This window comes from Rattus rattus, chromosome 5, assembly GCF_011064425.1.
Source record: "Rattus rattus isolate New Zealand chromosome 5, Rrattus_CSIRO_v1, whole genome shotgun sequence".
Taxonomy (NCBI): Eukaryota; Metazoa; Chordata; class Mammalia; order Rodentia; family Muridae; genus Rattus; species Rattus rattus.
The window spans coordinates 153906547-154035261 of record NC_046158.1 but is presented as its reverse complement, the minus strand read 5'-3'; the positions used below and the strand labels follow the sequence as shown (position 1 = coordinate 154035261).

Genomic DNA, 128715 nt, shown 5'->3' with positions numbered 1-128715 from the left:
GTTTGTCTATCTATCTATCTGTGTGTGTGTGTGTGTATATATATATATATATGTATGTATGTATGTATGTATCCATCTATATGTCTATGTATCTACCTAAATGTCTACTATGTATCTACCTATGTTTCTGTGTGTGGATGGATGTATCTATCTTTTAATGTGTATGGGTATTTTAGTTACAAAATTTTATGTCTGCCTGGTGTCCATGGAAGCCAGAAAAGGATACCAAATCTCCTGGAAAGAGAGTTATAGGTGTTTGTGAGCTGCTGGGTGGTTGCTGGGAATCAAACCCAGGTCCTTTGGAAGAGCAGCCTGTGCTCTTAACTGCAGGGCCATCTCTCCAGCTAGACATCGGGCTTCTTGACCTGGGTGCTGGGATCCAACAGGTCCTCACGCTTGCGTGTTAAGCCCTCCCCATCTTCCCAGGGTCAGCCTCTTTGTTCAGTCAGTATTGCTTCTAAACTCTAAAGTTTTGGATAAATGTGATATACAGAAAAGTTCCCCCTGGCCCTTTATTCCACTTTCTCTGACGTTAACGGCTTACATAAGCATGGTGCATTTGTAATACTTAAAAGACGGACTTCATGATTGCAAGTCTATTATTAACCGCTCTACATATTTAATTCAGATCTTCTAATTTTTTCCCGATGATATATTTTTCTCGTCTATGTCCGTAATTAGAACATCACCCTATGTGTAGGTGTCCTATCTCCTTGGTCTCCTTTGGCCTATGAGCGTCTCAATTTCCTTGGCTTCTGGGCCTTGACACTTTTGAAGAGTAGCAGTCAGATCCTCTCTAGAGTATCTCTAAGTTTGGTGTGTCAGGCATTTGGACTGAGTCTACACAGGAGTCACCAGTTGCCCTCATCCCATGACATGGAACGATGCACGGTGCCCACCAAGCTCTTCGCTCGCCACATTTTGGTTCTCTAATCTTTCTCCTTTTCAGTGTTGCTTACCATGAATCTATGAAAAGAGTGAGTCTGGAAATTCCACCAAGGAGGAGGTTCTTTTCTTTTCTTTTTTCTTTTCTTTTCTGAGAGGGGGGGAAATTGGTGCTTAGGGCTTGGCTGGAGGAGGGAAGGGAAGATAAGTAAAGCTGTGACATCAATGTTTAATCGGTCTAGAAACTGGCCGGGCTGAAGTGGCAAGGGCTTCGAGAACTGCGTGACTGCTGGCAGAATGGAGACTTAGGGCCTTCTGGAGATGTTTTTAATACCATGTTATTTTCTTCTTAGCGTATCTCTCTGGGTGAGGGTGGGGGCTACCTGCTACTTTTTAGCTTATAGCTGATTCCACTGCCAGAGTGAGTCAGGTGAGTCAGAGATGGAAAACCACAATCTCTGTTGTCTCTATTCCAGGGACCTCTCCTTATTTGCTGTGTCTACACAGTTCTGCTAGATAATAATAGCGACCCGCACTTTCTCACAGGGAAACAGACTCAGAAAAGTCAATGATTTGCCCCAAATCAGACATAGTTTAGCAATTGGAGATCCATTAGGCCATGAGCTGGGAAGCTCAGCAAAGTCAGTTTGGATTCAGATGTCTATGACATCAAACCCGTGCTATTGTTCTCACGCACCACACCGCACCACATGTTCCCTAGGAAAGGCCATGAGGGATGTGGGAATCCAGCCATGAGCCTGTTCTGAACCATTCTCCAACCGGAAGAGTCTTTGGCTTCTTTATAATCTCTTGGCCTCTTCACAACCAATCGTCTGGTATGAATCCCTGGATTAGCATGGCCCACCCACAGAAAATTCTTAGAAGCTACAATCTTCTACAGCTTCCCCTGCTCTTCTTGACAGGACCCCACTATGCAGGGAGAAACAGAGAAGGAGGGATGGACCAGTGAGTTGGCCCAGTATGTCAAAGTACTTGCTTTGCAAGCCTGGTGACCCGATCCCTGAGCTCATTGTGGAAGGAGAGAAGCGACTTGTAAAAGTTACCCTCTGGAGCTGAAGAGTGGCTCAGTGATTAACAGCACTGGCTGTTCTTCGGGAGAACCTAGGTTCAATCCTCAGCAACCACATGGTGGCTCACAACCACCTGTAATGGGATCTGGTGCCCTCTTCTGGTGTGTCTGAAAACAGTGACAGTGATCTCAAATACATAAAATAAACAAATCTTTTTTTTTTTTTAAGAAAAAGAAAGAAGTAGCCTTACTTATTGAAGCTACTTGTTTGGTTTCTAATCCAGGGATTCATAACAGGTGATGGGTCTATGGAGAGGCTAATCTATCTGATGGATACTTTCTGCTCACTCCAGATTCTCCCCTCTCAGAGTGTCACCAGTGGTTATTCCTGTGGTCTTCTCCTCTCTGGGCCTCCAGAGCCGTCTCATGAATACAGCCTTGGGAGTAAGAACACCAGGGACTGGAGCTCAGTCCACCTAGACGGCCTTGGACAAAGACTTCAGCTCTATCTGTTAAATGAGGGTGATACGATTACTGCAGAAACGATGTACCTATGAGGCAAGATAACTGCAACCTCATAGACTGATATTAGCTGAGCATTCATTACATGGTGGCCATGGCTAATGTTCAACTCTCTTTGCCAAGTGCCTACAATTTATTTGTTTCTCAATTCCATGAGCCCTCTGTGGCTTAGGCCATTTTCACCCCACATGATCCATATACCACTGGAAGCTTCTAGAGAAGTCTCGGCAGGGCTGGGCTCCATCTCAGCCTCTTCTGTGCAGTCAAGGTCTAGAACTGTAGAGTCTATGCCCAGTTGTATGCTGGTAAATATTTATCAGAGGTGGCATTCTCGTACAATGATTTCTTGAGTGATTTCTCAACAGGATAGAGCACTCCTTCACTCATTGTTGTGACAGAATACACAGAAGCACTTGAGGGAGGTAGGGGTTGTTTTACTTGGGCCCTGAGGGTTCAGCCCATCATGGCAGAGAAGGCACAGCAGCAGGAACATGAAGCGACTGCTGGTCATGTTGAGTCCTCAGCCGGGAGAGGAATATCAGCAGACAGGATTCTGGCACTCAGCTCACTTTCCCTTTTTGTATTCAGTCCAGGTCCCCAGTGCAAAGGTTGATGCCATGCACATTTAGGAGAGGTCTTCCCACCTAGGTTAACCTAATCTAGAAATCCCCCCATGGACATGAGCAAAGGTTTGTCTCCTGGACGAATGTAGACCCTGTCGAGTTGGGCATAGATGTTAACCAGCACAGGGAGGGAAAAAGCAGCAAAGGACCAAAGAGAAAACACGATTTAAAGAAAGAAATCCTGGTCCAGCTGAGTCCCAGTCCCACAGAGGGTACTACTGCGTGTCCACTAACCTTCGTGGGCTTGTGCAGGCACAATACAAGAGAGAGGTACAGATGGGGCTTGGAGGAGGGACCTCTCAGTCCTACTTAGGGCACTGGAGGCCTTTTGGGAGGCCTGTATTGGTCAGGGTTCTCTAGAGTCACAGAACAGGTGGAATGTCTCTCTATATTGAGGAACTTTATCATGATGACTTTCAGTCTGCAGTCCACCTAAGCCAACAATGGGCAGCTGTGGATGGGAAGTCCAAGAATTTAGTAGTTGCTCAGTCCCACGAGGCTGGTTGTTCCAACTGGTCTTCTGTAGATGTAGGTTCCAACAGATGGGCTGGCAAGTAAATGCAAGCAGGTGAAGAAGAGTGAGTCTTCTTCTGATGTCCCTATGTAAGCCTCCAGCAGAAGGTGTGGCCCAGATTAAAAGTGTGTACCACCACGGCTAGATCTGGGACTTGTTTTGTCCCAGACTGGCCTTGAACTCAGAGATCTTGCCTCAGTCTCCTGAGATTAAAGGTGTGTACCACCTTGCCTGGGCCTAAGCTTTTCATGGTCACTATGCCTCAAGATCTCCAGGCCAAGATCCAGGTCAGAAACTTATGTCTCCCAGCCTCAAGATCTGGATCACAAGTGAGCCCTCCAATTCTGGATTGTAGTTCATTGCAGACGTAAAGTTGACAGCCAGGAATAGCCATTACGGAGTCACAAGAACGTTCCATTGGCTGAAGGGAATCCTGAAGAGAAAGTGGGGACCTCTGAGTTTCCAAGTGTGACAGAAGCTGGGAGGGAGCCTATGTGGGGAAGGCCATATGGCCAAGGTCTTAGTATGAATCATCCACTGGTGGCCACCACTCTGACGATCATTTTCATGGAAAAAGTGACAAGACAGAGATGTGCTGCTGTTGGTGCTGGCGTGGTGAAGGAAGTGTGTGGCACTGTGGGGGTGGTGGCGATGACAGTGACGATGACTGAGGCCGCGTGCTGGTTACTGGTGGGAGTAAAGGTCACAAGTGCCCACGCCCCTGTTTCTTCAAGGTTTCTCTCTTTCTCTCGAGCTCCGTGTTTCTTCAGAGGCCCCGGGGAATCAGAACAACAACATTTCGTCTTGTCAAGCCACGCAGGTAAAAACACAATGGAAAGACTGGAAACACAGTCTTTCTGCCTGTGCAGATCTGCTGTGTATATTTCAAAAAAAAGAAAAAAGAAAAACAATGCACCCGTTCCTGGGGCTGTCATTTATTCCGTTTGCTACCGTGTGTCATTGTTTACTGTGAGCTATAGGGGCGTGGTGACTTCCGGCTCCTTGACATGTCAAACCCAGGAGTGGAGTTTAACATGCCAACATTGTACAGGAAGCCCTGTAGTTGCTGGCATGGATCCCCCCACCCTTTTTCCCTCCCCCCTACAGGACACCAAATTATGGGTCTAGCTTGGGAATATGAGAGCTGTGGACTATTCCTGTGGTCTGTGGGTCAGCTGGCAGGCTGTGTTTACAGTGTAAGCCGCTGTGTCTCTCTTGGTGTGTGACAGGGTCTCTGAGCCCTTCCCTCCTCCTTTTAAAAGGTGAGGCAGCAAGGCAGGGGGTCATGCTCACTGCCCCTCCAAGAACCTGCCACTTACAGATGGTGATAAAACAGCTCTCCACCCAGGAGCTATCCCGAGGCACTTGTCAAGTTTATTTGTGCATTGAGCATCAGTGGATCAGTGGGGATTACAGATGGGGGAGGCACACAAAAATCCCTGCCCTCCCAACGACCGTTACACACTAGTAGGCGTTAGATAGGACGCATTCTGATTATAGGTGGGGAAACTGAGGCTTGATGAACCTGATCAAAGACAGAGAGCAAAGGTCAAGGCAAAGAGTGTAACCGGGCTCGGCCTGGTTCCGAAAGCCCCACACGACAACAGTTTCATACCGGGCGTGTTTGTCTGCCTGTCTGCCTGTCCGTCTGTCTGTTTGCTTGTTTCGTCACCCCACTGCCTCCCTCCATTGTTCTGGTACCAGAATAATTAGCTGCTTTCAGAAAAGCACCCTCCACAACGCCATCTCGAAATCGCCAGCTGGGTGTGCCGCCTTCCTTCCTTGAGCCTGCGCTGTGTGACCCTGTTTCTCTTTCCGTCTCGGAGCTAGGGCTCCCGGTATGCCCAGCTCTCCCCCCTCAACACACACACACAGTTTTGCTTATGTTTCTGTACACTAGCCTATGACTCTTCCATAAGGCGAAACTTTCCTTCAGTTAGGCAGACTCTGCTTCCTCTGCACATAATCTGGTACCTGGGCTGTCCGAGTCACGCCCCCTCTAAGCTTCCATGTGGATCCGCACTGGCTTTCCACCTCCTCACTCCCAGCACCCGTCTTATGAAAACACAGAGGAAGGAGACCCCATTTATCTAACCGAGCCCGGCTTTGCCAACACCCCTGCTCTCTAGCTCCTTCTTCAGACTGGGACTTTCTGTGAAATGCTTTCCGGCTCTCCTCAGACACCCAGTGCTGCCCTCTAAGCAGAAGGGGTGCGAGTCCGCCCTGCCGTTGAGCTTCCCTACAAACACGCGTGTGCAGCCTCCTGCGCTCTGCTTGGCGGGAAGGGTGCTAATTACTGCACTCTTGCACGAAGCCCAGCCACGACAGGTGATAGCTCAGCAAGTTCAGGATCAGACAACCCCTCCTCCCTCGTGTCTATTTTTGGGTCACCACAGGTACTTATTAATACCACATGCCAGGACTATAGGTCAGAAAAGAGACATTTCTTGGATCATGTATCTATTCAGGACTGCAGTGAGGAGCATAGAAATTCCAAGGAAGGAATTTTCCTCTTCTTACCTGACAAAGCAGTCTGAGCTAGCTCAGGGACTGAAAAAAAAAAAAATCCCGTGGGACAAAAGTTTCTTCCTCTTCTGCTAGCTATCCTGCGCCCTTAGGAGCCGCCTCTCAGCCTCCCAGTCCCAAGATGGCTGCCTCACTTCCAGAAATCTCACCTACACTCCAGGCCGAAATAAGAGCAAGCAACAGGGGAAGGGAAATGGCCTGTGCCGGCTGAGCGTGTGTGTGTGTGTGTGTGTGTGTGTGTGTGTGTGTGTGTGTGTGTGTGTCTGTCTGTCTGTCTGTCTGTCTGTCTGTCTGTCTGTCTGTCTGTCTGTCTGTCTCTCCATCTGTGTAGGGAAGACTGGAGATTCCCAGAGAGCCCTATCAAAGTCCCACCCACAACTTGTTATGCTATGAGGTCTCTCAGCTCTTGCCTCCTTGTAGGAAAGAATTCAGTCAAGACAGGTCGTTTGAGCAGCCGTTTAGCAAACCAAACATCCAAAGAGAGACTGGAGTGGGCTGCCCCAGGTAGTGACTGGCTGGGGGTGGGTGTGTGTGTGTGTGTGTGTGTGTGTGTGTGTGTGTGTGTGTGTGTGTGTGTGTGTGCAGTGTGCATCATAAGGAAGTATCTATGAATATTTATGAGGTGGATGGTAGGCTTACAGGACAAAGCAAACATTCTGCTGTCCCAATTCGTGGTGCATTAACTCAGGATCAACAGCCCCACAGATGAACGGATGAAATTTTTATTAACCTACACTGTGGGTATGGAGCCTCCATATTTCTTTAAAAAAAAAAAAAAAAAACCAGGGTTGGGGATTTAGCTCAGTGGTAGAGCACTTGCCTAGGAAGTGCAAAGCCCTGGGTTCGGTCCCCAGCTCCGAAAAAAAGAACAAAATAAATAAATAAATAAATAAATAAATAAATAAATAAATAAAAAATAAAAAAAAAACCTTTCATAAAGTTTGAACAGCATGGGATTGTCTGTGGCTTCTAGATTTGTCTGGTCATCAGAACTGAAAAGGAAGTTTGCTCAAAATGCTGCTACCCACGTCCAAGGCCTGTCCTTGAACGTTCTGGTTCCTGTGGCCTGGAGCACAGACCTTAATGCTTTCCAAGTTTCCAGTGTTCTGTCCACCAGATTCACAGCTCCCTGTCTCCTAAGCCAGAGCTGTGACACATGGTCTCCCAGTACGCACAGAAATGGGAAAGCCAATGCGAGGGCCGGGAACAATGGTAGGCAGAGGCAAGCAGAGCTCCACAAATTCAAGGCCAGCCTGGTCTACATAGTGAGCCCCAGGTCAGCTACAGCTACACAGTGAGACTTCGTCTAAGAGAAAAAGGAGGGGAAGGAGGAGGAGAAAAAAGGAAGAGAAAGAAGGCCAGTGATAGAATTTGTTTACCAGAGATTTTGATGAAATCAGATCATGCTTAGATGTTATATTTTTTATTTTTATTATACTTTTCAACTCCATTTTTTTTTTTTTCTTTTTTTTTTTTTTCGGACCTGGGACTGAACCCAGGGTCTTGCGCTTGCTAGGCAAGCGCTCTACCACTGAGCTAAATCCCCAACCCCTCAACTCCATTTTTTAAAGCAAAGAGTCACAATTTTTAAATTGTGTGTGTGTCTGTCTGTCTGTCTGTCTGTCTGTGACCACCACAGACAGTAGAGCAGTGACCCCAGGGAGGCAAGAAGGTATTTTGGTTCAAGCTGACTCAGTAGCTGCTGTTGGTTCAACTTCAAGAGTCTGACCCCAAGGAGTTTATTTTAGGCATATTTAAGCCCGGCCCGGTTTGGCGAGAATTATCCTGGTGATAATTAACTCAATCCCATGTGCACAACGAAGCTTACGCCATGACTGCATCAAAAGTCTTTCCTAAGTTCATGTGACACCTTTTATACAGATAGGTTCTATACATTCTCTGAGAAAGACAAGCTCATGGTAAGCATCTGGGGAAGGATGTGGTGTGGTCTCTGCTACACGGGTAGCACACAGTTCACACAGCTATCAGCCATGTCTTCTGGGTGGAAAACAGGCTATGCATCTCTCCTTTAAGGAGACAACCCTGTGTATTTAATGTTCCTGGCTCCCCTGGTGCTCATATGTGAGCACAAGAACCTCCATGCCTTCTATATATGGATGGATGCATGTGTAAGTGTGCCAGGCCACACATGTGGAGGTCAGAACTAACTTGGAGAAGTTAGTTCTCTCCTGCCACTTTGTAGGCTCCCAACTGCCAAATTCAGGTTGTCGTTCTTGGTAGCAAGCGGTCTTACCCACTAAGCCCTGGCTGCCCCCTCAGCTCCAGGCTTTCTGTGTAATTCTATACACTGTTTTATTTCCTCTATCCCTTTGAGTACATTTAAGATAGTTCACTTTTTTTCCCTCTCGTCTTTTCAAGACAGGATTTCTCTGTGTAGCCTTGGATGCTCTGTAACACTCTCTGAAGAGCAGGCTGGCCTCGAACTCAGAAATCTTCCTACTTCTGCTTCCCAGGTGCTGGGGTTAAAGGAGTGTGCCACCATGCCTGGCTTAGGGTTGGCTTGAAGTCTTTGGTGACTAGCGTCTGTCACTTTATTTAGTTCTGTGGAGGCTTTTGTTCCATTTCCTTGTATGTCTGGTGATCTTAAAGATGTGTGTGTGCACATGCATGTGTGTGCATATGTGTGTGCACGTGCACACGCACACGTGCATATCCTTCTGTTAAATACTGGACAATTGGGGCTGGCAAGATTTCTCAGTGGTTAAAGGCTCCTGCCTTAGTGACCTGATTTGAATCCAGGACCCGCACGGCGGAAGGAGAGAATCTGACCCTGAAAGTTGTCCTCTGACTTCCACACGCGTGTGGTGATGTGTGCACATGCATCAGCCTGCAAACACACGCTTGAAATGAGTTAATAACTAGGAAAAATTTGAAATGGGACAATTGACTGTTACAGTGTGGTGACTCGGGACATCAGGTCCTGTCCCTTCATCAGTTTGTTGTTTGATTAGGGAAGCTGCATCATGTGGCGATTCCTGTAACTGTTTAACTTTTCAAAAAGGACTGTATTCCTAGGGCCAGGCATGATGGCGAATGCTAGCAATCTCAGTCCTAGGGAGGTTGGGGCAAGAGGATTTGGAGTTAGAGGCCATTGAGAGCTAGGCAGTGAGTTCTAGGAATGAGAGAGAGAGAGAGAGAGAGAGAGAGAGAGAGAGAGAGAGAGAGAGAGAGAGAGAGAGAGACTGTCTTATTCAGTTCCCTTTAGCTTTAGTTCAACCAGAGTTTTTACAGAGGCATACAAGAAATCCAAGATGACAAAACACACCTCCCTCCCTCCTTGGTCTTTGCAAACAGGCCTACGTGGATACTCTCCTTCAGAACCCTGTCTCTGTCTTCAGTTCCATGGTGGCTGAGGACTGCTTTTAAGTTGTGTCTTCTTGATTCGTCATCCTCTTGAATCCCGTGACTGTGGGAACCTTCAGCAGTTTTCTTCAGGTCTGACAAAACTGGTTCGGATGTTTCTGTGGGGGAGTGTGAGAGCCGCTTGGTCCTACAAGACATGGGCCTGCCTGTGTGAAGCGTCCTCGTCCCTGTCCTGGGTAGCGAGATTGGCACCTGCTGCCGTGGGAACATAATTCTATGATGGTCAGTATGACTCTCGGGTCTCGGAGATGATTAAGTACTGGATCTGACCCCATGGAGTCCCTTTTTGGCCCTCCGTTAGAATCTTCTCACTTTCCTCCAGTTCCTGTAAGATGGGCGGAGTGTTGGCCACCCTTAGTGTGAATAGCTCTCCTTCCTCCTGACGGCTGTACACATGGGCACCATGGGGACACCTAGTGGTGAGTGGAAAGATCAGTCAATGACTCCCATAAAACACAAAAACCGGCAAGAATGCAGAAGGCACTGGATTGCTGCCTGTGACAGGGACAGTTCAGCTGAAGCTGGACCTTAGCATATGGGCTGGATGCACCCACGCTACAAAGTCTCTAAGAGTTACTGCTGGCTCACAGGTAAATACAACAAAGAAGAGAAGGCTGCTCCTCCTGGCTGTGTGGCAGGGTTTGCCACTCCCAGAGATGACATCCTTCTGGGAGACGAAGTTCATGTACACAGGCTTAGGTTATCTGCAGCTTAGCTCTCTTTCCTGTGCCATGATGATGATGATGATGATGATGATGATGATGATGATGATGATGATGGTGATGTTGGTGATGATGGTGATGGTGATGATGATGGTGGTGGTGGTGGTGGTGATGGTGACGGTGGTGATGATGGTGGTGGTGGTGGTGGTGGTGATGGTGGTGGTGGTGATGGTGGTGATGATGATGGTGGTGGTGGTGGTGATGGTGGTGATGATGATGATAATGGTGGTAGTGGTGATGATGATGATGGTGGTGGTGGTGATAATGATGACGATGATGATGATAACTTGCTTGGGTTCCTAGTATTCATCTGAAAGGTCAACACAATATGTTGATTAATTACAAAATTAAAAAATAATTCCAACAAATGTAGAGTCTGGGAGCTGAAAGGATGACTCATAGGAATGCTTGTCGAGCAAGTGTGAGGACCTAGTATTCATCCCAGCACCCAGGTAGGATGGTCACATATACCTGCAGCTCTCATGCCGTGGTGGAGTCGGGTAGAGGCTGGAGGATTGCTGGGAGCTTGCTGACTCCCAGCCTAGCTGCATACCTCAGGAGAGACTCCGTCTCAAGAGAATAACCCACTTGATGGACACTCAATGTCCTCTGGCCTATATGTGTGTGCACAGGCACAAACATATCTTCACCACTTGTAGCTACAACACACATGCACACACAAACCATCATAAAGAAGTCCACATGCTGTCTGACCCCATTTGTTTAAGGCTATGCATGCACACATCCTTATCCGTGTATTTGCCTGTGTAAAGGCTTATATGTACATGTGGGTGTGTATTTAAGCTCAGGGGGCTTCCTGGAATGGAGCTCACCGCATTAGCAATGGACTGTGGTGACTGCTGCCCCCTTTGCATTTCCCTAAGTGGCCCGTGACACATATGTATTATGCGCATAAGTATTTGATGAAAGAAAGTTGAGTGTGGGGACTATTGGGGCTTATTGAGTAAATCTGCTCATCTTTCCTCTCTCCAAATATCCTATGGAAACCAAGAAAAGTGTTTCAATGTCTTAATGAAGGCCTTTAAAATAATGGTAGCTGCATGTTGGAATTATGAAGTTTATAATCTGGGGCTGGAGAGATGGCTCAGTGGTTAAGAGCACTGACTGCTCTTCCAGAGGTCCTGAGTTCAATTCCCAGCAACCACATGGTGGCTCACAACCATCTGTAATGGGATCCGATGCCCTCTTCTGGTGCATCTGAAGACAGCTACAGTGTACTCATATAAATAAAAAAAAATAAAACTTTTTTAAAAGAAGTTTATAATCTGCCATGTTGTCGTCGTGTGTGTGTGTGTGTGTGTGTGTGTGTGTGTGTGTGTGTTGGTCATTCTTTGTGCTCCCCAACCATGAGTAGCTCTAAAGAGAACGGTGATTTTTGACCCTTTAAAAAATACATTATTGCTGGTTGGTGGTGATACAAACCTTATCCCAGCACTCGGGAGGTGGAGGTCGAGGCAAGCAGATCTCTGAGTTTAAGGCCAACCTGGTCTACAGAGTGAGTTCCAGCCTTCCTTGGGAAGCCTCCACTAAGTACCTTCTTGCACTGTGAAGCCTGGGTCTTCACTGTCTTCCCCTAAGCTTGGTACATGGCAACCCAGCCTTCTTACCACAGCCGTGGTATGCAACATGGCATGCACAGGCCACGTGCAGATGTTTAAACTTAAAATAAATGTTCACCTCACTCTGTACCAGTCGTATTTTAAAGTGTCTGATGGCCACACGTAGCAGTGGCCAACTGCTCCACGGGGCAGTGTATAATGCGGGTTTCATTAAGGTCTCTGGAGCAGGGATGCTCTTGAGCAGGGGTTGGCAAACCCTGCCCACCGCCAGGTCTCTGTCACTGTGGCACAAGGGCAGCCACAATCAGTGCGTGGCCCACCTGCTGGGACGTCGCGTGGCTGTAATCCAAAAAGACTTGATTTAGGAGCCTTGAGTCCAAACTTTACATCGCTTTTACATGCCATAAAATATTACTGCCCCTTTGATTGCTTCTCTACAGTCATCTGAGGATGGAAAATGAGCCTCACCCTACGGACTGCAAATGAGTTAGCAGCGAGTAGATTTAAGCCACGGGTCACCATTTGTTGACCCCCTGTCTTAGTGAACTGCAGTTTACAAGATCTATGGCTATTATTTTAGCGAGGTCAGAGAGAAAGGAGGGGCTAACATATTCAAGGCCTTTCTCTTTGAACCCAGAAGCATGGTCATCATCTCTTCGTGGCCTGCTGTCTCCTGCACTCCGGGATCTGTGGGTGAGGACCCGCTCTTCTTATGGATTCTCCTCCCAGTGTTCGGAAGATTATTTGACGCCTGACAGCTCTCCGTGGATCCTGTGGAGCAGACATAGGCTCGCCAGCTACCTCCCGAGTGTCATTTGGCTTTTCCCTTGGTTCTGCCATCAAGCTGAGGGGATGATTCCTGTCTGCTCGACAATTTTATTTCTTGTTATCAACAAACACATTGACATTCCAATTTTTCACCAGCGTCCCAGGAGCTCAGCGTATGTATTTTCACCTCTGAGCGAAGACAGCAGCCCTCCTGCTAAGCACAAAAGTGGGAGCTGCAAGCGGATTTGATAAGGAGACGAAAGGGACAGGAAGCGGCCTGAAGAAGGCCCATACGTGGAGGATTTTCAACGACGAAATCGCCCTCTCCAAGATAAAGATGAGAAGGCTACACAGAGTGTCAGCACTGCTGCATATCTAAGAGGACACTGCACTAGGTTGCAACACAGTTGAATGGGGCAAAAGCCACAGAATACATTAAAAAAAATACACACGCCTGTGAAGAGCAGTTACCTGTGAGGGATACAGACTAGGAGGGAGCGTGAGAGAGACCTCTGGGGTCCTGGAACGTTCCAGATCTTCATTGTAAATGCTTACATAGTGTTTCATCTGTACTTATAAGTTACAGCACTGACCTGTATATGAGTTATTTCTTCAGTTTAGGAAATGAAGCTGAGCATTATGTAAATAAAATCCAAACCGCAGTGAGATGCCGTCACCTCAGATGGATAAGGATGGTGACTTCGAAGACAAAAGGTGGGTAGGAAGATAGCGGCAAAGAGCTTGCTGGGTAAGCATGATGACCTGAGTTCAGATTCCCGGCTCCTACATACAATCCTGGCATGACAGCACACGTGTAACCCCAGCTCCGGAGTAGGATAAACAGAGCTAAATCCTTCAAGTTTCCAGCCAGATGATCCAGCTGAGACAGTGAGCTCCAGGCTCAGTGAGAGACCCTGTCTCAAAAAATAAGCTGGAGAGCCATCAAGGAAGACTCCTAATGTCAACCTCTGCCCTCTACACCCGAACACATACATTTGTGCATGTGTGCACATGCACTGCTACACACAACACACACACACACACACACTTACATACCACTCACAAACACATACACCTACATACAACACACTCATGCACCAAAGAATAAAATGAAATAATAAACATATTAGGAAATGTCGATAAAATTGAGCCTCTGGGCACTGGTGGTGCAAATGAAAACAACCATTAAAGAAAAGAGAATGGTGGGGGCTGGAGAGGTGGCTCAGTGGTTAAGAGCACTGACCAGTCCTCCACAGGTCTTGAGTTCAATTCCTAGCAACCACATGGTGGCATAAAACCAACTGTCATGGAGTCTGCTGCACCCTCTTCTGGTGTGTCCAAAGACAGCTACAGTGTACTCATATATGTTAAATAAATAAATCGAGAGAGAGAGAGAGAGAGAGAGAGAGAGAGAGAGAGAAAGAATGGTAATTACACACCCCCCCAAAAAAAGTAAAAATAGAAGAAATAGGAGAGATGGCTCAGCAGTTAAGAGCTCTTGCCACTCTTACAAAGGAGTCAAATTCAGTTCCCACCTACATAGGGTGGCTCACAATTGACTGTAAATCCAGCTCCACTAGCATCAACACACACACACACAACACACACACACACACACACACACACACATATACACACACATACACACACATACACACACACACATACACACACACACATACACACACACATACACACACATACACACACACACATACACACATACATACACACATACACACACACATACACACACATACATACACACACATACACACATACACACACATACACACATACACACACATACACACATACACACACACACACACACACACATACACACACACACACACAAACACATAAAAACATACATACACACACACATACATACACACACACACACACACACACACATACACACACACACACACACACACACACACACACACACACACACACACACACACACACACACACAGAGACACACACACACATACAGAGAGAGAGAGAGAGAGAGAGAGAGAGAGAGAGATTAAAGATAGAATTACCCTTCCAGTTTCCATCTGCGCCCAGAGCGTAGGCTGTCCCACAGCCCTCTAGACCCAAAACCTGCCAGATGTAGCTTGTCTCACAGGAGCACTCTCACTCATAAGCCCACAGGTGAAACCCCACTTGCACTTCACTAACTGTTCAAAGAGGCCAGGAGAGCACAGGGCACAGGAACCGCAGAGCAGCCTGGGACAGGATTCTTCCAGTCTCCATCTGTACCCAGAGCTAAGGTTGTCCACAGCCCTCTGGACCCAAAGCCTGCTCAGAGAGAGCTGGTCTCCCAGGAGTGCTCTCACTCCTAAGATCGAAAGCTCACAGGCTCACAGGAGGGACAAGCTCCAGTCAGAGACAGCAAGAACAACTAACATCAGAGATAACCAGATGGTGAGAGGCAAGCACAAGAACCTAAGCAACAGAAATGAAGACTACTTGGCATTATCAGAACCCAGTTCTCTCACTACAGCAAGTTCTGGATGTCCCAACACACCGGAAAAGCAAGATTGGGATTTAAAATCACATCTCATGATGATGATACTTGACTTTAAGAAGGACATAAATAACTCCATTAAAGAAATACAGGACAGGGGTTGGGGATTTAGCTCAGTGGTAGGGCGCTTGCCTAGCAAGCGCAAGGCCCTGGGTTCGGACCCCAGCTCCGAAAAAAAGAAAAGGAAAAAAAAAAGAAAGAAATACAGGACAACACAGGTAAACAAGTAGAAGACTTAAAAGATGAAACACAAAAATCCCTTAAAGAGTTACAGGAAAACACAACCAAACAGGTGAAGGAATTGAACAAAACCATCCAGGATCTAAAAATGGAAGTAGAAACAATATTGAAATCACAGAGAGAGACAACCCTGGAGATAGAAAACCTAGGGAAAAGATCAGGAATCATAGATGTAAGCATCACCAACAGACTACAAGAGGCTGAAGAGAGAATCTTAGGGGCAGAAGATACCATAGAAAACATTGACACAATAATCAAAAGAAATGCAAAATGCAAAACGTTCCTAACCCAAAACATCCAGGAAATCCAGGACACAATGAGAAGACCAAACCTAAGAAAAATAAGTATAGAAGAGAGGGAAGATTCCCAAATTAAAGAACCAGTAAATATCTTCAACAAAATTATAGAAGAAAACTTCCCTAACCTAAAGAAAGATGCCCATGAACATACAAGAAGCCTGCAGAACTCGAAATACATTGGACCAGAAAAGAAACACCTCCCATCACATAATAGTCAAAACACTAAATGCACAAAATAAAGGAAAGAATATTAAAAGCAGTAGGGGGGAAAATGTCAAGTAACATAAAAAGGCAGACCTACCAGAATTACACCAGACTTCTCGACAGAGACTATGAAAGCTAGAAGACCAGCAGATGTCATACATACCCTAAGATAACACAAATGCCAGCCCAGGTTACTGTATCCAGCAAAACTCTCAATTGCCATAGATGGAGAAACCAAGATATTCCATTATAAAACCAATTTACACAATGTCTTTCCACAAATCCAGCCTTATAAAAGATAATAGATAGAAAACTCCAACACAAGGAGTGAAACTACACCCTAGAAAAAGTAAGAAAGTGATCTTCTTTCAACAAACCCAAAAGAAGAGAGCCACACAAACATAATTCCACCTCTAACAACAAAAATAACAGGAAACAACAATCACTATTCCTTAAGACCTCTTAACATCAATGGACTCAATTCCCCAATAAAAAGACATAGACTAACCCAGCATTTTGCTGCATACAGGAAACGCACCTCACTGTAAACACTACCTCAGAGTAAAAGGCTGGGGAAAAAATTTCCAAGAAAATGGTCCCAGAAACAAGCTGGAGTAGCCATTCTAATATCGAATAAAATCGACTTTCAACCAAAAATTATCAAAAAAAGATAAGGAAGGAAATTTCATAATCATCAAAGGAAAAATCTACCAAAATGAACTCTCAATTTTGAACATCTATGCTCCAAATGCAAGGACACTCAGATTCATAAAAGAAACCTTACTAAAGCTCAAAGCACACATTGCACCTCACACAATAATAGTGGGAGACTTCAAAACCTCACTCTTATCAATAGACAGATCATGGAAAAAACTAAACAGAGACACAAAGAAACTAACAGAAGTTATGAACCAAATGTATTTAACAGATATCTATAGAACATTTCATCCTAAAACAAAAGAATATACCTTCTTCTCAGCACCTCATGGTACCAAAATTGATCATATAATTGGTCACAAAACAGACCTCAACAGATACAAGAAGATTGAAATAATCCCATGCATCCTATCAAATCACTATGGACTAAGGCTGGGCTTCAATACCAATAAAAACAACAGAAAGCCCACATACACATGGAACCTGAACAATGCTCTACTCACTGATAACTTGGTCAAGGAAGAAATAAAGAAAGAAATTAAAGATGTTTTAGAATTTAATAAAAATGAAGGCACAACATACCCAAACCTATGGGACACAATGAAAACTGTGCTAAGAAGAAAACTCATAGCTCTGAGTGCATCCAAAAAGAAATTGGAGAGAGCATACACTAGCAGCTTGACAGCGCACCTGAAAGCTCTAGAACAAAAAAGAAGGAAATACACCCAGGAGGAGTAGAAGGCAGGAAATAATCAAACTCAGGGCTTAAATCAACCAAGTCAAAACAAAAAGAACTAAACAAAGAATCAACAAAACCAAGAGCTGGTTCTTTGAGAAAATCAACAAGATAGATAAACCCTTAGCCAGACTAACCAGAAGGCACAGAGACAGTATCCAAATTAACAAAATCAAAAATGAAAAGAGAGACATAATAACAAAAACTGAGGAAATCCAAAAAATCATCAGATCCTACTACAAAAGCCTATACTCAACAAAACTAGAAAATCTGGATGAAATGCACAATTTTCTAGACAGATATCAGGCACCAAAGTTAAGTCAGGATCAGATAAACCATTTAAACAGTTCCTTAAAGAAATAGAAGCAGGCATTAAAAGTCTCCCAACTAAAAAAAGCCAAGGACCAGATGGGTTTAATGTTGAAATCTATCAGACCTTCATAGAAGACCTCATATCAATACTGTCCAAACTATTCCACAAAACAGAGATAGAAGGAACATTACCCAATTCATTCTATGAAGCCACAATTACACTTATACATAAACCACACAAAGACCCATCAAAGAATTAGAACCTCAGACCAATTTCCCTTATGAATATCGATGTCAAAATACTCAATAAGATTCTCACAAACCAAATCCGAGAACACATCAAAACGGTCATTCATCATGATCAAGAAGACTTTATCCCAGGGATGCCAGGATGGTTCAATATACCGAAATCCATCAACATAATCCACTATATAAACAAATTCAAAGAAAAAAAACACATGATCATCTCATTAGGTGCTGAGAAAGCATTTGACAAAATTCAACACCCCTTCATGTTAGAAGTCTTAGGATGAGAATGGGCTTGAATTTCTATAAAATGCATTAGTCTATTTTCATTTACCTCTCTCCTTCTATAAGAGTTCCTTGCTTACTCCATATGCATGCTGCTAAAGCAGCATGGATATAGACAAGACCACCATCTGATTCACAACAAGGGACTCCACCCAAGAGGCAGTGTGTGGGTAAGGATCTACTCAATGAGGTGCTTGGTCCATTGATCTGTGTGGATAAGAAATGAACCTTGACCTTCATGTCATACATAGAAGTCATTATAGTGAGACCAGAGGTTGAGTGTGAAAAGCACAATGTAAGTATTGGATACTTACATACCCAAGAACATAAAAACAGTATACAAGCAGAAATCTTAAAAGATTGATAGCCAATTCTCTTAAAAAATAAGAGCACTGTGCAAACATGACCACCTGAGTCTGAATCCCCAGCCCCCATCCAAAATCCAGACATGGTGTGGCACTTGTCTGTAACCTCAGCACTGGGGATGGTGTTGAAGACAGATCCCAGGGCCTTGACCAGCCAGTCTCACTAAAATAGCTAGTTCTGGGTCCATTAAGAGACTCTGTCTCAGCAAACCAGTAGCTAACATCAAACTAAGTGGAGAGAAACTTGAAGCATTCCCACTAAAATCAGGGACTAGACAAGGCTACCCACTCTCTCCCTACTTATTCAATATAGGACTCGAAGTCCTAGGCAGAGCAATCAGACAACAAAAGGAGGTCAAAGGGATACAAATTGGAAAGGAAGAAGTCAAAATATCACTATTTGCAGATGATATGATAGTATATTTAAGTGACCCCAAAAATTCCACCAGAGAACTCCTAAATCTGATAACTTCAGCAAAATGGTTGGATATAAAATTAACTCAAACAAATCAGTAGCCTTCCTCTACTCAAAGGATAAACAGACTGAGAAAAAAATTAGAGAAACAACACCCTTCACAACAGTCACAAATAATATAAAATACCTTGGTGTGCCTCTAACCAGGCAAGTGAAAGATCTGTATGACAAGAACTTCAAGTCTCTGAAGAAAGAAATTGAAGAAGATCTCAGAAGATGGAAAAACCTCCCACGCTCATGGATTGGCAGGATTAATATAGTAAAAATGGCCATCTTGCCGGAAAGCAATCTACATATTCAAAGAAATTCCCATCAAAATTCCAACTCAGTTCTTCATAGAATTAGAAAGAGCAATTTACAAATTCATTTGAAATAACAAAAAACCCAGGGTAGTGAAAACTATTCTCAACAATAAAAGAACTTCTGGGGGAGTCACCATCCCTGACTTCAAGCAGTATTACAGAGTAATCATGATTAAAAACTGCATGTTATTGGTACAGAGACAGGCAGGTAGATCAATGGAATAGAACTGAAGACCCAGAAATGAACTCACACACCTATGGTCATTTGATCTTTGACAAAAGAGTTAAAACCGTCCAGTGGGAAAAAGCATTTTCAACAAATGATGCTGGTTCAACTGGCGGTCAGCAATTAGAAGAATGCAAATTGACCCATTCTTATCTCCTTGTACAAAGCTCAAGTCCAAGTGGATCAAAGACTTCCACATAAAACAAGGTACACTCAAACTAACAGAAAAGAAAGTGGGGAAAAGCCTCAAAGACATAGGAACAGGGGAAATTTTCTTGAACAGAGCACTATTAGCTTATGCTCTAAGATCAAGATCGACAAATGGGACTTCATAAAATTGTTAAGTTTCTGTAAGGCAAAGGACACTGTCAATAGGACAAAACAGCAACCAACAGATTGGGAAAAGATCTTTACCAATCCTACATCCAACAGAGGGCTAATATCTACTATATACAAAGAACCCAAGAAGTTAGACCAGAGAACCAAATAACCCTACTAAAAAATGGGGTACCTAGATAAGCAAAGAATTCTCAACTGAGGAATATCAAATAGCCAAGAAGCACCAAAAGAAATGTTCACCATCCTTAGTCATCAGGAAATGCAAGTCAAAACAGCCCTGAAATTCCACCTCACACTACTCAGAATGGCTAAGATCAAAAACTCAAGTGACAACAGATTCTGGTGAGGTTGTGGAGAAAGAGGAACACTCCTCCATTGTCAGTGGGATTGCAAGCTGGTACAACCACTCTGGAAATCAGTCTGGTGGTTCCTCAGAAAATTGGACCTCATTGCTATTTGAGGACTTAGCTATACCATTCCTGGGCATATACCCAAATGATTCTCCAACATACAACAAAGACACATGTTCCACTATGTTCATAGCAACTTTATTTATAATAACCAGAACCTGGAAAGAACCCAGATGTCCTTCAACAGAGGAATGAATACAGAAAATGTGGTACATCTACACAATGGAGTATTTCTCAGCTATTAAAAACAATGTCTTCATGGAATTCTTAGGCAAATGGATGGACCTAGAAAATATCATCTTGAATGTGGTAACCTAGTCACAAAAGAACACACATGGTATGTACTGACTGATAAGTGAATATTAGCCCAAAAGCTTGTAATACCCAAGATACAATTCACAAACTATATGAAGCTCAAAAAGAAGGAAGACCAAAGTGCAGATGCTTCATTTCCTTCTTGGAAGAGAGAACAAAATATCCATGGGAGGAAATATAGGGACAATGAGTGGAGCAGAAACTGAAGCAAAGGCCACCCAGAGACTGCTTCACCTGGGGATCCATCCCATAGGCAGTCACCAGGTCCAGTCACTATTGCTAATGCCAAGAAGTGCTTGCTGACAGGAGCCTGATATGGATGTCTCCTGAGAGGATGAGATGAGGACTGATACAGATGAGGATGCTTGCAGCTAACCATTGGACTGAGCATGGAGACCCCAATGGAGGAGTTAGAGAAAGGACTGAAGGAGCTGAAGGGGTTTGCAACCCCATGGGAAGAACAACAATATCAACCAACCAGACCTCCCAGAGCTTACACGAACTAAACCACCAACCAAAGAGTACACATGGAGGGACCCATGGCTCCACCCACATATATAACAGAGGATGGCATTATCTGGCAGCAATAGGAGGAGAAGCCCTGGATCGTGTGTAGGCTCTTTTCCCAGTGCAAGGGAATGCCAAGGTGTTGAGGCAAGAGTGGGAGAGGAAGCATCCTCATAGAGGGAGAGGGAGGGGGAATGAGAGAGGGGGGAACTGGGAAAGGGGGATAACATTTGAAATGTAAATACATAAACTATCCAATAAAAATTTTTTTAAAAGATAGAATTACCATATAATTTATCAATTCTAATTCTGAAATTGACAAAACTGAGTTCAGTGGTTAGGGAATCAGCTCACTGGTAGAGCGAGCGTTTCCCTGGCGTTTGGTCCCTAGTAATGAAAGATAACTTCACAAGGAAACAAAAACAGAGGTTTTTGAAGAGGGATTTACCTCCATATCCTAGCAGCGTTGCACACAATGACCAAGCATAGAAAACTGCCCAAGTGTTCATCAGAAGAAAGAAGAAAAACGAGAAACCACAGCTTGCATTTACCAAAGTTCTGAAAAGAAATAGAGCCACAAGTAAGTACACGGACATCAAGTGATGAGGGACAAGAAGCTGAGAGGGTAAATGGAGTGAGGGTACAGAACTCTCATAAACTGTGTGGCTTATGAACAACAGGCTTTTATTTTCATAGAAGTATAGACCAGGGAATTCAAAATGAAGCGGAAGACCCAGTGTCTTTGGCTTACCTTAGGGGCACACAGAATGTGCCACGTGGTAGGATGATAATTTCTAATGATCTTCTTCCACAAGAGACCAATTCCAGGGTTCCCTACCTTCAGGATTTCATCGTCACCCAAAGCTCCCCACCCTCAATACTGTGACTTGGCCCTAAGGATTTCAGCAGAGAAACTGGGGATCAGGCAAGGCCCACAAGACTCAGACCACAATGCTGTGGTTTGTAGAGGAGGAGAAAATCAAAATGATTACCAAGGTGTCTGTGAGGATTGGGGGAAAACTGCTACGTGCTTTGCACTTGAAACTCTCCTGTGTGTTTACTGTGTTACTGTGGATGCTTAGGGGCCAGGAATGAACTGAGCCTTGTGCATGGCAAGCAGGTCTCTTCCACTGTTCTGTATCTTCGGCCTCCTTTTTTACTTCATTTTTTAAAAATCTTGAGACAGGTTTTCATTAAGTTGTTCAACTGACCTCCAACTCTGAGTTCTTTGTCTCAGCCTCCCCAGTAACTGTGACTGCAGGCTACATCTTCTGGTGATATTTGTATCCATTTGTTTCACCTAATAACATAGTAGGCAAGTGTTACTATTTTACTTCCCTGTAAAGGCTTCACCTTCTTTGTGTACACAGCTGAGCAACTTCCTTTACCTCATAGACCCCTGGTTAACTTTAATGGCTGCCTTGACAGTATTTAGAATCACTTAGGAGACAATCCTCTGGGCATGCCTGCATGGACATAACACCATTCTACAGGCTTCCAACTTCAGCTAATTACATAGGAAGACGCAGGGGAGCTTCAGCCTTTATCTCTGCTTTCTGATTATGGATGAAATGTGACCAGCCACCTCACATGTTCACAGCCACACCTTTCCTGCCATAACTGCCAAAATGTTCAAGCTTTGAGAAACAAACAAACACCCACATGCATTGAGTTTTCAGGCAATTATCACATCAATAACAAAAGTAGCTTATACAGAACAGTGGTACCAGGAGTGGGGTTGTTGCTGATAAACGTGGCCAGGTCTGTAGGCATAACTAGTTTGTAGAGCATTGTATGACTTTGAACATGCAAGCTAGGGAAACACCTAAATGCCCTAAGCAGAGTTAAGACATCATTCTGATGGGAGTTTAGGAGATCAGGGTACTGAAAGAAATGTGGACCACTGAAGCCCTACTCAGAGATGGACAAGGACCTTACTCAAAACCAAACTAGAGGTCATTCGTGTTATCTTCTGGTAAAGAATTTGGCTGCGGGCTGGGGATTTAGCCCAGGGGTAGAGCGCTTACCTAGGAAGGGCAAGGCCCGGGGTTCGGTCCCCAGCTCCGAAAAAAAAAACCAAAAAAAAAAAAAAAAAAAAAAGAATTTGGCTGCATTGTGCCTCTGTTCTGAAAATATGAGAGAAAATGGATTTTAAAGTGATTTACAAGTTTATTTGGCAAAGGAAATTCCAAGCGAGAGTAACATCCAGTCTGTGGTCTGTGGAACGGTTACTGCTTATTACTCTTAGCCAGACTTACAGTGAGAGTGGAAATATTTAAAAAGGTATAATTTTCCCAAGAAAGGAACATAAGCAAATTTAAAGTTGCTGGCAAGGTAGACATGCAGAAACCAACGATGATTGTTAAAGAAGATCGTTCACATCATTAAAGAGAAAGCTCGAGCTTAGTTCTTGTTTGCTATATCATATTAAAGCTTGCAGGTTGCTTTCAGTCCCAGGAGAGACTTTGGACATCTGAACAGTATTGGCACTGCTTAAGGTTGTGGACACTCACTTTTAGAGATGTCCTAAATGCATTTCACATCATGAGATGAACAGGCAATTGTGGAGCCACTATGATTAAGTGATATGTTTATTTCTCAAACCAACAAGGAGCCGTGGTGTTTAACCTTCATTGTCGATTTGATGGGATTTAAATCACTTAGGAGACGAACAGCCCAGCTTGCCTGTGTTGACATTGATAGGCTTAACTGATGTGAGATGACCCATCCTGACTGTGGCTAGGGGGGTCGGGATGGTGAGGGGTTGGGTCTGACAGGGGATGGGGGGTAGGACACAGTTACATCCCATGTCCTGACTAAAGAGAAGTTGAGGAAGTGAGCAGAAGCCAGGCATTTGTCTCTGCTTCCTGAGTGGATGTGGTGAGACTCTACTCCTTTCCCATCATGACTGACTGTACCTTGAACTGTGAAACAAAGTAAGCCTGCCCTTCCTTGACCACTTCTTGCCAGGCATTTTTGTCACAGAAGCAAGAAAAATAACCTATACTCCAGCATCAGCTAGGATTGCATGTGACAAGAGTCCGGCACATGACTAGACCACAGCGAGTGCTGACAGGAGGGGGCTGGCCTGAGTCATGATGTACAGCAGTGACCTTAAGTACTTGGAGCCCATCCGACCTTCTGCCTATGTGACAGCTGAGCCTGTGAGGTCTGGCTGCAGGGGGGCTCGGGCTGCTGGGCTAGGCTTGGACTGGACTCCTGACTTCTAATCCAGGCCCTGCTGGCTGCTCCTGCCATTTCTGAGTCATCCCGTGTATTTGGCTCAGGGCACAGGGAAAAGAAAACTGTTAGGGGTTTGAGGGGGGGACGTTCCCTCCTGTGCAAATTGCTTCTCTTTGTTCAGATAAAGGTCAAGAGTATGTTTTCTTTAGTGTTCCTGGCAATGAAATGGGAGAAGTACAGGGTAGGTAGGAAGAAGGAGTAAGAACTGAGGAGGAGAAAGACATGGAGTGTTGCCAAGGTCCATGACTGAAAGGCCTCTGACTATAGGAAACGGCCTTTTGCCGGGGGGGGGGGGCGGGGGCGGAAATACAGCCTCTGCTTTTGTATCCAAACCAGCAAAGTTGTAATCGGGAAGATTGAGAGAAGGTTGAGCAGGCGGGCCAGGCAGTCAAGGCCACACTCTGTAGGTCCTGGCCCTTGCAGCCCTGTCTCCTCTCCTTATCTGAGCCTTGCAAGCTTTGGACTGTCCCCACTGCCTGGCCTCTCTGAAGCCTCCTCTAGGATGCCTCTAGTTCTCTGGCACATCGTATCATGTCTTCCTGAATTGCATTTAATGAACTGTGTCAGGATTGCTCTTTAGAACCATCTGTTGGTCCCAGTAAGACTGAAGGTCATATCCTGGGCTTCTGGCTCAGGTCAAGAATTCGTAAAAAATAATTATGCTTTTTTTTTCTTTGCCTATGTGATTTTTTTTTTAATGTCTTATACTCACTGCCCAGAAGTAAGAACAGGAACGTTCGCATTAAAAAAAAAAGTTTTTCTGGCTTTTCTGGACAAATTGAAAACCAAGAATCATGGGTTCTTTTATTTTTGCCCTCAGAGAAGTGCCCCCCATTGAAAAGCATGTGCTTGGACTGGAGAGATGGCTCAGTGGTTAAGAGCACCCGACTGTTCTTCCAGAGGTCCTGAGTTCAATTCCCAGCAACCACATGGTGGCTCACAACCATCTGTAAAGAGATCTGATGCCCTCTTCTGGTGTATCTGAAGACAGCTACAGTGTACTTACATAGAATAAATGAATAAATAAAAAAAGAAAAGAAAAGCATGTGCTTCTTCCACTTGTTCACAGACCCCACCACACCCTACAGTCTCCCTGGCAAGAGAGCCTCGTGTCAAAGGCTGTGTGTCACGTCAGCATTAGTGGTTTCTCTTACACTGGTCCCTTTACCCATTTTTCTCTCTCACTATCTCACTTCTTAGATTTCACATCACCAGACTAAATCCTGCTGCCTGGGCCCCACCCCCACTGCCCTGTCCTGGAAGACAGAGTTTGGGCTTCATTCACATCTGGAGCTTCAACAGCCTGCCGTGGGCTGCTGGGAGCATGAAGGCCACTTGCTACTGTCCCGTGAGCTCTTTCTGGATGCTCTCCTCCCCTTTCAACACACTTATTCACTCAACAGATAGTTACAAGAGTGTGCGGTACCTCAGTGGTAAGGAGCCTACCCAGCTTGCTGAGGCCCTGGGTTCCATCCCTAAACTCAAGGCGATGGGAGAGGAGTCACTGGACTGTGGCCCTACTTCCAATCCATGGTGCTCTGTTACCTTTGGTGTCCCAGACCCTCTGATGGCCCCCAAATAATGAAACCCTATCCCCAGAAGCCATTCCAGGCACTTCTTACAAACCTGCCTCTTAGCAGTTCTGTCAGAAAGCATGGAAAGAATCATTGAAGAATCACTCGAGGTGTTAACACTAGCAACACGTGGTTCCTGAGAACTGGGGTCTTATGGGTCGCTACATCTCATTTCCTAGTCATGAGGCACCACCCACCCTGGCTGTGGTCATGGCTGTCAGTTCCAAGTAGGAAAACCGACAGGAAAATGGGGCTTCCGGATGACTGAAGGGTATGGGCTTATGGAACTAAAAGCTCCAGGGGCCAACACAGCCCTAAGAGTTGCGCAGGTGTTCTTTTCCTTAGTCATCCAGGCTGGGTTTTAGGGGAGGAAGTAATGCTAATTGCATCTTTGCAGAGGGGAAAACTTGAGTGCCAGGATTGCAACAATGTTACCGAGAGGATCCAGCTAAATTCATTCTCTTCGCTATGCTCTGGCTGTATTGAAGAGAATTATCAACGTCACTGGATTCCTCAGGGCCTAAAGTCCAGTGACCACCAAGCATGACAGAAAATACTATATGCCCAGTGGCCAAGTATCCCTGGATGCCAGAGTGTGCACATGCAACAGGTTCCGCCAACCTGCGGCATCCTCCTTAGATTCGGGTTTGAACACTGACGAGGAGGGGGTGATCTGGCAGTTCTGGTGAAGGCAGAAAGATCTGGTTCTTGTGATTTAATGGCAGTCCAGTTTGAGGTAATGTGGTATCTGCAGCTGAGGGACACCTGTGTGCCAGGGCCAGTGTAAATATGGGTGCCATGCTTGTATGCTCAACCTAATTTAGCGTAGTTTAGAAACATTTGTATAGCTGTTTTGTTTGTACACCTTCTGTGCACTGCATATATCTGTGCATGCCTGGTCCCCATGGGGGCCAGAAAAGGGCACTGGATCCTCTGGATCTGGAGTTACCAATGGTTGTAAGGCATCATGCGGTTGCTGAGAATTGAATCTAGGGCCTCTGGAAGAGCAGCAAGCGCTCTTAACTGCTGAGCGATCAATGCAGCCACATCTCTCAACTTACTCCACATCTGTGGCTCAAGATGACCCACGTTGGCAACTGATGTGTATATGATGTGTGTGTGAAGGTTTGTTTCCACAGACATCTATCTATAAATTCTCTTAATTCCTTCACTATTCATCTTATCTTCATTTATTTATTTAATTTATGTGTGAGCATGCATGTATGCGTGTGTGTGTGTGTGTGTGTGTGTGTGTGTGTGTGTGTACACATGAGTCATAGCATGCTTATGAAAAATCGGAGAACAACCTTCAGGAATTGATTCTCTCCTTCTGCCACATAAAGGTTGGGGAGAAAGAAACTCAGGTTATCAGGCTTAGTGGCAAGTGCCATTACCCACTGAGCCACCTAACCAGCCATATTTATTTAATTATATTATTTTTGAGGCAGGATTTTGCTATGTAACCCAGGCTGGACGTGAACTCATGATCTTCCTAGTTCAGCCTCCCTAGTACTGGGATTAGAGGTGCGTGCAACCATGCCCGACTTATTGTGTTAGTCACTTTAAAGGATGTTAACAGTGGGAGGCAGGGTGAGTGCATCCTTTGGACATTGTTAATCTCTCTCTCTCTCTCTCTCTCTCTCTTTCTTCTTCTTCCTCTTCTTCCTCTTCTTCCTCTTCTTCCTCTTCTTCCTCTTCTTCCTCTTCCTCTTCTTCCTCCTCCTCCTCCTCCTCCTCCTCCTCCTCCTCCTCTTCTTCTTCTTCTTCTTCTTCTTCTTCTTCTTCTTCTTCTTCCCTCCACCCCCCACCCAATAGAATTTCATGTGACCCAGAATACCTTCCAATTCACTGTGTAGAAAGCAAATCCTTAGACTTCTAATCCTCCTGCCTCTACCTCCTCCTCAGTGCTGGGTCTGCGGGCACGCAAGAGCACACCTGGTTTATATGGGGGTGGGGATTAAACCTGGGCCCCATGCATGCTAAACAAGAACCCCAGCAAACCAGCTTCAACCCCATCCCCGGTGCCCTCCATGATGGTCCTTAACTGCTCTTCTTAGGTGACCTTCAGGCAAGCTCATCCCACAGAGTTTTGGGGTCAGGTGAGGGTAGGTACTTCCTGTCCCTACCCAGGCCCTCCTGGCATCCAGGTGGGCTCGTTGGCCTGTCTGCACAGGTCAAGGACCTACGAAGTCACTTCTTTCTGGAGCTCCAGAGCTCAGGTCCCTTTAGCTCCCCTCCCACTTAGCCCTCCGGCTCCTCCTCCCTTCCCTTTATAGATTTTCTTCTTCTTTCTCTTAGTTGGCAATTTTAGTAAGTTTCAGATCAGTGGCCCTAGGAGCAGCTGCAGATAGTCGCTGGGGTGCCCCTCCGTGATTCCTGCAAAGGAATCGTTTGCTCTTTGACTCAGTTTCACCCAAATAGACTTCAGTTTCCTTAAAGCGACCTGGAGCATGAGTTGGCATCACCCCGGGGCTGAAATAATCCCATAACTAGAATTTTCCATATCTCTTTCAACAGCCCAACTGGCTGTCAGGAGCTTTTTAATTTATTTTTTTTTCCCTTTTGTTTTCTAGTCACCATGATACTTTAGACGGGATTTAAAGCTGCACTTTGGCTGCAGTCTACACTAGGTAAGCATTTGTTGGGGGAAAGGATGAAAGAATGAATGATGGGATAATCTGCATTTGATGGGCGGTTGCCAGAGGAGAATGGGATGCGGTAAGGCTCGCCAAGAGCAAGGACTGTGGCATTATGTGCAGGCGCCACCTGCTGGACAGAAGTTGGTATAACAGGTCGATTTCTGCTGTAGGGATGGAAAAGGCAGGCCAATGAGTGAAAAGAGAAAGAACAAAATTCAACAAAATCGCCCGTGTCTCGGCTGCTCTAGACCTCTTGATTACACTGCCAATTTTATCAGTTATATCGAGCATGTCTTTTTTATCAAAATGGGCATGTTATTTATTGCTCGTTCATGGTATCTGACACATCCAAGATACTGAGTTAAACGCATGTGTCACTGTTCATCCTCAAAGTAACTGCAAAAGGCAGATACTATAATGAGTGTGGCTTCAGATCAAAGCCTCAAGGTTCACAGAGGCCTATGGTGCCTTATAATATTGAATGTCACACAGATGGTCTGTTTGGGAAAGGAATGAAAGCCAGTTCCACCTCTCTTCAGAGTATGAGGTCGATGGGATTCTAAGAAGTCAGGCTCCAAGACAGGGTTCTCCAAGCAGGAAGCCTACAGCCTCAGCAGGTGCCAGGCGATACCAGGTGTCCTTGTTAGGGTTTTACTGCTGTGAACAGACACCGTGACCAAGGCAACTCTCATAAGAACAACATTTCATTGGGGCTGGCTTACAGGTTCAGAGGTTCAGTCCATTATCATTAAGGAGGGAGCATGGCAGCATCCAGGCAGGTATGGTGCAGGAGGAGCTGAGAGTTCTACATCTTCATCTGAAGGCTGCTAGGAGAAGACTGGCTTCTAGGCAGCTAGGATGAGGGTCTTAAGCCCAGACCCACAGTGACACACCTACTCCAACAAGGCCATGCTCACTCCAATGAGGCCACACCCACTCCAACAAGGCCACACCTCCTAATAGTGCCACTCCTTGGGCCAAGCATATACAAACCATTGCACCGGGTGTGGGCCGAACTGGGATGGCAAGGAGGCAGGACCTTGACTCACACAATATTAACTGCCTCAGGGGAGGGGTGTGAATTTGGACCAGGTTGCTCTCCTCGTCTGTGAAGACAGTTCCAAAGACGGACTCAGCTAAGAGCTGCCATCAGCCAAAGCCCCTGAGCCCTGAAGTGGGAGGCCAGGTCAGTGTGCCCCCCATGCACCCATCCTACCTCCGTTGCATGGCTCAGGGTGACTTGGGTGGCCTGAGGGTAGCAGTGAAGACCACAGAGGCAGCTGTTGACTGTGGTTTTAAGGAATGAAAGTGGAGCTAGTAAGACGGCTCGATGGGTGATGGCACCTGCCAGGCAAGTGTGAGGATCTGAGTTCGGTCCCCAGAATCCACTATGGAGGAAGAGAACCAACTCCTGCAAGTTGTCCTCGACCGCCACGGAAGTATGATGTGCACATGTGTGCACCACAAATAAAATAATTTTAACAAGCAATGATAATGGTCTGCCCATATCCACCCAATGAACTCAGGACCCGGACCCAGTCTGCCACCATAGCTAGTGAATTTGGGCCAATTTGTAGTGAAGCAATATATGAATGGAGAAGGGGAAAGTGACGTGGCCCAGCATGTGACTCGTGAGTTGTTCAACATTTGCAAAATCCTAAAAGGGAATCCTGAACCCCATAAATAAATTAGTACAACAGAGTAAGTTGTTAAAACAGCCATGTTGTGGTAGTTTTTTTTTCTTTTTTTCTTTTCTTGAGACAGGGTTTCATGTAATCCAGAATGGCCTTGGACTCCTAGCCCTCCTGGATACACGTGCCAACTGCTGGGATTACAGGCACGTGTCACCTGCTAAACTGTGAAAACATTTCGCTCCACCCCGTCTTCTCCTTGCCAGGGCCAAGCCCTGCCAAGCCTGCTGAGCCCGTGAGGATCAGTCAGGTGTCTGAAGCATAAGGGAGAATCCAGGGTTGTTAGGGTATGGGCCACTTGATATGGAGGTGACTCGTTCCACAGCAGTGGCTGACAGGTGTGAATTTATAAGATTTTAGAGGGCCACATGAGGATCTGTCAAAATACAACTGTGTTTGACTAGTTGTGTGTAAAGGTTAATGTTAGAATTTCGTCTTCTGCTGGGCATGGTGGCCCACACCTTTACTCCCAGCACTTGGGAGGCAGAAGCAGGCAGATCTCTGTGAGTTCAAGGCCAGCCTGGTCTACAGTGCAAGTTCCAGGACAACCAGCGCAACACGGAGAAGTCCTGTCTATAAATAAATAAATAAATAAATAAATAACTTCTTCTGGGCTGGTGAGATGGCTCAGTGGTTGAAAATACTGGCTGCTCTTCCAGAGGTTCTGAGTTCAAATCCCAGCAACCACATGATGGCTCACAATCATCTATAAAGAGATCTGATGCTCTTTTCTGGCATGCAGACAGAGCACTCCTATGTTCTATATTTATACATACATACATATATATGCATATATATACATACATATATGTTACAAGTTACATAAAATATGTACTATAATATATAATATACATATGTATATATGTAAATTTTAAAAAAGAACTACTACATGTGATTTTTATGCTTTTAGGTAGCAAAACCTGAGTCAGGCGCCTTCCTTTCCTTCTGTAAAATTAAGAATCTTTTTATTTGTTATAAATAATCTTTGAGGAGTTGGGGATTTAACTCAGTGGTAGAGCGCTTGCCTAGCAAGCACAAGGCCCTGGGTTCGGTCCCCAGCTCCGAAAAAAAAAAAAAGAAAGAAAAAAAACTCACAATAAATAATCTTTGATCATTTCATACATGTATATAATATATCTTAATCATAGTCACCTCCGACATTCCTCTCCCACTCCCTCCAGACCCCTCACCCCCTCCTCCTCAACCTCCACGCCCTCTGCTTCTGTGTTTGATAATCACTGAGTCTAGTGCCACCCGACGAATGTGCATATATGCTGCACCAGCCACCGGAGCGTGGGAGCCTATCGGCAGTCACACTCCTAAACAAAAAAACGACTCCTTCACATCGGTTCCCATAGCCTCCTCGGCTGTGGATGGGGCCTTATGCACCCCTTCCCCACTCACGCCACAATATTGACTGACCCTGTCTTCTGCGGGTCTTGTGCAGGTAAGCACGGGTGCATGAACGCACGAGTCCTGTCGTGGCCAGAAGGCAACAGCTCAGGGCGCTCGCGTGACCCTCCCACTCTCACACTCTTTCTAGCCCCTCTTACAGCATGTCCCTGGAGCCTTGGGACACGGATGTCCTATTGAAGGCTGAGCACTCAGCCGGGTACTTTTCTTACATCTGCGGCAGATACTACACGTGTCCCCTAAGGAAGTTCCCCTCTCTCTCTCTCACAGGATAATGAGACATCCAGTCCCCAAATCATCAAGTAATGGCACTTGGGGGGGGGGCGGCAGGAGAGTTGACTCGGCCACTTAGAGTACTTGTTGCTCTTCCAGAGGACCCAGGGTTGATTCCCAGCACCCACACAATGGCTCACACCACCCATAACTCTAGTTCCAGGGGATCTGGTACCCCCTTTCCTCTATGGGCACTGCACACGCATGTAGTGGATATATTCATGTAGGTAAAACATTCATATGGATAAAAAAAAGTTTAAAATGTAAAAAGAAAGAAAGAAAAGGAAAAGGGAGGCTATAAAACCTGTGGAACTTTATTACAGATGGCCCTGAGGATGCTGGGTAAAGAAGAGCCTCCCAGAGGGTAGAGTCTGCCATCGTGAAGAACAGAGGGCAAGGCTTCCTCCCGGAGAGCCAGACTATCTGCCAGAGAAGTATGTCTGTACAACCCTGAGCTTTGACAGCTACTGACAAGTCATTGCTCTTGGATCTAGGAACGTGGTCCACCCCTAAGAATACATGGTAGATCTCCAAATTCCTTTACAGGCCGCCCCTGAGGTGTGAAGCTGAGTCTTGTCCGACACGGTGTAAATCAGATGACCACATAGCAAGTTCTAGAACCTTCCTAAAGAAACCTCAGGACACCACGTGGTACTTCCACCTTGGTCCTCCTTTACATCCGGGGTACAGAGACAGCGGCAGAAGCTGAGGGAACCGTCTCAGCCATGGGGTGAGCAAAGAAGGGGCGGCTTAGACAGAACGAAGCAGCTGGGTTAAAGGGGAGTTCATGAACTAAGCCACCAAATCCACTCCGAGCTTCCTGCCTCCAGCTTCAAACTCGGGATTGACACTGAGTACTATCCCTTCCTTACTCACAGACAACCTGACTCCAACATGGCGCCCAAGTGGTGACAAGTCACAGTTACCACTTAGACTACGTGGGAGGGAAGAGGGCTCTTTTCTGCTGCGTTGCTGTAGATAATTAATGGTGCTCAAGATCGCTCTGGCGGCACTGGGGCAGCAGTGCAAATTCCTTGCAACCCACGCCAATGTTTTGGATTCTCAAATGAAACACACGCACGCACGCACGCACGCACGCACGCACGCACATGCACGGACACACACTTAAACTTCCATTTAATATGTCGTAATCAGTTCTATGGCTGGGCCACTCCTAAACCTCCACATGGCTGACGCCTCCCCTCCGATACTCCTGAGTCATTCCTTACTAAAATCTATATTCCATCTTTGTTGCCCTAGACATGGGGGTGGAGGGCGCTGAGGCCGCTCTTCCCCGGGTCTTTCATGTTGGCTGTCTCTCTATCCTGCACTTCACCCAGCATGGCGGTTCTGTCCTTCTCTCGGTCCCCTTGTCCTCGAAACCTAAAGTCCCACTTCTGTCTCATTACCCAGCCTTTGGCTGCTGGCAACTTTATTTACCAATTGAAACCAACTGGGGGCAGGGACCTCAGCATCTTACGTGCATAATTCTCATACAATTTAGGGAATCCAAATGGCATAATGCAAGCTTTAGGCCAAATCCACAATGCTGTTGCTGTTGCTGTGAGTAGAGAAAGCACACGCTGGTCAGCACAAGCTCCAAAACACAGTCCTTAGGAAAACATCACTTTGACCACCTGCTCCTGGATGGGAGAATGTTAGGAGTGAACGGTGGAACATCTGCGCTCTCCAGGCCCCACGTGTGCCAGAAAAATGTTACTCTCCACAAACTGCGGCTTCTTGCTATGTCTTGAGTGGGGGTGGGGGTGTTAAAAAAACAGATGAGTGGTAGATCGCATACCTTAGCTGCAAGGGAGTCGGGAAAAATCATTTTTTTTAATTCTAACAAAAAGCAAAAATCTACAAAGTAAAAGTTAAACTATCACTAAAAGATTTTAAACTATATGAGAGCTAACACGTGAGAACTTTGTTTTCCTCACAGTTCTAGAGGCTGGATGCCGGAGGTCAAAGGTCAGGGAGCTGGTAAGGCCAGGGTCTAGTGAGGGCTCTCCTCCTCGCTTCCCGATAGTCACATTCTCACATGGGACTGCATCCTCGAATGACAGGAAGAGAGAGAGTGAGGCACCCACAGCAATCAACTAATCACCATGACCTGAGAGATTTTAGCAGTTGAACAAACATACTATATTAGTTATACATTGCAGCAGGGACACAATGACTGACAAAACCTACTTAGGAAAGGACAAGTTTACTCGGGCTCAAGTTCTAGGGTAGGGTCATCGCGGCAGGGAAGTTCTAGCCACAAAGTCTTGTAGCAGCTGTCTGCTTGCATCCTGCATCCTGCCAGGGAGCAGAAAGCTAATGCATGGAATGAGGTCACCCACATTTAGGGTCAATCTTCCTGCCCCAATGAACCCCAGACACCCCAGAGATCTGTGTTCAAGATGACTCTGGATGCTGCTGTCAACAATCCATATGAACTATCTCTCCTGTGACAACCAAGATTCAGGATGGGTTTGTGGTACACACCCGAAACCTTATCACAAAAGGCTAAGCAGGAGGGTCGTCACAAGGTTGGGGCCAGCCTGGGCTCTATAACTAATGCCAGTGCAGCCAGGGATACACAGCAAGGCCATCTCAAGACAAACAAATGAGCATTTTTAAATCGTGGGACAGAATGTCCCTCCATTTTAAATGCCAACAAAATGGTGCAATGCCTAGGACTTTAAAACATGCCAGATCTTTTAAGAACAAAACACTGGCTGGAGAGATGGCTCAGTGGTTAAGACCACTGACTGCTCTTCCAGAGGTCCTGAGTTCAATTCCCAGCAACCACATGGTGGCTCACAACCATCTGTAATGGGATCTGATGACCTCTTCTGGTGTCTGAAGACAGCTACAGTGTACTCATATATTACAAATAAATCTTTAAAAAAAAAAACCTACACGTCTTTACTTTTTTTAAGTCTTTACGTCACCAGATGGTCTATATACATTATTACCTTTCTGGGTGCAAAAGGCTTAGTACCAAAAGGACGTTGATTCCCTGGAAGTGAATCTATACATACAAGGCAATTCCAAGAAAATCCTCTGGTATCTTTCAGACTACCTGGAGATCTGATTCAAAACCTGTGAAACAATAAATGTTCAGGCTGAGCAAAAGGAACTTTGAAAATAAAGAGACAGCAAGACCTTGCGAGATATTATAGCTCACAAAGTACTTTCAGGAACTGAATCAGTACCCAGATTTACAAATGCTTCCAGGAAACCAGAACCCAGAATGCACATGTGGGTTTTAGTTTATGTCTCCTGTCACTTCTGTAAGAGGAAACAATGGACTGCTCAACAAAAGCTGCTGGGACGACTGGAGAGCTATTTGAAGGAAGAAAATTAGTTCGATTGTATCTCGTACCATTTCCAAATATAAATCCAAAATATTTGGTCAAAGCCCTAACCGTGTGAGAAGAAATAAGGGAATGTATTGATCCTTGTGAGCAGGAAGGACACGATGCAAGACGACAGCTACAGAGGCAAGTATTGATTAAGGTATCTCATGGGAGCTGTGGTTGTCTGCATAAGATCTGTACAAGAACAAGCCAGTCACTAGCCTTCATGCGTGGAAGAAGCACTTGTGCGGCTCCCACCCCTACCACTTGATGGCAGGTGGAGGAGGGAGGAGTAGGGAGAGCGGGTTTTCTCCAGGGTATGGACTCTGGCAAGTTGACCATACCTCAAGAGTGCTTGGGTACAAGCCCTAGTGCCAATGGGCAACACTGACTAGATTCAGTGGGTTACTTTAAAAAATTAACAAACAGAGCCGGAGAGATGGCTCAGTGGTTAAGAGCACTGACTGCTCTTCCAGAGGCCCCGAGTTCAATTCCTAGCAACCACATAGTGGTTCACAACCATCTATACAATGGGATCTGACGCCCTCTTCTGGCCTGCAGGTGTACGTGCAGATAGAGCGCTCATACATAAAATAAATACATTTAAAAAACATACAGTCGGGGAGGAGAGCCTGGAGGAAATAAATAGATTTCTATTTAAATGTTTTAAGTGCTTCTATGCCAGAGCAAAAGTAAAACACACCTCACAAGATGCTGTGAGACGTCAGGTCCGTAAATGGTTTCCATTCCTCTCTGGTCGTCAGAAAACAGAGTGTGTGCCCGGAAATCAGAGTGAGGTACAGGCTGCCGACAAGATAGGAACTTGTTAATAAATGTGAGAGGGCGACAATTGCATAAGAACAAGAAACTGCAACATGATAACAGACAGGACAACACAGGCTGGATGTTCAAGCAACTCCCATTTTTCGCCTATGATATTGGTAGTTGAACCCTTCCTCTGGAGGGTGGGTGAGGGCGCGGGGTGCGTAGCTCCTAGCTGCCTCTCTGTACTTACTCTATGTCTTCCACATGCTCCTCTGTGTCCCATGAGACAGGCTCGCGTGGACTACATCAACACATTCTACTGCCATCTGGTTGAGGTCAGCCCAGTAGGAGACAGAGGGACAAGAGCGACCCAAGACATGTATTCCCATGGCTTCTTCCCTGTGGGACCACACTGGGACTAGTTTCCTTGCCCTCTCCTCTCCCTCTCCCTCTCCCTCCCCCTCTCCCTGTCCTTCTTCCTCTCCCTCTTTATCTCCTTCCCCCCCTTCCTCCCCCTCTTTCTCTCCCCCCCCCCCCTCCTCCCCCTCCTTCTCTCCCTCTCCCTCCTCCTCCCCCTTTCTCTCCCCTTCCCCCTCTCCCTCCCCCTCTCTCTTTCTCTCTCGCTCATCTATTGGATTCCACTGTCTCCTCGCTCACAAAGTTTCGGAGATGTAATAATGGAGCCACTCTTACTAGCCCCCTCTCACGCTACCTTCAACATTCTCCCAGTGAGAGTGTTACATTTGGTATGGAGATAAGTGGGCCCAGAGCCAATGGGTACCTATCCATCAGCTATTCCACATCTCCTTACCCACATCAGACATACACACTGACATGTATCTGCACAAAGGGCGAGTGCAACACCCTCATTCACAAGAGTCAGAAACTAGGAATTGCTAAAACGTCTTCGAATAGAAAAACAGGTAAGCAAGTTTTATATTTATGAAGTCACCTACATTCCTACAGCGTGCCATATGGATAAGGCATGTTGATTTAAGACGGGGCAGGATCTAGTTGTATGGACTCGAAACATGTTATTGTATGAAGACCAGAACCATAATAAATTACATGAGTGCTACAGTCTCCATAGTTTCATGTGTTCCACAAAAATTATGGGAAACTTTCCCCCACTTCTCCACAAGGAAGGATTACACACCCCCACCTCACCAAAGGCCGGCTGGCGTGGATATAGGATTTGCTTTGGCCTAGGGATTGAGCAATGTGATGGCATGGATGACTCCCAAGCAGAAGCTTTAAGAGACCACAGAATTCTTCCTTTGCCCTCTGCCATGAAACCAGCAGGTACCAGCTGCTTCCTCACCTTGTGTCCAGAAATACAGCGGAAGCAAACTCATACAAATATTCGAAGAGTGCAATGCAAAAGGGCTGGATGGCTCAGTGGATAAAGCATTCCATACACAAATATGATGGCTGGAGTCCTGATCTCCAGCATCCACATAAATGCTGGGTTAGTGTGGCAGCTGCCTGTCACCCTGCCCTCTGGGGGAAGTGTCAGCGGAACCCTGGGGATGGTTAGCCAGCCACAGTAGCCAAATCAACTAGCTTTAGCTTTAAGTGAGAGGCCCCGCCTTAGTCAATAGAATGGAAATCAATGAAGGGAGGCATTACACCAGCCTCTGGCTTCCACGTGCACGTGTGCCCCGTATGCACGCACACCCTCCTCCAACACGGCAAGGTATAAGTCTGTATCGTTAGGAAGCACTAAGGTCTTGGAGATGTTTACTTCCCGTACACTCTCGCCTACTGTGGTTAATAGGTCGGCTATGCAAGGGATATGCAGTTACTTCTGGAGGGGAGAAAGAACCTAGGAGGGGAGATCCCATGGGGGGGGTGATGATCGCAGGTGACTTTTATGTTTAATTTTCATTTTCTTACACTGAAAATATATCCGTGCGTCACCGTATAATAAAAATACGTCACTTACAAAGGCTATAGCAGGTGTTTTCTTACTTAAAATGAAATGCTAAAAAAAATCAGTCTTAAAATACACACACAAACACCCTATAAACGAATGGTTCTTCCTGCCCAGCTGCTGCTCCGCAGGTGGAGACGAGAGGCGGAGAGTGCCATGGAGCTTCTAGAGCAGGAAGAAGTCCCAGGGCATGACAGTGTCTTGTCAGTCTCTCTGCAGGTAGAAATCTACAGAGCCTACACTGGGAAACTTATTCCGGGTTTAGCTATCACGAAATGGAAACATGGATTGAAGTGCAATTTTGTAAAAATGCATTTGTAATTATGTATATGTGGGTGCGTGTGAGTGTAGGTGCACATGGAGACCAGCAGAGGGCGCGAGATCCTCTAGAGCTAGAGTTACAGGCATTTGTGAGCCACCCAACGTGGATGCTGGGAACCAAACTTGGGTCCTCCGGAAGAACAGCAGGTGCTCTCAAGTACTGAGCCATCTCCTCAACAGAATGTTTGTTTGTCTGTTTGTTTGTTTTTACATCCGTATTTTTCCGGGGACCTCATTTTTTTATGACCAATTCTCTACAGGCAATCTCGGAGAATGCTGGTCTCTTCGGCACGGCCCGCATCCTCTTGCAATGCCAGTAAGAACAACAAAGCTTTGTCTCTGATTCCTCTTGTAGACGTCTCTGAACTGGAGAGGATAGATTAAAAGATGACATGTAAACTGCTGTGATGACATAGGATTGAAATTTTGGCTTTCTGCCCAAGTGAACTCAAACCTCAAAGAGATCCTTGATCCGTTGCTCATCTCCGTCCTCACGTGTCAGGCGGTTACGGTGACAGCCTCAGAAGAAGCAGAAGCAGCCCCGACCTCTCAGTCACGGCTATGGTGACTCGGAAACAAGAGTCTTCTTAGCCTATAACTCCTGTCCTCAGTTCACAAGACCTGATTCCTTGTACTCGAGCCTTTTCCGCTTCTAATTCTGAGGGTGGTTTCCATTTCCGTGCCTTGAACAGAATATGACTGAGTAAAGGTTGGAAAAGAACGTCCAGAAGGTAGACCCTAAGATGAAAAGATAAAATAGTAGGGGGTGGGGCTGGAGAGATGGCTCAGAGGTTAAGAGCACTGTCTGCTCTTCCAGAGGTTATGAGTTCAATTCCCAGCAACCACATGGTGGCTCACAACCATCTATAGTGAAATCTGGTGCCCTCTTCTGGCCTGCACATGTACATGCAGGTGGAACGCTGTATACATAATAAATAAATCTTGAAAAAAAAATAGTAAGAGGGAAAGAAAATTAGAGATTAGAAAACTGCCCCATGGGGCCAGATACCGGAACAGTTTAAGCCCTGGAAAGGGAAAACCACTAGAGAGAAAAGAACGGGGGTGGACAAAGTATAATTTCACACATGAACAGCAATCCCAGAAGATGGATTTTTCTCACCGGGCAAGTTCACTGAGAACCAATAGACAAACGCAATAGACGATGGCGCAGCAAGAAGTCCGCAGTCCCACCCGCGGTCCCACCCGCGAGAGTCTCTCAAACAGGACTGGACTCTAACTGGGTCTACAGTGGACTTACCCATTTATAACACGGTCAACGGGTGCTGCCTCATTTCCCAACATGGTCGTTGAGGATCTGAGGACTCAGCCGTCAGATCCAGATTCTACAGCAGTGAGCACACGGGAAAGGAGGCAAAACACCTTCTTAAGTAAACAGCGTGAGAAGCCATTTTTGAGATAAGCAGAGAGACTCAGCCTAGCTTGTGTGAAAAACCATTGCCAGCTCCTTATGTGTCACAGTGGGATAAATGGTTGCCTGTTTCTTTAAGTTCTTACCTGTCAGGACTGCACAGTGTACGAAAATTGCTGTAAATACTGCTTACTCACCGGAAAAATAAAGCTAAGCCACAGAAATACGTGGGTTTATTGTATTATTCTCTAATGGTTTGGTGTTTACTTAGAATTACCATAATTTTTAAATGAAACCCAATGAGCGATGAAGCATGTAGGCCAAAAGGAGGCAGATTGGGCCCTTGGCCCAGTGGTATAATGTTTATAATGTTCAGGTTGAGGGGATGACTGAGGACCTGAGGTCAAATCCCCGGAATGCACATAAAGTCAATTGTGGTAGCACATATCCGTTATTCCAATAATCCCACAGCAAGATAGGAAGCAGAGAAAGAACCTTCTGGACATTCACAGATCCTATAGCCTGGTTTAAGTGATGTGGGACAAGAGACACTTCACTGACTTACTCAGGCAAGGGGAAAGTTGAGGAAAAACACCCAAGGCTGTCCTCTACCCCCAAGGCTCCTACACATACAAATATGCACGCACAAACTGGGGCGCATGTGGGCACATACAGACTTTTGGTTCTAAACACACACACACACACACACACACACACACACACACACACAAATGTGAAAGCATCTTTAAAAGAATCGTTAAGGCATCAGATTTTGCCACAGTATGCAGATTTAGAAAAGAAGGAGCAATGTCATCACTGCTGGGTGTGGCGGCCCACCCTTGCAATCCCAGCATTTGAGAAGCAGAGAACTGCAAGACGAAGGCCAGTCTTGTCTACACAGTGAGTTCCAGGGCGGCCTGAGCTACGTAGCAAGACCTTGACTCAACCAAAAACCAAATGAGCAAAAACCCAAAAACAAGTGTGACAGCATCCCCCTGTCATTCCAGCAAGGAGCTGGGTGGGAGAGCAGGAGGAGCCACCTTTACAGGTCATTAGTTGCGTATCAGGCAGGCCTAAGGGATCTAGTGAGACCTCGTCTCAAAATAAAAAGTAAAAGTGGGCTGAGGATAGGATGGAGTTCAACTGCGGAGTTGTTGTTCCAGGCTCTCATTGTCAATTTTCTGTACTTAAGAAAGGAAGGGGAAAGGAAGAGGGAGTTTAGTAAATATTTGTTGAATGAATTGATGTGGCAGAGAGAAAGCATGCGGTATGCCGAACAGGCCCTCGAAGATGCTCAGGCCCCACACTGCAGTCTGAGTGTATCGTGCCTTAGGGCAAAGGGTCTTTGCAGAGCCTGTTGAGATACAGGCCTTAAAGCAGGGAAGACCAGCCTAGATTAACCGAGTGAGAGAAGTGTGATGAGAAGAGCAGTCTCCTGCCGGGAGCCTGAAAGCTGGAAGGAGAGAGATTGCAGAAGAGGAAGGCAGAGAGATGATGTGTAAAGTCAAGAGTGCAGATTCCTGACCACCATTGTTGGCGTGGAGTGAACAGTGGGGAGAAGCGGATACAAAAAGGAATGCAGATACCCCCAGGAGCAGAGAGCTAGAAGGAAGTGGCTACTAGAATCATAATTAGAATCCCAGCCGCAATCTCCTGAACCTAGAAATGGGTTCAAACCCAAGATCTAAATCAGCAAGGACTGTCCCTCGGCTGATACCCTTTTACCAGATGAGCCTCCAAGCAGGGAAGGGGATCCGACACACACTGGACTCGTTCTTACCTACTGAGCCGTGAGAGAAGAATCAAATGTGTTTTGGGGCTAAAGATGTCAGTCACTGGTCTGGAGAGATGGCTCAGTGGTTAAGAGCACTGACTGCTCTTCTAAAGGTCCCGAGTTCAAATTCTGGCAACCACATGATGGCTACAACCATCTGTAATGGGATCTGATGCCCTCTTCTGGTGTGTTAGACTGATACAGTGTACTTATATATAATAAATAAATAAATCTTAAAAAAAAATAGAAAGATGTCAGTCAGTGATAAAGCACTTGTCTAGAATGCACAAGACCAATCCTTTCAAAATGGGGTTGGGGGGAGATAGGAAATTGTTTCACAATAGGAACAAAAGTTGTAACTGTTGAAGCACTGATAAGAAACGTCCTAGTTTCCTTTCCTGTGTCTGTGATAAAATATTCTGACAAAAGCAACTTAAGAAAGGGTTTGTTCTGACTCGAAATTAAGGTGCATTGAGTGTCTGAGGGTAGGGAAGTGAGCAGCTGACATCCACAGTTGGGAAGCAGAGAGCACACTGCTGCTCAGTTCTCTCTGTGTGTACAGCCTAGGACCACAGCAAGGGAATGGTGCCACCCACAGTGGGCAGGTCTCCACACCTTGCTATGGCCCCCCAGAGACTTGTGTGTTTAAATGCTTGGCCCACGGGGAATGGTGTTATTAGGAGGTGTGGCTTTGTTGGAGTAGGGAGTGGCAGTGTTAGAGGAAGTGCATCAGTGTAGGGCTGGGCACTGAGGTCTCAGAGTTCTGCCCAGTGTAGAACACTGTCCCTCTCTGAAGATCAAAATGCTCCTTCTACAGCACCATGTCTGCCTGATGTTGCCATGCTTCCAATCTGATGTTAATGGGCTAAGCCTCTGAAAACTGTAAGCTGGCCCCAAATAAAATGTTTTCCTTTACAAGAGTTGCCTTGCTCATGGTGTCTCTTCACAGCAATGAAGCCCTAACTAAGACACACCTCAACTGAATTAACGGAGTTAACCCCATAAACGTGCCCCGAGGCTCATCTCCCAGGCCAATCTGGAGTCTGTCAAGTTGAAAATTGACAGTAACCATCACAGGTCAGTAATACAGGAGGGAGGGACTAGTGAACAGATGGAAAATTGAGGGAGGAAATAAAGACTTGTTTTTCTCTAGGACAAAGGGAATTTGTACAACAAGGAGAAGGCTACCAAGGAAACGCTGTTGGCTTGTTTCTCAGTTAAAAAGAAAAACGTGTAAACACTGAACGTGGACTTGACTAAAATTTTGACAGTTATTTTGGAAGATAACATGTGGAGGGGGCAGAAATAGGTATTTACCTGGAAGATTTGGGGGGTGAGTTTTGTTGTCATTTTGCACCCCTCCCCCATTTGATTTTGTTTGTTTGTTTTCAAGACAGGGTTTCTCTGTGTGGTGCTGGCTTCCTGGAACTCTTCTTGTAGACCAACCTGGCCTTGAACTCAGAGATCCCCCTGCCTCTGCCTTCTGAGGCTGGTATTAAAGGTATGTACCACCATGCCTGGCTTGATTTTGTTTTCGTTTTTGTGGTTTGTTTATTTATTTTATGTAGGTGTGTACACTGTCGCTGTCTTCAGACACACCAAAAGAGGGCATCAGATCCCATTACAGACGGTTGTGAGCCACCATGTGGTTGCTGGGAATTGAACTCAGGACCTCCGGAAGAGCAGTCAGTGCTTTTAACCACTGAGCCATCTCGCCAGCCCTTGGCATTTGTTTTGTTTTAACCTGGGAGACTTGAAGGAATATTATGTGGGTTATACGAGAAAGATATTGAGCATTTATTTAACAAAAACCACTCAATGGAAAGTTCCAAAAGCACGTGAGCCAAGAGCTCGCAGACGAAAGACAGTCAGAGACTCAGTATAGCGGTACTAGTGACTTCTAAAAACACGCATCATGAAGCAGAATGCTTAGTATATATATATGTATGTATATGCATATGCATATGTGTATGTATATGAGTGTGTATATGCATATGTATATGTTTGTATATGTGTATGTATATGTGTATGTATATGATATGATAATAGTTCAATAGATTTTTCCTTGGGGGCTGGGGATATAGCTCAGTTGGTAGCACAGACTTTGGGCTGGATCACCAGAATGGCATAGATCAGGCACAGTAGTATTTGTAATCCCTGTACTCAGGATGTGGAGGCAGGGGGATCAGAAGCAAGGGCATTCTTGGCTAGATAATAGAATCCAAGCCAACTGAACTAGAGACCTTGCCTTGGAAACAGATTTAATAATCAAAAGGGGGGGGTGGTAGTATCGGCTTTTCAATTTGGTTTTTTGTCGTCGTCGTTGGTGGTGGCGGTGGTGGATTCTGTTGCTGCCGTCTAATTATTTGTGACCCTGCTAACCATGTAGTTCGCTTTAACTGTTGAGTAGTGAGATCGCTCAGCAGGCAGAACTGCCCTCTGCCCAGACTGATAACATTGCAGAAGGCCGTCCTCTGACCACTACCCCTCCCCGCCTCCTGCCCCGCACACACATCACCTCACATGAATAAATGTGATTAAAAAAAATTAAAAAATTCATTTCGACAGCAAATTGTTGAGGGGTTGGAGAGATGCCTCGGTGGTTAGGGGCAATGTCTGCCCTCACGGAGGATCTGGATTCAATTCCCAGAACTCGCACGGCTGCTAACGACTGTCTGTGACTACAGTTTCAGGGCCTCTTGTCCCTCTTCTGGCCTTTTTGGCCGCTGCATGCAGACAAAACATTCATACGTGTAGAACAAAAATAAATATTAAAAAAATATATAGGAAGTGGATCGTTAACCCAGGGTAGGGGTATCCCAAGTTATATAACAGAGATACAGAATGGGAAAAGGGGCACAGTCGTGGGTGTGTTAGAGAGTGGGGTAAATGGGGTTGGGGATTTAGCTCAGTGGTAGAGCGCTTGCCTAGGAAGCGCAAGGCCCTGGGTTCGGTCCCCAGCTCCGAAAAAAAAAAAAAAAAAAAAAAAAAAAAAAGAGAGTGGGGTAAACTAGAAGTCAACGAAAATTATCCGAGTTGAAGCTTTAGGAAGTGTGGGGGCAAAGTAACCGAATGAACTGCTTCTGAGAAGTTATTAAAGGATCAGTAGAAGATTGTCTGCAATCACACCAGCTTTCAAAAGTCTGGGTTACTTTGACAAAAATAAACTTTATTACATTTCTACTTGACGGGTCTCAGGCCAGCCTGAGCTGCATAATGAGGCCCCGCCTTAGTTAGGGTTTCTGTTGTTGGGATAAACACCATGACCAAAAGCAAGCTGGGGAGGAACTTACTTACGAACCCTACCTTACAAAAATCTAACGGGTAGCTTTAGACAAACCGTTGTGCTTTTTTTTTTTTTTTTCTTTTTCGTTCTCCTCTAGACTAATGAAAAATTCACTAGAATGACTTCGCATTTCTGCTCAAGTCGTGTGGCAAGCTCAAAAGGCAGGGCCCCACTTCACGAGACAAGCAGGAACAGGCTGAGTGGGGGCAGCTCTCCTCAGAGCCCTTAGAGAACAAGGGTCATGGGGAAATGACAGAGGTTAGAGAGAGCACAGAACATGTTTAAACACTGGGAATCACTAGGGGAGGGTGTAGACTTCCCATTTCTGGACAACACTGAGCCTAAAGATGTAGGCAAGAGGAGAATTTTTTTTCTTCCTTTTCAGAGCGCTATGTTCTCTGTGGCAGAAGCCTCCCTTCAAAGGAAACTGTTTTTATCAGAGCCTTATCTACCCAGGGGACAGCCAATTAGACCTCTTCAGTCTCCTTTAGTTCTGTGTCTCACAAAAGAGAAGGGGGAAAAAGCTAAAATATATCTCGAAGGGTTACAGTCTGGCCTACTAAGACACACACCCTCGCACCACACAAAAGAGACAATTACAAGATTATCCAAAGCTTCCCATCACCGGAACCTTACTGTAGCATCAGCATGGCTTCCGTATAAAAACAGGGAATCGCAATTGGGAAAGCTGTAAGCTTTCATTCAAAGGAGTTTCTAGGGAAACTTAGAGAAGGGAAGCAAATTAAAGAGGAAACTGAAGCCTTTGACACAGTTACAGTAAGTGGTAAACACAGTCTAACTCCAGGCCAGACACATACAAAATCGCCACAGGCCTGTCTCCCTCAGCTTCCATTAGACAGTGCATCATGGCTAACTGCTGGAAAAGTGTAAGGGCATGACTAAAGCAAGAAGGAAAAACACTGCAGACTGGGGCTAGAGCTCAACGGTAGAATCCTCGCCTAGGATGTATGAGGTCCTGAGTTGGTGTTTGTTTGTTTGTTTGGACTTTTTGGCCCTGAGTTTTTTTTGTTTGTTTGTTTGTTTTTTTTTTATTATTATTAACTTGAGTATTTCTTATTTACATTTGAAAAGTGTTATTCCCTTTCCGGTTTCGGGCCAATATCCCCTAGCCCTCCCTCCCCTTCGTTATGGGCGTTCCCCTCCCCATCCTCCCCCATTGCCACCCTCCCCCAACAATCACGTTCACTGGGGGTTCAGTCTTAGCAGGACCAAGGGCTTCCCCTTCCACTGGTGCTCTTACTAGGATATTCATTGCTACCTATGAGGTCAGAGTCCAGGGTCAGTCCATGTATAGTCTTTGGGTAGTGGCTTAGTCCCTGGAAGCTCTGGTTGCTTGGCATTGTTGTACATATGGGGTCTCGAGCCCCTTCAAGCTCTTCCAGTTCTTTCTCTGATTCCTTCAACGGAGGTCCTATTCTCAGTTCAGTGGTTTGCTGCTGGCATTCGCCTCTGTATTTGCTGTATTCTGGCTGTGTCTCTCAGGAGCGATCTACATCCAGCTCCTGTTGGTCAGCACTTCTTTTGCTTCATCCATCTTGTCTAATTGGGTGGCTGTATATGTATGGGCCACATGTGGGGCAGGCTCTGAATGGGTGTTCCTTCAGTCTCTGTTTTAATCTTTGCCTCTCTCTTCCCTGCCAAGGGTATTCTTGTTCCCCTTTTAAAGAAGGGTGAAGCATTCACATTTTGATCATCCGTCTTGAGTTTCATTTGTTCTAGGCATCTAGGGTAATTCAAGCATTTGGGCTAATAGCCACTTATCAATGAGTGCATACCATGTGTGTTTTTCTGTGATTGGGTTACCTCACTCAGGATGATATTTTCCAGTTCCATCCATTTGTCTATGAATTTCATAAAGTCATTGTTTTTGATAGCTGAGTAATATTCCATTGTGTAGATGTACCACATTTTCTGTATCCATTCCTCTGTTGAAGGGCATCTGTGGCCCTGAGTTTTTTTTTTTGTTGTTGTTTTTTTTTTTTTTTTGGAGCTGGGGACCGAACCCAGGGCCTTGCGCTTCCCTAGGCAAGCGCTCTACCACTGAGCTAAATCCCCAACCCGGCCCTGAGTTTTATACACAGAACTGCACTGTGCGTGTGCCTGTGTATGCGTGTGCATGCGTGTGCGTGTGTGTGTGCGTGTGTGTAAGAGAGAGGGAATCCTAACCACTCTCAGACACGGCAAGGATGGCGTTACTGAACTGGGAATTTAATATTATCAGGATAAATATTCTAAGGGTTCTGGTGGAAAGACAAGGCTACACAGAACCCCAGTGCTAGGGGTCCCCAGGGGGAAATGGGTGATTCCTGAGGCTCACAAGTCGGCTAGGATAGAATAAGATCCTATCTCAAAGACAAGGATGAAGATAGAGGAGGACCTAACAGTGACATCTGGCCTCCATTCACATGTGTAAACACATATGTACACACCTGCATAAGCCTGTGTACATGCATGCATACAGTATACAGACACACAGACACAGACACACACACACACACACACACACACACACACACACACGCCCTAAACAGAACCTTGGTATTTGTTTCATGCATAAGTTGCCCTTTGCTGGGTGTGGCCCATATGTGCCTTTAACTCCCTTTCAAGGGTAGACCCAGGAGAGCCGTTGTCTCCAAGCCGTTGTCTTCTGCATGGCAAGCTTGAGACCAGATGGGGCTTCATGCAACTTTGTCTCAACAAAAACAGCAACCTGGTTTTTGCAGTGAGTTTACCAAAATAATGATCCATGGAGGAAAAGGAAACATAAGTTTTATTTCATTAAACTAAAACCTCCGAATCTGGGAAGTTACCGCTAAGAGAATGAAACCCAAGCACAGCCAAGAGGGTAGTCGGCAGCACACATCTGATAAAGGACAGGAATGCAGAATACACAAACAAGTCCCAACGTTCGACAAGAGAACAAACAACCCAACTTAATATGGGTTAAAAAAAAAAAAAAAAAAAAAAAAGCAGGAGAGAGAGAGAAAGCTCCACAGTTAAGAACCTTTGGGTTCTTGCAAAGGATCCAGGTTTGGTTCCCAGGTTCCACATGGTGATCGATAACCATCCACGACAGTTCCAAGGGATCTGAGGTCCTCTTCTGACCTCTGAGGTACCAGCCACACAAGTGGCATACAGATGACAGACAGGCAGAAAGACAGATACAAAATAAAAATAAGTCAATCCTTGTCAAAGGGAGAAAAGGAAATAGACACTTCAATAAAGATATATAGATGACAAATAGCCTGTAGAAAGGTGTCCCTAAGGAACTGTAAATTAAGACAATAGTGAGATACCATGCATGGCAATTCCAACGGGCTCAAATCGGCCAAACCAATCAACAGAAACTAAAGTCTGAGGAACCAGATATGGGCATGCTCAGAGAGCGCCACTCTTCCCCGCTTGTGTGATAGAAAATGTACAGTCACTCTGAAAGGCAGTTTCTTAAAAAGTCAGACATGGGGTCAGGGAGGTGGCTTAGCGGTTAAGAGCACCGACTGCTCTTCCAGAGGTCCTAAGTTCAATTCCCAGCAACCACATGGTGGCTCACAACCATCTGTAATGGGATCTGATGCCCTCTTCTGGTATGTCTGAGGACAGTAACAGTGTACTCACATACATACATGCATATATACATACATACATACATACATACATACATACATACATACACATTTTTTAAATCATGCCAGCCATGATTTGGGGGCTAGGGAGAGGGCTCCATCTGTAAAGTGTCTGTAGCACACGCATGGTGACTTGAGTTCAGATCCCCAGCACCCATGCAATAATCCAGGCACAGCCATTCATGCCTTTCATCCATTGGTCAGCCGGCTTAGCTGACTCTGTTTCAAAATGTAAAATACATACATGCATATATACATACATACATACATACATACATACATACATACATACACATTTTTTAAATCATGCCAGCCATGATTTGGGGGCTAGGGAGAGGGCTCCATCTGTAAAGTGTCTGTAGCACACGCATGGTGACTTGAGTTCAGATCCCCAGCACCCATGCAATAATCCAGGCACAGCCATTCATGCCTTTCATCCATTGGTCAGCCGGCTTAGCTGACTCTGTTTCAAAATGTAAAACAAGGTGAAAGGTGAAAACGATACGCAGATGGGTCCGCTGTTAGGAGCACAGGCTCCTTTCCCAGAGGACACAGGTTTAGTTCCTAGCACTTACGTGGAGGCTCACAACTGTCTGTAATTCCAGTCCAACATCCTCTTCTGGCCTCAGAGGGCACAAATCTATGTGCAGATCAAACACCTGTATGCACAATTTTTTTAAAAGTACTTTTTTATTTTCAAAAAAAAAAGGGGGGGTGGGGGGTTTAGCCCAGTGGGGGAGCGCTTGCCTAGCAAGCGCAAGGCCCTGGGTTCGGCCCCAGCTCCGAAAAAAAAAAAAAAAAGAATAAAAAAAAAAAGGAAGACACCCAACGTCAACTGACAGCCTGAGTGCACACACATGTTAGACACATTTTAATATCAATCTAACAGTCCTCCTACACACCTGCTTTCATGAACTGAAAACTGATGTCCACACAAAACTGCATTTAAGCGTCCACAGCAGAGTTAGTCATTGTTGTCCAAGGCGGGATCAAGAGCTCCCTTGAAGCTTCCACTAGTTCCTGGGGCTCTGCACCCAAGTGCTATCAACTAGAACCCGCTGACTTCAGTCTAGAAGTCTGAAAGAAGGTCTCTATAGGCCACATTCTGACTCAGACCCTGGGCAGACCCTTCCAAGGCCTCCCTTTAGTTTCTAGTGTTGCGAATACTCCTGGGTGCTCCATAGCTTGCAGCTACATCACTCCACCCCTTGCTGTTTCACACCTGTAATCTCTGCATTTGGAAGACTGAGGCAGGAGAGGCTGTGAGTTCAAAGCCACCCTGGGCTGAAGGGTAAGAGAACCTTTCTTTCTTTTTTTTTTTTTTTTAAAGGTTTGTTTATGTGAGTGTTCTATCTGCATGTACACCTGCAGGCCAGAAGAGGGCATCAGATCCCATTACAGATGGTTGTGAGCCACCATGTGGTTGCTGGGAATTGAACTCAGGACTTCTGAAAGAGCAGACAGAGCTCTTGACCTCCAAGTCCTTTCTCCAGCCCAAGAGACCTTGTCTTTAAAAAAAGAAAAGGGGGGGGTTAACTAATAAGTAATCTATGGTATATTCATTTAATAGAATAGTATTTCAATGATGAAAAGAAATGACCTAACAAGCTATAAAAAGACATGAAGGGCTAGAGAAGGTGGCTCACCATTTAAAAGCACTGACTGCTCTTCCAGAGGTCCTGAGTCCAATTCCCAGCAACCACATGGTGGCTCACGACCATCTGAAATGGGATCCAATGTCCTCTTCTGGTGTGTGTGTGTGTGTGTGTGTGTGTGTGTGTGTGTGTGTGTGTGTATGTATATATGTATATATGTGTATATATAATAAATAAAATTCTTTTAAAAAAGACATGGAGGAACTGTAGTGAGAATCTTGGTTTCTTTTTAAAAAATACAGAAATAAGAAAGTGTTTTTGGCTTAGTTGCAGATTGTAGGATATGGGTGCTTCGGACTGTTCACAGAAGCTGACTCTGATTTGCCTTGTGCTCAGCAAGGGTGTGATTTTGCCAGCTGCAGATAGTTCTGCAATTGTGTCACCTTTGGAATTCTGGGAACTTTTCAGAGGGTAAATACTAGGGCCCCTAGAGAGGGTGTGGGTTGTTGGTTGGTTGCTGTTGTCTGTTAAGTAGTTGTGGGCAAAGAAGGAATTAGCTATCCTGACAGCAAAGATCAAGCTTGCCCCAAGTAACTCGATGCCCCTAATTAGCAAGAAGTAATCTAACATTAACCCTGTCCCCTTTCCCCTCTATCCTTTTTAAAACTCTTATCTAGTGTTAGGGGGTTGAAAGACTTCGGAAGAAAAGGGGTGGAAAAGGGTGGAAGAAAGAAGAACAAAGAAGAACACACAAAGTAGCAAAGATACAGCTACAAGGAGCTTTAAACCACATTGCTTCGTGAAAGATGCCAATTAGAAAATGCTACCTACCGGGTGATCCAACTCTCTCTAGAAAAGGCAAAACTACAGAATGTAAAATGTCAGTAGTTGCCAAAGGTTGGGGGTATGGAAGTAGGGGACAAATAAATGAAGCATGGGGGATTCTTGGGACAGTGAAACTTTTAGAAGACAGGGATGGATACATTGTTCTGTCATGCTTGTCAAGATAGATCTATGGGAGTTTAAACTCCAAAGAAGGCAGTCCAATGTGAAACCCGGGAGTTGGTTAAAGATAGTGCAGCATCCCTTCTCATCAAATGTAACAAATGTATCACAAGAATGTAAACATGTTATCAACAAAAAGAATGTGCAGTCAGGGATAGGGAGGTATTGGAGTGCTGTACCGTCTAGTCAGTCCATTCTTTCCTGTCCCAAGACTGGCCATGTGCCCTTCTCCCACACTGCCATAATCACTGGCCCATTTGGTTAATCCTGTACCACACTGTGTGGTTTAGTTTTTATCAGTTTGACACACACTAGAGTCACCTAGAAGAGGAAACCTCAACTGAGGGGTCACCTGCATCAGATCATCCTGTGAGCACATCTCTGGGCCATTTTCTTGGTTAATGATTGATGTGGAAGGGTCCAGCCCACTGTGGGCAGTTCCACACCTACGCAGGAGGTCTGTTGCTAAACAAGCTATGGAAAGGAAGTCAATAAACAGTGTTCCTCCATGGTGTCTACTTCAGTGCCTCCCTTCAGGTTCCTGCCGTAGCTTTCTTCAGTAATGGTCTATAATGTGGAAATATAACACCAATAAACCCTTTCCTCCCCAAGTGGTTTTTTTTTTTTTTTTTTTTTTTAATCTCAGCAACAGAGAAGCAAACTGGAATACACCTTTGAATCTGTCAGTGGATCGTTGTGGCTTGCTGACCCCTGGTCTAGAATGCAGAGTTGGTGAAAGGATTTAACCCATGCAACCCTGTAGCAGGCATCAGGGGAGTTGTGACAAAAAGCAGTTCTGTTCACTCCATGTACCGATGATGTAACTTATGGTGTAATCATTATAAGCCTCTAACCCATTGGGCCACTTTCTAGGTGGGGGGGATAAGACAATCCTGCCATGTTAGAGCTACTGCAATCCTGAACAGACTCTGGATTTGTAACTGGTCTTTGGTCTACCAAAGACAAATTCCCATGAGGTACTTGTGGTATTAAGAAACCCATCCAGTGTTCTAGTTCAGTGGTTTTGATTAAAATCCATGGGTTTTTTTTTTATATATATTACACAATATACTCTTAATCTCGTTTCAAGTTAAAAGTTTTACTTGGTTCAAGACTGATGCAGTCTGCGTCTAAAGAGCAAATGTCTGTACAACAGACGATGTAACTGAAAAAGGCCCATAGACTTGAAAAGACCCTACAAAGTCTGTGCATACACACCCTATCTGAAGTAAACAGTCACTCCATGGTCTCCGCTGCCATAGTACAGTTTTCTGTCCATAGAAATCTGATTTGTTTTTTAAGTTGGTAACTGGACTGGGGCTATACTTTAGTCGGTAGGGTCCTTGCCCCACCACACCCACACACATGTAAATATGATAAGAAAAAAATGTCAGCAACTGTACTGGAGAGTTTTATGTCAACTTTACACAAGCTACAGTGGCCTACAGCAAGAGAGCCTCAATTGAGAAATTACCTCCATTAGACCAAGCTGTATGTAAGCCTGTAGGGCATTTTCTTAATTAGTAATTGATTGGAGAGGGCAGCCCATTGTGGGTGGTACCATCTCTGGGCTTGTGGTACTGAGTCCTATAAGAAAGCAGTCTGAGCAAGGCAGTAAGCAGAACCCCCCACCATGATCTCTGTATCCATTCCGTCTTCCAGGTTCTTGCTGCTTGAATTTTTGAACTGACTTCCTTGATAATGAATGATTTGGGAGTGTAAGTCAAATAAACCCTTTCCTCCCCAGCATCACAGCAAGAGAAACCCTAAGATAGCAGCCATCTCAAACTGTTTATACATTCTGGAACAGTACGTTGGGAGAATAGAGAGTTAAATAAACGAATTGGGGTGCTGATGATGGGTAAGGACAGAGCTCTGGTTGTCTCGGGAACTATTAAGTCTGAGCCATTAGCAACGGATTTCAGAGTAACAGACACAGAATGACATTGAAGAGACCGCTCCGCTCGGTACTGATGGGGGCAGGGCCTGAGAGTCAAGTGGTGAATTTGGAGTCTATCATTAAGCTAAGTAAGGGTAAAGGAGAAAAGACAAAGGCCTGTTACTTTGTTCTTTTTTCTAGAGACTGTAAGCTTCAAGATACAAGTCTTGCTGCATTCTCTAGCATTCAGAAAGCTGCCAGACAGAATTTGTGGAAAATGGAGTGGTGGTAGAGGTATTTTGAAGGGCTACGCTTAAGGGTCAACTGGCTTGAGTGAAGTATTAATAAAAGTTAGGTAACAGTGAAAGCCGTTTGGGGATCCCAGGGTTCTGTCTTTGAGGCTTTCTCTTTGAAGGACACTTGGAAACCAGAGAATCTCAACGAAGAACTGATGTACACAGGTTTGGTTTTTTGGTTTTTTTCTTTTTTTGTTTTTTTTTTTTTTTAAGACCTTGGGGATGTTCTGTTCCTGACACTTCACGAAGCTTCCTTGGTCTAGGAAAGGAACAGTAAGTACCTTTTAGGACTGAAAGATGAATTAGCTGAAAATGGAGGACTGGCCATATCTGTTCTCTTCAGTTACAAGCATCCCCTTAACGCACAGCTACTAAGACTGCTGGGCCCTCCGACCCCGTGAGAGTCATTTTCAGGGTTGGGTAGGAACAGACTACCCTAGCCTGGACCAAGACCGCTCCAGGCTTCCAAACTATCCCCTCCCGTAGCCTACCCAGTTCTCTCACAGCCCAGCCCCAGGGCGGCCACCTCGGCTCCGCCCTCTCTTCTTCCTCCTTTTCCTGCTCTCCCCCGCCCCACTTCCTTTCCCTGCGTCCGCCCCCTCCTCGCTCCCACCCAGGCTCTGCTCCCTCCCACGACCGCTCCCTCTTGGTCCTCCTTGACTTCCCCTCCTCCTGGCTATCACCGCCCTTTTCAGGAGGACGGAGCAACCCCGTGTTTCATTCACCCAATGATGAGTCGACTTAGGGTGGGGCGGGACTTGGGCTAGAGCGGAAGTGGTGGCCGGAACGGAAGTGCAGCTGCCGCCGCCACCGCCGCCGCCGATTCCGGAGCCGGGTAGCCACTGCCGCTGCCGCCGCCACTGCATCTACTGTCGCCGCCACCGCCGCTGCCGCCAGCATCGCCTGAGGAGTGAGTCCGGGAAGGACGTAGTCGCTGCCCTTCGATCTTCCCGGAAGCGCCTTTGCTCCCTACAGTCCTCCGCGGTGAGTGCGGCGCGGCTCCCAGGGGCCCCAGCGCGAAGCCCCTTCTCGGGCGGCGGCTGCGGCCAGTCTCGCTGCCGCCCCTCCCCGCTTCCGGCCGGGCCTGCGTCTCCGCGGGAAGCCGGGGCTTCTCTCTTAGCGCTCCGTACGGGGTGCGGCCGGGCCTGCGTGTCTGGGGACCACTGGGCCGCGACTCCCCTCGGCACCTCCTCTGCTCGGCGCCGCCCCTGCCTGCTCCCTTCAGGCCCGGAGCCATCCCTCTGGGCCTGTCAACCTTGTTCATTCTTTGTGACTTTCAAAAATTGAAATGTAGTCGAAGGCGGGCGAGTTCCCGAGCCGCGACGCCCCTGCCGCACTCCCCTGGATGAGTAAGGGTTTAACCTTGGCGACAGCTGGGGTGAATCCCTCTCCCACTTTGCAGTAAAGCTGTTTCATCATCGCTGGTGTGGGAAACCCAGCTGGACCCGAGATCCCCTGACAGCAGGGTTGAGGTTTGAATTAAGAAATGGGGGGAGAACAAAATAACAAGAAATGGATTTGTCTGAACCATTTACTGATTCAAACCGGAATTCCCAATGGGGTGGGGGAAGATCAGGCTGAGTATTGAGTCTTTCTCTTGATATTTGTCGTCATTTACTGCCAGAATCTCATGTGTCCGCGCCCCAAATTCATTCATCCATACGCGTTTTTTTTGTTTTTTTTCTTATATGTATATATGTGTATATATATATATATATAGAAATTTGTCTAGTAACCTCACTGAGGAAGGAGTAGGTGAGATGTGGACCCTTTTTTGCAAGATGAGCGCATCTGGGTCTGTTGCAAATGGAGAACTTGCATGCATCGAGGATTCCAAAGGTGGCAGCGTTGGTGAGAATTTGCCAACCTCTGTAAAAATGCATGGCTCGTGTCCTTGCGTTCAGTACATTTTCTCTGGTGAGACCAGATAGCTTTCGACTCTTGATTTTACTTGCCTGGTGTGGGAGGTGGAATCTGGCAAGATGTTACAAATCTGTAAAATCCCGGGAGCCGATGCAGAAAGGTGCAGCACTTTAGAGAATATGAAAATTACATTTCTCACTGTATCTCAGGTGTCCCTGTGAGACCATCCAGACCTACAGTTTATAGGACTGAGCCCGTGCTTACTCAGCATCGCACATCTAGCTGCTGCAAATTTGTACAAATATTACTGGGTTCTTGGTGGATTTCTCTTGACCACCCTCCAGTGCATTCCATTTCTTTGGGTTGCCCAAGTCTTTTTTTTTTTTTTTTTTTTTTTAATTTAAAGATCTATGCCTTAGCATTAAATAGCTGGAGAACGCCGGGTTTTTCTTTTTTTTTCCTTCCCCACCCAAGTTAGAATTTTAAGCATGAGCTTAGAAAAGAAAAGCTGAAATCCTGTACCAAATGCTAAATGATTTTCTTAGCCTCTGCCTTCCAACTATAAGAAACCATTCACTCATCTTACAGATGAAGTCTTTATAAGAAATGAGGTGATTCGGCCTAAACCACACACCTACTTACAGATTGAATATCCTCTTTCATCGGTGGCAAGTATTTATGGACTGTCGTCCCCCTGGAGTGTGGCTCCTACCCTGTTATCTTCCATTTCCCATCATGCAGTGCTTGGGTTATATTGAAGCCATTTTAGACTTGGAGCTGTATGGATCAGGGAGGCAGCCTGTGTGGAAACCAGGCCGAGCACATTCCCTTGATGCTCACTCCCTAGGCAGAGTCCCCAGAGATTTGAGCTGCTGCAAAAAGTGCGTTTTTCCCATTTGGCTGTGGATCCAAAAACAGCGCTATTAGGTAAATGTGATTCAGTTCTTCTCTGTATTGTTTTCTAGCTGTGATCTTCAGGAGTTAATTCATCTCTGCCTCTTAGCTCCCCTGTCTCCACAGTTGTCTCGAGACCTTCGGTAAACTGTGTGCTGAGTACAAGCCTTTGGTTTTGTTTTATTTTAATCCTTGACTTCAGTTTCTTTATTTCTCCCTTTCTGATAAGATACAATCTTACTTTTTCCACTTGCTATGAAAAATGATCTATAATGTTACATGTAGTACATCCAGTATTTCTCCTCTGGATTGTACAAATGATATCTGTTTCCCTCATCCCCACCTCTTTTGTTGTGTAGCCCAGCCTAGGCTCAGACTCATCTCCTCAGTCTTCACCCCTCTGCCTCTTGGGTGCTGAGCTTACAGATGTGTCCCCAATTTCTAGGATACAGAAATTCTTAATACTAATAAAGTTAATAAACAAATTGAACGTGAATGGGTGTATCTCCTGTGATGTTTAAATATATGTGTATGTTGTGTAATGCTTAAATAGCCTATCTCAGACTTGACCTTTTTTTATGGTGAAAATTAAGTCTTTTTTTTTCTAGCCCACTGAGAAATACAGAACAATGTTGTGTATAGTCAGGGTGAAGTGCATAACACAAGGGAATTTGTAACTTACACCATTGATCAGCCTTTACCTTGATTTTGACTGTACATATACACGAGTTCACATTCTGATTAGGACAGGTAACCAGCCCGTGATCACACTACTCATTACTCACTACTCCCCACTTGTGTGCCACCTTCCTTGTGAGCACTGTAAGCATGAATTCAGTCTGCAGCCAATAAAAGATAAGTACTATTGGCCTCATCGCGTAGATGAGGAAACTGCAGTGCAGAAATGAGAATTTTCTCACAGATAAACACATATATGTAACACAGAATTAAATGCTGAAATCAGGGGTCACACCCAGGTCATTTGACTCTGGGTAATGATAGATTTGACTTGTGGTTGAACATGTATTCCATGACCACAATTACTTTCTTGTATACGCAGCCTATTAATGTGTTCAGACTCCAATTTTAGCTTTTCTCAAAGGATACAGAGCTGTTCATTTGCAGGGTGGTGCTACTGGTATATATCAGGTAAAAGATGCTGAAAGACCAGTTTTTCTGGCACTTGCTTTATACCAGGGAGAAAGTCCATCAGGTACACTGCAGAAAACCACCCTAGGTTCTTGTTTACTGTAGTTTAGCATAGTCCTCCTTTGTGGTTGTTAACCATACTACTTTGTAGCATTTTCGGTTTCTAGTTCTGTACGGGAGAAGGGGGAGATGATTCTCTAAGTAGAGAGAGACGTTCCTACATCTTGTAAGAATTATTCTGCTTTGTCAGTGGCATCAGGCAAAAGCAGTTGTGTAAATGAAGGACTCTAGGAATGATAACGTCATTAAAAGTTGATGTTTAAAAGATCTTGGTTGTCTTTAATATCAGCACTTAGGGGCAGAAGCAGGCTGGTCCTTGTGAGTTTCAGGCCAGCTCTCCAGCCCAGCACTGTACATAGTTCCAAGAGAGCCAGAGCTACACATCGGGACTCAACTCAAAAACAAACAAACAAAACAAACCATGTGATTTGTACATTTACCTGAGGAGATAAGGATTCAGACTAGTTGGGGGCCAGCTCCACAATGACTTTAGCTTTAGATCTCTCTTTATTACAGGAGTAGGATTCTAGTAGATCTGCATTTCATAACGAGAAGCTGTTGGAGCTGGACTCTGAAGAGGTTTTTCTAAGGAGAATGTTAAAGGAAGAAATGTTTTTGAAGTGTTTTTTCTCTTCTGATATGTCTGCTAAAAAACAGCCTAGAGGCTGCTTTTGAGAGGCAGTTAGATGTTTCTAATATGTGTAATGAGATGAGAGTGATCAGTAGCCTCCCTGAAACAAGCTGTCTGGCAGATTGTAGGTAAACTTTTGCTTCAAGTTCTGCCCAGTTCTGGATTCTGTGAGTTTCCTGTCCTGGTTCTGGTTTATTTCATTGTTTTCCTTAAAACACCCAACTAGAAGACTTCTTTCTGAATGACCTTGACTCATAGATAAAGAGCCAAAGTAAAGTTGATATGACCCTGGTCTGTCACTATCTGTCCTCTTGGGGAGAGCCTTAAATTAAAGATAGTTTGAAGAATTTTAGGGTATACTGTATAACTTTACATGATTCTTCAAAACAATTAACAGTAGTACTTAAGTATTGGGGGTCATGGCTGATCTTACAATGATGGCTAAGTTGAGAAAAGTGCATTAACTTTAGAATTAGTGTGGAGGGGCTGGTGAGGTGGCTTAGCTGGTAAGGTGCTTGCCACCAAACCTCATGTTGAGACTCCTGTTACCACGTGAAGGAGAGAGCCAGCTCCAGTTGTCTTCGGACTTCCATGTGCATACAAAATTAATTAATGTCAACTTCTTAAAATTAATTCTGTGGAGATAGGAGATAGGTTTGCGGTAAAGCACTTACCATGCAAACATAAGGACCTGTGTGTTATCTCCAGCAACCACCTGAGAAAGCCAGATGGTGTGTTCATAGCTAACCTCAGTTCTGGGGAGACGGAGACGGGAGAACGCCTGGAGTGCTGGGGCTGTTCTCTGTGAGAGGTCTGTCTCAGAAAAACAAAACCAAAAAAAACCCAGGGACAGTTCCTGAAAAATGACACTCAAAAGTTGACCTGTGGTTTGCATTCGCTCTGTCTGTCCGTCTGTCTGTCTTTTAAGATAGATTCCCAGATATCTGGATCAATATTAATTCCTAAGTGCTTTGCTCATTTCAGTAGACCATAAATGATGATAGTGTTGTTATTTAGCCCTTACTTGGGTTTTGTATGGGTCCCTCATAAATTTGGTAAGAAGGATATTATTTGAAAATATTTTAGGGACTTGCTGGAATCCAGTTTGAATCTCTAAGTATAATAGCCTAGCCCAGCCTAGTCCTGATTTGAACTGAGGTAGTGCTCTGAAAAGTCCAGCTGAATGTGATGGCTCACACCTTATAACCCCAGCATTCAAGAGGTTGAGGTAAGAGAAGTGCCAAGGGTTTGAGGCCAGGCTAGGCTGCATACTGAGATTCTAGCCAACTTAAGTTATGAGCGAAACCAACAGGATCCCAAAAAGGTAATGTAAGGTAGACGATATATGGTTTGTGTTTATAGCTCCAACATGGCCTACCTATGTCTGTCCACATAGGAAATAACAGCTTGTTCACTTTTTAGAAATTGGTCAATGGGTTCTGCTCTTCCAGAGTTCAATTCCCAGCAACCACGTGGTGGCTCACAACCATCTGTAATGGGTTCCGATGCTGCCTTCTGGTGTGTCTGAAGACAGCGGCAGTGCTCTCATATACATTAAAAAATAGATAAAGATTCATCAGTGACCAGGGGGCTTGAAATTCAGTGTGGTGGGCATTGGTTACCCTTTCGGTGTCCAAAGGATCCTAGTGTGGGTTACTGCCCACATAGTTGCCAAAAAGGTAATGACAGTAAGCCATAAGAGTCACATCCTAAAGATAAGCGTAAGTAATTAGCATCTGCTATTCTTTCCAAGTCAGTAAAGAGAACAGGGTAGGTTTAAAAAAGCAAGGTGCATTTTAACGTGTTCCTTACTCACTGAGTCTTGTTAACTTTATGACATACTTGTCGGTGCTGTTAATTGAGTCTTATAGAGACTGCTAAACAGGGGCATCCCAGATCAGAAGGGTGCGTGTTAATGACAGTATGGCTGTAGATGACTTAGCACTTTAAAATTATCTTGGCAACAAGAAATACTGTCTATTGTTACTGATACCCACAGGTAACCTTAGAAGCATAGATACTGACTTGGAACAGTAATTTACTTCAAAATATCACCATGTTTGCTTCTGTGTGCTTTCAAGTCTAGTTAAATGGGGGTAGATACTTATTTTTAAACAGTTAAAATATATAAATGACTACTATAGGGTACAGAGTTTCTGAGTTCTCATTATGTGCAGTCAGTTGCTTGAACACAGCGCAAAGTTCTACTGGTATCAGACTGTGGTGTCTTGTAAGGAGATCCCCTCCCCATGGATGTGTGCTGTTTACTGGATCATAAGATGACTTAACCAGTAGTTACACTCTGAAGCAAAATGAATCCCCATATCCCCAACAGCCATCTACTGCCAATAGCTAGGGGTGGACCTCTAGAATGCTAGCCCGTTCCATTTTGTGCAGGTAACCCCAGCTGAGTCATGAGTGCAAAGGCAACAACCACATGATGTCTAGAAGACAGCATTTCACAGCACTTCTCCATCCTCTGACTCGCACATTCTTAGGTCTGTCCACAGTGTTTCCTGAGCTTTGGAGCTGTGTCCTGGGTAGGCAGTAGTTACTTAATTTTCAGCAGTTCCACCAGTTAGAGTCTTTGAATTAACCACTCACATCCTAAGAAGCATCTCTGATCAAAGTTGAGATGAGTCCTAGTCTATTGGTATAAGTGTAGAAATGTAAAACAACGTGTGTTTAGTAAGCCGCAGGAGTAGCTTCCCCCCAGGGCCTAGAACCTCCTTAGCAATGTGCTTTGACCACCTTTACATTCCCTGTCATGAAATCCTTCCTCCAGAGGGAGCCTCGCCTCTAATCTCCAAGTCAGTGTTCTGTTGTAGTTTCTGTGGCTGCGACAAAGTACATGACAGAGTGATTTAGAGGGCGAGGGGTTTATTCAGCCGACAGTTCCCTCCATTCCTCCTAAAGCTGTCCCCCTCAGGAGCTCCTCCTTTATTTTCACATTGTTCCCCCTCAGGAGCTCCTCCTTTATTTTCACATTGTTCCCCCTCAGGAGCTCCTCCTTTATTTTCACATTGTTCCCCCTCAGGAGCTCCTCCTTTATTTTCACATTGTTCCCCCTCAGGAGCTCCTCCTTTATTTTCACATTGTTCCCCCTCAGGAGCTCCTCCTTTATTTTCACATTGTTCCCCCTCAGGAGCTCCTCCTTTATTTTCACATTGTTCCCCCTCAGGAGCTCCTCCTTTATTTTCACATTGTTCCCCCTCAGGAGCTCCTCCTTTATTTTCACATTGTTCCCCTCCCTTAGGTTCTGTCTCTACCCCTCCCACTCATGGGCCCTTTCTAAGCTTTCTGACCTCTACAGACCTTAAACCCACAAATCCAAAACTTCAGAGCTAGGATCTGGGCCTGGATTACCTCACTTAAAGTAGATGTTCTAGTTTCATCCATCTTCATGTGAATTTTATAACTTTATTTTCCTTACAGCAGGATAAAATTCATTTCAAATATACAAGTTCAATGGATGGACATCTAGGCTGACTCATTTCCCAGGTTTTGCAACTACAGCAGTGGTGAATGTGGATGTGTGGGTGTCTCTGTAGTAAGATAAGCTGGTTGAGTGGCTTCATTATAATCTGTCCATTGGGTCAGTCTCTTGGGTGCCTGTGTGAGTCAGGATTAGCATGTCTTTGGCTTGGTCACTTAGAACCAGCAGGCCAGCTTATGGTGGTGCGTGTTGTTTGTGCACACCTTGGACATAGTAGCACTGTCTAAGTGTCTAAGTGGGCATAATTAGTGATGATGCTCGTACACTGTGTGAAAGGTGGGGGCTGGGCTTGCTTGAACCCCTCCACTCAGCAGTAGGAGGCAGGAGGATTAGGAGTTCAATTCCAAGCCAGCCTGCGTGACATGAGCTACATGAGTCAGGCTCAAAACAAACAACATGGAATGCCACAATGCTGTGGAAGGAGAAGAGGATTTTGGTTTTTCTTTACAATTTAGTGTTTGCTTGACATAGAACTGTTGTATTTCAGATATGCTGTTTCTGTTTCCAGCAAAGAATCTGTACATGGTGAATGAAATTGAAGTTTTACAAGAGTACATTTTGTGTGTGGAATGGCACACAGTCAATTTTAGAGTAGGTGTTCTTCAGTGAGTAGTTTTCTATGAGAGCCAGGAGTGCTTCACTTGTTCAGGATAACACCCACCAACCAACTGGTCCCACTGGCTTTGCATTAGGAGGTAGGTAGCTTGGCAAACTTTCTTCTCAGCTCTGATCTGCTCTGTGGTACTGGGGAATGGTGCATCAGTGAGTGTGGTCAGCCCATGCCCATCCACACTTGGGAGCCTGAACTTCTTTTTCTACCACTATCGCTTATTTCTCTCTTACATCTCACAAAAGGAGCTAGGACACCCTACTTTTTTTTTTTTTTTTTTTTTTTTAAGATTTTTCTTTTCTTTTTACGTGTGTGTGAGACCAGAGTCATCCGGTCCTCTGGGGTTGGACTAACAGGCAGAAGCTACAGTGACGGTTCTGGAAACCAGACTGTGTGCTTGTAGGTGGTGAGCACCCCAAGCAGCCCCGAGCACACATCCTCCAGCTTCTCCCTCCGTGTGTGTCTTTACCTGTGTGCTGCCTTCTCGCGTGTCCATCCTAGTTCAGCTTGAGTGTGTGGGGTGCACTGATGGTGGGGCTTTTCAGCTCCTCCGGGTGAGTGATCCAGAGGATTCTTGGGCATTCTGGTCATTTCTGCACTTGTTTCAGGGTTGGGTTGTGGGCGTTTCCTTTTCGTGAGGAGCCTTAAGAGACAGGATTGCTTTCCTAGAAGCCTGTCCTCTGAGCACTCTCGAGCATTGGTGTGTGTTGTCTTATTTCACTGTTGTTAGGCCTCCTTTTAACGCTGCAGAAACGGGTGATTCTAATGTTGGGAGATTGTGTAATTGCACTATATAGTTTCCTGTTGGTTCTATGTAGGTCTTTCCTGAAAAAGAGCGCCATGTTTTCTATGAAGTTGAGGGATTCTTGACATGTTGTATATAGTAGAACAAGTTATTGAACTCAAGCTTACTCTTACAATTGAAAGTGTTCTCTTCCTTGAAAATACATAGTTCATGACTCTAAAAGCTAAATTTATCATTTTCTCTTTTTCACATTTATTTATTTACATTCCAAATGTTGCTCCCCTTCCTGGTTCCTCCCTCCACGTGTTTCACCCCATCCCTCTTCTTTGCTTCTGAGAGGATATTCACCCACCCACCCACCCACCTACTCCCACCTCACCCCACTAGCATCTCCCTTCTCTGGGCCATCAAGTTTCTACAGGGCAGAAAAGCACATCCTTTCCCACTAAAGCAAGAGAAGGCATCCTGAGTGGGTCTGAACCCAAAAGGACATACATGGTACGTATTCACTATAAGTGGACATTAGCCAAAAAATTCAGAATACCCATAATACAAGTCACAGACCATATGAAGCTTAACAAGAAGGAAGGCCTAAGTGTGGCTATTTCAGTCTCACTTAGAAAGGGGAACAAAATAATCATGGGAGCAGAGGGAGGGAGGGATGTGGATGGGAGAGGGAAAGAAAAAATGAGGGGCAGAATAAGGTATGGGGAGGGGGAGACAAGGGAGAAGCTCAGAGGGCCAGGAGAATGAATAGAGTTATGCACAGCACAGGGAGGTGGGGGAGAACATCTAGAGAGTCCCAGGCACCAGGGATATTAGAACTCTGCTCTCAGGATCCAGTGGGGATGTCATTAGCCGAAATGCCCAACAGCGGGGAGGTGGAACCTGAGGTGACCGCCTCCAATAGATAGACATGCCAGTAGATAGATATGCCAGTAGATAGACACACCCCTATTTGAGGCATGGGGCTACCTGCCCATCTTCAAAATTTTTGACCCAGAATTGTTCTTGTCTAAAGGAAATGTAGGGACAAAAATGGAAGAGAGACTGAAGGAAAGGCCATCCAGAAACTGGCCCAACTTGGGAACTATCCCACGCACAGGCACCAAACCCAACACTATTACTGATGCCACGTTGTGCCAGCAGACAGGAGCCTGGCATGACTGGCTGTCCTCTGAGATGCTGCTCTACCAGCAGCTGACTGAGACAGATGCAGATACTTAAAGAAAACCATTGAACTGAGGTCAGAGTTCCCTATGGAAGAGTTAGGGGAAGGACTGGAGGAGCCGAAGGAACAACAACCCCATAGGAACATCAGTATCAACTAACCGGGGCCCCTTAGAGCTCCCAGACACTATGTCACCAGCAAAGAGTAGCCGTGGACTGGTCTATGGCTGCTTCAGAGGACTATGATATAAAGTTACCATTTTCAACTTTTCTTAATTTGTATAGATGAGTGGTAGTGATCTTCTGTTTGCTTGGCCACTTTGAAATGAATTCTCCAAACTTTGACTGACCTCTAACTAGACAGTGTCCCTAGACAAAGCATTAGAAGATGAGGCTGACTCACATTGCCTTTGTAGTTGGGTTTAGGACTGTATTTTGAAATGTTCTTGTGATCCTAGCAGTGGGGAGGTGAACAGGCTACTCTGGGGTTACATGTTGAGAGCCTGTCTCAAAAGACCAGCAAGGGCCGCAAGTGTAGCCCAGTGGTAAAGCACTTACATGGTATGCCAAATCTCTGGTGGACTCGCCAATATGCCTTCTTGCTCAGAGAAACTTAAAGAGTCGGGAGCTTGCGTGTGGAATTGAGAAGACTGTGTCTAATCCCCTGGAACTGGAGCTCGAGGCAGCTGTGAGCTACCGGAGATGGGTAACCAAGCCTGGTCCTCTGAAAGAGCAGCAAGTCTCCAGGCCGTCTACCTTTCCGTCGGTCTGTCCTCTGGTGCTCATCACAGGCTCATTCTTAACTGGATATGCAGAAAGTTACCCCCTCAGCACTGGGATGCACACCAGGGTTTAAGTTCCAGACCCTGGGCCTTGTCTGCTCTGCTGTGTGTTGTGATCCAAACATGGGGTAATATGATTTTAGAAATAGTGGATTGTCAGGTTTGTTTGCATACATCTGTAATGTGAGCACTTAGGAAGCTGAGACACATCATGAGTTCCAGACCATCCCGGACTACATGATTGAGACCTTGTCTCCCAAATAGAAAAGTCAACTTTAAAAATAAGGATTATAAAAACACGAGTACCTGGAGATAACGCTGAGATTAGATTACTACCCTTACCCTTTTTTTACTGATGTCTAGTCATGTTTGTGGGCTCCTCAGGAACATTTTAGGAACTGTGTATCCCTGTGTGCATAGCCCTGTACATCTCAATTGTGTCTTTCCTGTGCAGTCGCTTTTTGGAGTCCTGTAGTTTTTACTGTCTTGACTCATTTTTTTACTAACCAGCTCTCTACTGTTAGCTGTTTGAATTGTTTGCCTACTTCACTAAGCATTTATTAGCAAATGTCCCTCAGTTCTGTGACTTGCTGCTTCCAGTGGCTTAGAACAGGCAGATTGACACCCATCATTAATCTGGGTGTGCACGAGAACTCTTGTACCTTTCTCCTGCATTGTTAGGTTAGACTATGGCCTCTAAGGAGTTCATCTGCCCTGACAGAAAGCAAATAAAGACTGTTTGACCAAAAATTTCTTGGTAGGACTCTCATTCTAAGTCTCAAGAAATGCATGCCATTCTGTTAAATTGCCTACAAAACTCCAGAAAAATCTGATTGACAACAATTAACATGTATGTTATTTTGAACTCAATGAGAAAATTTGTCTCATCTTAACATAACTACTTCCTTTGCAAAGATCAGTCTAGACTCAATTTTCCTTCCTGGTTTTTTCTTCATTGTTTTGATACTGGAGAGTGAGCACAAGACCTTGCACATATAAAACAGGTGCTCTTTCTGTGAACTATCATTTTATGAAGTTATATATTTAAAAAAAGCTCACACTTTGGGTTAAAATAATATATAGGCACTTGGTGGGGGGTTGGGTTAGTCATCAAATTTGTTTGGTATGTATTTTTAAGAAAGATTTTATTGGGGATGGGAATTTGCAAGAGGGAGGGAGGGGCTGCACTTGGGATGTAATGTGAATAGAGAAATAAATTATGAGAGAAAGATGGATGGATGCATCCTGGGGCACAGTCCATGGGGAAGCCTTTGCCCAGCCAGTAGGAGTGAAAGATCTCGAGTGGCCAGAACAACCAAAGTGGTGTTAAGCTCTCTGAGGGGAAGCTGGAGGAAGGCAGGCTGCTGGGCCTCTTCTGTGGGCACTGCTGCGCTGGAGTTAGTGGCAAGCAGAGAGACACAGCTAGCAGCTAAGAGCTAAACAGGACTGAACAGGAAGCGGCTGTGGTCAAGCACACACACTGGGCTATTTGGGCTGGGTCAAGGTCCAGCGACAAAAGCTTGGGGAGAGAAAACTGCATAAGAGTGTTACAGCTCAATAAAACAGGCAGTTTATTCCATGTGGATGGACCTTATAGACATTTGGGGTTGGGGTGGGATCTGGAGGCAGATGTTTTTATTGACTTGGTCTCATCTGCATATGGAAGGACTTTAGGTGTTGTCCCTAGGTGATTGTCACAGTCCTCTCGCTAGGGTGTCATGGTCACAGATTCCAGGACAGGAACCTGGTCAGGACTAGATTTAAATGCCTACTGTCCTCAATTATGAGAATTGCTGGGGTTCCCGAATCTGCTCAACCTTAACCAGTTTTCTGTCTGGTCCACTGTCCCACAGATGGATGGGTAGATGAATACCAGATTGATTTAATTGATTGAGTTTTATAACTGCTGTTCTTTAATGCCCTGTTCCTGGTGGTCACAGCCACTCTGCTGAGAGAGATGCTGTTGTCTGCATTTGTAAACTCAAAGTCTTGAGTTTATGGGATCCTTTTCTGTGTAGTGGCAGATCGTGCTTTGATCGTGGTGGTGTTGCCTTTCTTCTTTGTTCTCCCAGTCATGCGCATTCAGAATCTTAACAGATGCTTGTTTGAGCAGTTTGCGGCATTATGTCTGAGTCCTTCCTTTGAGAATAGTGTGGAAAACTAAGTGGTGTAACTTTGCCCACTACCGTAGACCGACGTAAAGAAGACTGAAGCGGGTTTGTGTAGATTGATTCAGAGTCCTGGGTTGCACATCCTAGGCAGATGGATAGTTTGCATAGGCATGTATACGTGTAATACACGAGGCCCTGAGTTCAAACCCCAACTTTAAGAAAAAAACATAACCAAAGACAAGCTAAATGAACATTTTTTAAAGATTTATTTATAAATTTATAAGTACATTGTAGCTGTCCTCAGACACACCAGAAGAGGGCACTGGATCCCATTACAGACAGTTGTGAGCCACCACATGGTTGCTGGGAATTAAACTCAGGACCTCTGGAAGAGCAGTTGGTGCTCTTAACCACTGAGCCATCTCTCCAGCCCCAACATTTTTTAAACATCCAAAATATTGTGGTTTCAAAAGGTGGCAGTAGTCACAATTTCTAGTGACTAGCCACATGCGGCTAGTGACCATTGCAGTCGCTGTAGGGGTCGGTGTGTGGAAGAGCCATTGCCTTGAGTCGAGACAGACGTGGGCTTGTATACAACAGCAGCGCGTGTGAGAAGAAGGTTTGCAGTCTGTCGTGTCTTTCCAGTCTGGGAAGGCACTGGGAACTTGTAATCAGCGCTGTCTTTACTGCAGATCAGAGGATGGCTCTCGTAGTAGAGGGGGGAGGTAGCTCAAGATGATGACCTGAAGCGCAGGGTGGGTGTTAGTTATGTAGGTGAAGAAAGAGGAACTCTTTCGTTTTTCCTTGTCTGTGCCTTCCTCCCAACTACTAGATGTTGTGTAACCCGTTTCCTGTTGAAACTGGCCTAGCTGCTCCAAAATCCATGTTATATAAGTCTTGAGTTATGTAAGTAGTAGGTATCAGGGCCTTTAGTTAGTGTTTTCTCGTCTCTCTCTCTCTGTGTATGTGTGTGTGTGTTTAAGTAATTGAAAGTTTTAGAAAAATACCAGTTTTCTTTTTAAAGACATACATTCATGTCTATGATAACATGATGGTTTTTAATCTTCAAGAACTCTGTGACAGGTCCAAAGAGTCTTGAAATAGTTATTTTGGATTTGTTTGTTTATTTGGTTTTTCAAGACAGGGTTTCTCAATGTAACCCTGGCTGACCTGGAACTCACTCTGTAGACCAAGCTGGCCTTGGAACTCACAGAGATCCACTTGCCTCTGCCTCCCAAGTGCTGGGATGGATTTATTTCTTTTTTTATGTATATAGGTGTGTGTGTGTGTGTGTGTGTGTGTGTGTGTATGTATGTATGTGTGTGTGTACACATGCCTGTGTGTATGTGTGTGCTTGTTGCTCACAGAAGCCTAGGAGGGCGTTGTATCATTGGAGCTAGAGTCATAGGTGGTTGTAAGCCACTACGAGCATGAAGGGAATTGAACCAAGTCCTTGAAAGAGCAGCCACCTTGTCTGCTTAGCCACCTCTCCAGCCTCTGAAGTTTCTTTTTTGGTGCTGCCTGTTTAGTGTAGCATTGTCACTCAGGAACTTGGGCTAGTAGGTCACCATTTGAGGGCTTGCACATGTAAAATGCACAGACTTTTAGGTGACTGCTATAAGTAGAGAGGACCTGGGAACCTATACCCAGGTTTTCACCATTTTTTGGCTTGGAGAACTGTTGTTTCTGCTGACATTCCATCTGGCCGAAGTACTTGCTGTTTGACTCATTAGCTGCTGTGGGATGCTATGAACTAGGCAGTGAGAAGGGTCTTCTGCATTGGTAGGGTGTTGTGCTAAAGTTACATTAAAAAAGAAAGAAATCATTGTATATGTATTGTTATTGTGTCCACATGTATATCTGTGTACCACATGCATGCCTACTTGTTTCACTCAGAGGCCAGGAGTGGGGTAAAAGTAGTCAGACCTCCTGGAACCAGAGTTATGAACTGCCCTGTAGGTTTTCCTTTGGAATAGCAGGCAGCATAAACTTCAAAAAACAAGTTATTGGATGGCTGTCAAGATGGCTTAGCAGAAAAGGGAGATTGGAGCCAAACTTGATGACCCAAGTTCAATTCCTGGAACCCATGTGTGGCAGGGAATCCCATAGCTGTCCTTCTTCCCCATACATGCACTCTCCCATGGGCGTGCACACATAAATGTTTAAAATCAAGTATTTTAAAGAGCAGTTTCTGTGTATTGGGATGGGGAGGGATAGGGTAGTGGAACAGAGAAGCTCTAGAAGAAACTGGCAAGTTTAAAGGCCTTGTATTAAACAGTAAGGCGCGAAAACTTGTATATAATGTTTAAAGCCGTAGGCCTTTTCCTGAGGCAGTCTTTCCACTAACCCATCTAACTTAACCTCATCTAACTTCTAGGCCTGTCCCAGCCAGGTGGCTGGCAGATTCCCTCCCCGCTTGCTCTATTCCATCAGTGTCCTTTCCCTGTCACCTTCAACTCCTTCCTCAGCCTGTCTACCCTGTGGCACTCTCTCTGCCCGGAAGGTCCACCCCTTGTACTTCCTGCCACAGTTATTGGCCATTAGCTCTCTCTTAGAGCTAACCAGCAGTGAGATCCAGCTTTGCAGTTGCCTGAGCCATTGAGACTCGATACAAATAGGAAACTGGCGATGAGCTGTAGAAATGACACTTCCAAAATCCGCCATCACCAGATCTAACAATTGAAAACACACAACTTAATACGCTGTGGAAAAGTCACCTCAGCTGCCTTGACTCTCCACTGTGATCTACCTGCTGGGCTCTTCTGGGTTCATCATTTTCGTTCTTCTAATCTTCATGCTTTCTGAGAAGGGGGAAGGAATACTGGGATATGCCTACCGTGTAGGATTGTTAATGACAATTGACCAAAATGATTTAAGGCCTTGGCTCAGTCTTGGCTCTGTAGATAGTCAGAACATGATTCACATTCTTGATTGCATTTGGGGCTATGCTTCTAAGAATGTTGGGAGCCTGACCTTTGCTTTCTCCGTTTTCTTGCTGTTCTAGAAAATGACCATGGACAAAAGTGAGCTGGTACAGAAAGCCAAACTTGCTGAGCAAGCTGAGCGCTATGATGATATGGCCGCAGCTATGAAGGCTGTAACAGAACAGGGACATGAACTCTCCAATGAAGAGAGGAATCTACTCTCTGTTGCCTACAAGAATGTGGTAGGTGCCCGCCGTTCTTCCTGGCGAGTCATCTCCAGCATCGAACAGAAAACAGAGAGGAATGAGAAGAAGCAGCAGATGGGCAAGGAGTACCGTGAGAAGATAGAGGCCGAGCTGCAGGACATCTGCAATGACGTTCTGGTGAGGCAGCGCTTCTGCTTTGCACATCGTCTCTAGGCATGACGGGCAAGCCGTCCAGATGCGAGCTTTCAGACAGCTTAGGAGAGAGTGGAAGTGCTCACTCTAAGAGCCACCTGTAACTTGTTCTAAAGCATGTGATTTGGGTTTTGTCACCCTTTCTTGATCAGTTCATCTTTTCTAGGGTGTTTTCCTTCCCTCAAAAAGACCTGCAGCAAACAGGAACGTTTTATTAACAATCCTCCATTTTCCTTTAGAAATTGAAGCCAAATGAAGAGGACAGTTAGAAAGGTGCAGCCACTAGCGGACAGTTCTGTGATGTCAGCAGTGACTGTCTCTGGAAAGGAAGAGATTTAAAGGCCGCCTTCTGTCCTCACAAAGCGTAGAGATCTGATGTCGAAGCTTAGGCAGTGTACCTTTTAAAAGCCAAATTAGAGGTGGAATGGGCTGCTCCTGTGTGGTTATGTACACTGCAGTATTAGGTGGTAGATCTTCTAACTACATTTGGGGTTGGGTGGGAGGGGTACCTACCCTAGCATACCTAACTGTGAGGCTGCTTTAAAGGAAAGGGAGTTCTTTCCCTCCTGCAGTACCGTCTGTCTCTCTAAAGTACTTCCCTTGCCCTTGTATAAAATTTGTCAGCTCTCAGGCCATGCTCCTCCCCAACCCACAGGAGTTACATCGCTCTCTGTCTGCACAGTAGAAACAACTGCTGCCTCGCACACTCTGAGGATGATTAATGAAGGCCTTGATAGCTTGGCTTTGCCTTGAGCCTCTTTATCAGCTTCGTGGTGTAAGATAAGTCTCGTGGCTCAACATGCTGCCTCCAGGTTGCTGGGAGTTGGTCAGTGGTGCACTAATTCCTGAGTGTTAGGTGCATCTGTATTCAGATGAAGTATGGCTTGCACTCCAAAGGCAAGAGAGTTCCATAGTTCCGGACATGTAGGCCAGCTTTTAAGAGCATCTGAAAGAATGTGAAGAAGAGCACGGTGCTTACTGCCTCTTAACCAGTTTTTCAGGACGCCACATTCTAAAACAACTCTTGGAAAATAATGCTCTGTACACGAAGCTTGGACTCCTTCAGAACTACTTTTGTTGTAAGCATAAATGTTTAAAGGAATTTGTTATTAATAATAGTTCTAGACTGAATGCTTGCTGCATATCAAGCAACGTGTTAAGCACTAGATATAAGTTACCTCGCTTACAACTGCCTTAGATGGTGGTCATGCTGGTCCCCTTCCCCATTGTACAGCCAAGGAATCTGAGGATTGGGGTCCGAAGGCAGTCTCTCCAGGGTCATGTGGAAACAGACAGTAAGCATAGAAGGTTCTCTTCTCAGGGCAGATGAAGTTTAAACTTAGTTTCTGGCTGTTTGTTCTGCTGCTGCTCTTTTCTTCCCAGAGTGGAAAGGCCCACACACTCACAACTACAGAAGCAATACAAGTGTCAGTGGGGGGTTGTTTTGTTTTTAAGAGATGGGCAGAAGAGTTACAAAGTAAAAGTCAACTTCTAAGCATTGTTAATAAATGTTAAGAAAGAAAAGCATTGTTAATATTAATCCACAAAGGCTTTCCTCCAGGTTTTTGTGTGTATGTCCCCATACTTACTTTAATGTTAAAGGGAGGTTCTTTTGTCGGTAGTCTTTTCCATTTGCTTTGGGGTACCAGTGTAGTTCTGTGCCACCTTTTTGACATCACATCCCACTATAGTGGCTACAGTGTAAGGAGCCCTTTGATGGTGGGAGTGACCTGTACTACAGGCACCTGCTCTTAGGACTTGGCCAAATGGGATTTAGCAGCTTGAATGAAAATAGGTTGGGGGGCGGGAGGGGGGGCGGGGGTTGGTTGGTTGGTTGGTTGGGTTTGGTTAGGTTTGGGGGAGGTTGTTGTTTGGGGTTTTTTGGTTTTAGTCTTCAGAAAAATGAGGAGGAAGAGGAGTGTACATATCTTAAATCTCAAATGTAATTTTAACATCTCACAAGCAATTCAAAATTCTTCTTGTGAATCACTTTTTAGGAGCTGTTGGACAAATATCTCATTCTCAATGCTACCCATGCAGAAAGCAAAGTGTTCTACTTAAAAATGAAAGGAGACTATTTTAGGTATCTTTCTGAAGTTGCATCTGGAGATAATAAACAAAGTAAGTAACGTTTGAAAAATACAGCCAGTGGGAGAGATAGTATTTCATAATGAAATCTGGTTTTTGTTTACTATAGACACTCAAGTTCACAGTAAGAATTTCAGAGACCACAGCATTGTCATATGTGGGGCCATGGGGTTAATAAATCTCTTTATCTAATGGATAGACATGAAGGGTGTTAGAAGTTTGATATGTAATGTGTTTGGCAAACTCTTATCTGGGAATTGATAGTTCTCTTTTGACAAGTACAACTAAAAAAATAATAATTCTCGGGGTTGGGGATTTAGCTCAGTGGTAGAGCGCTTGCCTAGCAAGCACAAGGCCCTAGGTTCAGTCCCCAGCTCCGAAAAAAAAAAAAAAGAAAAGAAAAAAGAAAAATAATAATTCTCCTTGGCTATGATTTTGCTTCACCCAGTTTGTACTTACTGTATCTGTAGTCTGAAATCTAAATGGAAGATTCCAAAGATGAGTGAGTCTAAATTTTACCCCAAGTAACACTGCATGCACTAGTCACCTGGCCAGCACCTGGTTGCCATATTGGTTACTTGATTGACTATGCAAGTGTGGTACTCCTTGTGTTCAAGTGACTTGCTGGTTTCTGAACTGCAGACTACATTACAGTGTATTGTTAAAACTGTCCTGGTGATTTCCTGTGTAATTTATCTGAGTATGTCTGATGGGTTTCAGTACTGTCTGGTGTCAGGCATCCACAGATAAGGGAGACCCGTGTGAGACCACCATAGGGGAGTGCCTTCCTTTCCGCCCATGGCCTACTGTGAAGTGATTATAGCTGTTTTATTTTATTCAGTGTTCACTGTGTGCTAAGTAATTAGGGCTGTGTTATCCTCTTAGCTCTTTGAATTTAGGTGAGAGTCTCCCATGTTTTCCAATAAAAGAAACCAGAGTTCGAATTTAGATGTTTTTACTTGCTCCAGGCCACATACAAGTGAGTTGAGAATTTGAATTTGTTTATGCCTATCTTAAATCCCATCTTTTTTTTTTTTTTTCCCCACTAGATTATCCACATTCATTCTTATGAAGGGCTGTGTCTGTATTCTTGGCTGCTTTAATAGACTTCATTATAACTGTTTTCTTCCAAAGCCTTTAATACAGTAATTAGCATAAACATTTAGCAGATTTAGGTTGGATGGTGAAGACGTGGACCTTTGTTTTGACGGGTTGCTTGCTTTAGCTTCTTTTACTAAAGTGTCTTGAATATGGATCCCATGTGCGAGACACTTAACATTTTCATCTTCCTTCCAGCCACTGTGTCAAACTCCCAGCAGGCGTACCAAGAAGCATTTGAAATCAGCAAGAAAGAAATGCAGCCTACACACCCGATTCGCCTTGGCCTGGCACTGAATTTCTCAGTCTTTTACTATGAGATTCTAAACTCTCCTGAAAAGGCCTGTAGCCTGGCCAAAACGGTGAGCAAAGACGCGTTGCTAATTCCAAGAACTTCCTTCTGTTTGTGAGCGTCCTCACCGTCTAGACTTGGACGCATTTTCTAGGGAGTGGGGTTTTAGGAAATCCGTGCACACCTCTTATTTGGCACTTCGCTCTGAATATATGCTGACTTTTGCTTTGTCTGGGTACTGTTGGGGTCATTGGTAGAACCTTCCAGGTAAAAAGTAGGGGCTCTCTTCAGGCTTTGGACATTGTCACCTTTGTTCCAAGATAGGACCCCATGAAAGAAGGAGTCCCACTTTGTGCTGTATTATCACTTCCTGTGTTCTGTGAGAAGCTTGCTTTCTGGTGCACACTGTTACTTGAAACTTTAATTTGAAAAAAGTGCCTGAAGTGGATTCTACAACATGAGCCCCTAAGACAAATCAAGCTTAGTGAAGTGAGCTTTCCTGTTCTCCCCTTTGACCTTTGTGTCCAGACCTTTTTAGTTTAAACAAAAAATAGAAGCCGCTTTGATAATTAAAAACTTGAATGAATTTTTAGATTAAATGTGCTACAGTTAACATAACTTTTTGGGGTATATCATTGCTGACTGGTAGTGTGTGTGTGTGTGTGTGTGTGTGTGTGTGTGTGTGTGAGAGAGAGAGAGAGAGAGAGAGAGAGAGAGAGAGAGAGAGAGAGAGAGAGAATATATGGGGGGGCGGCATTGTACATTTGAACAGGTGGCAGACAGTTGAATGCGGACAGGTAGCGCTAACACAGAGAGCGCCCAGATCTTTGCTAACACCCTTTGTTGTAGGCGTTTGATGAAGCCATTGCTGAGTTGGACACCCTGAATGAAGAGTCTTACAAAGACAGCACCCTGATCATGCAGCTGCTAAGGGACAATCTCACCGTAAGTACCTCCGGAGAGCAGAGTTCTCCTTAGTCCACTGTTAGCCAAGATTTAAGGTGGCTCTGTACTCTGTCAAGTACAGTTTTACATTCTCAAGTTACCTACATCTTACTGCTGAACGTTATGCCTTTTCGGTCATTGTCTGTGATCAGAGGGAATTTCGAGTTGTTGAATGTGGGGCCTGGAACCATGGCTCAGTGGTTCTCAGCCTGTTCTTCCAAAGGAACCACACCTTCCCAGTGCAGTCCACAGCCATCTGTAACTTCAGTTCTAGGGGATGTAGTGCCCTCCTATGGCGTCCTAGGACAGTAGGCATGCAAAAGGCACACAGACAAACATGCAGGCACAACACCCATACAGGAAAAACATTTTAGTTTTTTGCAAAATGGTAGTTAAATGAGGTAAAATATACTAGGCCACCTCTTGAAGAAAGCTTTTAATGACCTTGATTTTATTACAGCTTTTTCTTTCTTTTCCTTTTGCAGCTGTGGACGTCAGAAAACCAGGGGGATGAAGGAGATGCTGGAGAGGGAGAGAACTAATGTCTGTTGAGCTCTGTGATCTGTTTGGTGTCACTGTGTATCCTCCACATTATGTCCCTTTGTGCGATAAACAAAAACAAAAAAAATCCAATGTGGACTTTTGATCTTTCACAGCCTAAGCCTTGCAGAAACGGTCCCTGGGATGAACAGCTGGTATTTGTATCTAAAACTCAGACTGGTCCCTTAAATGCCATGGTATTTTGAAGTCTTGATTTGATCAGCATTGACAAGGATTACTGTGTGTTTAATTTTTACAAACTGAACACTGTGATTATGGGGCTTTATAACTTAGCAGAGCTCTTCCTGGTAGGAAAAATTGACCTGAATTATGTGTAACTTTTTGGAAAGTTTAATCTGATATCAAAATGGTCACTGAAATACAATTCTGTTGTAAAGTTGTACAGAAAGTTCTAGAGATTCTGTTGTGATGCTGGGACTTGGGCAAGATGCTTACCCTTGGCATCCTGAGTGTGGTAACTCACAGTAATTCTGCCTGTGGTTGAGGGCCTGTTAACCCTTGATCACTTTGGGCTGTTACCACTCAAAAGTTCATGACCGCAAATATCTGCAGTGTCTTCTGAGGAAATTCAAAACCTGAAAGTGAACTTCTTTGGCCGATAATTGGGCTGTAACACCACAAAAAGGTCCCGTGTTCATACCACATGTGTGACTAAACCTTTTTACTATAGCAACGTGTTCCTGATTAGCTCCATGTGAAAACAGGGCTGTTACCCCCTGGCTAAAGGAGAGGGGAAAGAGAGAGAAAGTAGTGTATCGTATAAACGGCCATACCAGTTTTTTGGATGATTCCTCAATGTTCTGTGGATGCGGCCTCTTGCCTGAGGAGCATTCCTAGCCTCGGGGGTGGGAGCTGTGACACGTAACATTCTTCTCACCCTGTCCTTTTGACTTTTGACTTTTTCCTCTTTAAATGTACAGCTTTCTGCTTCCTTGGGTGGTTTTCTTGGGAAGCCTTTATTAGTCAGTACTGTGTGGACAGGGCGGGGCATTGAGCACATGGTGAGAGCTGTGCTTTAAGGGTTGAGAAAGACCTTCCAGCACCACACCCTGTCTCCCTCCAGGTCTCAGCACAGTTGTTCTTCATAGTATGACCCAAATCGGGAAAAAATAAAGGACTTTTAAGTATTTGTGATTTCCCCCATTGCACCCAGCCCTGACAGTGCTTTGTCTGTGCCTGTGACAGACCCTCCCTCCAGTGGACTCATCCAGCTTCGTCCTCAGACACGCCTCAAGAGGCCTAGAACACAGGAAGTTGCATGGACACTACAGTAGAGAGAACCAGGAGCAGCCAGGCCTTCAGTCTCACAGAATCACCCCTCTACCTGACATTCCGTGTACCCGTAGCTGTAGAGTTCATCCGTTTGTCCATCTGCTGAAGTATGGAAAGAATTCATGCACTGATTTAAACAAAAACAAAAAACCCACAAAAAAATTTCTTCTTTCTAGCTGAACAGAAAACGTGCAGTTAATACTCGGCGCTTGACAAGCAGCAACGAGTGTGGACCAAGCCTGTCTGTATCTGGTAGCTCTTCGCTCTGTTTTCCTTCCTTACCAGTATTCTGCCTAATGTTTGCTTCCGTGGTGGCTCTTTGCCTAGCAAGCACACCTGTGGTTGTGAAAATAGTATAGCAAAAAGAAAAAGACCCCCTCCCCGCCCCCAGTTACTGATGTGCTAGATCCGTGTATGTCTTTTAAACATTCTAGTTTCTCCTTACACAGAGTAATCAGGACGATGTAAAAACTCAAAAGTGAAATAAAACATCTTATCAGTTAGTTGCCTGTGGATTGATGTGTCACCACCCTCTCTTTAAAGAGTAAATAGTTTTTCTTTACCCTTTAGAACCAGCGGTAGAGATGTCTTAGATGGCCATCTGTGGTAACTGCCGGCTTGAATTAGAGCAGCCATGATCACCTGTGCAAGACCCTTGCCTTTCTTTTCGAGGGGGTGGAGGGCATGTCACAAGATTACATAAGCACCTCGGCTGAACGCACACAGATGGCAGTGCTGCTGGTGGCATAGCCACTCTCAAGGTGCAGGGGACTTAACAGTGATACAGCTGCCTTAGAACCCGCCATACTCCTTCCTGTCAGCAGCCCAATAAAACTTAGCTGTTTTGCCAAACTGGACCTGGGTGGAATCCTTTCTTCAGTATCTAGTATCTTCCCTATCTGGAATGAATAGATGGGACTGTATCTCCCTAGGAAAAACCCTGTGATGCTCCATTCACCAAAACCAAAGGTGAGTCTGGAAGGAGCAGCTCCAGCTGTAGGTAGAGGTGTCAAGACAAACAACTGTGCGAGTGTTGGTGAAACCCGGAAGTGGCTGTTTGCCTCTGTAATAGGTTCTTCTGGTAAGTGATACACCCTCCCTGCAAGCAGCTGGTGGACAAGAAAGAATGTTAGCATCTCTGAAGGTTTCCCTGGGTCAGGATTATAAGCAGGCAGTAGTGGCCACTGCATGGCCCATTCTGTAGGTAAAGACAAGCGGCCGAGGCCACACTGCCAGCCCAGAATTGCTCTTCGTAAAGGAGGAATTAAGAGTGGAAAGAATGGATGTTACCTACTGTTTGCATTAAGTGGGAGAAAGGGAGGGATGAGGTGAATACAACAGATGGAGTAAGTACAAATTGAATGTGTTCTTCCTGGGATCCAAAAACTTGGGAACGCATGGTACAGAAGAGGAAGGGAAGGTCTGTGGCTTGACATGCAGAAGTGGCCCTAGTGGTGGCCCTGACAGGAAGATGGTAATCAGATTATTCTGCCTCTGAACAACTTGAGTGGAGAAAGCCTGAGATGGCTTCATGGGTAGAAACGTTCCTGCTGCCAAGCCAGAGGACCTGGGTTTGATCCCCAGGACCCACATGGTAGGAGGAAAGAAGGGAAGATGCCCTCTGACCACACATGAGCCCTGATGTGCATATACTCCCCCACCCCCCAGAAGATAAGAGATTAAGTTTGCTTTGTGAGGCTGTGGGGCATGGAGGAAGTTGAGGTAGAAATATAGATGTCATGGAAACGGAGATTACATCCCTCCTTCCTTGAGAAAAAGGCTGTTGTCTCAGACAACAGGGGAATGGCCCTTGTGGACTGTTGGCTCATGTGGATTGTTAGGGACACTTGGTTAGTTCTTGAGATGGTCACAAATATTTGGAACTGGGAGGCATTGCAAAGGGCAGGCACTGGGGTTAGATGGCTCAGTGGTAAGGGCTGCTGGCTGCTCTTCCGAGGACCCACATTCAAGTCCCTGATCACGACTGCCTGGTCACTCAACCCCAGGGCGCCTGTTGACTTCTGGCCTCCACAGAGACCAGGTGGGCACGTGATTGACAGGCAAAACACACACATGCGAAGGAGGAGGAGAAAGATTGCTTTAGAGGCTGGAGAGGAAGCTCAGGGTCAAGAGCACTGGTTGATCTGGAGGACCCAGGTTCAATTCCCAGCACCCACATGGCTGCTCATAACTAGAATATCAATTTCAGAGGATATGACACCCTCACACCAATACATATAGAGTTAAAATGAAAAAAGCTTTTTTCTAGAAAGGGGTCATTACTGAGAACTTGTTACAAAGGCATTGATTGGTGCGCTGCCCACTGCCTCGATCAGACAGTTGGCAGAGTTAGAAGCTGGTTTAGCGGTGACACCAGGACTGGTAAAGGCCATTAGTAGGTTTGCTGGTACTAGAAGTGGGATGTGACCTTTGCAAGACAGGAGAAGCTGTTGGGTCTAAATGAAGAGTAGCGTGTATATACAGTAAGTGTTAAGGCCCCTAAGAGGTTCTGGGGGTGGGGGTAGGGACCCAAGGATGGCCTCTGGTGCTTCCTTCTAGGCAAATGAAGTATTTGTATTGAGCTTGAGTGACAGGAAACTAAATTTGGTGCTTTTGGGCTTCTAAAACAGCAGTTCTGAACCTGTGCGTCTGGGGGGTTGAATGACCCTTTCACAGGGATTGCATATCAGATATTATTTATGTCATGATTCATAACAGTAACAACTACAGTTATGAATAGCAACGAAATAATTTTATGGTTGGGGGGGTCATCACAACACGAACTGTTTAAAGGATCACAGTGTTAGGAAGGTTGAGAACCACTGCTGTAGAAGGAAGGCTTTCAAACCACGTGTCAGCTCATTCAAGGTGTACGTAAGCGGTGGCAGCGAGAGGGTTGGAGTGGCAGTGCAAGAGGTTTCAGTGATTTCTGGCTGCACCCCGTTTTGGAGGAAGCTCTGAACCACCTCAGCCCTCCCTCAGAAGTGGCCAAGATTTAAATGAGGGGCACAGAGAATTGTAGATTTTTCTGTCCCCATTAATGTGACAGGTATTGAAGCTAATATACCTTGGCAACCCTCAACGGTGCCAAGACCAGTGAGCAATGGTAGTGAGAGAGAGAATAGGCCAGGTTTTAAGTTTGTCATCTGCCCCGGGCTTCTGAATGCTCCTCCCCAGATAACAGATGGGCTGCATGGGTAAGTTCCCGTTGGGTGTGGATTTAAGACAGGCCTGCCTGCTTGAGTGAGAGGAGCACTGCATGGTTGTTTAACCTTCTGCCATGGTCAAGAGATACCAAGCAATGGGCTGCCCAGGGACAAAACTACAGACACCATGAAGAATTTTTAAAGGATTGACTGTTCATCTGGCCTCAAACCCTTTCAAGAGCCCAGTATGGCGAGTAAAGCCAGATGGAGGCTAGGCATGGTGTCACCTACCTCCAATCCCAGCCCTTGGGAGGCAGAGGAAGGGAGATCTCTGCACATCTGAGAGCATCCTGGTCTACGTAGCGAGCTCTGGGGCTACATACAGAGACTCTGGAGGGGGACAGACAGCCGGAGAGGGAGGCAGGCAGTGGCAGCAGCAGCTCTATGGAGGTGGCTCAGTTGGTGGGGCTCTTGCTGCCAGGCCCAAGGATCTGGGTTTGATGTAGAAAGGCCACTTGCTAGAAGAAGAGAGCCAACTTCCACATTACTTTAACCTGTACATACATACCATCATGTGCATGCATGCGCATGGATGTGTGCAGACACACAATGAATAAATTGACAATAAGTTCACGGAGAATGGCTGAATTATAGAGAGCTAAACTTTACCCAAACGTTCTTTTGCCAATGCAAATGATGAGACTTTCCCTCGCCAGTGCTTGTACTCTTACTCAGCAGGAACCTCTGAAGTGCTTCCTCAAGGTTTCCTCTACAGCCCCATCGTGGGATTGTTAGCCAGTGAGCAAGGCAGAAAGAAACCTTCAAGTGTGGAATCCAGAATTACTGCGACTTCAAAATATGTCTGCTCCATTAAAACTTTATACTGCAAGCTGGATGTGCCCAGAGGCACTCCTATCCATCGCTTTAATCTTAGATATGCATTTCAGCATCTTAAACTGAGTGTCCTAAGGAGAATACCTGTGTGTGCTTAGAAGGAAGCTACCTGGTCCAGTATATGTATAGTCTTGTATAAACCCCCTACTTCATTCAAGGAGGGCATTGCTTTAGAAACAAACCACTCTCTGCTACAGGCGGTTTATCTGTCTGTCTGTCTGTCTGTCTGTCTCCATCCATCTATCTATTTATTTATTGTGGCTTTTCTTATCAGGGTGCAAACCCAACCTGTTTAGTTACATAATGACAGTCCAGGACCTTGCTGTACTGTCTGCCCTCTGTAAGACAGCCTCATCAGATAGATGGTATGATCACCTCAGAGTTTTAGATTGAGAAACACACCTTGAAGATGGGCAAACCAAACGTAAGTAAAAGGAAGAACGGGAAGTTATTCCACACGCTGTCAGAGTCAGCTGAGACGTTCTTGAGAATCTTATGGTCGGGGATGACATGTATGATTTCTTACAAGGTTACATATCATATTCTGCAGTATGACTGCTACGCTCATGAACTCCCAGCCGCTGTGGCTGCCTGCACAATTTATTAATGGCTGCTAGGAGAGGAGAGTCAGTGTTCTTTAGGGGTGTGGCCCCTGGAAAGTTGACCATGCTCTAGTAGATGGCTCCACACTCACGCATCTATGGGTAGCACTATTGAACTCAGTGGGCTATTAAAAACAAACAAGCAAACATGAAGTCAGGGGGAGACATGGAGAGGGGATTTGGAGGAAGGTGGAGAGGGGAGTGAAGGTGGATATGACTAAAATACACTAGATATGTGTATGAAATCTTCAATGCATAAAAAAAGAGGCTGAAAAGATGGTTCAGTGGTTAAGTGCTTTCCGCTCTTGGAGAGGGCCTGAGTTTGATTCCCAGAACCTACATTTGGTAGTTCACAACCTCCTGGAACCCCAGCTCCGTGGAGGACCAACACCTCTGACCTGCATGGGTGTAGGCACTTGTGTACAAATATCTGTACACATAAACATAATTAAAAAAAATAATCTTAAAGTGGGGTGGTGGCGGCACACGCTTTTAATCCCAGCACTCTGGAGGGAGAGGCAGGAGGATCTCTGTGGGTTCGAGGCCAGTCTGGTCTTCAGAGCGAGTTCCAAGACACATGACTACATAAAGAAACCCTGTCTTGAAAAAAGAAAAAACAAAACAAAACAAAATCTTAAAAAAATAAAACAATAAAAAAATAGTTTTTTAAAAAGAATTCTATAACATCCTGTGCTTAAGAATGCAGAACAGCTGTGGGTGTTAGGGATCTCCAGGGCGATGAATGGTGCACTTTTATTTTATTTGTATTCCTTAAGATTTCTTTTTAGTTCAAGTGTATGAATGTGTTTGCCCGCATGCATGAATTACATCATGAGCACACAGTGCCCAAGTCTCCATCTCCTCAGGGCTTTAAGGCCACGGGAGCCAATCACCATCAACTTAGCTTTTCCTCGGGCGTTAAGCTCCTCATGCCTGCACGGAGGTATTTTACCCGTTGGGCCATCTTCCCAATCTCAAAACTGTTTAAACGACCTCAAAACAAGATGTGGATTCTCTAGTTTGTACTGAAACCTACAAAAAGCCATCTGCTTTTATCGTTGCCAAGAGGGAATTGTCTCCATTTTCTATAGAGCGAGAAATGAATGGCCTGATGTTCGAACCTGCACCCTGCCTCTTCTAAAAGTCTCCGTCTATCACGATCTGCCTTGACTGCCCCAGACTTCTGGCGGAGATGCCGGTCACCTGCGCCATTCTCGGCCTGAGGATTCCCAGGTGGGTGGGGCTAGGCACCGGGATTGGTTAAGGCAAGGGTGCCTTTGCAGGCAAACAGGACGACTGGCAGAGCCCTGCTACAGCCACCACCACGATTGCCAGGCCCGGCACCCTGCTAGCTGGGGCTGCTTGCTGGCCTGCTTCTGGGTGCCCTGCACGCCATGGACACCAGGGGCCACGGCTGTTCACTCTCCTCGCTCTATGTGGGCGATCTGCATCCCGACGTGACCGAAGCTATGCTCTATGAGATGTTCTCCCCCATCGGCACTATTCTTTCCATCCGTGTGTGTCGGGACGTGGCCACCCGGCGCTCTCTGGGCTATGCCTATATCAACTTCCAGCAGTCTGCTGACGGTGAGCCTCAGAGAAGAGAAAAGTTTGCTTTTAACATTCTTGGGCAAAATACTTTCCTTTTGATAACTACCATCCTGAACTGGACAGTTTTCCTTCAAATGAACTATTATTGGCTCAGTAACAGTGATTATCTATCTTTTAGGTAGAAATGGGCTTGTAGCTAATTATGGGTATTTTATATTACAGATCGTAGCCAGAGAAGATTGGGCAGCCCGTGTTTCCATCGTCTTTATCATAGTTAGGGAAAATGAGGCCCAGAGACAGGGAGTTGGAAGGTAGGCATTCAGTCGTTGAAGGGAGAATTGACAATTACTGCTGGGCCTGCTGGTTGTTGCTAAGTGGCTTTGAGATTAAGCAGAGCTGGGTTAGGAATCCAGGATCTGTGTGACATCAGGCAAGTGGCTCAACCACTCTGAGCTCAGTTGGCTGTGTGGAAGGAAACTGAGGTTCTGCCTCTCTTCAAGAATGGTTATATATGAGATTGACAGCACCTGGGAGGAAGCTACCCAAAGCCTTGCAGGTGTAGAGTGGGGAGGAGGCCTTGGGTTGCTGCCTTCCAGTGTAGCCTGACCTGAGGTCTACACCAGGTGCCTTACCTTTCTGATTCCGGAAGAGCGGCCTCCTGTAGGCTTTGACAGCCACCGTCAGGGTGAAAGCATTGATTAGTAATTGTCAGCCGAGCATGTCTGGTCTTCTGCTGAAAACGGAGGACACAGGTTAGGAACCGTGGTTTTGCTGAGGCTATGGCACTGGGCAGGACCACCCTTGGTGAGAGGCCAAGGCTTGTTTCTCAGTATCACGAAGAATGGGAAACCGGAATGTGAGGTACCATTAGGGACACTTGATGTACTCTTAAGTGACAGCGCATGAACCACTCCAGAGATGTAACTGTCCTCCCCCGCTTACTGGGGAAGCCATGGCAAGAACATGAATTCGAGGCTAGCATGGGCTGCATATTGAGATCCTATCTCAAGGTGAAGTAGTCAGGCCTCAGTGTGAGTCAGGAGCTTTGCTGAATCCAGGATGTTCTGGCCCTCCACAACACCCCACTTCTGCCTATGCCTGCCTGAAAGGCAAATCTCCTGACTGAAGCAGGACCTGACCATCAGGGCCCAGTCCGTAGATGGGAGATCTGAACTGTGGGGATTCTGACTGGGTCTGTTAGCAGTGAATGGAGAGTACAGACGTCTGCGGCCTTCTCCACTGCATCCTGTTTGCCTCTTCTGTGCCTCTGAAGCTAGCAGGGTCCCTGAAGCAGGCGGCACGTTATCTGCAAGGAAAAGGCTGTCCAAGTAGAAGGGTGCTGGGTGGAGGCCATTGCTTCTGCACGTGCCACCATTTACCAAACATCTGTTCCCTGCAGAGTGCAAAATCTAAGTACCATTTGTTGCATGTTTTACTTATCAACCTGCTTGACAGGCCAGCAATAGGTGACATTGTCTCATTTAGGCGTAGGAAGGAAGGTGCCGTCACCACCTCCTCACTTCCCAGGTGGGAATGGGGGACTAGTGAGGGGGGGTCACTTCCCTTCACTCACGTGCTCACCCATGCAAGTGTGTCCAAGGGTGGAAGACCCTGGCTCTGCCTTTGCAAGCCTCACTCTTCCCATCTGTACAATGGGGATCCTTGCTACTTGCTGAGGGTTGATCTTTCCGAAACGGTGTGAGGAGTACCATGTACAACAATTCCCTCAGCCTAATCCACCAGTCTCCCATGCTCACACCTCAAGTAAGGCCCAGACCATGGCTTTCCTATCCCCGATTCGAGAAGGACTTGAAGATTCAGGGTCACAAATGTCACCTAACTTGCCCCTTTTCCTCCTTGCCTCCTCTCCAGCGGAGCGGGCACTGGACACGATGAACTTTGAGATGATCAAAGGCCAGCCCATCCGAATCATGTGGTCCCACCGAGACCCAGGCCTTCGAAGGTCCGGTATGGGCAACATCTTTATCAAAAACTTGGAGAATTCCATTGACAACAAGGCTCTGTATGACACCTTCTCCACATTTGGGAGCATCCTGTCTTCTAAGGTGGGTGCACCTCCTCTGGGAAAGTCAGTTGGTGACGAATACCTTTGTGGTAGAGGTCCAAGCAGCCCCTTACTTCATGGGCTTTGTCACTTAGCCAGGAGCTAATTCATGGTTTTCTCCTCCCAGAACTGTTAGAGGTCACCCCTGTGTCCAACAGCCAGCTCATGGTGTGTAATCAGCTTACCTCATGGCTGTCAGCAATACTCGTTAGTTTATAATTCCGATATGGTGATTTGGGTTGAACTCAGCTGGACAGCATTTCTGGCCCTGGCTGGGTTCCCTCACATGCTACCTGAACCTGGCAGGAGCTCTCGGGAGACCCATGTAGACCTGGCCAGCTGTCAGTTAAAACATCTGGGATTTCCTCCGTGGGGTCGTCCATGCTCCTGCAGGCTAGCCCAGGGCTTTCTCTCAATTGTGGCAGGTCTCAGAAGACAGAAGTTCACCAGGCTACCTGAAACTTCGCCTCAGAGTCAGGACCCCTTTGCCCCTACTGTTTTCTATAGGCCAGAGCTAGTCACAGCCCAACGCACATTCAAGTAAGGAGGTAGTTAATGACAAAGACAACAGAACAGAATTAAGCGTATGGTGGCAGCAAAGCTGTTCATGGGGGCCACTGAAGCAATCAGCAGATACATCTTGCTTCCGGTGTCCCTTGGTCCTGGAGAGGGAACCCAAGCTACCACTGAGTCTCATGCCCCCTACCACATGTTGTTTTTAAGGTATTTCTTATACTAGAACTTAAACTCCACTTTATTCTTTATTCTTTATTCTTTATTCTTTATTCTTTATTCTTTATTCACTGCTTGTCTCCCAGTCTTTCTTTATATTCATGGACACAGTGACTTTTTCCCCCCCATCGTGCCATGCAGTAAGTACTGAATGGATTATCATGGTTTGAGAAGGGTTCTGATTAGTTCTCCAACCTTCTATAGGAGGATGTTCAAGACTAGAAGCCTAGCAGTAGGTCAGTGTGTGCTGAGTAGAGGACTAAAGCCTGCGGTCGTGTCCTGGACGTCATAGAGGATGGCCCGTCAGGTCCCCTGAGGTTTCTAGAGAGGCATAGGCAGAGGTACCATGATCTCAGTTTGAGTCTTCCCTGAGCACTAACAATACACCAGCTACAGTCCCTCAGCTGTCAGCTGGGCCCTCCCACCTTCCCCGTGGAGACGGTCTGTCTCTGACTGACACCTGAGGTATAGACTGTACCTGAGAGAAACAGACAGCTCCTTGCTGTGAGGACCAGTGGAAGGAAGAAGCTTGGTTGTGGAATACGTTCTTACATGCTGTCAACACGCGGTCTTGGTTGCCAGTGTATGTAGTCTCTCTGGGTTCCTCCCTCCCTCCCTCCCTCCCTTTAAGATGCATGTCCCTAGGAGGGTTTCCGAGTTTTGCTTGAGACCACAGAGGTTTGAAGCTGTAAAATTGCTTGTCTGCAGTTCAGTGTAGTAGATGGATGGAGGGTTAAGGTTAAAAGCTTTGGGTTTAATTTTTTGGATTTCGTTGTTGCTGGTTTTTTTTTTCTTTAAGATTTATTTATTTTATTTATAGATGGTTGTGAGCCACCATGTGGCTGCTGGGAATTGAACTCAGGACCTCTGGAAGAGCAGTCAGTGCTCTTAACCACTGGGCCATCTTTCCAGCCCAAGCTGTTGTTTTGGGTTTTCATTGTTGTCTTTTTTTTTTTTTTTTGAGACAAGGTCCTTACATAGTCCTGGCTGGCCTTGAGTTGCTATGGTTACTCTGGCTACTCTGAAGTTCGGCTACCTCAAACTCAAAGCAGTCCCTTGTCTCAGTCTCCCAGAGCATTGTACACCACCATGCCTGGCTTTAGTCATTGAACTAGTGGGCTTGCCAGATCAACTGAAGTAAATTGAGCAGGGGAAGTCTACCGCACTTCTTCAGGCCTTGTGTCCCCTGGGCCACTGAAGACTGCATAGCAATCTTGGTGTGACACAGGAGAGAAGTCCTCGTAGGCCTAAGGAACCCCTGTTGTGGGCACGGCTAGGAACAAGGCTCACAATGTGGTCCCTACCTCTGCTCCTTGGCTTGGCTGGAGTTGGTAGGGCCTGTGGGACTAACTGGGAATTGGGCCCAGGGAAAAGGTTCTCATGGAGTCAGGGGCCTAGAAAGGAGGGAACCACTAGGCCAGTCTAGAGAGATTTCTGTGGCATTTTGGGAAGAACACAAGCTCGATCAGAGTCGGGCCACCTAAATGCAAAGCCAGCCATGTAGCAGCAAGGCAACGTAATATATTGGGCCAGAAAGAGGATACTCAAGGCTAGTGTCCTGAGTTCAAATGCTTTCATGTCCTGTGTGCTGTCTGGTGGTTAATTACCCTGCCCCTACTTTGGCTTCCTCTACAAGGGGCAGTGAGTGGTAGGACTCGTCTCTAGGAGTTGGGAAGTGGACTGAGCCGGGTGCCATCTCTGAAAAGGGACCTGGGACATGAAGCGTCTCAGTGAACATGCAATCATTTTGAAATTGCTATTCAATGGCTGACCTTGGAACAGTTATTTATTCTAATTTTCCCACTGGGTCTCAGAAGTTAAGAATCTCTAGGGCGGCTGGAGAGATGACTCAGTGGTTAAGAGCACTGACTGCTCTTCCAGAGGTCCTGAGTTCAATTCCCGGAAACCACATGGTGGCTCACAACCATCTGTAATGGGATCTGATGCCCTCTTCTGGTGTGCATGAAGACAGCTAGCCACAGTATACTCATATAAAGAAAATAAATAAATCTTTCAAAAGAAGAAGGAGGAGGAGGAGGAGGAGGAGGAGGAGAAGAAGAAGAAGAGGAAGAGGAAGAGGAAGAGGAAGAGGAAGAAGAAGAAAAGAAATAGGGCTAAAAGCCTTCATTCAAGGTCACCAAGAGCTGAAAACTGGGGGTATTTTTTGTTCTCCACTTCTACCCTTTCAGCTTGAGTCAGACCCATTACAGAATAGACGTGGTGCGTTCTGCTACAGAACCGATGTGTGTTTGTTGTTAGGATAATATATAGATTGGTAAAATTCAAACAATATAGAAGAAACTAAAGAATAAGGCTCTGTCCTTTCCATCCCTGGTCCCAGGAAATACTCACTGTCAATGTTTTGTGAGGTGGGCACAGCTGTACACACCTGTAATCCTAGCCCTAGTGAGACCGTGGTAGTAGGATTTCAAGTTTGAAGCCAGTCTGGGCTACAGAGCAAGATCCTGTCTCAAAAATCATCCGAACAAAAGCCAACTAAAGCAGGGGTGTGTGTGTGTGTGTGTGTGTGTGTGTGTGTGTGTGTGTGTGTGTTTCAAAACTTCCTATTTGTAGATCCCGCTTAATCCAAATGGGCATGATTTGGGCCCGTCCCTTGCTCACACATTTCAAATTATCGGAAGCCACATTATCTACCACATACTCTTGCAGACCAGGCAACTGTATTACAGCTTCTCTAGCCAGCCTCCCCTGGGATGTTTACAATATCACGGTATCTTCAGTTTGCTGTCAGAATCAGGGGACAGCTGCTGGGTCGAAATCCCATGTCCACTTTCCCATAGGCCGTCACCTCGAGCAAGCAGACTGGCCTCTCTCAACGTCCATCTCTGAGTTCTAAACTGGGGCTGTTGTGAGATTAGGTCTCAGTCTTCCCCCCGAGACCCCAGATGAAACCCCAGGGTCTGAGCTCTGTCCCCAGCCTCCACATAATTGTCTTTGAGTCATCGGGAACATTCCTGTACTGTCTACCCCTTTCTCTTTCTCTCCCTGAAGTCCCCATTGGGTGGCGTCTCTGTCCTTCCTCCCTGTGACCCAGGTGGTATACAACGAGCATGGATCGCGGGGTTTCGGCTTTGTGCATTTTGAGACCCACGAGGCTGCCCAGAAGGCCATCAACACCATGAATGGGATGCTGCTGAATGACCGGAAAGTGTGAGTCCTGGGCCTGGGGGAGGGTAGAGGCTAAGGGGGCGGGACTGGGAAATCAGGAATGTTGCTTCTGTGACTGTCTAGTGGGCATTAGGTGCTGCACAGAGATCTTCCTTGGCGTGGAACCTCAGGTGAGTCGCTCGGCCTCTCAGGGACTCTTTCCTTGGGTAAAGCTGGAGTTGATAGGTGTCTAAGAACTATTCTGAGTGAGGAATGAGAATTCTGGAGGGAATAGCTAATGGCCAAATCATTGATGGGCTTGCTGACTTCGTCTGACATTCAGTCTGTACAGCTACAGTTTCTTCCCTTGGCCTTGGGTGCTGCTGCTATCCCCATGGGACCTGAGGGCAGATGGGAAAACCAGCACATGTTTTGTCTGCCCAGGTTTGGAATCATCCCATTTCACAGATAGGAAAATTGTGCTGCAGACCTGGAAAGAACCTGCCTGGGGCTGGTCCTTTTCCCATTTGGAATCTGCCTATCTGATGGTTCAGCCACCCAGCCCCGTGCTGTGGGAGAGAAGGCCACTTTTTGGTTTTGTGCTTTCTTCTTTTTGAGACAGGAGTAAAAGGAATTACAAATTCTAGCTAGCCCATAGGAAAGACACACAATCCAGGTATTTTCTTCCTTTTTTTTTTTTTCCCTGGAGCTGGGGACCGAACCCAGGGCTTTGCGCTTGCTAGGCAAGCACTCTACCACTGAGCTAAATCCCCAACCCCAGGTATTTTCTTTACAAGCTGTAAACCTCCCCTGGGCAGGTTTTGGAGCTGTTCTAACTCACATCCCAGCCGAATGCCCCTTGTTACTTGCTGCTTCTCCTGGCCATGTGCTTACGGTCCGTCCATCTCCTCTGGTGGATATTTCCTCCTCTCCTTCTCTTTCTTCTTCTTTCTTCTCTACCTGTGACTCCCACCCCCAACCCCATCAGGTAAACCCGCCTACCTCTATTGCAGCAATTCACTCAGGGAAACAAGGTTGCATAGCATCACTCGGTAAATGTGAGGATCTCCTCTCAGGAACAACCAGATCATGGGGACCAGTATTTAGTGTTCAGCATTTGAATGCATAGCAGCACCAGACCAACCCCTGGCATCTCATACTATGTAGCTTGGATGACTTGAACTCCCCATCCTCCTGCCTCCACCCTCCCCGCCCCAGTACTAAAATTACCCTTGTGAGGCTACTAGCCCTGCCTGAATTGCCAGAGGTACTGAGTTCTTTGATCTGGAGTTTCTCTGGGTCCCCTCTCCCGCTTATATTGCTTTGTCCTGAGGTTTCCCCAATTCATATATGTCACTAGGTAACCACTTCTCTGGCTGCTGTTCAACTCTTTGGTGTCTGCTCCAACTTACTTATAACACATGCGCTCCATAAACCACCTGCCTTTCGTATGCCTGGCCTTTTTTTTTTAAAGAGGGCATCGGATCCCATTACAGATGGTTGTGAGCCACCATGTGGTTGCTGCGATTTGAACTCAGAACCTCTGGAAGAGCAGTCAGTGGTTTTTTTTTGTTTGTTTGTTTGTTTTGTTTTGTTTTTTTCCCGGAACTGGGGATCGAACCCAGGGCCTTACGCTTGCTAGGCAAGCGCTCTACCACTGAGCTCAATCCCCAACCTGCAGTCAGTGTTCTTAACCACTGAGCCACCTCTCCAGCCCTGGTCTTTGTTAATCAATGACTGTTTTTGGCCAAGTGCAGTAGTGTGTTCCTGCGGTCCCAGCTACTTGGGAAGCTGAGGCAGAAGAATTACTTGAGTTCAAAAGTTTCAGGGAATCCTGGACAACATAGTAAGAGTCTTCTCTTCTCCCACCCCCTTCTGAATGATCCTTGGATGTATTATTTATATGAACTTGAAAATTCTAGATTTTTCCTTTCCTTTTTAGCTATGCTTGGGATTGAACTAGGGGCTCATACATGCTAGACAAGCACTCTACTGAGCTAGATCCCTAGCCCAGAAACTCCAGATTTTATAAGAATAAATGTTGTATTTGGGACTGGAGAGAGAGCTCAGCGGTTAAGAGCACTGGTTACGCTACCAGAGGTCCTGAGTTCAATTCACAGCAACCACATGGTGGCTCACAACCACCTGTAATGGGATCTGTTGCCCCCTTCTGGTGTGTCTGAAGACAGGGACAGAGAACTTAAATAAAACAAATAAATCTTTTTTTTTTTTAAAGTTGTATTTAAATGACAGTCTACCCCCCTTTACCACCAGTGACCCTGATACCAACCATGTCTGAAAAGCTCATTCCTCTGGAACTCTCCAGATAAACAAAGCCCCACGGTGTGAATTGGACCCCACGCTTACAGGGATAATCCCTAAGATTCGGAGAGCTTCAGTCACTAGCTTAGGACCCCAGAGCTAGGCAAGTGTTGATGAGGATCCACACTTGCGCCCAGTTCCAAATCGGTGCTTTCCTTTCTTGTGCCCCCAGGAGCATTTACTCTGTGTGAATGGGTCACTAGGATAAAGCCCTTGAACCTCATGTAAGGGTTGAGATCTGGATTAGAGCTTCTCGCCTATTGAAAACAACTGGGTTTAGGACACATCCAGTCCATGGAGCGTGGCCCTGCCAGGGTTCCCAACAGCAGACAGGAAGCTGAAGGAGGGCAATTGGTCCACGTGACCTAGGCTTGTGGGATGGGCCCAGTCTGGAATGGAGGGACAGTGAACCGGGTGGTTTCTACTCTGTTGATGTGTGCACAGTTTCGTAGGTCACTTCAAGTCTCGCCAGAAGCGGGAGGCAGAGCTGGGGGCTCGGGCCCTGGGATTCACCAACATCTACGTGAAGAACCTGCACGTGGACATGGATGAGCAGGGCCTCCAGGACCTCTTCTCCCAGTTTGGTGGGCATGCTCCCCAAAGGAGAAGGGGGAACACTATCGCTCTTCTTCCATGCCCAGGTCTGGTGGGAGGAGGGCTCCCCACCCCCGTCCCCGGGATTCCGGGGGACTTCTATAAGAAGGAAGGGACCTTGCTGGCCCTTCCTCTGACTCCCTGCTAAGCCAGTTTGGTCCTTCCTAGGAAAGACGCAGAGTGTGAAGGTGATGAGAGACAGCAATGGGCAGTCCCGGGGCTTCGGCTTCATCAACTTTGAGAAGCATGAGGAAGCCCAGAAGGTAGGTGTCTCCACGGTCCTGCTCCAGTAAGGATCCCGGAAGCCAGGCTTGGGAAGCCAGATCAGGGGCAGGCCTGCCCACAGAGGGTCAGAAAGCCCCGCCCCCGTGCCCGGAATACCAGGATTTGGCCTTATCTTTCCTTGTTTGTTTCTAAGCCTAGAAGTTCAAAGAATTAAACATTTAGGCAGGGAAGCATTCCTCACTATGTGCAAATACTATTAACTGACCTCTTGGAAAGCCAGAGAACCCCCTCAAATGTTTCTCCTCATACCAGTACAAAATTCTAACCACGGAGTCAGTGTGCACTTGGGTCTGATTTCCACGGCTTTCTGAGGATAAACCAATGGGAAATCAATTCTTCAAGTGGGATGTCCTTTGGCAGGAGACTTTATGCTATGTCACAGGGTTGGGCTTGTTAAGAAAAGAAAAACCATGGGTCTAGAGAGATGGCTCAGCAGTTAGGAACCCTCGCTGCTCCTCCAGAGACCACTGATTACAGATCCCAGCAGCAAGGGCTCACAACTGGCTGTAACTCCAGCTCTAGCGATCTGCTGCCCTCTTCTGGCCCCTCGGACACCTGCTCACAGGCAGCATACACACACAGATACACACCGTACACATACATTAATTTTTTTTTTAACATGTAATGTAATGTGAGAGATTGAGGTGGCTGGGAGATGGCAGAGTGGTTACAAGCACTGGCTGCTCTTAAGGAGGACCCAGGTTCAATTCCCAGCACTCCCACAGCAGCTCACAACCATCCACAGCCCCATTTCTAGGGAGTCTGACTCCCTCTTGTGGCCTCCATGGGCACACACACAGTAAATACACAGACACAAATGCAATCAGCTATGCACATAGAATAATAAAATCACTTTAAATTCTTTAAAAAAGGGTTTTAAAAAGTAAAAGAAAGCTGGGTGATGGTGGCACTTTTGGGAGGCAGAGGCAGGCAGAGCTCATTAGTTCAAGGCCAGCCTGGTCTACAAAGTGAGTTCCAGGAGAGCCAAGGCTCCACAGAGAAACCCTGCCTCCCCCACCCTCCCTCCACCACACACACCAAAAAAAAATGGAAAGAAAAAGTTAAGAGAGGAAGAGGAAGGGAAGGGGAAAGAGAAGGAAGGAAGGAAAGAAAGAAAGAAGAAAGAAAGAAAGAAAGAAAGAAAGGAAGGAAAGAAAGAAAGAAAAAGAGAAAGAAAGAGAAAGAAAGAAAGAAAAAAAGAAAGAAGATCAGGATTGAAGTACAGTGTTTCCATGACTACTTATGAAAGCCCTTGTGATTAACAAAAGGAATTTTTCTGCGCTGTAAACTGCCCCACGGAGGACGCTGATTAGACACTGAGTCATCTTGGAAGAATCTAAGTTTATCTTATTTTCTAGTAGACCTTCTAGAGCAGTGTAAAGTCCCCGCAAAACTGGGCGGATGGCATGGATGTCCCCCACACCTCTGCCCTGCACGGTCTCCCCCATCCTCAGCAAACTCAGCAGAGGGGTACATTTGTCACAACGGCGAGTCCGCTTCGACACACACGCCATCATCAGCTGGGGGGCTCTGGTTTACTCTGGGGTTCGTTCTTGGTTGGTATTCATTCTCTGGGTTTGGACAAATATGGAAGTGTATGCCTCCACCGTTACCTCAGTGGAGTACATTTAGCTCTCTAGGCAAGCGCTCTTCCACTGAGCCAATCCCCAACCCACATTTAGCTCTCTAATGCCTGTGCCATCCATTCCGATGCTCTGGCCTCCACTGAACTTTTCACTGACCTCACAGTTCTGCCTTTTCCAGAACGTCACCTGGAGAGAGATGTTAGTTAGAGAGTTCGCTACCTCCTTTAGTGACTGGCTTCTTTCAATGTAGGGCGCATTTAAATATTGGGGGTTGGAGAGATGGCTCAGCAGTTAAGAGCACTGACTGTCCCTGCAGAGAATCCAAGTTCAGCTCCCTGCAGTCACAGGAGGAGGCTGGGTCCTCTTTTTGGCCTCTCTGGGCACTTGTACACAAGCGTTCATACCAACCCAGATATGCATACCTACACATGCATTAAAAGTCTTTAAATTTTAAGTATGGAAAACTTAATGTTAATCTTGAGGGTTGGTTTTTTTTTTTTTTTTTTTTTTTTTTTTTTTTTTCTTCTTGTTTGAGACAGGTTCTCAGCTTGTAACCCACGCTGGCCTGGTCAGGAGGCCAAGCTAACCCTGTAGTCACCACAGTTCTCTGTTTCTCTGTCCCATGTCCTGAGTGCTGAGGTTTACAGCCACATCGTCATCATTCAGGCTTCCGTTCTGTTTATTAGAATAAAACCTAATTAAACAATTTGAAATTCATAATTTACTCTAGAGTCTCGGTTTGTCCTGTAAGACACCTTCCCATAGTATTAATTATTCTCGGCTAGGAAGGCCAGCTTAGTTGTAGATGGTTTCCTCTGACCCAGGGGTCTGGATGGGAGGCGGGGTCACATCCAGATGGCTCATCCTGCGCTCCCCTCCTCCTCCTCTTCCTCATTCCCCCCTCCTCATCCTCCCCTCCTCTTCATCCCTTCCTCTTCCTCCTCCTCTTCCTCTTCCTCCTCTTCCTCTCCTCCTCTTCCTCCTCTTCTTCATCCCCCTCCTCTTCTTCATTCCCTCCTCTTCCCCCTTCTCCTCCTCTTCTTCATCCCCTCCTCTTTCTCCTCCTCCTCTTTCTCCTCTTCTTCCTCCTTCTCCTTCTTTCTCCTCCTCCTCATCTTTCCTCCTCCTTCCTTTCTTCCTTCTCCTTCTCCTCTTCCTCCTTCCCCTCCTCTTCTTCCTCCTCCTCTTCTTCCTCCTCTTCCCCGTCCTCCTCCTATATTCATCCTCCTCATCCTCTTCTTCATCCCCCTTTCCCCCTCCTTCTCTTCTTCATCCCCCCTCCTCCCCCTCCTCTTCCTCCTTCTCCTCTTCTTCATCCCCTCCTCTTCTTCCTCCTCCTCCTCTCCAGGCTGTGGACCACTTGAATGGGAAGGAGGTGAGCGGGCAGCTGCTCTATGTGGGCCGGGCCCAGAAGCGGGCAGAGCGGCAGAACGAGCTGAAGCGCAGATTTGAGCAAATGAAGCAGGAGAGGCAGAACCGCTACCAGGTGAGGCCAGGCTTCAGCAGAGCCTGCAAGGTCTGTCTGAGGTGGGGCGGCTGTGCCGAGGGGACACTGAATAGGATCTCATCCCATAGCCACCCTGCTTCTAGAAACATGGGTCAAGGCGGGGGTCAGATGAGCACCGGAGTAGGCTTCCCTGCCCGACTTGTGTCAGAGGAGAAGCAGCATCTAACTGGACCACAAGGGGCTGGTTGGGATGCTGTCAACGTTAGTCAGAGTAATCCTTTGTGTGTCCAAAAACCACTGCATCCTCCAGTGGTGGACTACAAGAATGCCCTCCATATTTCCAAATGCCTCTGGGGGATGCCCTACTCTAGGCTGAGAATAATTAGGCTGAACAAGTTATATCTAGAAGTTGGAATGTTGCTCAGCCATTAAAGTCACTTTAAGTTGTGACTCAGTCAGTGCTTGCTACCAAACATGAGAACTTAGGTTTGACCCCCAGTGCCCACATAAAAGCTGGGTATCGCACCACACAACTTAATACAAACCCTGGGAGAGATGGGCGGTTCCCTGGGACTTGCTGAGCCTCTAGCCTGGCCTAACTGGTGATTCTCACCTCAGCAGTGAGGAGACCCAGTGTCAAAAGACAAGGAGTGATTGAGGAAGACACCCATGGTCAACTATGGCCTCTGCAAGCGTGCATGCATGCATGTGAGCACACGCACACACACGTGCATGCACACACACAATTACAGAGAGCTAACTGTTGTTTTTACGATTTGTGCCTGAATGCATGTGTACCACTGTGTGTATGACCTGTGGAGGTCAGAGGAGAGGGCGAGATCCTCTGAACCCCGAGTTAGTTATAGGCGGTTGTTAGCCGTCACATGGGCTCTTCGAGAGCAGCCGGTGCTCTTCACCTGCTGAGTCATCTCTCCAGCCCTTGATTCTGAGACGGACTCTCACTATATAGTTCTGATTGGCCTGAAGGTCCCTGTGTAGACCAGGCTGGCCATGATCCTCCTGTGTCTCTCCTACGTGCTGGGATTACATTCACAAGCCACCGTACCCTACAACTTAACTAATTAAAAATTAGTTAATTAAAAATTAGTGTACATTTGGGGGCAGGAGAGATGGCTCAGAGGTTAAGAGCACTGACTGCTCTTCCAGAGGTCCTGAGTTCAATTCCCAGCAACCACATGGTGGCTCACAACCATCTGTAATGGGATCTGATGCCCTCTTCTGGTGTGTCTGAAGAAAGCAACAGTGTACTCATATAAATAAATAAATCTTTAAAAAAAATTAGTGTACATCAATACACTGTAACTTCTTGTAGGTGAACCCCTTTAAAATTTTTTAATAGACATTTTAGATTTTATGGAGAATGTACATGGTGTGTATACATGTATACCATGTGTATACACGCTCTTGTGGACACGACAGACGGCTTTATCCCCACTGCAGGGACACTTGCGAATGTCTAGAACCTGCAGGTGTCACCTTTGGGAGGCAGGAGAAGCTGGCATACATCCTGTGGTGGGCAGTACAGTCCACACCACAAAGAGCTGGCACAAACGATTGTGCCGCAGTTTTGACGTTGCTGAGATGGGGATTAAAGTCTCCGTATCTCACGGTCAGTGTGTAAAGGGCTTAGAGTGGTGTCCTGCACCATGTAAGAGGATATGTCAAGCTGCCATGTGATGGAGGGGCAGCTCTCCTACACTCGGTGAGTAAAACAGAATTGGCCCATCAGGAGGTCTGCCCACAGATGTTCTACCCAGCCGTCTGGAGAGCCTCAACCTGCATGGCTCTGAAGCCTCCTTCCATGGTCCTCCTGTGTGACATGGGAGGCTAGGAATTGTGCAGTGTGTGGGAGCGGTTGTGGGCCTTAAAAGTCGTGTGACGTGCAGCACCCAGGGACATGCAGACTAAGTGGTGGCATGAGGCTGGGCTCTGCACATCCTTGTGAGCTTGCCGGACGCTGACCCACCACTTCCAGCGGTCGGGGCTCAAGGGGAAGGGGCACTGAGCAGTGTCTCCTCTTTCAGGGTGTGAACCTTTATGTGAAGAACCTGGATGACTCCATTAATGACGATAGGCTGAAGGAAGTTTTTTCTACCTATGGAGTGATCACCAGCGCTAAGGTGAGGGTCGCCACACTCCTAGAGGACTCCTTGCCTTCACACCTCTCCCAGCCTCCCAGCCTCTCACCCATATGGAAACCCCCAGCCTCTCACCCCTGCATACCCTCAGCCTCTCACCCCTGCAAATCCCCAGCTTCTGACCCCTGCAAATCCCCAGCTTCTTACCCCTGCACACCCCACCTTCTCACCCCTACACACCCCAGCTCTCAGCCCTGCACATCCCCAGCCTCTCACCCCTGCACACCCCCAGCCTCTTACCCCTGCACATGCGTAGCTTCTGACCCCTGCAAACCCCAGCCTTTTGGTTAGCTTCCAGAGATTTTGGCTTTGGTCCCTCTTTCTGTTTCTGGTCAACACCTTTGGAGATCCATTGGCAGCCTTGTCTGGACTAAATGGGAAAAAAATAAGCATGTGATATGGCCATCTCACTGGGCTTGAGATACTGTATCCTTATTTTATTCAAGAAATGTTCACAGATGCCTACTATATGCCAGATTCCAGAAATGTATCCTCAGTCTGGGCCTCAGTTTACTCACCTGGAAAATGGGAAAGCTGGCTGTCACCCATCACCCTTCACTCTTTCTTCGCCATTTGTTGAGTACCAGCTTCGTGCCCAATCTTGTGACGTACCTAAGATGTGACACAGGCCACCCTGCTCAGCAGTTCCATGACTGTGAAGGAGGCTTAGAGTCCATGTCTCTCTCATAAGAGGCTGTGCGGCCCTCAGTCCTGGCTTCTCGTCTGGGTCAGACAGGCCGCATGTGGAGTTCTGAGGGCATGACCTGAACACTTCATTCACTTTTGTTTTTAATTTAAGCTGTATTACATCTTGTGTATGTGTGCGCACACACCCGGAGCTCAGAGGTCAGTCTGGGGGGAGGGGAGGTCAGTTCTCTCCTTCCACTGTATGGGTTCCTAGGGATCGAACTCAAGTCGTCAGGCTTGGCAGCAGGTGTCTTTACCTGCTGAGTCCTCTCTTCTGCCCCAGGGACATTTGACTTTATAAAGCAGCCCAGGTGGTTGTCAAATGACTCATTTCATATCAGGCTCTGTGGGGAGCTTATGCAAATGAGGGAGGCACAGTCCATGTCTTTGAGGAGGGCTTTATGACCTAGTGATGTGGTCAGAGGCATCACTGTTGTGAGATGGGAGGTCGGGATTGGGGAGAGCTCAGTTGGTAACGTGCTGGTCTTGCTAGCATGAGGCCCTGAGTTCTAGCCTAAGGACACAGGTAAAACTAAAAGCCAAGTGTGATGGTGTGTGCTGTGTGAGGTGCGTGGTGGTGTATGAGGCAGTGCAGTGCTGTATACTGTATGTGGTGTGGTGCAGAAGTGTGTGCAGTGGTGCAGTGCTGTTGTGCTGTGTGCAGTGGCATGCACAGTGCTGTGTGCAGTATGCAGTGTGCAGTGGTGCAGTGCTTAGTGCCATGTGCAGTGGCATGTACAGTGCAGTGTGCAGTGCTGTGTGCAGTGTGCAGTGCTGTAGTGCTGTGTGCAGTGGCATGTACAGTGCAGTGTGCAGTGTGCAGTGCTATGTGCTGTGTGCAGTGCTGTGTGCAGTGTGCAGTGGTGGAGTGCTGTGTGCAGTGCTGTGTGCAGTGTGCAGTGGTGGAGTGCTGTGTGCAGTTGTACAGTGCTATGTTCTGTATGCAGTGGTACAGTGCTGTGTCCTGTATGCAGTGGTGCAGTGCCGTGTCCTGTATGCAGTGGTGCAGTGCCGTGTCCTGTATGCAGTGGTGCAGTGCCGTGTCCTGTATGCAGTGGTGCAGTGCCGTGTCCTGTATGCAGTGGTGCAGTGCTGTGTCCTGTATGCAGTGGTGCAGTGCTGTGTCCTGTATGCAGTGGTGCAGTGCTGTGTCCTGTATGCAGTGGTGCAGTGCTGTGTACTATAATTCCAGGCAAGCAGATTCCTGGGACTTGCCGGCTAGTCAGTCTCCTACCTGAGACCCTGCCACAAAACAAAGGTCGATACTACTTGAAGAATGATACCCAGGGCTGTCCCCTGTAAACACATGCATGTTAATCTGCAGACCTATGAACACACATGAATCTGCACATTATTACACACAGATACACACATGCACAGACACATGCATACAAACACACACACACACACACACACACACACACACACAGGATGGGAAGCAGTGTTGGACACAGAGATGCAGAAGCTCTCTGGGACAGTAGGGGCTTCCTGGAGGAAGTAGAATGGCCTTGACTTGACTATGAAGAGATAGGGAACAGAGGCGGCAGTGGGTTACATGATGAGGCTTTATCTAATTTACACTTTTTCTATTTTATACAAAATGTGATAAAAATAAGTCAGTGAGAGAAGAATAAATAAAAAGAAAAAGACTTAGTGAATAAAGGTGTATATATTGCATATTGTAAATAAGCCATTGCCAAGTTAGCTGTAAATTCCACTTAGTTTTAGTTTTACTAACATTATTATTCCCTTTTGTTATTTATTTATTTATTTATTTATTTATTTATTTATTTAGCTAGTTAGTTAGTTAGGTAGTTAGGTAGTTAGTTAGGTAGGTAGTTAGGTAGTTAGTTTTTTGAGACAGATCTTCTCTGTGCAGCCTTGGCTGTCCTGGAACTCACTCTATAGACCAGGTTCGCCTCGAACTCAGAGACATCCACCTGGCAGGCAGATAATTTTAAAAAGGGAACAATAAAGTTGGGCAGCAGTGGCACACACCTTTAATCAGGAGACAGAGACCAGCAGATTGCTGAGTTTGAAGCCAGCCTCGTCTAGAGAATTAGTTGAAAAACAAAACCAAGGGGTTGGGGATTTAGCTCAGTGGTAGAGCACTTACCTAGCAAGTGCAAGGCCCTGGGTTCGGTCCTCAGCTCTGGGAAAAAAAAAATGAAAAAAAAATCAAAACAAAAAAGTGTCTGCTAACAGAAACTCTTAGCAATATTTCTGGTTTCTGGGATGGAGAGATGATACAGTGGGTAAGAGTGCTTGCTGTACAAGTGTGAAGACCTGAGTTCAAATCCCTGTAACCTACATAAAACCTAACTCTTCTCATGTGTTGAGCCTGTCGCCCCAGTGCTATGGCTATGCTGGGTAGAGGCAGGAGGATGGCAAGGCCTTGCTGGCTGCCACTCTGGCTTCAGATGCAGTGGGCTGTCCCCAGGAAATCAAGTGGAGGATGATAGAGGGTGCAACTTTGCCCCCCCCATACATACACACACACACACCACATCATACCACCTATACACCATTACACCATACACATCACACACATACACCCACACTATACACACATCACACATACCACACACACATACACACACACTACACTACATATACATCATATACATCACACACATTCACACACGTGTCACACATTCACACACACACCACACCACTCACATATATACACCACACACACACACACACACACACACACATACACACACGGAGGACATCTGGTCTGATGAGCTTGTGGAGCCCTTCTAAGAATATTTTTTTTAAGTGTAAAAAATAAAATTTATAGAGTTGTCAGGAAGGCAGTTTTATTGAGATCTAATTACCAACATGTGGTACAACAGGCCTGTGTGCTGTGTTAACGTAGTAAAGTCAAGGCTCGTCACAGTAGCCGCAACAACAGATAGCACGTTGAGAGCGGCATTAGAATGACATAAAAATGTTTGATTTCACAAGCAAGTCGCAGGCGTGGCCGATACCGCTCTGCTTACCTTTCGCTGCTCGCTGTTTGTAACTGAAGTAAATAAAGGCACTTCTACACAGTCCCGTCAATGCCCCTCCCTGCAGCTCTACAATCAAGAGGTCCCTGTGTCACAGCCTGAGCGCTGCTGCAGTGGTGCTTTTCAAGCGCTCTTGCCTCTTAGGCCTGGAAAGGGTTAAGAATGTATCCTGCATCTCGTCTGTGCAGAGATGAGGATGGTTAGTCTAAAAGCTCCAGTCTGAGCAGAGCCTGGCAGTGGAACAGCAGCCAGCGGACAGGAGCTAGCAACAGCGTAGTCAACAGCAGTGAGGGAACGCTGGGTCTGACACATACAGCAACCTCTGGTTTCCTTTTTTCTTTTTTTATTGGGGGCTGTTGGGTCGGCGACGTGGTCTCACTGTGTAACTAGGATGTCTTTGAACTAACTAGGTAGTGCAGGCTGGCTTTGGACTCACTAGGTAGCATAGGCTGGCTTTGAACTCACTATGTAGCACAGGCTGGCTTTGAACTCACTATGTAGTACAGGCTGGCATCGGACTCACTAGGTAGCACAGGCTGGCTTTGAACTCACTATGTAGCACAGGCTGGCTTTGGACTCACTAGGTAGCACAGGCTGGCTTTGAACTCTCAATGATCCTCTTGCCCTGGCCTCCCCAGGGCTGGAGTAACAGCTGTGCACCACCACACATTGCTCTCTGTCATGCTCTTTAAGCTTTTCTGGAACTGTAAAGTGATAGTCTAAAGTCCAAAATTATAAGGTAAGAAGGCAGCTGGAAAGTCTGTTGCAAACTTCTGAAGAACCCCACCTTATACCTTGAGGAAGACAAAAACCACCAGAATGTCTTGAGTCCTGGTTGTACTTGAACCACCAGGTAGGTGGCCTTGGACAAGTCACTTCTGAGCCACCATTTCCCCCTGTAAAGGGGAAGCCATGGTTCCTCCCTCATCAGGAGGCTGGGTGTGAGCCACCATGTAAGCACACGTAGGTCTCAGTAAATGAGGGCTGCATGGTTCGTTCCATTACCACAGTATGTCTCAGGGTCTGCTGAGTGGTGTATGTGGTCCCGAGGAGAAGCGACTGTCCCTGGAGCCTTGCTTCCCTGTGCCCAGCAACCCTTATCTCGTCTTGCTTTCAGGTGATGACAGAAAGTAGCCACAGCAAGGGCTTTGGCTTTGTGTGCTTTTCCTCTCCAGAAGAGGCAACGAAGGCCGTGACAGAGATGAACGGGCGCATCGTGGGTACGAAACCACTGTATGTGGCCCTGGCACAGCGCAAGGAGGAGCGGAAGGCCATCTTGACCAACCAGTATAGGAGACGCCTCTCTCGCTCTGTCTTGAGCTCCTTCCAGCAGCCTACCAGCTACCTGCTCCCTGCTGTACACCAGGTGACAGGATGTCTCCAGCTCCGGCTGAGGGAACAGAACGTCACAGACAGATAGAGGTTCTGTTGAAATGACCTTGGACAAGCTCCAACCCCTTAAAGCCTCATTTGCTCTGTCTTTAGAGGGGCCTACATGCTTTCTTGTCTTCTAATCTGTGGGAGATTCCTGAATGCTGTCTGGAAGGGACTCTATGGTTAAATGAGTTTTGGAGGTCTTGAATTAATCAAAGCCCGAATTTCTTTATTGTATCCATTATCTCCCCCAGTTATGTTGGAATCAATCTATTTATTTATTTATTTATTTATTTAATGTGAATATACTGTCACTCTCTTCAGACACTCCAGAAGAGGGCATCAGATCCCATTACAGATGGTTGTGAGCCACCATGTGTGGTTGCTGGGAATTGAACTCAGGACCTCTGGAAGAGCAGTCAGTGCTCTTAACCTCTGAGCCATCTCCAGCCCTATGTTGGAATCTATTGGGCCTCTTAAACAGCCACAGCACCTGTAAGCGTTTTCCCAACACAGCTGCCATGGCTGTTGCATTCTGAGGAAATGGCTAGGGAAGTGACCTCATAGAACTCAGAGCAGTAAAGAGGAATTTGTGATTGAAGACCCATTGCTAACATTCTTCAGTGATTGCTTGAGCTGGAACAAACCGGAGTGGCATATTTTATCTAGGTCACTGGGTCAGTGTAAGGAGCAATGGTTGACGTAAATCCGAGGTCTTGCTCTGAGGGGTTCAGGGATAAAGGGAGACGAAGTGGGAGGGTGGATCCTCCACGGAGGCCTGAGCTGCTTCCTATGGGGGATAGTGTTGTGTTCTTGGGAAGAGTTGGAGCTCCTCACCTCGGATCCTCTTCCTCCACAGTCTACAACCCAGACTATGTACTACAGTTCTGCCTCCATAGCCCCAATACAACCTGACCCCAGGTGGACAGCCCAGCCTCATGGACCTTCGTGTAAGTGACCCAGCCCTTCCCACCTTCAGCCTAGCCTGTGAGCCTCAGGAGAAGAGGCAGTGTACAACTATGGGATCAAGCCTGGCTTTGCATTTCTCAGAATTGTTTACCCCTGCCTCCCCTGAGCCTCAGTTTCCTCTCCCCAACTTGGGACTAAATGAAATATTCATGAGGCGGCAAGCACTATGGCAACCCTGGCAAAGACACATTGTGTGGCCGGACACATACTCTGGTTTGGAGTTGAAAATTCTTGCGAAGCAGGGAATTAAAAAGGAAACCCTTTTGGCTAAATTGTTAACGAATGGCCTTTCTCTGAGCACCCAGCTTACATGCAGTTCTCTTGGGACTCAAGTGAATGATCAGGGTACTTGAGAAATTGAGGACCTGGGGAAATATGAGCTGGTTTTGTCATTGAAGAGCTCTGTACACCCTCCATAGAGTTCTTGGTCTAGGTAAATTCATTCTCTCTCTCTCTCTCTCTCTCTCTCTCTCTCTCTCTCTCTCTCTCTCTCTCTCTCTCTCTCTGTGTGTGTGTCCTGTGTCTCTCTCTGTCTCTGTCTCTCTCTGTGTCTCTGTCTCTGTCTCTGTCTCTGTCTCTCTCTCTCTCTCTCTCTCTCTCTCTCTCTCTCTCTCTCTCTCTCTCTCTCTCTGCTGTGAATTTCTAGCTCCTCTCCAGCTCCAGGAACTTAGGGCACAGCATGGTACTTTGATTATCACCCAAAACCTCTCTCTGTTTTTCTCTGTGCTGTAAGCTACCTGCCCTCCAGCTGCCTCGGTGGTCCAGCCTCTAAGCACGGCACCGCACCCCTGTATCCACCTCAGCAGTGCCAGCCAGGCCTCCAGCCAGGTGCCTCACACGCAGAGAGTAGGTGAGTGTGTGAGTGTGAACATCCCAGGATTGGGAATGGAAGGGTGTCAAGGAGTGAGAAAACCGGGGTTTGGCAGAGGAGGTAAGATTAGACCAGGCTCCATACTGACCTTGCTTTCCTAGTGAGCCAGGCCAGCTTTGGGGGGTATCCGTAACATAAATGTTAGCATGGCATCCAGCCTGAGTGTCACTTTGTGACCCTTGTTGATTGCTATGTCTGCTGATTTAATCTTTAAAACAGGGATAAAATATAGTGTGCCCACTTTGTTGGGAGGATTGGTGAGTCCACAAATGGAAGGACTTGAATCTTAACAAGTATGGAAGGTGCTGTGACTTTAGAGACAAGTGTATCTGTGGGCCATATCCTCGTATCTTTGTGCTCAGCATGGAGGAGGGGGATGTTCTTTGGGGATTCTGCATAATGAGTCAGATGAAACCCCCAGTCTTCTGTCGCTGCCAGGTTTCAACACCCAGGCTCATGGTTATAATCTTGAACTGGGGGTTGGGGATTTAGCTCAGTGGTAGAGCACTTGCCTAGCAAGCTCAAGGCCCTGGGTTCAGTCCCCAGCTCCGAAAAAAAAGAAAAAAAATAATATTGAATTGTTGTAAAACACGCACAACCTCTAATTGACTGCTTCATTGTTTTGTTAAAGATTTATTTATTCTTATTTTATGTGCACGAGTGTTAGTCTCCACGTATGTATGTGGAGTTTGTGTGCAGTGCCCATGGAGGTCAGAGGAGGGTGTTGGCTACCCTGGAACTAGAGTGACAGACGGTTTTGCTTTGCTGTGTGGGTGCTGGGAAGTGAACCACGGTACTCTGCAAGGACAGTGAGAACGTTATTGTTTGTAAGCCTACAGTTTAGAGGCATCCAGGCCGTTCACAGTGCTGAGTATGGACTGCAGCCACTGCCTTAAAAACAAAACTGCCCATTAGCCAATTCTTCAGTCATAAATTCTTTCAGCCTCTGACAAACAAACCCATCCCGTTTTTGCCTCTTTGCATTTGCGCTTGATCTTAGCCGCAAGGCGGGAAAGCCAACGTCCCTATGACTCTAAGTATGGTTGCATCATGTAAGTAGCTTTGGACTCTCGGTGCTTTGTGACTTGCTGTCACTTAGCACACCGTGCTCAAGATTCAGTGATGTTCCCACAGGAGGCGGTGTCTGCACATGTAGATTCTGCGTCTTTTGGCTATGCACTCACCCGTCGAACACACAGATTGCTTTCGCCCATGGGTTCTTGTGGCATGGATATTGCTACTATGAGCACCAGTTTGCAGATTATCTCCTCGAGACTTTGTTTCCAATTCTTTTGAGTACTAATCATCCAGAACCCAGATTGCTGGATGTGTTGACCCCGTGTTTAATTCTTTGAGGAACCCTGTGTTGTATTTCTAACAGTTGCTGTATACCCAGCATTCCTGCCAGCAGTGCCTACACGTCCCAATTTCTTTACCGATTCACCGAAATTTGCTACGTATTTTTCCAAGTGGCCATTTGAAACCAGCTTTTTTCTTTCTTTCTTTACAGTTAACATTGGTACCCAGACTACAGGACCAGGTGGGGAGGGATCCTGTATTCCAGGCCAGCCTCTCTTGCCACATAGAGGATCCTCAGCTGTACACAGTGCCCACGGGGTAAGGCTGTCTGCTCACTGTGTCCTCTGGGTATCCTAGCCCATAAGTTTGCCCAAGGCATTTTTTCCCTCTGGTCCTTGCTTTTCTTGGTTCTTTTTTTTTTTTTTTTCCGGAGGTGGGGACCGAACCCAGGGCCTTGCGCTTCCTAGGTAAGCGCTCTACCACTGAGCTAAATCCCCAGCCCCTGGTCCTTGCTTTTCTTGACTTACACAATTTCATTTACTAATTAAAAAGCTATGTCTCTCCTGCTCCCACAACGGTTTCAAATTCAGTCTTACTTGAAACATGTCTAGATTTTCAATGTCTAGTTTGGATGACTTCCTGCAAAAACAAAACAAAACAAAACAAAACAAAAAAACCCAAAACCAACCAAAAAAACACAAAAACACAAAAAAAGAAAACTCAACTGTCTTTAGATGGCAACAGTACTTTTAGGGTTAGACAATATAGGGGGCTGGAGAGATGGCTCAGTGGTTAAGAGCACTGGCTGCTTTTCCAGAGGTCCTGAGTTCAAATCCTAGCAATGGTGTGGTGGCTCACAACCATCTGTAATGAGATCTGGTGCCCTCTTCTGGCATGCAGGTATACATGTAGATACAGCACTCATGTACATAAAATAAATGCATAAATATCTTAAAAAAAAAAAAGCCAGGCTAGAGAGGTGGCTCAGTGGTTAAGAGCACTGACTAATCTTCCAGGGGTCCTGAGTTCAAATCCTAGCAGCCACATGGTGGCTCACAGCCATCTGTAATGGGATCCAATGTCCTCTGGTGTGTCTGAAGACAGCAACGGTATACTTGTATAGAATAAATAAATCTAAAAAAAAAAAAAAGCCTAAAAATTCAAGGGAAATCGAGAATAACACATACAAAACATGCACACACCCCGTTAAGATGTTGCCATGTTCACGGAACATGCTGTTGCCGTGTTCACAAAGCTTGTGAGAAAAGTGCTTTATCAGATGCAAAGTGATTATTAAGTGTGGCTCTCATGTGACAGTGGTCTTTGAGGGGCCTTCTATGCTCACAGCATCTCTGTTCATGCATAACTTTGTCTTCCAGTCCACACCCTTGTTAGGGCCGCTCTGGTACCCCTGACTGTGTAGACCTTGTGTCCCTCTTCAGAGCATTTCCTGGATGCTTATATTTACCTGATGGGGTAAGTGTGTGAGGCCTTTCCTATCTGTGTGGTTAAGGAATGTGTTCCTGGCACCATGTGCAGGTCCAGGAGTCGGCCGTGTATGTCCCTGGCCATCAGCCTCTGACTGTGTCCATGCTGGATGCTGCACCCCTGCATGAGCAAAAGCAGATGATCGGTGAGTCGCTGGCTCTCCCACATTGGGGCAGGCAGGAGGGCTGCCTAGCCTGCCGAGAGCACCTCGAGTGAGAACAGACTTGGGAACAAGGTCTTCTTCCATCACTGGGAGACTAGGTAGCTTCACCCAAACTGCCTCTCTCTAAGTCTTGTCCTTTTGTCTTGAAAGATCAGTGGGCTGACGCTCCCAAGGCTTTTTTCCAGCTTGCTCTCTGGCTCCTACTTTAGGTGGGAAATATCTGGGTATGGGATCAGGACCGAGAAGCAGGGTAGGAGAATAGCCTTGGGTGTTTACTGGGCCAGAGCGGTCATTACCCATCTCTTAGAATGTGGGGAAGCTTTGGTCAAATTTCATCTGTCTCTCCGTGCTCATGGTGGGAGGCAGGAAAACCCTGTGTACTGGGAAAATGCAGGTTGTTCCCTCTGGATCTGAGCTTCAAGGGTACTTCTCTCCAGCCCCAGAGTTTCTGACAGGCTCTAAGAGAGGACAGCAACCGTGGGGACTGGAGGTATGGCTCAGTAGATAAGGGTGCTTCCTGTGTACGTTTGAGGACTTCAGCTTGAATCCCTAGTATGCACATAAAGCTGGTCACAGCTATGTGTGCCCTGACTCCAGAGTTGGAGGATGGAGATGGGAAGACAGCAGGACTTGTTGGCTAAGCAGCCTGGATGAACAGCAGCTTCACGGTCAGTGAGAGACACTGTCTTCAGGGGCTAATGTGGAGGCGCGAGCACACACACATACACACACACACACACAGATGCTATTAATGTCGGAATAGATGAGCAACTTGTTGCTGGTCGCAACTTTCTTTACTTCCTGACCGCACAGCTCTCAAGCCTCTTCACTAAAGACCCTCATTGCTCTATTGCTTCCTTACTTTGCTTACTAAGGCTTGCCACTCCATGCCCCTCACCCGTAATACAGAAGACAATTACAAATGCTTAATGGAGGCTCCATGGGCCATTGTAAACTGTCACTCCGTCATGGGAAGACCTTTCTAACCCCAGTCAAGTATCCTGTAGTGTTCCTTTACACCTTGTCAAGATGGCCAGACACCAAAACTTGGTGGCATTACTGGAAGTACCTGATGGTGGAAGGTGAATGCATGCTGTGCATTTGCCTCCCACACCCCAAAGTCTCCAGTCGCATATTACATCCTGTCTGGCCAGCTTCTCAATATGTCCAGTCAGAACCGCTTCTCACGAAACAGACAAATGGAGTTTCAAAACTCAACTGACTTTGCTGTAGATCCCTTTATATAGTATTGTTTATATTTATATATTATCATTTTATTATGTTTATATTATTTACCTCACTACATATTTATAACTATATTTATAATATATACTAAATATACATACTTATAGGTTATATATAATATTCAACCTGACCCTTCCGATTGTCCTCTAAGGTGGGGTTGCCATGCCCACTTTATAACGTTGGAAAGAAGAGATTCTAGTAATGTTACATGATACAGCTTGGGGTGACAGGTTCTAGGGCAAGATCCTAGACACCCTCATGCTCCACTCGGCGATGCCTCTCTTGGAACACTGGGCTTTGAGGCAGGTGTGTGTGTAAGCTATCAGGTTGTTCTACACAGGGGAGCGTCTCTACTCCCTCATCCACGATGCCTGCGCCCCACTGACTGGCAAGATCACGGGCATGCTGCTGGAGATGGACAACCTGGAGCTTCTGTTATTGTTGGAGTCCCCAGAGTCCCTCCACGCCAAGGCAGGTGGAGACTGGGTGGCCACCCAGCGAAGACAAAGGGCTGTCCTAGCGTTAGGGCAGCTGACATCAGTCTGCTGGGTCTTAGCTAAGGGTTCTCAACTTCAGTCCCCCGATGGATGAGTTGTGTAGGTTCCTAGTAAAGCTTCAGTGCAAGTAGCTGTGTTCTGGCGGTACAGAGTCATGTCTAGCAGTGTCACCTCCGTTTTAAGAAGGCGGCAGTGGGCTGGGATCTTGTGAGCAGGAGGGTATGAGAGCTCCGTGCATCCATGATGATGCAAGTGAAGTCACGGCCCTTCTGGGGCTGTCTGTATGGGGGTGGCTGCTCTAAGTCCCTCTGTTTTATGTCCCGTAGATAGAAGAGGCCGTGGCAGTATTGAAGGCACATCGGGAAATGGAGTCAGCAGACAGTTACAGGAACTGAACTCTGTGGGTTCCTGGGGATGGAAGGACAGACAGAGCAGCTGAGCTGCTCTCTGGAGACTCTGTAGAGAACCCAGCAGAGGCCGACAATCGTAAACTCACTGCGATGTGTTGGTGGCTTTGTCTGAAGCACTAGCGAGTTTGGTGAAGCTAAAGTGCTGATGAGCACAGGGCTGGATGTTCTCCTGCCAGGGCCCCGCCAGGCCTGAGCGTTCACTCCCTGGCTCCGTTCTGCCTGTCTGAAAGCCTGGTCTGCTGGAGGTCAGTCCACCTTCTTGACTGAAGACTGGGTGTCTTCCATGCTTCGGGAACATTTTTTTCCTCCACTCCCCAGCCCCACTAAAAATGGAATCCTCACTCCCTCGACTAATGATTACTACATTTCTGCTCTTGGTGTGAACTCTAACTTTTTTCCTGATGGATCTCTCTGTTCTTGTGCTTTGGATGTGTAATGAAGGCTGGACACAGTCCACTGTTGATCTTTTTGCTTTATATATTAAAAAATGCTGCAAAAACCTGTCTGGCCTCGCAGGAGGCATTCTTGTGTTGGAAGGAGGGTGGGGCGGACGTCACCATAATGGGACTTTGGCTCTAAGGAGCAGAACCAGAATCCCAAACAGGTGCTGAAGGACACAGAAAGTGTTCATGCAACAGGAAACCTACGGGGAGCTGAGCTCCAAACTACAAACTGGCCATCGGCAGCCGGCGGTTAAATGGGTCCCATCATACAATGGACTGAGAAAATGGACCAAAGGGCAAGGCAGCCATATATGAAGTACGTGTCATTTCTGCAGGCCAGGTGAGCACACAGAAGGCAGCCATAGCTGTGGGCCCCAGGTGACCAAATATGTAATGCAGTTAAGAACTCTGTAGACATGGACTAGAGTACTTCCTCTGGGGAGGGTCTCCATCCCTAAATAGGGAGCTCCCAAGTTCTTCCAGGCAGTCAGTGTTCATCTCAAAGAGTACAGTATGCCTTCCCCATAACCATGTGACCAAAGAGTAGTGAAGATACATTTGTTCACTGTCACTGTCGCAAGTCCATTGGGACAAATGCAAAAGGGTCCCGTCATTCTGTCTCTCATTGTTCTCCCCCAGTGAAGGCCATTTTGAATTCCCCTTACCCTCCAAGCCACTCTCTGGATGTCCTCCAGATGCTCAATGCTGGCACTTCCTTAGGCCTGAGCCTCATTCCTCTTTTTTCTCTCCACATTCTGCTACTGCACGTCGAAGTCACAATCCCATTTTCAACTGTGCTTTCTTGAAGATTCTGGTTTCTTTGTTCTTCAGCTCTGTTCACTTTGGAAGCGCCACAGACCTTATACCCTACTTACCCTGAGTTCCTGGACCGTCAGGACCAAGTCCAATCCACAACAAAAGTCAAGTCTGTGGCTCGGAGTGCCCCGCCCCTCTGGTTCTGTCTTGAGTGTTATCAAGAAAGCCTCCCACCCATGTTCTATTTCAAGGCTGAGGTCTCTCCATGCATGTTCCCTTCCCTTCCCCTCATCTTCCACAAGCAATCTAGCTCTCAATTGTTTCAACTCTGGAAATCCTTCATTGCCATCCTGGCCTGAGCTCAGCTGGACTCTGGCGACATCCTCCAGGGTTTCACTGTATTGGTTGTTTCTTTCCTCCAAGAAATCCGAAGGAAAGATCTGCTCTCTTATGTTAAGCCTGGTACCTCACTGTTTCCTTACGCTATAAACAATGTAACTTGCAGCCTCTTCAATTCTTTCCAGGATTGAAAACTTTGCTAATGTGAACTGTAGTTCATTAGTCCTCCCTTAGTGACCGCCGCCAGCTAGGGAGCATACGCTCTGCTTGGCCCACCTCCTACCTTTTAGCTATTAATATTACCTTAAGAATATTCTTGTTATTGTCAGCATGTATTTATCATACAAAATGTTTCATCATCACATACTACGTACAGCATGCACTGTGCTCTAATTTACCACCCTCACTATGCCCTCCTGCCCTTCTTGTCCCAAATTTCTTACGCACACACACACACACACCCTCCACATATAAGAAAACATGCAGTATTAGTCTGTCAATCTGGCTTAATTGCTTAACATGACCTCCAGCTCCATCCATTTTCCTGCAAAGGATTCCCTTTTTTTTTTTTTTTTTTTTTTTTTTTTTCGAGCTGGGGACCGAACCAGGGCCTTGCGCCATAGGCAAGCGCTCTACCACTGAGCTAAATCCTCAACCCCAGGGTTCCCTTCTTTATGGCTGATTATGGGCCACAGAGACAATCCACCAGGTGATGGTGCTTGCCACAGAGGCCTGGTGACCTGAATTTGATCCTTGGACCTCATGTGTATATATTATCCATTTGACTGCTGCTGGTTATTTATGCCTTGCCTTGGCTTGTGAATGCTGCCAGAACAGACATGCTGGCAGGTGTCTGTAGCAAATGCTTCCTTGAGATTCAAATGGTCAGATAGCTAAGGAGTGGTAACCTTATGGTTACTGGATGGGTATGGGTTTTGAGACAGGTTCTGTGTAGTTCGAGAACTAACTATGGGTACCTTCTGAGGACCCTTTCTACTCATTTCCACAGTCAGCAGCTTTTCCCTTTACTTTTTGTGGTGCAGGGGATTGAACCCAGGGCCTTCTGCATGCTAGGCAAATGCTCTACCACTGAGCTACACCCCCAGCTCTTAGGTTTCTCTTGTGAATTCAGTTTAACCTCTCCTTTCTAGGGGACCTTTACCCTTCCATTGTGCAAACTTCATGGAGGAGACAAGACATCTGACTGCTAAACATTCCTTCATTATGCCTAAATCAGGGTTTCACACTTAATTATCTGATTAAATCCTTGTCTTTTCATTGGGCCATTTCTCAGAGAGAGCAGGGAGTGTATATAGTTATCCCACTTCCCTTGGACTATACACAAGGCTTGGGATGTTCAAAAAGCTCGTTTAATAAATAGATCAATGTCTAAGAACCAGTAGCTGTTTCTTTTTCTTTTAAAGATTTATTTATTTATTATATATGAGTACACTGTAGCTGTCTTCAGACACACCAGACGAGGGCATCAGATCTCATTACAGACGGTTGTGAGCCATCATGTGGTTGCTGGGAATTGAACTCAGGGCCTCTGGAAGAGCAGGCAGTGCTCTTAACCGCTGAGCCATCTCTCTAGCTCCAGCTGTTTCTTTCATAGATCATTTTATAACTTATTCGGGGAAATAAAGTATCTAAAAACTTAACATTTCTTTCACAGGGCTGAAACTCAGAAAGTATGCGTAAGATCTACGTGCCTTTGCTTTCTGTCTTATATGTCACAGTCAACTGTTACCACGACTAAGTGTCAGGTGCAAGTCTGAGAAGGCATAAATAAATACCAAGAGCAGGCTGTACAGAAGAAAACCTTTTAATGCAACCGCAACACACACTTCAATAAAATCAGTTCAATTAACTTCAACATATTAACAAAACAAAACAAAACAAAGAAGCCTGAGGGGCTGCTGTTGGGGGAAAGGGTTAAGTTCCTGCTCAGACTGGAGGGACACTAATCTCAAGGAGGCCTCGCTCCCCATCCCAGGAGGAATATGGGCTCTTTGAACATCGTAGGTAGCTCATACAGAAGGCAACAGCACAGAGCCTCCAAGGGTTAGGCTCTGCCTTCCCACAAAGGGCCTGGACTAAAGGCACTGGGGCTCAACACAGGACACTGTGCCAAGGACAGGGTGCAGATAGCAGCTGTACCCTTGGGGAGATGGCAGCCTTGGAGAACCAGCTCAACAGGCTGCGTGGGTGTAGGAAGCAAGCACTTTAGCCTGTCAACAAACACTACTCTCCCAGCTCAGGTGAACTGCAGAGGCATGGTGTCTGGGAAGCCACAGGGCACTCAGTCTGAGGCACATCTGGGTCTGGGACGATTGCCAAGTACTTTATTAACAAGGGCCAGGCAGAAGCAAGCGGATGAGGCCAGGGCTGTGGCTTCACACTTTTTAAAACTCTAATGGGGACCTTTCTGGAAAAAAAGAGAAAGAGTCCTGTGCTTGTCTGTAATGGACTTAATCTGAACAAGCAAAACTTCTCAGTGGAAGGCTGCTACCTCTCCAAGGAGTCAAGGTGGGGTTGATTTTGCACTCCCTTGGCGGCATGCTGGGTATCAGGGGCAGATGCAGGGGAGGTCCTAGCTTCTCTGGGAAGGTCAAGTTCAGGGTTCCTGTTGCTCTCTCATGGTTTTAGTTCATGTTCTGGTTAACCTCCTGCCGTAGCTTGTGTGCAGGGCCATTCCTGGGTTCAATCTGTAGGAGGCTGCTGATATCCGCAAGGCTGGATTTATAGTCCTGTGAGAGAAACAGAGTTGGAGAGGGAACCTAGAGAACCAGGGCGTGTGAGGACAGCTGCTGACGTAGAACAGAGCTTTCCCAGGGCCTGGGAGAAGAACACAGAAGTGCTGCTTCATGCGCTAAACCGGGAGCCAGCACCCACATAAACCTCTGGCTGTGCCTGGCGTCTGGGTGGGAGTCTTTACCTTGAGTGCCTTGTAGGCTTGAGCGCGTCTGTAAAAGGCCTTTACATTCTTCCCATCCAGCTTGAGGGCTTCTGTGCAGTCCTTCTCTGCCTCCTTGTACTGCTTCAGGACCAGATGACATAGCGCTCTGATGCAGAAAGACCATTGCAGAAGCTCAGTGACTTGTGGATCCCCCCCCCAAGCAAGCTGGAGGCAGCTGGGGACTGACCTGGTCTGCTAAACACCCGCTCTGCGCTGTTGCTCTCTACCTCAATGGTCTCAGTTCCAGCCCTGCTCTTGACACTTTGTGAGCATGTGACTACCACATGTGCTGATGCCCGTGGAGGACAGAAGGTGTTGGAGCCTCTGAGCCATCACGTCAGTACTGAGAACTGGAACCGGTCCCCTGGAGCAGCCAGTCCTCTGATGAGCTATTCTTCAGTTCCCTACCCTTTTCTGCAGATGCAAAGGCTATGAGAAGCTTTCCACAGTTGGCTCTGGAGTCAAGGGACTTGCCCAAGGGGGTAGTGCCAGTGAGGGGCAGTGAGTCTGCACAAACCTAGAGCCTGACCAGCCCCACACTGACACTCACCATCCTGTATCAGGTTCTTTAAGCAAACAAGTTTCCCAAAACCTTCCCCTCAACAGATGGAAAAAGTCAAATGCATGAGTATTAAATACTAGTTAGCACTAAGCATGCTGACATCTCAGGGGTGGAGTGTAAAGACATAAGCAATCACTTGGGAACACATCAACAGTAAGATGGAGGCCTATGTTAAGCATGGATAGGGTCCCCAGCATCATGTAACTACTGGAGAATTTGATGGTGGGTAGATGGGTGTTCTTGATACTCTAAAATTCCTTATAATAAAATGTGGGAAATACCCCGTGTTTTAACATCATTTAAGTCTGCAGACTAGAGGACGCCTTTCCGCTCCGCCCACTCATCGTCCCTCACTGCTGAGTGGATGAGAGTACTGGCTAGTTGGACGCGGCATCGTGTGCTTTAGCAACTCCCGCCCTGCATGCATTTTCACGGTTTGCAGCGTGTGCAGTCCAGACCGCTGCAGGGACGGCCAAGCGATCCTGACAGCTCAGATTCCAACTCTAGTGCCAGGCACTCTGAAGAACTTACCGAGAGTCTCTTCCCCTAGAATTTTATCAATCCTGGGTCTCAAGTTTTAATTTCTGTTAGGATGGAAGACAATGGTAGCCAATGTACTTTAGTTTCCCCTCTGGTCCTTAGTTTATACAAACGTGAGAAGCTGGATATCTTTCACAAGGCATTTTAACATTACAGAACCAAAGTTATCCAACTTATCCTTAATAACTTCTGTAGGGTTTCCTTCCACACTGTGTGGCAATCAGCTCAAATGTTCTCTAATTGTTTGGTTTTACATTTGAGGTTGAACTCTTCTAGGAGTTTATTTTAGAAGGAAGAGAGGAAGAATTGGTACTTAACTTTTGCCCCACCAACCCAATGTTATTTATTGAGCGACATCTTTTCTCCCACTTTATTATAAATTAAATGCTGTGCAGTCTTAATTTTTTTTCTGACAAACTCTGGAATCATCATGACTTAAAAACAAACACAGACACACATCTCACTCAGGCTGGGCGTGCAGGTCAGCAGTGGAGGGCCTGCCTAGCATGCATGAGGCCCTCGGTGCGATGCCCAGCACTGCACTCTCCCCACAGACCCCATCCCACCCAAGAGACCGCAGTTTAAATGAGCAGGAGGGAGAGTAACTGTGGCCCAGATGTCTGCTCACAGAGCAGTGCTCAAACAAACATTCTTCCAAGGTAAGAAAATAGGTACTTTCTTAGAAATATAGGCTAATGGGTATCCAGCAGCACTAAGGTCAAGGAGCTTAGGGACAGGAAAGGACTGATGTTCCAAACATGGAGAGGCCACAGGCTTCCTTTACAAGTTAGCCTAACAAAAGGAGGTACCCTGGTCCAATCAGCTCGGAAAACCACAGGCCCAAGTTCTATCTAAAATTTAAAACTAAAAGTTGTCTTTTTATCTCTCTCTCTCTCTTTTTTAAAGATTTACTTAATGTATGTGAGTACACTGTCACTGTCTTCAGACACACCAGAGAGGGCATCAGATCCCATTACAGATGGTTGTGAGCCACCATGTGGTTTCTGGGAATTGAACTCAGGACCTCTGGAAGAGCAGTCAGTGCTCTCTTAACTGCTAAGCCACCTCTCCAGCCCTTCTTTTTAACTCTTAAGAAACAAAATCAAACCTAAGTGAGCAGAATTCACTTGTATCACCTCCTGTGAACACGGTTCCCATAGCTCATTGAAGAAGTTGCCTTGGACCCTGCCTGAGGATTTTTCAGAATGTGGACCAAATCACCTCATTACATCTGATGCATGCTCTACTTTTAAGTTCCCTTCAATTAAAACCCCGCTGTCTAGGTGTGAGATGTGTTCTGTGGGTGCACAGGCCAAGGTAAGTACAGCAGCTCTGTGTATCAGGTACTCCTTCCCACCTTTATTAAATGTGGGCTCAGGTTGTTGCCAGACTTGAGTGGTAAGTCATCTCACTGGTCTGAAACACATTTTATCTTAAAAGTTTTTATTAAGGAACAATGAACTTCTATCAGATCACAAGTTTTTGAAAAGATGTATTGTTTATGTGTGCTCCCGTGTGTTTAAGCGCACTACGTGTGTACAGGCAGTGTCTGGAGAGACCAGAAGGGGGCACTGAGTCTTCAGGAATGGAAGCTACAGGGGTGAACTGCTTAATATGGTGCTGGGTCCACACATGAGTGGCAAATGCTCTTTACTTCTCAGCTCTCTCCAGCTCCCAGATTAAAGGTGATCCAACTAGACTACTAAGTATGTGGGTACTTGGTATGTGGGTACCAAGTGGTGGATTAGACAGACACACAGTCTCTTGTGGACTGGCTCAAGCGTCTGACAATAAACTACCCAATTACACAGGAGCAGATTCTGGTTCTGTTAGCACCATTTTAATGGCTGGTCAGAGCTCAGAAAGCACCTTGCCTTTCTCAACTTTAAGAACCAGTAATATTCGCTCTCTATCACCTACACTTCTGAGCATCAGTGTAGAGCAGAGGGTTCTGCACAACACGGATGGTGCCCTGCTCCTGTGCCTTTATTCTCAGGGCTTCCCAACAGCAGAGCTGGCTACAAGCCCACAGGTCTGTACTCAGTCAGACAGCCAGACCTGTACCTAACCTTAACTCCACTCACTGGCCACAACTGTCAGAAATAGGTGAGTTAAAGCAGCCACAGGATGGACTGCAAGCTTAAATGTCTAGGATAGAATTCTAGACAACGATGACTACCGCCATTAGCAACTCTTTCAGTCTCTACCCCTTTAAAACTTGTTGCAGTCCTGGGGTAGGTGGGAATGCACACGACTATCTGAAAAGGACCCAAGCCCCTCCATAATCAGGAGTCTGTGTAGGCAAGGAGGTACACTGAGCTACACCCCAACCCCCAGGGCCCATGGTAGGCAAGTGTTCTCCCACTGAGCTACATCCCAGCCTTCAGAGTCAAATGTTCTGACGTCCCCGAGGCCAGCAGCTGCGCAGAAGATACCTGTTGCTGTATGTGGCAGATTCCAGGCTACTAAACAAGAGGCTTTCACTGTACTTCTCAATAGCTTTCTTATGGTTGCCTTTCTTTACAAGCTCATTGCCTTCTTCCTTCAGAACTCTGGCTCTCTCCACATCCCCAGCAGAAGGCACTAGACACAAATTCAGAAGAGGAAAAAACCGTGGGTCAGGTGCTCGCACGAGATCAGTGAGATCTCCTCAGCATCATCCCTTCCAAGTCAGGGACTGCCCGGGCGGCTGCGGAGCTCTCCTGACTACTGAGTCCCTAATTAATGGCTTCTAGTCAGTTAGAGTTTTTAATTAGAAGAGGATGGAGGCTTATAAACACACTTACACATGCTTCTTACATATGTGATTAAAAGCAAGCCAGCTTTCCTCATGGTACTGCCACTGGTAGCTGGAATGACCTGCTTAATTTCCATACCTTGGTTTTCTTCCCAGTGCACAGGGCTAAGTTAGTGTCAGACCTGAGGAAATACACAGATGGAGAGCAGCCTACAAACTTCCTGAGGAGAGGCTTAGTACAGGAAGCCTTGGCTTCTGGGCTTCAGAGGGCTTGTTCTGTTTTGTGCTCAGCCTGTGCGTTTCTCCTTTTACCTGCCACATGCAGTGTTTCTCTAGCCCTTAAGGGGAGAGGAACAGAGAGCAAGGGCCAAGCTGCCAACCAACAGTGTTTTCAGGTCCTTTACTGTGTGGCTCCAATTGTCTGTCTTGGTCCCACAGCACCACTTTCTAATCTTAAAAACTATCCTGGTGAAACACTCAATGTTTACAACCAGGGTAAGGTTGCAGGAACAAAGTCATCCCGTTTAGGAAACTCCCTAGCACACCCACTGCTGGAAGAAACGAGAATTTCTCATTCCCTTAAGACAGCTCACCCTAATCTAATCTAATCCAATCTAATCTATGGATACAACATCTAAAAGCCACTTGCCATGGAGCCTCATTTAAAGACATAAGTCCCTGATACAGTCTTTCACGGCCTGGTTGCTTTCCTCTCAATGCTCTACCTTCTGGGATTTGTCTGTGTGAACATATATGGACCTGTAGTTGATACACTCACTTCCAAGACTCCAGGAGAGAATTGTCCCCTGTCCTGTTTGTGGTGACCTGGGTAATTTCTAGTTTTGCTTTGCTATTATACAACGCTTTGCAGTTAACAGTCCTACGCACAGGAGCGTGAGTCCTGGGGCAGCCCCGAGGTGATGCATGCACTCAGCTCCACGTGGCTCTGCAGCGTCCCTCTCTGTAGTCCCATCTACCATGCAGCTCCCTCTCCAGCTCCTTCCTACTGTCTCTGCCTCCACGTTCCCTCCCTTTAAGGGCCAGGCAAGGCGTTACTGTTGTCACCCACCCTGTGTTTAAACTTCCCAAACATCAACAATTCCACAGCACTTGCTTTTCCTCCATATTTTCTAAATCACTGTCTCCATGATCCAGTTGCTCATTAGACCAGGAAGTCCCTCAGGGTCCAGTTCTGTCCTCTGTGCTCCACTGGTTAGCGCAGAGCTGTTAACACATGGCTCAGTCACTTCGAAGAACAGAAGAAGCCAGGCACCTTGAGCCATCTGATTTATTAGCATGCTGCAATTCCCTTCTAAGGAAGAAGGACGACCAGGCTCACATTCGGCTACGTAGGTATTTCCCTGCCAAAATAAGTGATGAGTGTCCCCTTTCACTATCTAAGTCTCACTCAGATAGATGAAAGCTCTACCCATGGCCCCTTCTGCACTTCCCTGTCCTGACTGATGCTTGCTCCCCAGGTCAGTTCTCCTGGAACATCAGTGAGTTTCCCAGCACACGCTCTCCTGCTGTGCTTGCCTGGCTCTGCTTTGCTCTTACTCACCCTTCTCCAGTCACCCAGGACATTTGGTCTCTATCCAAGTATGTCTTTCTAGTTATAGGGATGGGTGGATGGTTCCAGGGAGAGGGGGGCTGACAGTTACAAAATGTCATTTCATGGTCATAGGAGTCTGTGACCAATTACAACACGACACTGGGAAAATACAAGCTAAGATATGGGGCTGGGGGAGACACCTTAATTTAACTAATGAGTGGAGGGGTGGATGGGGTTTCTGGCACAACACATGTAATTGTGAGCCAATACATTTCCTTTATATTTTGCCATATTGGAAGTTTCTGGTTTTGCACTCAAAAGCACTGTAAGCAACAAGAGCTAGACTTGTACCTGTGTGCCAGGCTGGGAGGTTTATACCCCGTGAGAACGGGTGCCTTGCACTGATGACATCACTGCACAGTCAGTCAGGGAGACAACGTCTAAGACGCTGAGACCTTTTAATGGTTTTCACTTGTTTATCCCCATTAGGAGACAAATGAGGAATGAGGTCAGTTTCTGGAAGTCTGCTCTAAACTTAGACCAGGCAGGCTCACCTCTGTTCTTCGTAGCTGTGGTTTCTTTGGATTTGCTTTTAGCTGTCTCTTTGTGGTTCTCCGACGGCAAGGAACTCCATCTCTTCTGGGCTGAAACAGGCACCACAGGGATAGGGGGCAGTTTGAGGCGCCACTCAGGTCCAAGGGAGTCCATGAGAGCTCTGGTTATTCTGGAAGGCAAGGATGACGTACAGGTGTGTGGCCAGGTCACGCTGCTCCTCTTTCACTCCCAAGGAGTGGAGATTCCTTTACAAGGTCAGAACATCCCCCGGGCCCCTACCACTTGTATTTCCCACAAGCTCTAACAGAGGCACGGGAGTCTGCTGTCTACCAACTCTTTCTCAGGCCCAACGCCATGGGGAAATCTCCCTTAGCGTGGCTGCTACATGTGAATTTTAAGGTGCCCTGTTACTGGTTAAAGATGAACTTTGCACCTTCAAGAAGAATTCCCACTTTCAAAAATACATTTTCTCAATAAAACCAGGTCAAAGCATGCAAACGCTTGTCATTTGCTCACTGTTCATTTTAAGTCAATCTTAGCCCATTCAGTAATCTTAAAACCTTAGCAGGTCCCACTTGTGGGCTAACGTGGCCTGTGAACTCTGGTAGTCTCCTTCCTCTGCATTTTTATTTTGTGTCACATCTACTCCTGACCTTGGGGTGGCTGTGTGGCTCAATGACGGTGTTTGCCTAGCATGTGCAATGCGCTAGGTTTGATTCCCTGCACTGCTGACCCTATGTAACACTCCCTTCCTCTGCTACTCCATGTCTTCAGTTTTCCACTCCTCCCAGTAGATCCTGCTAGCTCCTCCTTATTCACTTCTCAGCCTAAAACAGTGCTGAGCTCCTGTGTCCATGCTGTCAATGGAGTTCCAGCACCTAGTTCTTCATGTGGTGTGGACCAGCAAGCATGCACTACGCGAGTGAATGAAGCGTCTACAGCCACGTTCCCATGTTACAACAATAAAAACCACACAGACTGCAACTACAACACGTTCACAGCCTTTGGAGAGGTTTGCCTGCCTGGCCCAGCTATTCCAATCCAATTCCCTAACATTTTTCCAAAGCGTTTTTCCTTATTACCCACCCCCAAAATGCTACCTGCCTGCGTGTTTGATGATGGATCCTAATTACTGGGTCTGGGAGAGAGCTTGGCGTCTAAGAACACCTGCTATTCTTGCAGAGGACTTGGCTGTGGTTCCTCTCACATGCACATGTGTACATGGTGCCTCTCAAACATCTGTAATTCGAATTCCAGGGCATCCCACATGCTCCTTTGACCTGAGGGCACCAGGAATGCGCATAGCACACATGCACACAGGCAGGCAGAATACTCATAATAAAAGCAAAAACAAACCCAAAACAAACCCCTCAACCATCAACTTGCTGATATCCAGAACTACGAAAACAAACAAACAAACAAACAAACAAGCAGTAGTCTGGGTAAGCCTGTGAGGGATTATCTTGCTAGGTTAACTGAGGTGGGAAGACCCCTTCATTCCGAGCTTGGGTACTGGTCTGCATACAATGTAGAAGGCAGCTGAGCAACGGTATTGACTCCTCCTGCTTCCTGAGTGCGCATGCCATGTAGGCAGCTGCTTCATCGTGTCCTTTAGGCTGTGCTGTCAGCCTCACCTCTCTCCTGTCACAGAGCCAGACTCAGGGACCTTGCCTGGGCAGCCTCTTTCCTTCCCACCTTATCATTTCTCCCAAGTGACTTCAGACTGAAATTCCTTCACCTCTGCTCACTTATTAAACGCTCTTGGACACCCCTTACTACTCACTGCAGCTACATACACTCCTGTGTCCCTTCCTAAGGACATAACTGCATTTTGAACTGCCATCTGCTTCTGACCTCACTGAACTGCTTTTCTCAGCTTCATTTTGTGACTTCACTATGAAAGCACTTTATGGCCCCTTCTTCCCAGCCAGGTGAGTGCCTTTCTCCAGCTGCTCTCATGTAACACTGAACACTGCTGCCACACTGAGCCTGTCTGACACTGACTGCTACTCCCTCAGAGGCTAAGAGCCGTGCAAGGGCAAGCGCTCCACTCACTCAGCAGCCCAGGTTCTTGTATAAAGGCTGGCACACAACTGGTAGCCCTTAGTGAATGACAACAAACCTCCCAGAGAAAATGGACGTTAGAAGTAAAGCAAGAAAGCAAACATAGACCGCGTTATGCTGCTAGCTTGGTGAGGCTTCGTAGCTGCCCACATGAAGGGGAATCATGATCAACTACACAAACAAGGGTACCTATGAGAAAAGCCAGTCAAGAGACCAGAAAGATGTTTTCACACTTGAGTGCCTATAAATGTATGAGGAGGTCACTTTAGGGCTACATTTACAGGTGGCTATGAGCTGCCCAATGTAGATGCTGGGAATCCTGAACTGAGGTCCCTGGCAAAAGTGGTAAGTGTTCATAACTGCTGAGTTAGCTCTTCAGCTCTAATAACATACTGCATAATCTGCTAAAGACAGCGAATCTCCTTATATACTTTGCTGAACATATTCATGAGTTTTTCAGTGGTTAAGAGCACTGACTGCTCTTCCAGAGGTCCTGAGTTCAATCCCAGCAATCACATGGTGGTCCACAACCATCTGTAACGGGATCTGATGTCCTCTTCTAGTGTGTCTGAAGACAGCTACAGTGTACCCACATACATAAAATAAAAGCTTCTAAAACAAATTTTCCAAGTTGGTCCATGATCTGTGTTCCCCCTGACTGTAAAGGGCAAGGAAGCTTCTTCTGCTGTGATATCAAGGACTGCAGTTGAGGAGGGACACAAAAGGCTTCTGTGACAATCCCTGCCCAACTCCCCAAAAAGAACTCTTAAAAAGTGTGATAAGGCTGCTGAAGTGTAGCTCTTTGGCAGGGATGTGGGAGGGGAAGAACAGTTCTCTCAGGGACAGGCCACTGAGAGTCTGACCACACTCCAGTGAGTACATACGTAACACAAATTGGATTTTCTTTTTTCTATTTTTAAATTCTTTTGGGGGGGGTGGTAGTCACAGGAGTAGAGGACATACACGGAGGGACTGGGAAGTGAGTGTGGTCAGGGTGCATGTTGTAAAAACTTGAGAGAAACAATAAAAATGTTACGTTGGAAAAAGAAAAGTTTTCTACGTCTCTGTGGCCAGCCTTGTCTACAGAGTGAATTCCAGGATAGCTAGAGATACATAGCGAGGCCCTGTCTACGAAGAGACAAACCAGCAAATCTTTCCTAAGTCAATGGAGATAAAGAGATGCTTGCCATGTAGGCATCAGGGCCTTAGTCTGAGTATCAAATACTTGGATACAAAGCTGAGCACGATTACACCTGACAGTGGTGTATAATAACCCTGGAGAGGCAGACAGGAAGCTCTTTGGAGGTTGCTGACCACTTAGTTTAGCCAAAATGATGTGCTTTGTGTTCAATGAGAGACTGTCAAAAACTGAGGTTGTGTGTGAGAAAGGAAGATGGCCAACATCAACCCATGTACACAGGCTCACACACACATGGTCAAAGGGACATTTGGCACATAGCCAGAGCCATGGGCCAACGGCAGTCAACAGAACTGGTTCCCTGGGGAAATTCCTCAGCACACTAGGTTTACCTGTTGATGCCTTCCAGGGCTGATGCCACACTGTTATCGATCTGCAGCACAGTCTTATAGTCGACATAGGCCAGGGAGTACTTCTCCAGGGCTTCATATGCAGATGCTCTTCGCAGCAAGGGCTTGATGCTGAAGGGGACCAAGGCCAGAGCTCTAGAACAGGAGGTTAAAAAATGTCATCTGTCTGTAGGCCAACAGGCTTCCCTAATGTTAGTACAGTGATTCAGGCAATCATCTGGAGATGCCAGCATGTCTGAATTACTCTCTGGTAGAAAGACTCCATCTCTAGAATAGGTAGGGACTTCTCAACTTAAGACTAAGTTGGGAAAGGAGAGAAGGCAGAGAAGCACTAAGGAAAGGTGACCCTCTGCCCCTGCCCAAAGGAAGAACAGGGACCTCACAGTTTTCATGTGTCCATGTTTCCACACTGGTCCAGCAGAAGTAAGAAACAAGCCTAGGGTAGAGTCTGCATTCTATCCACACTACCACTAGTTACGGGACCCCAGGCAGACATTTTATAATCCCAGTCTCTGTCACCTCAGTTCTGCCCCGGGAAGAAGGGTAAACTTACCACCAGAGTGAATACTCTGTGAAAGAGAAAAGAAAGTGGCATAGGCTCCATGAGCATGCCTCTCTCCCTATTCCTCCCATGCATGTAAGACAGCATCAGATTGAGGATTAGCCAAAAGAACCCAGTTAGCAGATGTATGCTAGTTTAGCATGATGAACAAAGGCTAGAGCCAGGAAGAATGAGACAGGAAAAACCATTCAACTGATTACTGACAAATTGTCATTTTCTTCCTTTCTCTTTGCCCTGTACCCTCTTTTTCTGAGGCTGGGTCTCACTATGTAGCCCTGGCTGGTCTGGAACTCACTACACAGAACAGGTTAGCCTTGATCTGACAAGGATCTGCCTGCCTCTGCCTACTGAACCCTGGGATTAAAGGTGTGCCTCACCATCTCTTTGCTTATGTAGACAACCTGTTAACATGTATTATCCCCTTTTTTTTTTCCTTTATTTTTTTTTTTTTTTTTTTTTTGGTTCTTTTTTTTCGAGCTGGGGACCGAACCCAGGGCCTTAAGCTTCCTAGGCAAGCGCTCTACCACTGAGCTAAATCCCCAACCCCTCTTTCCTTTATTCTTACTTCTCACACCATCATCCCAAGAAAACACCCGGGCAAGTCAGTTACTCTGACTGTGTCTCACCTCATGTGCCAAGAGTCACAGAGGTGTTACAGTCTACTTCTAACTTCCCATCAGACATCATTCTCAGAGCCCAAATTCCAAAGACAAGGACCCAGTAGAGCCTGTCAGTCTAAGAGGCCTGATGATACCAACACTTTCTACTATCTGAAAAAAGAAAGGTGGGATTCTCCTAAGGAGAAGTCTGGCTTACTCTTCGATAACCCTCAGATATTCCAGAGGCTCCCTGGGCCACTTACGAAGTGCAATCTTTGATGCAGTCTGTGCAGTTCCCATCCTTCAAGTAGCACGCTGCACGGTTGGAGTACAGAACACTCTCTTCTTCTGGGTCTGCAGAACCTGCCCAGGTGGAGGCAGGAATAGCAAGAGCATGAGTTGGGAAACAGATGTCAGAGGGCACAGGGACGCACCTCATACTTGGAGCTTTCTAGCCTTCTGGAAGAGGCAGCGGTCTTGTAGCCTAACCAAGAGAATACATCATGTGGGATAACACATTTACCATTCTTATCACGACAGTGGGGAAGTCCAGATGTGTGCCATTCACAGGCAACCAAGCATCCATCCTCACTCACTCATTTTAGCACTGAACTTGGTACCAGATAAGAAGATAAACGTAAGGCAGCTGGCTTCCACGGGAGAGAAAACCATGTTCTAATTACTCAGATGTAGGGCTAACTTACTACAGAAAGCATGGCGACTCAAAGGGGGGGGGGAAGAAAAAGGAAAAGAACAATAATAAATACCTGAACCAGGGGGTAACACAGAATCAGAGGGTAATGCAAGCGAGAGAGCAGTTAGTTAAGTCAGAAAAGCCTTTAGGAGAGAAGTAGAACCAAGCCGGGTCTGCCAGGACTATGGACACCTCAATCAAGGAAAGAGTTATTCATTAGTCATTTCTCTAAAGTCAATGTTCTTACCCGTCTCACGGTGACTAACAATTTTCATTTCTTAAAATTTACTCTGTGTGTGTGTGTGTGTGTGTGTGTGTGTGTGTGTGTGTGTGTGTGTGCGCGCGCGCGCGCACGCACAAGCTTACACATAAAGGGATGCATACGGAGGTAAGAAGACAGCTTGAGGGAGTCAGTTCTCTCCTTCCACCATGAGGGGCCTAGGAACTCAGCAAGTGCCTTTATCTGCAGAGTACACCCTTATTTTCACTTTTTTGAGAATTTCATTAACTGTATTCTAATTGTATTAATTCCTCCTCCTCCACCAATTCTCCTAGATTCACTTCCACCTCTGCTCTCTCTAATTTTGTACTTTCTTTTAACCCCCGATTTTCATTTTAAAGATATTTTCAACTATATTTTTCTCACTATCATGGGTCACAAAACAGTAAAAAACACAGAACATAAAAAAAAAAAAAGGGCGGACCAAGTAACTCCTAGGTATACTAAAACATTTGACGTAAGACATTACAATGTATGACATCCAGTATCCACCATTTTATCAAAATCAGTTGTTCCAACCCCCTTCTTTGAGTGAGGTCTCACTACCTTTTCCAGGTTGGCCTTGAAATAGCAATTTTCCCGCCTCAGTCTCCCAAAGTACTGAAGCGACAGGATTCACGCCATCCTTGTTTCCTTTTCCCCCTCCTCCTTTTTTATTTTAAAAACAAAAACAAAAAACAAAAAACTGCTGGTAGGGTGGCCTGTCTTAACCTCAGCAGTCCCGAGGCAGGGGCAGATGGGTTTCTACCTTACTACGTGGAGAAGGCTAGCCTTGACCTTCCGACAACCTTCCTGCTCCACCCTCCTGAGTGTCGGGATGACAATGGGCACCTGCACACCCTTACTCATTCATTCCTTTACTAGGGAGCAAGGTTTCCACTAGGTAGCCCCGTGGGACCTGGAAGCCACTCCACATGAATGAAGCTGGCCTCCATTTTGCTTCTGAAATGGCTACAGCTCCACCCATCCTCATCTTTACCCCTGTGCTCCTTTTCTCTGGAGGCCAGCACAATCCTCAAGCTGCTGTGTAAATTCTCAAGCCCTGCCCATTTCAGCACACTTCACTAACACGGAAGGTTTGGTACCACTAAGTTGTTTCCCAAGGAACAACACACGGCCTACCCTCCTGCACTTGCTTCAGGAAGTAAGATACCATAGCGACACTTGATAGCTTTCACTCAACACTAATGATGAATAATAAACGTAACACATTTATAAGCCATTCATTCTGCTCTTGGGCCAGAAACTACAGAGGTAAATGGAACAATCCTTGCCATAAGGCACAAGTATGGAAAGGTCATCATTCCAGTTGACCGTCCTACACAATCCACTCAACTCTTCTGAGTACTTGGGTGCATTTACATTTGAAGGTTTCGAGTCTCAGACTTCTACATGGCTTCCCTGTGCTCCTCCTAAGACCAAGAAAACAGATCTGAGAAGTCAAGAGAATTACCTACACAATCACACAGAAAATCAGTAGTAGGGACAGAAAGAAAATCTGGTAAATTTAAACAACAGGGCAACCATTCCAGTGGTCTCGGAACACACCCACACTGAAGCGCAGCTTTTCTGGGCTTTTACTCAGGGAGGGGGGCTGAGAAGGTAACAGCCACCAGTGTTCTCACCAAACTTCAAGTAGTGGGGCTGACATAGGGAGAAGAGCCCTAAGATTTCCAGAGAGAACAACGGGGTGTGTACCCATGCATACATGGCTTCAACCCATAAAAACTCTAAAAAGGAGGATTTATGAATTACTCTAGTGAATGATTAAAAATTGGACTCGGGATGGAGGGATGGCTGAGGGGTTAAAGGATCTATTGATCTTGCAGAAGACCAGAATTTAGTTCCCAGTAGCCATATGAGGCAGCGCATAACACCTGTAACTCCAGCCACAGGGGGATGCCACTTCACACACACTACCCCCACCCCATGATTACAAATGAAAATGGATTCAGAAATCCGACAAATGTACATTCAAATTCTGGATCTAACATCTTCATTGTGTAATCCTAGAAAGGCAATTATTAGTTCTTTGGGACTCCTCATCTACAGGTGTCTAGTTGACTCGTCATAGTGAGGATAAACAAAGATAACATCAAGCACCCAGATAAACACACAACAAATGCTGGTCAGGAAAATGAGAATGAGGACTTACAGAAAACGATACTCAAGGCTGTCCTCAAGTCAGAACTTCGGGACAAAGGCTAGGAGCATTGATAATATGCTGTCCCTTTGTTTAAAACTCTTCCGACTAGGGGGATAAGATCCCGACTCTTTGGAGGGTTTAAAGCACCAACAACACAATAAGGTTTTGTCTACTTCATGTCTTAAATATTCTCATTAATAGCTTATGCTGCTTAGTCTATCTGATGCACTTGGGATGCATTAGACACCGAGCTTCTCATCAACATCTCAAATATCTCTTGAGAAGTCGTCCATGACTTCCTTTCTAAAGGATCCAACTCTATCGCATTACTTTGTCTTAATAGTTCTAATCTCAGAGGCCTCGTTTACTTATTCACAAACATAAGACAACTGCCCTCAGGAAGTTCTATCCTTGAAAGGACCCCATCTCGCCACAGTCAGTCACTATACAAAAAGTGCTCATCAAGTGAATTGTAAAATGAATACATGAGGGGAGGACCATGCGCTCGCTATACCTCAAGGGTCAGGTAATTTAGTATACAAGCCAAAAAAAAAACAGGCAGAAAGAGCCAAGTGAAGTTTCTTGAAGGATGCTAAAGTGGGGAAGATGCGGGAGCGTGGTGTGGTGAGAGTGGCTGGCTGGTGAGGCAGATGGCCGGGGAAAAGAAAGACCCAGAGGGCTGGATCAACACGAGGTCCAGGGCGCCGAGCCGGTGCAGGACTCCTGCAGGCCCTGAGGGGAAAGGAGGGGATGATTCCTACCTCGCGCCTGCAGCAGTCGCAGCGCGCGCTCGTACAGCGCCGAAGCCTCGGCGTACTGGCCGTTGCGGAAACTCTGGTTGCCGGCAGCGCGGAGCTCTTCCACAGAGTCTGAGAGTGTGGGGGCCATCCCGGGAGGCCGGCAAACAGGGACCACCTGCGTTCCCCGCTGAGCAGTGCGCAACAGCTTCCGGGTGGAAGCAGCGGATGCGTGCCCTTAAGGCCCGCAGCCGACTGGCCTCACGGAGGTGGTGATAGACGGGGTCGCGCCTACGCGGCCAGGGATGGAAGGAAGCGCGGGATCAAGCCCTGGGAGGGCTTGGTGCGGCGGTTGGATGCGGGGAAGAAAAGAACCAGGAAGGCTGGGCCAACCTGAGGCCCGGTGCGGGGATGCGGGTAGAGGACGCAGGCCCGGGGGGGAAACGTGGGGCGGGTTCCTACCTCGCGCCTGCAGCAGCCGCAGTGCGCGCTCGTACAGCGCGGAGGCCTCGCCGTACTGGCCATTGCGGAAGTTCTGGTTGCCGGCAGCGCGGAGCTGTTCCACAGAGTCCGAGACTTTGGGGGCCATGCCGGGCGGGCTGGTAGACAGGGACTAACGCGTTTCCAAGCTCTGTGGTGCGCAACAGCTTCCACCCGGAAGCTACGGCTGCGTGCCTTTAAGGCCCACTGCAGCCGGCTTTGAGGGGGCGGGGCCAAATGGGCGGGACTATGTGGCCAGGGGCGGGCGGAAGCCTGGGTTCAAGCCCTTAGGTAGGTCCCGCTGCTTGTCGTTGCCCAGGGGCGGGGCTAAGAGGGTCGGGGGCGGGGACTTTGAGAAACAAGGCCCTTAGCATGTGCTCAGTCTGGAACCGGTAGTCAACAAGCTTAAAGAGGGTGGCGCTCTGGTGCTGAGGCAACAGTGGCTGAATCACGGTGGGAGGTGGATAATCTTTCCTCGTGGAGCTCACAGTTCGTTGGGCCTGAGGA

The 128715-nt window shown here is 46.3% G+C and overlaps 3 protein-coding genes and 1 non-coding gene across 6 annotated transcripts; 2 read left to right on the top strand and 2 right to left on the bottom strand.

Moving 5' to 3' along the window:
* The first annotated feature begins 53834 nt into the window (after positions 1–53834).
* Positions 53835–76650, top strand: Ywhab (tyrosine 3-monooxygenase/tryptophan 5-monooxygenase activation protein beta). Of its 2 annotated transcripts, none has more exons than XM_032904866.1 (6): positions 53835–54042; positions 69574–69735; positions 71889–72012; positions 73276–73439; positions 74219–74314; positions 74800–76650. In XM_032904866.1, the coding sequence occupies exons 2-6, from the start codon at positions 69577–69579 to the stop codon at positions 74854–74856; spliced, it is 600 nt and encodes a 199-aa protein (XP_032760757.1). In that variant the 5' UTR covers positions 53835–54042; positions 69574–69576; the 3' UTR covers positions 74857–76650. The 2 variants fall into 2 exon arrangements, with proteins under 2 accessions (XP_032760757.1, XP_032760756.1); XM_032904865.1 differs by having other exon boundaries at positions 53837–54042; positions 69574–69876.
* A 5533-nt stretch (positions 76651–82183) lies between these two features.
* Positions 82184–108706, top strand: Pabpc1l (poly(A) binding protein cytoplasmic 1 like). The gene is made up of 14 exons (XM_032902501.1): positions 82184–82376; positions 84213–84406; positions 88193–88308; positions 91012–91151; positions 91330–91424; positions 94381–94518; positions 96525–96620; positions 101457–101705; positions 102573–102663; positions 103416–103532; positions 105064–105170; positions 106392–106485; positions 108089–108219; positions 108572–108706. Exons 1-14 carry the CDS (start codon positions 82184–82186, stop codon positions 108638–108640), a joined length of 1830 nt encoding a protein of 609 aa, XP_032758392.1. The 3' UTR covers positions 108641–108706.
* Positions 108707–111225: 2519 nt separating this feature from the next.
* Positions 111226–111297, bottom strand: Trnaa-agc. Its single transcript has one exon. It is a non-coding gene; the product is annotated as a tRNA-Ala (tRNA).
* A 703-nt stretch (positions 111298–112000) lies between these two features.
* On the bottom strand, positions 112001–128433 carry Tomm34 (translocase of outer mitochondrial membrane 34). 2 transcript variants are annotated; one of them, XM_032904864.1, is made up of 7 exons: positions 128191–128433; positions 124135–124234; positions 122693–122845; positions 119098–119267; positions 116690–116837; positions 113132–113258; positions 112001–112943 (listed from the first exon to the last, which is right to left on the bottom strand). In XM_032904864.1, exons 1-7 carry the CDS (start codon positions 128315–128317, stop codon positions 112839–112841), a joined length of 930 nt encoding a protein of 309 aa, XP_032760755.1. In that variant the 5' UTR covers positions 128318–128433; the 3' UTR covers positions 112001–112838. The 2 variants fall into 2 exon arrangements, with proteins under 2 accessions (XP_032760755.1, XP_032760754.1); XM_032904863.1 differs by lacking the exon at positions 128191–128433 and adding an exon at positions 127753–128151.
* Positions 128434–128715: the final 282 nt, after the last annotated feature.

Excerpts from the sequence above, each read along its gene's own strand:
- Pabpc1l (XM_032902501.1), top strand. The coding sequence starts at position 82,184 with ATGGACACCAGGGGCCACGGCTGTTCACTCTCCTCGCTCTATGTGGGC. Across the intron at positions 88,309-91,011 it reads CTGCTGAATGACCGGAAAGT|TTTCGTAGGTCACTTCAAGT; the intron begins GTGAGTCCTGGG and ends ATGTGTGCACAG. Across the intron at positions 103,533-105,063 it reads GCCTCACACGCAGAGAGTAG|TTAACATTGGTACCCAGACT; the intron begins GTGAGTGTGTGA and ends CTTTCTTTACAG.
- Tomm34 (XM_032904864.1), bottom strand. The coding sequence starts at position 128,317 with ATGGCCCCCAAAGTCTCGGACTCTGTGGAACAGCTCCGCGCTGCCGGC. Across the intron at positions 119,268-122,692 it reads GCCCTGGAAGGCATCAACAG|AATAACCAGAGCTCTCATGG; the intron begins GTAAACCTAGTG and ends CTTGCCTTCCAG. Across the intron at positions 113,259-116,689 it reads TCTGCCACATACAGCAACAG|AGCGCTATGTCATCTGGTCC; the intron begins GTATCTTCTGCG and ends TTTCTGCATCAG.
- Ywhab (XM_032904865.1), top strand. The coding sequence starts at position 69,577 with ATGACCATGGACAAAAGTGAGCTGGTACAGAAAGCCAAACTTGCTGAG. Across the intron at positions 69,877-71,888 it reads ACATCTGCAATGACGTTCTG|GAGCTGTTGGACAAATATCT; the intron begins GTGAGGCAGCGC and ends ATCACTTTTTAG. Across the intron at positions 73,440-74,218 it reads CCTGTAGCCTGGCCAAAACG|GCGTTTGATGAAGCCATTGC; the intron begins GTGAGCAAAGAC and ends CCTTTGTTGTAG.